The sequence below is a fragment of the Poecilia formosa genome, unplaced genomic scaffold (genome assembly GCF_000485575.1).
Source record: "Poecilia formosa unplaced genomic scaffold, Poecilia_formosa-5.1.2 Scaffold13, whole genome shotgun sequence".
Taxonomy (NCBI): domain Eukaryota; kingdom Metazoa; phylum Chordata; class Actinopteri; order Cyprinodontiformes; family Poeciliidae; genus Poecilia; species Poecilia formosa.
In genome coordinates, this window is record NW_006799952.1 from 2,599,915 (window position 1) to 2,740,964 (window position 141,050).

A 141,050-nucleotide genomic window follows, 5' to 3' on the forward strand; every position below is an offset into this window, starting at 1 on the left:
ACACCTGCACAGACATTAAAGGCAGAGTTACTTGCAGACAGCTGACAAAACAGGGTGTCAGAGTCAGACCCACACAGCAGAGGAGGCAAAAAACACAAAACACAAAAGCCACTGCACACAGAAAACCACTCACACCTCACCCTCATGCACTGACAACATGTTTCCAGGTTGTTTCAGTTAGCTCTGCTAATTGAAAACTCTTCTAATTCTGCAGAGATTATGTTCGGACAAAGCGTCACACTCTGGTCGGAGATAATGCAGGTCAATTTGTTGGACACACCAAGCTCTACTCTGATTTCCCCAGATCATTTTGTAAATGCACTGTCCAGATGGCTTGTGAGATTTAATTCCATTGTGTTGGGGAAGGCTGAACTAATGTTGTGTCAAGGAAGTGTGGATAATTCTGGATTAATTAAAGACCCACAGAGGAAAAATCTGGTTTAAAAGCTCTACCTGACACATGCAGCCGATCCAGCTTGAAAGCTGACAGCGTTTGAATTAAGCCCACTTTCCACTGATAAATGCCGTTTTTAAACTAATCAATTAAACTTTTAATCTTTTATTTTTCTTATACGCTGTGCACCCATAGCTGAAGGAATAAATGATGAGTCCAAATGTCTGCCAGAGCCGCCACGTGTGCGACACAGACTGCATCGACAACAGTATAGAAAAAACATAACTTTTTTTTTTTTTTTTTGCAATTGACTGATTCACAGTTCAAGCTGTAAATATTCAATAATCTATTTTTTTTAACTCTGACAGTATGCTCTTTTCATTTTGTTTAGTTTTTGATTAAAGGAGAGTTAAAATGTAACAAGAGATCATTTTTATGAAACTCTTTCCAGCTTTATAAAAATATCACAACCTTTAAAGTGATTTTTTTTTTACAGAATATGAAGGTACACAATCTTGATGAGTGAGAATTTTTGTGCTTTAAAAGTTGATTGTAAAATAATTTGACTGTAGCAACATTTTTCTTTAATTCATGAAATGCAGTTCCGCTGATTATTTATTAATTGTGGTTTGTCTAAAACACGACTTTCACCTTCAATTTGGAAAAAGAAAAATCAGAAAATGAAGTCCTTCTGATAGAAAAAAAATCAAGCAGGACTTCAGCCAAAATTTGGAAGTTAAATCAAAACTAAAAGTACAAATACGTTAAGCTGAAACTGTATTAAATGATAATCATTCAGAGAAAACCAAAAGCCTCAATACTTCGTCGAAGTTAATGCTACAGAAAAAAATATTCCTTGTGGTGAACTGACCATCTTCCACTGTGTGCGTCCGTCACTCTGCAGCTACCAGCTTGCTCTTTGGGGGAACATATTCCCTGTCATGGCAGGCACCTGTCAGACGAGACTGGTAGCTCTCATCAGGCGATGCTACATACTTAGTGCTGGCGTTGATGTGGCGTGGAGAGAATGGAGATCTGACAGCCCTGCCACAAAAATCAGACCCTTCAGAGGTCGGGTAAAGGGATTTGCTCCACAACCAGCTCCCTCCCCCCCCCTTTTGCCCCTCTTTGCACACACACACACACCCAAGCATGCACACACAGCTGCACACACAAAGTCAAAAAGAGCAGTCGGTCAGAGCGTATGCACGCAGCTAGGCCCTGTCAGCGCCGATCTAGATGACGAGAGGCCGCATGTAGGGAAAGATTCGGGAGAAAGGAAATCAAAAGTGGAATGGTGGGAGGAGGAATTGCTCAGCTTACGTGATGTTACACGAGCTGAAGAGCTATCTCACGCTCGGCCCAGTGACCCCTCTGACCCTCTGGGGCTCTCGCTCCGCGGTAACCCTTCCACGTGGCCGTCCTGCCCCTGGGTATTTGCTCTGCGTATCCTTTCTCCTTCATGATCTGTTGTCTCCCGGTTGCTCGTGTGACCAGAGAGAGACTCTCAGAGAGACATCGCTCTCCAGCGATATCAAGCCGTGTCCCTCACACAGTTGTTTCAAATGCTTCTTACTCATCCCTTCTGATGCCTCCCATCAACCTGCGAATGAGCAACTTTGACAGGGGGGTAAAGGCGGGGAGAGTGGGAGACGGAGAGCATGAGGGGAGGGAGGAAGAACGAGGGCATTAGAAAGACCTGTTTATTTTGCAAGTCTGACAGAAAACTCCCTGAAATGCTGAGTGGGGATCACATTGAGTAACATGGACTGTGACTTTTTAGGGGAGAAACAACCTGCTTTGGTAAACTTGGAATGACTTTGGAATTATCTGGGCTCTTCTCATATTGTGGAATGTCAGAAGAGAAATGCACTTCAGCGGTTCACAGTTGCCATATAAAGCAACCCGGCGAGCATCTGAAATGACAGGATGTCTGCAGTTCAAGATGTCATCTCTGTTTCCCTTTGTCTCATTTCCATCTCCACAGCTCTGTGTTTTATGTGGTTAGGTACTCCTGGAGGGATTGGGTGGGGGGGCGAAGCCTTTCAGATGGTTCACAAAATATTTATCGACAGCCCACTAAAGTATTTGTTTGGCAGAGCCCAGAAAATACAAAAAGTGTTTTTAGAATTTGATTTAATTCTGTTTAAGCTTATCGTCTATTAAATGTAATTTAACAGATTGTATGTATTAACTATGGTGTTAATAATAATTTAAAAAACTGTCAAATTGAGGAAGTTACTATGTGTTTATTTCCCTATTGTGCCATTTTTTTCTATTTAGTTAAATAGAAAAAAACTGTCATTGTTTATGTTTATTTCGCCATAATCTATAGATGCGTTAGCAAGTAGTTTTCACTCATATAAAATGCACATTTTCTAAGACTGATGATTATTGTTTTTGTTTTTTGTTTTTTTTTCAGATTTAATTGTTTTTGTTTTTATGTTGTCACTATTTTTTAAATGTAATTTATGGATTGATTGGATTTGATAACTCCTGATAAATGATAACCGATAGCTCTGAATATCGCTGAGAAGACAAGATCGTATCTCATTGTAACATCACAATGTGGTTGAAGAATGATGGATAGAAAGACGTCCGCATGAGGATGTCTGTTGCTGTCTAATTGTCAATGAAAACCATTTAGATTTTATCAAGTAGGTGACTCATTTTAAACATTTGGAAAGGACAGAAATCATATTTCAACAGATGCTTCCTGGGTCAATAAAGACGAGGACTGCCTGATCTAACATAGACGTTTGATTTGACGAGAGATTCACACTAATTATCCTCAAAACAGTTTGAAAAACATTCACGTTTACATAAATGATTTTTGAAGAAAAGAAATGATGCTAGTCTGTGTTTTCGTTTGCTTTAATATTTGTCAGGAATCATTTTATAAACATCCCTTATTTTGTTTAATTTCCATGAGATGAGTCCTTTTATACCGATTATTAAATGCAGATTCATTTAGTTTTTAGATGCAATCTTAGTTTTAACACCAGAACTCTTGAATTTATGCTTTTTGGAATTATTATTGCTGCTGTTTGTTTTTTTTTTTACTTTCTCCTGCTTTTATCTCAAGTAAAACAGCTTCTTTTGCTCTCATTATGAATCACAAAATAGTACATCTAAAGACTGATTAATTGATACTTTTACACTGCAAATGATAAGAATTTTATCAAGTTGCCGTATCAGTATGGATCCTGCAAATAGTTAGATATTTGTGTTACCTAAGCTGTATTATGTGGGGATGTTACACCTAAAATGTTAACTTGTTGTAGATTTTAAACATTTAGTATTGAATTAAAACTCTCGCATCTCCAAACAAGCTGGTTGCTTCAGGAATACAGTTTCTGGCCTACATGAAAACTGTTTTGTGTGGCAGAAAACCAACACTGCACAAAACCTGGAACGCGCCATCCCCACCGTGGCATTTTGTAGAGGCAGTGTCATGCTGTGGGGATGCAGCAACCATTACGCAGAGACAGGGAAGCTGATTGGAGCTGATATGAAAGGTGAGATGAGCTCAGTTCAAGAAAATCCCGAAGGAAAAGTCTTAAGACGGGGCTGGAGGTTCCAGCAGGAAAAAAAAAATAAAGCTAAACACACAGCCAGAGACGCAATGAAGTGATTGAGATCAAATCATATTGAAATCTGAGAATTTCCTGGTCAATTTCTAACTCCAGCTGATATTCTGGTGACAAGAATTGAAAGTTGTTGTTCCATCTAGTCGGACTGAGCCTGAATCGTTTTGCAAAGGGAAAACTGTCAAAAAATGTCAGCCTCAAAGCTGAAACATGCCCCAAAAGTCTCTCAGTTTTAACCGCAGCAGAAGACGATCATGCAAACATTGACGTAAGAAAGCAGAGATCAAATGCAAACCACACTTTTAAAACAATGTTTCTTTTTCCTTTTCTTTCATGTCACAGCTACGGTCTAAAAAAAATGACATATTATAGTCGAAAAAGCATTTTGAGCAAAATTACATGAGAAGATTTTTTGACATAGAGCTGCACACAGGATTTGACTAACACTCATCGCATGGAAACAAGATCACTTAAGTCCAATAAAAAAAAAAATGCTAAAAATACTCAGCCTTGCATCATCACCTTGAATTCATGTTTACATTTCTAACCTTTAATTATGTAAACATGTAGAATATCACTGTGTAATTGCCATTCCTTTGACCCAAGTGATTATCTCTGGACAATGAATCACATCAAAATACATTCAGCGCAAAATCCTGCATGAAGCGACAGAGTAAAGCCTTTTAGCACACCTTACCGAAAGCTATAACACCAAGCAGTCGCTGCCCACTTAAATCTTTATATTCTTCATTCACTTTAGCTTACCAAACAAAGAAGTCCCCATAGGCGAGTAATGAATAATCATTAGCAAAAGGTCCACAAATTATTGATGTAAAATAAGCAATGATTCTTTTTTTTGTTTCGCAATTTATTGCCATTAACAAGTAACTTGCAATCCAATAAATGTCAGCATGGCTTTCAGTTAATTAAAGGGAAAGATATTATACAGTAATGCAGGGTGGCGTTTATATCTCGATTTCCACAGACTGCAATTTACTGCCGGGCCTTTATTTGAAGGGACCCACAAATAATGGCTATTAAGCCGTCAGCGGATGGACAGGGGATCACATTAATGAAATTAGATAAGGTGAAATGGTGATCTACACAGCCCAGACTCTGGAGACACACAAACCACACGCAGACATGCAGCACACAGGCAAGACACATTAGGACTTGCGTGCCATTTTGCTCCTTCTTTTTTTTTTTGTCCTCCCCATCCTCCAGACCTGCGTGGCCCGTGTTTTCATTCCTCTTCTGTCTTGCCTTCACCTTTTCTGCACTTTCCCCCCCAACCCAAAAAAAACCCCATCCAGCCAGAGAGCCAGCTCGGTGTTCAACATGAGAGCCTGTCAGCTCATCAGGGAAACTTTCCCCTGTTTGTCCCGAACACTGTAGGCAGCCAGTCAGTCCTTCAAGCCTGCCATCAACACTGCCAAAAACACACACAGACACACGTGTCCACATCTCCCCCACTAACAGGGAGGTGTCACTCGGGGAGGCAGCTGCACTCGCTGGTGTGACGGCTCCCCTCAAATCAGAGATCCTCGTCCCTGTCAACAGAAACCTGGCCCTGAGGCAACCACTGTCACATGGCGTACACCCCTTGCGCACACAAACACACAGACTGATGAGGAAAGGATGAAGACAAGGTGGAAGAGGAGGTTGCTGTGTTCTATCAGGAGAACAGATTTCCCACTGTATTAGGAGAGCAAGGAGTGGGGAAGGCAGTGGGCGGGGGGAGGGGGGGGGAGAAGAAGCGGAAGAATGGGGTTTGGGGGGAGGAGTGGGATGAGGGATGTGTGTTTTAGTTAAAACAGCGGGCCTGATTTCCTTCCTGACAGAGAGGCCCAATTATTAGCTTTGACAGTTTGGGGAAATTGGCTGTGAGTGTGATGGGACAGATAGGAGCAGAACTGATAGGGGAACTGATAATTGTTCAGCAGACGATTTAGTCAGGTCGACATCCAGCTGCGGATTCAGCCCACAACGCTGAGCCTGTACAAATATAGAGTAAAGTGAAGATTTGTAATTCAGTAAGAAGAGTGCATTTTTCAACAAATTATGGAGGTGCTGCTTAACATTTCTTTCTCAGTGCCACTGTATGCATGCACTGTCTATTCTCCTTGTGTGTGTGCGTGTGCATGCGTGTGCGGGTGTGTGTGTGTGTGTGTGTGTGTATGGTCATGACTTAGTATGTATTTGTGCTGGCAGCAAACATAAGAAGCTCTCTGTGCAATCGGACAAGATGCCGATATCTGAGTAATGTGACAGTGACTTCCTGTCGGTGTGTCAGAAAGCAGCTGAAGGCTTATCAATACTCGCTTGTACTCACATCCTTCCCCATCGCCTCTAAAGAAGATGCACCATTCCAAGAGAAAACTTTCTCCTTTCTTTATTTTTTCTTTTTCCTTCAAGAAACACAAGAATAATCCACAGAATGAATGAAAACTTATGTTATGGCATCTCGTGAAAAAACTGTAATTGTTCTGGTGATTGTAATATTAGTATAAAGTTTGGATGCTCTTCTCTATGCAACATAAAATCTAAATGGAAATCAGAAAAAAAAAGGTTTTGATAAAAAATAATTACATTTTGAAATGAATTAGCATTTTGCCACTTTTTTCCCCCCAGACTTTCAGTGAACTTTAAGGATTTTTGAAGGGCAACACTGCCCCCCTGTGGTTATTTGATGCTATTAAATTAAGACTATTTGCCACACAACTTCTAACTTAAACGTGGCGATTGTTTTAGACATGCTGCATTTTGTTTTGTGTGTTTTTAACAAGTCAAAGACGGAAAACAAGTTTTAGTCAAATCTACGTATAAATATCTGTGATGAATTATAATTTTTGAACAGTTACATGCATCTCATTTTTTTTCTGCTGCACTTCCAAGTCCTGCTTAACATTTATAATTGATCGGAACCAAGTCCCTCATTGGCAGATCTAATTCATTTACGAACTTGTCACTCCACATCATTGATTGAGTTGTCTTTCATCCCAGCTTTAATTATGCAATAATGAGAAAATAAAAGATTTTCTCATTATTGTGTTTAATCTAATGAAGGGCCTCACATACAGCGGGGGCAAGTTCAGAGGTCCAGACTATTGACCTTGGGTAGGCAAAGCCAGAGGAGGAATGGTTTTAATTAGTCAGAGGAAACAGATCTGACGAGAAGATCTGAAGTTGTCTGTTGGGTTTGTGGGTTAAACACATTGTCAGAGTTTTAATGGATCTCAGCAGGTTTGTTTACAGAGTGGCTTTAAAATATAACTACATCTGGATACAATGACTGAACAAAATTAAAACGTATAATCTTTATACGTTCTAATACGAAAAATTGTATAGCATTCTTTAAGTCTCTTACATTTTCCAGCTTTCGAAGCTAACAGAAACAGTTGTTTCAGGACTGAATGCTGAAGCAACAAATTAAGTTACTAGATCACAACCTTGCAAAATTTTGAAGAATTCCTATTTAAAATTATTGTCATCACATTAATAATCAAATAATGCTTCTAGATCACAATTTCCCACCAGTTTGTGGTTTTGCAATCACCTACAGACATGAGTGTGTTGGTAATGTAAGATTCCCTTTTGATATTAAACCATGTTGTCATCATTTTTCCCCCAAACCAAAACTGCATCACCTTCTTCCTTAGCGCTGGTAAACATTTTTGCCAAGAAAAGACAAACAGACTCCTTTTGTTCAATAACTTAAAGTACAGTAACTTAACATATAGTGTTAAATCTTAACATGTTAAATTTTAAAAGAATCAACCTGCCTTGGAAGCCTTTAAACCTATCTTATAGACATTCATAAATACCAAAAACATTTTTGTTCATGCTCATTTGTAAATTTCCTGTGAAAACAGAAGCAAGTGGAATAAATGACTACACTTAGAAGAGGAGGGCTTTTTAACACTTTTGTTCTTTCTGCTTCCTTTCATAAAATAAACATAGAAAAAACTTCCTGTTAATTTTTAATTTAAGCACAGGCAGGCGTGGATGTATTGTGCAAGATAAAACACATGCATTTGTATTTTAATATTTCATTTGCAGGTCTTACACAGTGATTTTATACCAAACCTTTCTGGTAAAACTGACAATTTAAAGCAGTTTATTCCTCAGCCACTTTTACATTCACACACACATACAGAGATAAGTAGAAAGTAGTAAACAAGAAATAAGGGGAGCTCGAGAAAACATAAAAATGGTGAGTATGGATATATAATTGAAACAGTTTTGAAAATGTTTTTTTTTTTAGTTATTCTTGTTTTTACTTTGATATCTAATCTACAAACGTCCATGCTTTTCAATAAATTGTAATCTGTTTTGTCCTTGTATACTAAAGTATCTTTAGGTAAAAATCTGAATGAATATCCATTATGGATCACTTTTTCACATCATGCATCATAACCATACGTGCACGGTTTCCTACTGGACCCATCTGATTTCCAATTTTAGGATAAAAAAGATAAATAGAAGCAGTACTTATTCCACTGTCACTGCATGAGTTCATCATCAGTTTTATTGGCACTTCAACTACATCATCATCACTGAGACATTTCACATCATCAGGATGAAAATATGCACACACAAAAAATCACAATATGGTCATATAAAATATGTACAAGGAAAAAAAAAAAAGATATCGTTTCAAATACTTAAGACCATTGTTATCACCAGTGTGCCACCTTATCAGCAGCCAACAACACAGATACAAAGGAGGCAATGAAAACCCCGAGTGGAACAGCTGCTGCCTTACATCATCTGATCTAGCATATGTTTTTTTTTTTAAATCATTGTTAATTATAGCCCCAACATTTCTCACTCTGAGCTGAAGATGCTTCAACACAGTCTGTTATTCTCCAGCAGCTCTCGAGCACAACTGTCAATTAACCGGAAATCAAGTCAATGGATTGTCTAATTAAAGGAGGGAAAATAGAGGAAAATAATTCATAATGGTGCAGCTTCAGTTAATTCCAACTATTTTAGAGCACAACATCTTCTCCATACAGACCACAGGAAATATTTTGTTGCAGCTTTATGATTGTCCTTGGTTTCCTGAATACGACCCAATTTCATCAAACTTCATATGTTGCCTGTAAATCAGAAAAAAGGTTACCAGTTTTCTCAATTATTTGTCTGATCAGTCTCCTTAAGCTCAGTCTGAAATGAAATTATTAACACGGCGAAGGCTTCAGGCCTAGTCTTCATGTTCTGATCCACTTCTGTCCACTGGGTGGCACTTAGTACACAGCAGGATCTGCTGCCTCCTCACTCATACATTGACTCAGTCAGACCTGTCTGCTTGAAGGTCTCTGCCACCTGTTTGGAGTGCAGCATCTTAGCTGACAGCGCCTCTAGAATATCATTCTGGTCCACAGCAGTGGCTGTCTGATAAATGAAGGTCCCCACTGACTCGAGGCCTCGCATTCCCAGATTAACCCCAAACCCTGCGGGAGGAATCAGAGAGATTTGAAAATATAAACTGCAGAAGTTAAGACAGCGGATTTATCTCAACACATATTTGGGTAAAGAAGTGATGCTTTGGCAGAGAAATACTTAAATTTTTCACAATGTGGAGGAGCAAATCTCCAGTGGTCATAAATAAATGTATTTGTAATGGGCTGAAAACTAAACCATCCGTCATGGCCAAGCAAAATGTAAAAAAAAAAAAAAAAAATTAAAAAGTAAAACTCATAACATAAACCATATATCTGAATTTTTAAAAATGCCACTTGTTTTAAAATGTAGCCTTCAATTTTCACTGATCATTTACTCAACTTCAGTTCATTTCCTTTCTTGTCTAATTCTGTCACAGATATGTTCAGACTATTATTCAGCTTGTCTTTTCTTCTCTCTTTTGTTATTTATTAAGAGCAGGAATGATGGGGAGGTACGATTCAAACACAAAACCTGTAGAAAAGCAAATAAAGGTGCATTTAAATTAACGAGATAAAAGCCATAATCTTAAAGACGGACATGCATCTATAAACGATAAACGTGTGATAAATATATCTGGAAAATGTTTTATTTATTTACAGTTAATTTGTGTATAAATAGATATTTTTGTAAAAACAAAGAGACATGAAAGTGTGAATGGAAAATAATAGAGCAATTAATACAAAAGGACATCCTGTCTAGAGAGGATGAATTGAAGCCCAAAAAAATACTTAACGTTAATATCTCGGCTTCGTACCTGTGTCGAAGTTGAGGACGCGTGCCGCTTCGCCCTCCACAATGACGGCAACGTTTTCTCCTTCTATGTAGGCGGCGCTGATGCGTCTGTGTGACAGCTGCACCTCAAAGAGTCGGCGGCTGCACTGCATGTGGTGGAGCGTCACGTCGTTGAGACGAGGTTCAATGTCTGTCTTGTAGGCGTTGAAGGATTCGTGGAAAATGTTCTTCATGATCTGACCAACACAACGAAGGCAACAATAAATATGTTAAGACATATTCTTTGAAAATGTAAAAAAATAGTTGTATGGGGCCTTTGGTAGAAACTTAATTTCATCACAGCACCACTAATCCGTCTTTTATATTGGTATATTTGAGGATTACTTAGAGCTGAAAACTCTTTTCAAATGTGATTCCTAACCAAAAGGTAAAAATAATGTAACATTTGAATTTAAATTTGCACAATTGAAATTACCCGTAGGAGACGATCTGAAGTATTTATAAATGCTGTAAATTTGTTTGTTAATGTGCACACTGTCCTTATGTTCAATTAATACATTTCAATAAATCTGAAAAACACACACTAAAAATGAAAGGGAACATTTGAATTAACAATATACAAAAAGATATTGTTCAGTCCCAAAAGTCAAAATTGCTAAATTTTGAATTCATTTAGCAATGAATTAAAAAAAAATGCATTGATAAAAAATGTTCACAAAACAGCATCTTAAAAGTTAAAAAAATATTGTATTAAGATTTATTTATTTTTTATAATGTTTGTGTAGTCATTTTAGGTTTAAATATATACCGAGAGACTTTAAAATGACAAAAGAAGACAAAAAAAATCAGAGATATCCTTGTTGCATCACTAACTTTGGAAGACAAATATCCCAATACTTTGGCATTTTCTTATCAAGCTCTGATTACTTCAATGTTAAATGGTAGGTTCAGTATTTTGGGCAAACATGCATCCAGCTATTACTCAGCTGAAGGAGTTAAATCACTTCCTCTCTAAGATGTCTGCTGTTTTCTTCTTGCTCCAGATCACCAACCAGACAGACCTTTTGCTGTGTCATAGCTTCTAACACTTGTTGACGCCACGCTCAGCTTATAGTGAGCAGCTGATCTGACGGTTACTCACCCTCTTCATTTTTACTTAAGGAAAAATAAACTCGTCTGATGACTGCGCCTTTGAATCAGCTCCACAGCATCTGAATGACAAGTCTCTCTTCTCTCCATTTTCTCTGTTCAACTCTGCTCTTCTTCGACCCATACTTACAAAGCCAACTGTTACCAAGTAACGGTGCATTTGAATGGCCACCCACATAGCAACAAGAGCTCCATGGTCGGTCTTGCTATGTACCTGAGTGAACTACCACTGCTCTGTGTGCCGTAGCTGCAGGCTATGCATGATCAAAGGACCTTGACTGGTCAATCAAGTGGCTTTAAAAAAAAAACAAAACAAACAAAAAAGCCTCACAGTAATGTAGGTGTACCAACTCAGAAGGTTCTTCTCTACTTATTCAACTATATGCTGCTCTTTTTGCTAGATGAATACACATAATAGTAACCCATGTAAACAGAATACCGAGACTCAATCACACAAGTGAATCAAAGTACATTTCCTCAAAAAAAAAAAAAAAGCTGAGAATGAATATTAAAAGCCGTATGTCTCCTCAACAGCATACAGAAACAGAAGTCTTACCGAGGAGTTTGCAGTCTGTCTGAGGTAGCGAACCATTTTGGTGTCAGAAGTGGGACAGGCGAGGGCCATGTAGCGATTTCTGAAGGTGCCATAGATCTTCAGGTGGAAGCCAGACTTGGCTGTCGGGTTTTTGTGCTCTCGGAGAGCCTCCACTCCATAAGCAGACAGGTCAAAATAGAGGCTGTGCGCACGTATCTCGGGTGTGGGCACCTACAGGCGGTGAAACAGGTAATTAATTCATCTTATTCATATCAATTCAAGCCCATAAACTGCAGTCCCAGCAAGACAAACGCATCTGAAAATCATCACCTCTGTCTGCAGGCCTGCTGTCACTTCAGAAAAGATTAAAAATAGCTCACTTTTTATTCAGCCGCTCAACCTTGTAGCTACTCATTTTCCCTCAAGAGAAAATTGATCAATTTTCTTTTCAGTGACATAAAACAGCAGAGAGGCATAAAGCAGCTTTTAGAGCAAGCACTGGAGATGGAGAGGAAGGGGAGTGGGAACTGGGTGGCAATGGGGGAATGGACAGTAAGGAAGACCAGGTCATATCCTGGGAGGACAATTCAATCACTACAGGAAGCAGCCAGAGAGAACAGTGGCCAATAAAAGGCAGCCACACAGCCAGCAAGGCGGACGTGATATGAATGGTTATGGTTACATAAAAACAACAAGAGACACTTGCTTGTGTTTGCGCGTTAGTCACATTTTAGCCTGGAGCGTTTGACCTGAACCTGTTTATTTCTTCAATGGAAATAATCCTACTCTCCTGTTGTCACTGTGGATGATCTGTTATTAACTGAAATATAATTTGAACAATTAGCTTTCATTGACATCCGTCATCTGATGATTCAGACGGTTAAACTCTTGTTGAACTACTAATTTTTGTTCTACCTTCACAATACTTCCACATTACTTGCTTCATATCTAAAACTCACCAGGGTCTTAAGAGACAGGGTCATTTAGGTCCCACTTTTTGTACTTTGTGCGTGGTCCAGTGTGGTCGCACTGACCCTGTGTGTGCTTTTTCAGGCTGTGGATTTTTTTTTATTTATTTTTTTTTTATAAGAGCAAGTCACCCAAATATTGTCATTACTGGCAACGGATTAAAGTTTTTCTCTATTTTTCCCAAACTGACCCAAATGAATTTGCAAACAGGATGCTTTTCTTTTTTGTGATTTTAGTTTTGTGCTTTATTTTTTTGGCCCATGAGACAGAACAGTTTGCAAACTACTGGTTCAGATCCCGCTTTAGAATGGCTTTCTCAATTAGATTCCTATCTGGATCTGAATCCAATTGCAAATCAATAAGATTCCAAAACTGATGTTCACAGAAGCTTTCAGTCTAATGTGACTAAGCTGGAGGTGTTTTGCAAAAAGAAATGGGCTAAAACCTCATTCTCTAGATGTATTTCAGATTAGGGCCGATGCATGCCACAGTTTCCAGTTACATTGTTTGGTCAGATCATTCACGCGAGGAAGGCAAATAAAGCTGCCTTCTTTGAAGCAGGGTTCAAACTGGCGAATTAGCTGTTGCTATTGCACCATGATGCAAACATGGGACTGCTGTTTTATTCAGTTTGTCTATGTCAATGTGTGTCTGTCCCTATCAAATAAACTTACTGACAAAAACAAGAACACAATATTTATTGGTTCATAGCACATGTGGTAAAATGCACGCATACAGTTTTCTTTCTCATTGTAATGAAAGGGGTAGCCAATTTCCTGCTTTCTTCGTGTTTTTCATTACTTTTATTTCAAAGATAATCCCTATGTTTTCGTAGTTTCCTATGCCGTACTATTGTTGGGTTTGAACATTTAACCAATTTGTAAGCACTGGCATATCTACAGAATTTATTTAGCACCATTGATTCACTGTTTCCACAACAGGTCAGGTTCAGTCCGCCACTTGATACTGGAGAAGCTGAAATCAGCAGATGGACAAACTGACGGATGTCTATGACAAACACAAACCAGAGTGTGGCTCCTGACCTGCCTCTGGTCTGATCTTTCTATGGTGGCATTAGCTCCGTAGGCGTGGCAGGGCTCCACTATGTAGTCAGAGCTGATTCCTAAAACGGAGCAGGAGTCTCCGCACGATCCATCCGCCACCACGATGACTCGAGGCCAGTCGTTGTGCGAAATCCGCTGCAGGTATTCCTCCGTAAACTAAAACACAGAAAGGAAGAATACTTTTCACACATCCAGTAAAAGGCATCTGTCTCCTTAAAGATTTCTTCAGATTTGGCTTTTTTTCTTTTTTCTTTTTTTCTTTGGTCAAATTTGCATATCTTATATCAAACAAATTTTAATATCAGAAAAAATAAGATAAGATTTGAAGACATAACATTAGAAGTAAAACAAACATAATTTCAGAAAGAAATAAAAGAAACAAACCTATAGAGAACAATGAAACCAGAAAACAATATGTACACAGAACAGGAGGTAGACAATGACACTCGCTGCAGGTGAGGCAAACAGGAAATGAGTTGCACCTGCAGCTAGCAGGTTGAAGGGGAGGAGAAAGGGAGATGAGATGAACACAAGCGGCACAGAAGCAAAAGGGAAATCCTGAGACCACTATAAACAGAAAACATCCATCCATCCATCCATTTTCTGAACACCCTTGTCCCTCAGTGGGGTCGGGAGGGGTGCTGGTGCCTATCTCCAGCTAACATTCCGGGCGAGATAAACAGAAAACATCTTCTGCATAAATAGCAGAAGATAAGAATAAGTTGATAAAGCAAGTTCTTGGAAAGTAACAACAAAGAAATGACTAAAATAGAAACCCAAGTGAAACCCGAAACGCAAACGACCTAGAACAACGTGGCCGAGTCAAAGCAATCCTAGAAGAAAAGGTATCTGAAAATTATCCACAGTGGTGTACAAAGAGTCCAAACTGGGGTCTTTGTAAAGAAAATTTATTAAATTACAATTAAATAAATTGTCTTTTGCATCCACTCAGTTTATCTTAATGTAGTAATGGAATTGTTGTTTTTATATAAAACATTGTAGTGTAACAAACAAAAAAAAAGAAGCAAAAACAAGGATTTTGTAAACAATATTTTCACAGCATTGTAAGAGGAAAGCAAATGTTTTTCCAGACCCAAACCAATTAGATGATAGAAAAAAACCTACTAATTCCAAGATGCTATTTATGGGAACAAACAATTTGATCACATTGAAAAATTATAGTTAATTTTAACATCACATGTTAAAATTACACACATAAATTAATATTTTACTTACTGAAAATGTACTTTCCTCTTCTATGCATTCTAGGTGATATTTATACTGTCTGGTGCTTTGTTTACATTTCCTCCCCCTTAGCTTGTCTAACGGATATGACTTCGCTTGTTGTGCTATCTGTTCATCTGCAGGAGGAAGCGAGTGGATTTTAATTTAATATATCAGTGAAAGCTATTTATATGAGCCATATTGGTTGAGCTTGTCCTAAAAACAGAACGTCCCTTTGAACTGAGAGATTTATTCATTTTCTCTGGTGAATGTTTGCAACCTCTCACCAGCTTCTTGCCTGTGTTAAGGAGGAAAAAGAGGCAGCCAAATCAAGTTGGAGGACAGCCAGCCAGGCAGGGAGAGAGAATAAAAAAGGTTGTGGAGGGACTTTAATAGCCTACATCCAAAGAGATCTATGTCTAATCTATTTAGACCACATTGAACAGGTAATTTAAAAGACCCCCGCCCCGAACATATTCTCAGACCTTTGAAGCATTGGCTGGGAGGGTAAAAGTATCTGTCATCAAGACCACTGTCTTGTCTAATCAAGACGAAATGGCCGGGTTGGCAGCAGCTCTGAAAGAAGCTGCAGATTGCTGTGACCGAAAGCCCTGCTGACCTTGTCCTCCATCTTCCAAAGGTCACTGAGTCACAAGAAAGGGATGAGAGCAAACGCTGAAATAAAAAGGAAAATCTACAGGCCAGAGCCAGAGAGAAAACTAAGATTCAACATGATTACACTTTTTTTTTTTTTTTTTTTTTTTTACAAATTTAATTTTGATATCAAAATATTTCTAAATTTAAAAGTAGAGTCTTTAAACCTTATTGATTAAGCACACACTCAAAGTTAAAAAGGGCGACAAAATAAGACAGATAATAAATGTCAAGTTAAAACAAGGTGTAACCNTTTTGGCACACACTCAAAGTTAAAAAGGGCGACAAAATAAGACAGATAATAAATGTCAAGTTAAAACAAGGTGTAACCGGAAACATGTACGATGGAAGATTCAAAACATACTACGCAAGTACAACGCCTTCAAAAAGTATTTGTACTCCTTTGACCTTTCCACATCGCGTGAGGTCGCAACCAGAAACTTCTGAATTTTTTGGGATACATCGCATGAGGATGGAGGGGATGACGTATTCAGAATGGCGTGCAGAAACAGTTCTCCAGGAAGCACAGAGGTTTAGACGTACCAAATTATTTTCTATTTTAGTCCCATCTGGCCAGACTCCTTTTTTCCACATATCTATGTTTTACACGACTTGTGACAAATTTTCAATGAGACATCTGGGTTTTTAACAGTCAGTTTGTTCTTACCACCATTTCATGAAGGCCCACTTTCATGGAGAGCGGAGCTAATAGCTGTCCTGTCAATTCTTCCAGCCTCCTGCATTTCCCTACAGCTGCTCCAGCTGCGCCACGTCTTCAAACGTTTATTGTTTTAATTATACTTTATGAGATGCTCAGAACGTGGTATGATGTTCTAGAACATGGTAGCCTCTGTGTTCCTTGGTTTTCATTATGCAGTTTTTCCCCGTTTCTCTAACATTTAAGACCTTCACAGAACGTTGGACTTTATACTGAGATTACTGTGCGAATCACACACATGCAACTATTTAGATAACTTGAGATGCATTAGAGTAAAAAGGGACGAATAGAAATAAATGCCACACTTTTTTTGTTTTGCATTTGTAAGTAACTGTGAAAATCATGAATCCCTTTCCTTCTACTTCACAATTAAGCTCTGCTTTTTGCTCGTCCATCACATAAAATCCCAATAAAAATACTCTAAAGTTGTTGTAAGCTTTCTTATAAAAGATGTATTGGTCTAAATACTGTTTTAACCATTGTAACAAGTGAAGGCTATTTTAAGGCAGGCCAAAAATAGTCGCTGCCCTCGTAATAATTGTTGCTCACTCTGAGCAACGACAGCTTCTCCGGCAGTTTTTATCTCAGTCGGCTACCTGAGCCGCAGCTGTAAGTGTCTTGTTATTTCATCATTATACTGTTTTGAAAGCTGAAGTGGAGCCGAAAAATGCTGTAATGTCAGCAGCCAGAACACACCGAGCAATTTGATTTGGATGCACGAGAAAATAATCTTCTGCTGGAAAATAAATCCTTTGGAATCAAAATAGGATTACATTCAAAATCCACTTGCTTGATGCCGTAAAGTGTCGGTCGGGGTGGAGACTTGTTTCAGCTAATTCTGTCATTTGCTTTTCATTGACCTACTAAATGTTGAAAAGGGTTGTTTTTGGGTCAGTTTATATAACACACGATTTCAGCTGAGTGGATTCTTTCAGTTTAGGATTACGGTGGAGTGCAAGAAAGAGATTTGCTCAGGGCCTGGTTTGTTCGGCGTGAATTTGAGAAACTGATCAATAGGAAGGCAAAGTTTACGACGACAACTTGCAAGCAACTAAAAAGACGTTTTTGGAGAAAGAAAACATGTCAGAGTTGTAGAGGGATTTAAGTCGATATCAGTTTTGTTCTGCCTGGATCAAGAGCCTGAGGACACTGCTTCCACTGAGAGCCCTTCTGGAGGGAGAATCACTTAAGTTTTGTTACTGACTAAATATAAACCACAATTGACTTAGTGTATATTTGCAGGAGGACTATATTGGTGAGTTTTAACATAAGCTAACACAAGGATGGGAATCAAACTGAATTTAGGCAATGAAACTTATGTAACCATTTGTTTAAGTTTTTTTCTTTACATTTTAGTCAATATATATGTGTATTGTTTATATTTGTTCCACAGCTTGAGGCACAATTGGATAAATTCCAACCAATTTTGCAGTAATGCAAATAAAAATGCAGTTAATTAATTTACCTAAATTCTAATTTTATTGTTAATCTGATTTGTCTCCGTATTATTAAAAAAATAAAACAAATTAGTTTCTTATATATTGTACATTTTCACTGAAATTAACTCTCTATACTAGGAAATCTGACTGTAGCATTTTGTTTTGTTGGTAAACAGGCTAAAGATACAAATTAAAATTAATCACAAAATCTTTTTTTTTTTTTGGCTACAAGTTTTATGACTTAAATTTCCTAAACACCCAGTAGCAGCCCTACCATCCCTCAATGGTTCCCTCATAGTCTCAATGGTTAAGAGAATAATTCTGAATCTTAAACTTTAATTAAAATTTGGACCAATTCAAACTATATTTAAATAATGCAACTTTTAGTGAACTTTTCGTCAGCAAACTAAAAGGCTTTTTGATGGAGATTATAACTTCATGTTTAATATTTAAATCACTCAAAGTCGTTTTACAGTGCAGTTTGTATTTTTTCTCAATATTAATTTACTTAAATCACATTGTTTTTGCGTCTGCTTGTGTCTAACTTAAAAAATAAACAGGCCTACATAAATTAAAAATAAAAAAAAATAAAACAACCTTAGTTCCCAGCTGCACTTTGATCTCCACCTTCTGCTTCTTCTGCTCCAGGATGCTCAGCAGATACTCCTGAAAGACGCCTATTCTAGTGAAGAAGTGCTCATTGTGCCAGCAGCCCTCCATGTTATCAAAGTCCACTCCGAGTCCCAGTAGAAACTTCACACTGCGAGGGTCCAGGGCGATCTGCTGGGGCCGGCAGAGCAGCGCGCTCCGGTACCTCTCGTCCAGCACGGTCAGCTTCAGCACCTTCCCGGAGCGGACAGCGACCAGCGCCGCCGTCAGCCCCACGGGACCCGAGCCCACGACGAGCACCGAGATCCGCGCACGCCATTGCCTGAAGCCGTCGAGGCTGACTTTCACCACCACGTACAGGGCCACTACCACCAAAGTGCTGAGAGCCGTGTCGAAGGCGAGAGCTCCGTACTTTTCCTCGGCGGTTTCCCCGATTCCACCAACTCCAGCGTTTTCTGGCTGCAGCCCGTTCATATCGCAGGGAGGGAGAAACGGGTTGACTGGGGAGGGGGCTCCAGGTATTTTCAGATGTCTAACCAGTCGTCCACATTGAGGCATTCATTGCGAGAGAAGAGATGACTTTGCATCCGTGCACACACAACCCGAGCGGCCGCGGCTCCAACACAGACCTCCTTTCAGCTGTGCAGCATGACTTCCTCCGTCTGCCTGGCTCCCTTTCTCTCTCCCAGGCATTAAGGTGTGCGTCCAGGGAGCGTCAGCAGGAAAAAAAAAATATATATATATATTTTTTTTTCCTGAAGGTGCCCGGACTTTAGAGCTTAAACTGTGCCTTGGGCACGCACATGACGCTGAATGGTGTGCTCTGGCTTTACTCTGTGGGAAACTATTGATTTACTTGTTACTAAAACAAGAGAACCCAGATCGGTCTCTCTTTCTCAGACACATGCTCTCACTGTGAATCTAGAAAAAAAAAAAAAAACAAGTTCACATGCCTTAAATGTTTGTCTTACACAGTGAGATCATTTTAAATAACTTCAAAATCTCATCTGCCTTTTACGTTGCATGTGTAGCTATGCAAAAACACATACTAATCTGTGAGGTAAGTCTAATAAGACATGTGTTCCTGTAACCTGGCTTTACAGTATACCCATAAAGTTATATGAGATTTTAATATAATTTCAGCATTTGTCTTTGTGGTAGCTGTGACGTCTTGATTTGGCAACATCTTGTGAAAATTCTCAAAATGATCCGATTTTGAGGGTTTTTTTTAATACAGACCTCTATGTTGGCTGTTCCAAAAACATCTTCACAGTTGAGACCCTTTTTGCATTCATCTTTTCTTCTGTCCTGACTAGTCTGCCAGTTCCAGCTTCTCCAAAACACCCCCATAGCATGATGCTTCCACCACCTTGCTTCACTGTAGAAACAATATTGGCATGGTGATGCCAGTACCTCCAAGCATGATGTTTCTAATGAACTCCAGATGGGCCGCCGTTTGCCTTGTACAGTAAGGATTTTCTTTTTTCATCTAGTTGTTTTACACTTTGTGTGTAGAATTTTTAGAAAAGAGATTGATTTAATACAATCTGAAATAAGGCAGTAATATGGGAAAATGTGGGGGAAAAGTGAAGCGTGGTGAATACTTTCATGACGCATCGTAACTCTTGTCGAGCTTTTAAATGATGTGTCAACTTGTCGTTTCTAATTCTTTCAAACTGTGATGTACAAACGTTTCATATCCACTGTAACTTTAGTACAGCAGCAACATCACAAGCGTCCTCAACCATATTTCAGCTTTTGGGTATTTATGAATTTTCAGTGCTCACTGAGTTTGTCTCAAATTCCTGGTGAATGAATAAAAAAAACGGGGTATGTTGATATCCTTGGTGGTGAATGCTTGGACAAACATCTCGCCCTCCTTTCATTTCTCCTGGATCCATCTGCGTCATATAGATTTCCATTTCACTCCATCCCTGTTAATCATTGTCAGCATCTAATGCTGCCTGCAGCCTTAGCACCGTTTTCCCTTTTCATTTACCGTCACTTTCACCTCGTCTTATTTCAAGAAGCTGTAACAATGAAGACATGTCACCATGGTGATAGTTAATCAAAAGACGAGGCCAAATTTGTATGAAGAGATTTTTCTTTCCCCTTGAGGTGTGGCTGTTAAGAATATTGACACGCTGCGGTAAATGCATCATCAGTTATACATCTGCTTTACTTTTTATATCCGTCTTCATCCACATTGGTGCTTGGGTATTTCTGTGGACAACCCTTGTGTGGGCCTCATTAAGAAATATTATCCAAATTCACACATTAAAATGTTAATTATGGTTATTATTTCAAAAAATCTGGTCTCTCTCTAGTGACTTTCATTGAGTTTTAACTATTTCCTTGACCTGTAAGCTCTGTTAATGCACTTTATATTTCGAAGGTGCCTATGAACCTGAATACAAGTCAGTGTGTTTACACAGGTGTGTTTGTTTCTGACTGGAAAGAGCTTGTTTTATAAATCCATTTACATTGCCAATGATCCGAATAGGAAGCGAGGGTGAGATAGACAAAGAAGGGAGGCATGCCGGTGTGACACACTACACCTTCACCAGTAATTGGTTTTCACCTCCACTCAGGTGCCTGGCAACTATCACACTGCCTGGTCATTTGACATGAAAAGAGTAGCGAAGCTCTAATAGCAGTTAAAAAAAAAAAAAATAAAAAATAAAAAAAAAACGCTGGCAGGCAGACTAATGAGGCTTTTTCAGAAAACGTTAACAGAGAACTTAAACATGATGTGAAACATGGTTGAGGGGTAATTTAATACCACTAATGATCACCATGCCAACATAAACTGTTGTTTTTAATTCAAGTAAAAAGATGTCTATTAATTTGAAATAGAACATGAGTGCCTAACACACAATATCATCAAAAGGTTGGTTCATTTGTAAAGCATCTGAATGAACTTACAGAAAACAATTAAATCAGCATGTTTATCTCTTATTTCCAGTCATAACAGATGTGATTGCATGATAATTACTGAGACAGTGTCACGAATCCTGAGGATTTGAATTTAAGTGCATCAAGAAGATCCCTAATGCAGCTTCCTGTGCCTGAACAAAAAAAAAGATCAGAGTGGGGATTGGATCAGTCTGCCAGTAGGGTTTGGTACAGACTTGAGGTCATCAGACACATACACACACAAAAATACTAAACTCTCACAACATAATGAATACAAACCCTCTTTGTCCGTTTTGTTCACATCCACCCAGAGGGCCATGGGCAATAGACCAGGTGTAGGCCTCCAATTAGTTCTGGAGATGTTTATTTTATGCCTTAATATTGTGACAATATTGGATTTAATAGAAAATGATGATGCACAGTGGTGCAGTTGGTAGAGCTGTTGCCTTGCAGCAAGAAGGTTCTGGGTTCGATTCCCGGCCCAGGTCTTTCTGAATGGAGTTTGCATGTTCTCCCTGTGCATGTGTGGGTTTTCTCCGGGTACTCTGGCTTCCTCCCACAGTCCAAAAACATGACTGTCAGGTTAATTGGCCTCTCCAAATTGCCCCTAGGTGTGAGTGTGTGTGTTGTTTGACCTGTGTGTTTCTGTGTTGCCCTGCAACAGACTGGCGACTTGTCCAGGGTGACCCCGCCTCTCGCCTGGAACGTTAGCTGGAGATAGGCACCAGCAACCCTCCCAACCCCACTAAGGGACAAGGGTGTAAAGAAGATGGATGGATGGAGAAAATAATGATATAAAGACAGTAAGGTGAAACTGTGAGCTGAGTTTTGATGATACACAAAAGCACACGTTTAAAAATGATGTGTACCCTTTTTTATTGCTATTACACTGCTATAAATCCCCCACTGTGCTTCCATAGAGGCTTTTAAAAGTGTCATAATTGCAGTTTGAACGTCTGTTTTTTCTTGACGTAAAAGAGTGAAACTTAAAAGCTTCCATTACCTAGATGCATAAAGGTGCACTCCATAAACAAATATTTTGTTGAAACATCTTTCAATTCAGGTTCAACACTCATACCTGCTATCAAATATAGAAAATCTGGTTAACTCTTAATCATCTAATTATCCAAAAGTATCAGTCAGGAGAAGAGTACAAAGACATTATATGACATTATATACTGTATAGTAGCAACATCCACTGTTTGTTACACAAAGAAAGTGTGCAATGCACAACTTTCCCAAGATATGAAGGGCAACAAAGAGAGGCTTTATCGTCCAGTGAACTGCACTTTCAATTAGACATTTCAAGGCCTATGACATGGATAAGAGTGACACAACAGATTAGATTAGGGGGAAAAAAACTAACAGGAAAAAACCCCCAAACATTTAGCTTACTCCAAGTCAAGGCCAGGTGGGCAACATCCTTCACAGATGAATGCACCGACCTCAGATAAGGCAGTTTATTTACGTCAAATACTTATCCGCTGTGACTGCTAAAGGAAATGTGGTTCCGGCTGTAGTTTGACTTCAAGAGGAAAGGAGTTGAGAGAAGAAAAAAAATCCAACACCAGCTCCTTGTATTTGCAATGCCAGCTGTCAACCTGCCCACATGAGCTTCTGGTTACGTGTCCAGAGCTGACGGACTGTAACTGCAATGACGTGTTCTGAGGCAGCCAAGAACATACTATCACCACAAGAAGCAGATCCCATCGCCATGGTTACGCAGAGTAATAAGGTCACCATTTGACGTTACCGTCTGAACTACTAACGGGCTTTTATAAACACTCAGTCGTGGCAAAAATTAACTTTCTGCTTGCATAATTGAAATTTTTCACCATCATCGTAAAAACTGAAAAAACTAACTGTGTTCTTTAATTATATTTACATCTAGTTAAAGTGTCACTCATGAATTCCCAGGTAGTGGAGCAGCTTGCTGTGGGGAGTCTTTTATTGTTCCTGTAGTCACATGATTCATATTAACTAAACAGACATTGGTGACTAAAAATAGTCCCATTCAGAAGCTCTGCTGCAGAGGACAAGTGAAAATCTTGGCAATTTAAAATCAGAACATATCTCAAAAAGGAAAAATCATATTTGCAGTGAACACAAACAAAGCTGTTCTCTCTAACAAGATGAAGTTATACACTGACTGGGTTTCGTATTTGCTCAAAATGTACACATAGATAAACCAACAGAAAGCATCACGTTAATATTCATTTATTATCTCAAAGTGTAATAAAACTTACACCACTTTCATTTAGCTTTACAAGTTTACTTTTTGTGTACAGCATGAAAATGTCCAAGTGAAAACATATGCTGCATAACATTTACATACCATCTTCTCATTGTAAAAAGGAAAGAAAAAAAATTGTATACAAAATAAGCATGTATTATTTATGTTTGGTGCATTTTAAAACTGGCATAATTCTGCCTCTATGTTGTTGACCTTTACTTTTCCAAATCATGTTTTAACTGATGTGTTTTCAATAAAATTAACAATCTTAAGAAATACACTGAAAGTTTCTCAAATATTTTCTTGATCAGTTGCTATTCAGTCATAGCAAAAAAAGAAAGAGCTGGTGTGAAACAAACAGGAAACATGAACGGGCTCCTGTCCGGACGTCAGGTGAATTGTCATGTTAGAGGGCGTTGTACTCCACACACTTTGATGGAACAGTTGGGAAGTGTTTCTGGCAGATAGTCATTAACCTCTTCAGACCCTGTAAGAAAGACACAAAGATGTTGGGGAAAAAAAAAAAAAAGAAAATATTTGGGAAAAGGTTAATCTTTCAGAACAAGAAACAAGCAATGCTATGAAGAATACATAATCTTTATTATGTTTAAAAGAAGAGTTATTTTTTAGTCTGTAAACTAAAAAATAACTAAAACGTAGTAGTTAAAAACTCAATTTTAACTAAATTCAGCTTATTTATACCAATTCCAAAGCACTTTACAACACAAACTAAGGTAGACAGAATAAACTCAATTTCTTACATCCAAATAAAGCAATACTATCACGTTCAGCTTGTTAAGCCAATATGATAAAAGTTTTCTAAGGGAACCATCTGAAGGCATCGAGCAATCCCTCACCTGGAATGCAGAGACAGTGAACAGCTGATTGCATTTTATTATAAAGCAAGAAATATTTCAGATAAATCATTTCTGAGTTTAAATCATCATTCCTGACTTATTTTATATCAGTAACACTTTGGTACTGAATCCTTGCTCCAAACAATTATCTTCTGAAGCTCAGAATTATCATCAAAAGTATTTATTTTTATTCCAGCCTTAAATTCAGCTTAGACTCATGATACATTCGAGTACCGAGAAACCAGGAAGTCAAAATGATTCAAGTATTTTTGTTTACTGATAACAGCAGATTATCATCTGTTATTGAATGTCAACAACCATGTCCCAAACAAGACTTTTTTTTTTAGGCTGTGATAAACATCAGTTATTTTAAAACTGACATTTAGTGCAGTTCTTTTAGTACTGCACTAAAAGAAACAAACTGAATGCCGTGATTTATGCACAAAAATATCAGCGACAGATATAGTGTCTTTACAGGAGTTACAACATGCTGTTCCAACATAAAGCTAACTTAAGGAGATAAACAACCCGTCACCTGAAACAGCCATATGCAACTATAAACTCACATTTTACTATAGTTGCCCATGTTTTCATGCACCACAATTTGTAGGGTAGATTTAAACGTTTTCCTCTCTGTTTTGAAATGATTTACTGATCATTTGGCTCATAGCATTCAGTATTTTAATGATTCTCCAGGTAATCACATGCAATCAAAGCTGAAGAATTTTATGTCCATTTTTAGTGTCATTCAGTGGAAAATCTAAATTTCTATGACAAATTAGCAAAGCAATACAATTTTCCAATTTCTGTTTACATAAATAGGTTATAAATGTTTAAACCAGTAGACAACAGGTCTTGTGAGTTGAGGTTTACTCAGAATCAATCACTGTAGGACATTTCTACTAAAAATAGCTTTTTATTCATATTCAGAACCGAATAATTATAGACTTATTTAACAAAAAAACATTAAACTAAAATACAGATGCTGCAAGAAAACTGTTGATCCAGTAGTGCTTTAAGTCACCTTGTCTTATGAAAATCACCTTGTTTCTCTCCACAAATATTATTATTAATGTTTAGCATGTTAACTGAGGCCCGATGCCCTTGAAGAGTTTTAATGGTCTAAAATGTTGAGTGTTTCATAATCTCTCTGATTTACAGCCAGTCAGACCTCAGGGTGAACTTGGAGTAGTGTTCATGTATGTACCCGAGACTAGAACAGTCTGTAAAGTAATCAGTTTGTTCTGTGCTGGTCTGAGATCTCTGTTCTTTACTTTATGCTCCCTCATGCAGAAACAACACACATGAAATGTTGAGAACTCAGCAACATGGGTAGGAAAAGTGGTGGAGTGGAGTTGACTGACTTCTTTAAAATGCTTTAAAATGAGGAATGACTTCATGTCCGATAAAAAGAGCTGGTTTATGGTTGACGTCTGGTGCTTTCTGTTTATGAAATATCCAATAAGATAGGGAAATAATATCAATTGTCAAGAAGCAATATGTCCTCTTAAGTTATTACTTTATGTATGTAACACAAGCTCATTAATTCAAAGGTCAAGTTCTGTGTGAAAAACTGGAATGACACAGAACAAGTATCAAACACATGGAGCGGTATCTGCAAAAAACCAATGAAAGCCAAGGCGCCAATTAAAAAAAGTCTCATTACCAGGGTATTGTACAGAGTAACATGATTGGCAGACGCAATGAGAAGTTCACAAGAAATTCATGATGCTAAATGTTCCAGATAGCTTTTGTAGCCATAAAATAAAAAGGTGGAAAAAAAAATAATTTCACCATAAATCAATCACAACCAGGTGCCTTATATAAGATTTCTGTCAAAAGTCTAATCAAAAGTGTTGTTCAAGAGCCTACGGCACCCACAAAGAGCTTTAGAAAGACGTAGGAATAGCAGGGGCATTTTTTCCCATGAAATCAATAAAATAATCCAATCAGAAAACAACGGTCTCCATGGACACTTACTGCAAAGAAAAAAAAGAACATGGTCCAAATGTACATTGCTTAAACTGTAGCTGTAGTTGATTTTGAAAAGCCAGTGAAATAATACGAGAACACCGACAGGTCAGATAAAGCCAAAGATAAACTTCTTGGATGTAATTGCATACACCATGCTCGGTTGTTTCTGAGAACTCCATGCAAAAACTGAAGGTGGGAACATCATGATATATGCAGTCTTACAAGCATATAGGACTGACAAACCTCATATAAGTGTCTTGAAGCTGCGATTACTAAGACAGGTTATCTTAAGGTATATAACAAAATTCTCAGAGTGCATTTTTTTCTTACTCCTTTTTATTTTTTGACATATACCTTCATTTTGGGAATTACTTTACTCACCTGAATATATTTTCTCTGTGTTTCATCATTAAGAACATGGGCCACATGTTTCGAGAAGATCTTTTCTCGTCCAGTACGGGCATGGATACCCACCATGGTCACACCAATAGGCCAGGGAGCATTACCAATAGCCATCTGTAGGTATGCATCATTAGCCTGCAATGGAAATCGGTTGTTAAAACATGCAGTCATGCATATACAGTAGTCAAAATAAATATGAACTACTAACTTACCTGAACATATTCCCTCTCCAACATGAACTTAATGATGTCTGTGATCGACTCTTTGATGTCAGAAGGCAAATTCTGAAATAAACAGAAGAAAATAAAGACGGAAAAATGATTCCACCTGTCATATAAGCTGGTATAAGTCTGATTTTAATATTTTATTTTAAAAAGCAGTACCTTCTTCCTGAGCTTCTTGAAGAGGGGCTCGAGGTAAGACTCAGTCTGTGAATGTGTTGCACTGGCTACCTTTCCCTGAACGCTGCGCTTCACGTGGTCCTCTCGGCTGTTCAGATCTTTGGCCCAAACACCGAGAAGAAACTGCAACACCAAGCGCAATCTGTTTGAAAACAACTCTAAACCAAAAAGGACTATCACATCTATACAAGTTCTCATCAAGACAGTAGCAGCAGGTAAGTTTTAAAACTACATAAGCAGTAAAAAGGTTATATTCTTGGTAATGTGGCATAACACATAACACAGCTAACGTAAAACAACCGCTTAAGTTACAAACAATTTAAATAAGATTTCTTGCATGACTACGCAAAACAAATGCAGTTTCATACAGTGGTACCGAGTGAATAAGACAAACTTCTAAATAAAATCGTGGCATTATATAACTCCAAGCAAAGCTAAGTAAAACAGGTTTAGTTGACAGACTCAAACTGGAAAATTTAGAAGATAATAGTTCTTCACTTTTATATAAATGAGCACAGAAAGATGTATTGCCTTATGTGTAAACTGTTTGATAACTTTTCTATTTAAAAGAAAAATGCGGTCTAATAATTAAGAGTGTTAATTTCATGCAAATTAGTCTTGCCCCTTTTTACAGAACCAGGACTATAGCAGAGATCTTAGACGGGGATTAGGTGAGCTTTACAACATGTCTTGCAGCTGAGCCTTACCATTAAGATGAATTGATAACTGAATTCCATTTGAATATGTATTACGGAGGTGGATTAAGAAGATTTAAGTAGCAGTGAATCAAACTGTGGAAATATTATCCAACAGCTCCCTCTAGACAAAAATGGGAGTCTTTTTTTTTGCCTTACCTTTAAAAATTTGGCAATGACATCCTGATCTCCACTGTCATCCCCCATGCCCAAGGTTTTCCCAAGAGCCTATGATTGAATTTGAATAATATGACAGAGATATTTTAATTCTGGTTAGCAAAGCAACATTGCATAGTAATTCATTCATAAAAAAGAAAAACATAAGCTCATAAAATGTAATCTGAATGACAGACAGTCACTGGAACTATTTTACTCCTCCTACACTTTCATAAGTATTATACCTCAAGCTCTTCTATGGTGGTGTTTTCTTCATGAACCTTCAGGTCGTGCTGCGTGTCTGGCTCCCCTGACTCTGTTCCTCCAACAATCTCATTCAGGTACTGCTGGTCGATCTTGTCCATGGCAGCTTTCAGGTCATTCCTCAAACCCTGGACATGGTGGAAAAAACAAACAACACAAAAACACATCAGAGTGGTGACCAAATCTAAAGTAAATGCAATACTCAGCACAGAGTGGGGTTATTTCGGAGCTTTCTAGAGCTTTAGAACAATAGTGGTGCTGCTCCCGGTCCCTAAATATTTTACCTTGTTTACTTCTGGGGTTAAGATCTCAATTTTCCGGAGTCTCTGAAAGGCGTCATAATCAGATTCTCCAAACAATCGGATTGGTTCCCCTCGCTCTCGTAGTCGTCGAATTACCTGCACAAATAGAGCAACGGACAAAATTGAGAGAAGAGTACTGAAAGGCAGGAAATGATGCTGTACTCTGACTGACTGACCTCCTGTCGGGACAGAGTCATTGGCAGCTTCTCCTCTGTCAACTCAAGCTCCAGCACTGGATTAGTTGAAGTGGACGGCTCGTTTTCTTCTGCTTTATCGAGCTTCAGGACAGGATGGATGAACAGACGTGTGTTGATTACTGAATCACGGTGGGTAACACTGATAAATTCATCATAGGGAATGATTGTTCTCTTGCAACAAATGCAAAAATAAATAAATAAATAATTAAATAAATCTGATTGAAAAATATGTGCAAAAAGTGTTATTTTTATGTCAGCTCAAATGAAGACTCTGTCCTAGATTAATTCAGATTCATTTCAGCATATTAACCTCACACAGTCACAACAGTTCAACAGAGCACATCGCAGAGGTGCCCTTGGGGTTTTCACATCGGTCACATTACATTTGCAAACTTCAATGTATTTTAATGATATTTTATGTGACAGAACACCATGGGGAAACATGATGGAGGCAGCGTGATGCTTTGGAAATATTCTTCTTCCACTAGCAAGTTGGTAAGAGTTGGTGGATAGAAGGAGCAGAACAGAAAAAAAAAAAAACACAAAAGATTTAAGACTATGGAGGAGATTTGACCTCCAGGACAAGGAACCTAAACATAAAGCTTGTGGAATGACTTGTATCAAAAGATATGAACGCATCAGAACGGAGCAGTCCAGGTACAGATATACATCCAACTAATAGTTTGTGGAAACTGGCAAAATATTAATGTTCATAGAAAACAAATGCATGGTAAACTTTTCAGATTTTTATTTATGAGCATTTCTGAAACTTTAGTTCATTTTCCTTTCCGTTTGCTCTACATTTTATTGGTGTTTCACATAAAATCAAAGAAAAACACATTGAAATTTGTGGATTATATGATGTGAAAAACCTCAGGGGATATGAAAACATTTTCAATGGATTGTTTATCAAATATTTAAATTAGATACTTTCACTATGACAGAGTTAAACATTGTTTGCACACTCAAAAGCCAAATTGAAACTGAAGCAAATTTAGTGTAAAGTGGGAAAATGAAAACTCAAAGAAGATATCAAATCATGCATTAATGCACACATGCATTGCAGCCTTTCAGATTGTGGTTTCAGGTGCACAGTCTAAAAGACCAACTATAAAATGGTAACAAGACGTTTCCCAAAAAAATACAAACTAAACGTAATTTATTGTTACATCAAGAAAACAATGAGTTTTGTGTTTTAAATTCTGGGAAAACAATTTTAAAGGGATTGAAAAAATGACAATGCTTTAGGCCACTTGTAGTTGGTCTAAAATTCCATCTTTTATTAAGTAATTTGCATAATAAAAAGCAAAGCTTGACCAGATAACTGTTTGTTTTAAACCAATATTCCATAGTAAAATACAAAGTCAGGCTGTGTCCCATCTAAGCTTCTTTTCTTCCTTCCTTTATCTACTTTCTTTCTAACAAATAGCTTTGGAACTTTAACAATTTTAGACAAAAACTGAATGTCTTGAATTAAAACATCCAGAAAACAATTACTAATTTACAGTTTCTTTTAAGTCTCAGTAACCGGAGAAGATGCCAAGGAAGAGGAAACTTTTGGGACACAGTGTTTTTATCCTTTCATCATGCATCCCGTTTGCTACTTTCACTGAGCAATCCCATACCTGGCTCTTAGGAGTCTCTGTCTGAACCTACAGGTGCAGGCAGCAGAGGTAGGTTGCAGAAAAACAACACAGTGAACACAACACTAATGCAGACCTCAACAGAAGTTTGTGGCCTTAGTTTGTTTTCTAGAGAATGTTGTAATAATAATAATAACCTTTATTTAACCAAATAAAAATAAAAAACTCATTGAGAGCTACAGTCGCTTTTTCAAGAGGGACCTGATGAGATAGCAGCACTGTTTACAAGTGTAAACATTTACACTAAGTAAGTAATGTAGAAGTTTACAGCAATGCTCGAGACAAAATTGATAAAATTACTCAGATGTGTCAGTGTGTGAGAGTGAACACCATCAAAAAATATGCTAAAATGTTTACCTTGTATCCGCATCTCTTAAAGTACTCCTCTTTTTCCTTCCGTACGAGATCACCCCTTTTAAAGCATTTTTTGGATTCCTGGAAAAAGATCATTAGTTATTACTTAGAGGACTAACCATACAGGTGAAAATGAAAACATTCATCACAGGGTAACCCGACAGAGTCAATACAACTCAACTCATCTTTTTATTTACATTCGTAGCATGCAATTAGAAAGATCCAACTATAGATCTTTCAAAAACACCCATGATTGTATTTATTTACATACAATCATAAATATTATTTGCAATTGCAGCAGAGTAGCGAATATTGATAATTATGACACAAATAAAGCCTAAGCTAACGTCGTAACATCGTATGTGGTTTTGATAAAACTATTTTACAGTCACAAAACAATGCTAATCATATTTTGATATAAGTGAATACTCAGAAACAGGTTTATGTTAAAGCGTATAGCGTTTGAATGTTTAAAAAAACATGTAAGAAACCTATCTTACATGGGTATTGATAGATCTGACATAAAAAACCGATCTTTCTAGAAAGAAGCTAGCTTAATTAGCGTTAGCTAACAGAAGCTAGGCTAATATTAAACTAAACTTAGAAAATACTAATATCTCCTAATACTCACATCAACAAGTTGTTTTTCCTCCAGAAGTTTCCTCTTTCTAGCTATTTCGGCTTTTAGTATATCCATTTCGCTTTTACGGAGAGCTTATTTTTTGATGTTATTCTTCGTCTTCTTCCTCTTCTTCTTCTTCTTCCTGTTTCACAGCGGTTGGCAAGCAGCTTTTAGGTGCATTACCGCCACCTTCCGAAGTGGAGTATTGATGAAACTATTTTCTATCATAATAAAGAACTCATTCTAGATATGGTCTCATGTTCTTCTTGATTCTATGACTTTTCCTAAACTGCCTCACCTTCAGTTCAGTACTATAAAAATATTAAAACTGATCATCTTCAGGATCTAGACACGTTTTCTTAACATATAACTTAACTATTATTTTAACTTCACGGTTGCTTCATTTAACGTCTAACTGTTGCATCGTTGTTTGCAATTGGCTAAGTAATTTCCTTTAATTCCAATTTATGCAGGAATTCACAATAACTGAACCTCTATACCTTACTCCTAAATTCTGAATACTGAATTATTTAAACCAAAATGTCATTTGTTCCCAGATTCCATTTATCCAATCTAGCTGGTTGAGTTATTTTCTAAAGATCTGTAGAGACTTTTCCTAAAAGACTTGCGGAATGGTATGTTATATTTAAAAAAATAATAAATTAAATTAAAGTTTTAGGTTGTAGTTTGACAAATTGTGAAAAGAGTACTATTAAGGCACTGTGAAGAAGAATTATTTACACAGACTTTTACAGTAAAAGCAAGAACAAATTTGTTAAAGCATAATAGTATTTATTTATTTATTTATTTATTTATTTATTTATTTATTTATTTATCTATCTATCTATTTGTGAGAGCTTTCTTTTAGTTTAAATCCCAGTCTGCACTCTGCACACAGGGAAATGTGTCACTCGACCTTCTAAATGAAACATACCATCAGGTGGCGCAAAGGGATATGCGACGAATTTTTAATATTAAAGTCATTAATGTATTTACATGGCGAAAGGGAAAGAGCAGCGTCATGCTGGGAAAGGAGATCACGTTCAACAACAGCGTTTTCGGGATAAATTTAAGTCCAAAACGGCGAGAATCATCCGATGTCAATATCCACAGCGCAGCCTGAGGAGGAAAATAATTGATTAATAAAGCAGACGGACAGTGATTTTTTTTTTTTTTTTTTTTTTTTTTGCGCTGAGTGCGTCCTATAGGCTGGAGGCACTGATTTGGCGTTGTAGTGAGAGATTTTCCCATTGTTCGACTTTCTGAATTATTCTCTTGAAGATGGAGTTTGGGGAAAGGAAGAGGAGAAGAAAGTCGCAAAGCTTCAAACTGGTCACGGATGAAGGTAGGCTGCGAGACGCGCTCCTGTGCCGTGTGTCTGGCTGTTTGTCTGGCGCCGGGTGCCAAGCACAGACCATCCGCAGACAAAAGCGACGGCCACGACATTGCAGCAGATCTGTCGATCGATTTTTGCACACATCCGACCGTGAAGATGTAACCATTAGAGCAGAAGCAAAAATAATGAAAAAAAAAAGGGTGGTGAGGGAGGAGGGGGGGGTGCAATATGACATTTGTCTTCGTTTAAATAAATTATCAGTAATTACATAGACGGAGCAAGAAATATGTAATCATCTGTTGCGCATTAGTATTCTGATAACTACAGCCGAAACTGCTCACTTTTTTTTGGCTGAGGATGGAAGTTCCAGAACACCTCGATGGAGAACGACTTTATGCTACCCACAGGTGGTGATTCCTGCATGGGATGGGAGGAGGGAGTGTTCTGCTCCTCACACTCCATCAATCTGCAAAGCTTCGTTGACTCAATTAAGCTACAGTCACATGTTTCCCTACGTTTTTTTGTTTTGTTTTGTTTGTTTTTTTACCGACACTCTTTTCTGTCATATCTAGATTTCGGCTCTTCATATGGGATAAATTCCAGCTGCAGAGATGCCAATGGTGAGAGTAGGGATGCTGCCGCGCCTCAAGGTTCGGATCATTTCAAAGATGTTTTTAGATTGTGTGGTACTTGGAAAACCTAAAAAGTATGAAATGTGATTGCATCATTTAAGTATGAAAAAATAAAAAGGGAGAGTGGAAAATATAAAGAAAATGGCAATATGCAGTTGTCTTGCATCACTGCACAATTTTGCTGCTTTTATTAGCTTGCAATCAGCCTGTGTTCAGGTCAGTTTTTAACTTACTCGTTTTTGTTGTTTTTTTTCTATTATTATTAAAGTTATTAAAGGCTGCGTTTTAATAACTAAATACATCAGGGAAAACCAGAAATTGGCATTCATCAGAAAAATCCTGATTGGTACATTAGCCTCTAAATCCTTTAACTGAGTTAAATTGGACCAAAAGTTATATTTTAGTAAAAATGCCAAGCAAAGAACTGAAATTTTTACTTATTAGAATATGTATGGAATTACTGACCAAAAATAAAATTTTTAAAGGAGCTGTATTAAGTATATGACAATCAGAGTTTCCTCAATAAAAAAAAAGTTTAATTACCCTTTATCTCAGTGTTTTGTTGTTCCATGATTTATGAAAATATTAAACCCAAACTTGGAGAATGTTTTGCGACAAAGAAACCATTTTCTTATCAAAACAAACAGGACAAAACAGATTATGGAACAGTATAGAATTTTGAAGTTGAACATCCGTGTGAAACCTTGCTGCGGCAGGTACCACAAACTATTTTCACCCTCATGTCATCTTTGTGTAGTCTGGATGGGCGACGGGAGCATGGAAATCAAGAAACAGATCACTGGAATGATGAGGCTCCTGGGTGACAAGACTGGCAGAGGCTATCAGCGTTTGGGTGTCGAGCAGAACAGCTCAACAAAAGAGCCCCAGGAAAGCCAACTGAACTGCATGCACTCACCTCCAGTTTTACCTGTTGTGTCAGAAGACCAAAGCTGGAGCTCTCCAGGAGACCCAGAGCCTCCACCCTCATCCAAATCAACATCGCTCCCTAATGGTCAAGCCTGCAGCCAGTACAGTACCCGCTCCAGGGGACTCAGGACTGTCAGCACCACAAAGGATTTAATAAAACCCAGTGAAACAAAAGGTTTGGAGTCAGGCGATTTCTAAAGAGGAAGAAAAAAAAATCAATGAACATGTGATGCTTTAAAAAAAAAACAAACATCCAAACCCCTTTAACTTTTTTACATTCATCATCTCAGTAAAACCTCAAACTTGAATGCATCATATTGGTATTTGTGTGACAGAATAATACTAAGTAACTCATAATTGTGACGTGGAAAGACAATAGTCTTTTAATGGATTTTCTTTTCTTTTTTTTTTTAATAGATAAAAGTTTATAAACCGAGTCTATACTAGCACCAGCTATTGTTGCATTTGCATCTGCATGTTTTATAAAGTCTTTATAACAATAATGCAAAAATTACAGTCAGATTAACTCTGTGTAGTATTTAGGGGACTTCTGGAGGACGTTGTATACCAGACTATCTGAATACAAACACAGTGCAAATTATTCATATGTTTAATTTATTAAAAAACAAATTAAGCCAAAGTGGTGGTATCGGGTAGTTGACCAGGGCTGCATTAGAAAGTGGTGTGCACTAACACCATAATAAAGTTATTGTTTACATTATTTATCTACCTTTCACCTCACAATTATGCACTATTTTCAAATTCCAAATCTGTGATTGTGATGTGACAAAAGTAGAAAAGTTGAAGAGGCATGTAGAGGTTTTAAAGCAATGCAAAAGAAACAGGGACTTCAAGATCTTGTAGAAATGGAAATTATTCCCTTTTAAATGTTTGTAGTTACAGATGTATAGAAACATACTTTGTTAAGGCATGAAAGTAAGTGAACAATAACAAATGTGAGCACTCCTGACTTCCCAACAGATGAGCTCCGTCCTGCTGTGCCAGAAATCCCCTGCTGCATGTGTAACTGTAAAGGAACCTTGCAGGCGATATTGCACGAGCTCCGTGCAATGAGGAGGCTGATGCAGACTCAGAAAGGTCAGCAGAACATGTGCATATCACTGAAACTGAGACAATGAAACCATAACGTGCTATTTCTTCTTTTAGGAACATTTGAAAGGCGGGAACACACTAAATCATCATGCCAGCCTCACGTCAGCCTTAGTTCTTCTCCACGCCGCATCTCTCAGAAGAGAAGACCTATGTATAAGGTGACTCCACTGAGTCTCTGTGGAACCGGAAGAACGGCTCTTTTTTCTCCAGGGGGTTCGACTCTGAAAACTTCACCCCGGGAAGATGCAAAGAAAAAGGAATGTGAGAAACTCGACTCATCTCTGATCTCCTGTGATGTTTCTGAGCCACCATCTAGGAATGATCAGATAGCAGACTCTGGCACACACGGTCCTCTTCTGAATGCACTCGGTGGACATCAGGCATTAGAGGTAATACTTGCACTTAGCAACAGGTGATTGTATGAGTTTGCCGTTCTAAATTTGTTGCTGTCCTTTATTTCATGCAGCCTAACATTAAAGCCTCATTTAAAAAAAAAAAAAGCTGTTTAAAAGCTACAGGTATAGAAAATTCATTGTAATGTTTTCTTCTGTGGAACACCACGAGGGTACTTGTTGATTTCTTACGTTTTGCAATACTATCCCCATGTTGTTATTAAGATATTTCCGTGATATTTCAGTTATAGCTATATTCAATGTGTTTATATTTTGTTGTTGACTCTGTCACAGTCTGACGTTCGCCTTGCGGAGGATTATGATGTGTTTATCTCAAAGGCCCAGCTAGACTCCATTTTGGTCAACTATACACGCTCTGGCAGCCTCCTGTTTCGTAAGCTGGTATGTATCCATAGTTTTTAAGATTAACAGTAATACCTTAATATTAGGAAATGGTTTGTACTGTAACATGCCTTTTATGACTGATGACAACCTCACACTACAATATTTTGTTAAGTGTTTCAATCATAAAAAATAACTTGCTTAACATAACTTGCCTTATTTTTCAGCAAAAAACAATGTTTTGGTTACAAAAGCTGTTTGTCAAATGCAAAAAGAGTTTTTCTGCAGAAACTTTAGCTGCTAAAGTATTTTTAAAAGCAATATGTTTAGAGTAACGGTACAATTTTTAGCCAGTGACCCATGACATCCAATTTAATGAGCAGATTAACAATTTCAGTCTTATCCTGGAATAAAATCAATTTTAAAAAATAACTATTTTATTACTGCATAATTGTTAGAAATATTTGTACTGGCGAATCATCATAGAAGTACTGGCAGGTTATTTCATAAGGACCCTACATTTCTAGCTGACAGTTGGTCATTTAGGTTTAAAGATTTGTTTTTTGTGAGCTTACACAGAACAGTGCGTAGCAGTGGCTTACATAAAAACATACTATTAATCAACAGCCATGCTGACCACTAAATAATGTAAAAAAAAATCTGCTATGATAAAGTATTCGATTTTGAATTTGAATATTCGTTTAAGCTGTACTGTGTTTTTAGGTGTGTGCCTTCTTTGACGATGCTACTTTAGCTAATTCTCTGCCAAATGGTAAAAGGAAGCGAGGGCTCAACGACAACCGTAAGGGCTTGGACCAGAACATTGTGGGTGCTATTAAAGGTGAAGGACAAATACATACAAAAGGAGTTACTGTAAAAAGCACAATATGTTTCTACATTTTTGTGTAATTTGTGTCCAGTGTTTACAGAGAAATACTGCACTGAACACAGAATAGAGAAGTTGCCTGGACCACGAGACTGGGTACAGATCCTTCAAGATCAGATCAAACTTGCCAGAAGAAGGCTGAAACGAGGTTTTCTCTCATTAATCTTTTTTTTTTGAATGCAAATAAACTGTAAATGGCCTGTACCTGTAGAGCAATGGATCGAATCCTGAGGACCCTAAAGCGTTTTACGTTACATTCAGTCACCCATTCGTGCACACACTTAGCTTGCCACTGATTTAGCATGAAAAAGTATTTGCCCTCATTTTCTTCTTTCTGGTAGACAGAGTATTTCCAAATAAGAGTGTTTAATGAAAAAAGGTCCAAAAGCTTACAAAAGCAGAGGAAGAAACATAGAGAGAAAAATTTGAAAGGAAGTGGTAGCATGGGAGTACAGCAGAATTTTCTGTACAAGATTAAAGAAACACATGGGACCAAATCTGCTGGAGAGGTGGTTAGTGACATGGGAACTGAATTAATTAGCCAATAAATAACTGAAGACTTAGTGAGAGTAAAATCCCAAAATAATAATGCCTCAAAATCAAAATTAGAATCCTAACACAACGACCAATGAATCGCAACAGTTTATGGTCATTCCGTGTCATCACTTTTGAAGAAAAAACTGTAAAAGCCTCAATTTGGTTATTTTGAGCTATTCAGATGTGAACTTGCTTCTGTGCTTAGTATGACTGTACTGCTGCATAAATGCATGTCTGCTACAGCAGATTCAAGATTTTCTGGTAGACCAGTGAATTCATTACCACAAGTCATCCAGATCGATCAAGATAGTTTAGCTTTCATAGGGCCACTACAAATTTTGACTGTCAGTTTGATTTTATTTTCTGTAAGGCTATTAGTTTTACACCAACTCTTACAGAACCAAATCCTTTCCATTGTCTCAGCAGTCTACAGATCTTCAAGATGTTTTTGGAAAGCTTGATCATCTGAAACATTTCAGTAGTCAAAAAGGCAAAAATCAGAAGTATAGTCAAAGTCAAAATAGTTTTTCATTGTACTGTTCACTACACAAAAATGTATATTTATGTACTGAAATTATATTTTGGTAATACTTCAAGAAAAATATTTATGGCACACTCCCAATATTCAAGTGAAGGCAAAGTATAATCGCTTTTGCTCTTGTCTCATCAGATGCTGCAGATGCTGAGGAAAACTCAAATGAACCATCTACAAGTACTAACCTCACATGAATCTGCCCGCAACTGCCTGGCTTTCACACACACACATTTACAGCAGGTGATGATGTCACTGATTTAATCTATTTTGTACCTGTAAATGTTGTTACAATTACATAATTTGTTTGCTCAGACACATTATGAGCAAGCAACAGCTTTAACTTGATCTCATTTACTGTCATAACACATCCACAAATTACTATGCCTGGTCTCCTTCGTTAACTTACAAGTCTTTGCTATGTTCCTTCTGTGACATTTGACATTTTCATGCAGCTTTCTAAAATGTCAGCTAATTATGTTCCCAATAAGCACAATATTCCCTCTATATTGTACCCAGAGCTTTCCTAGTTTCAGAACTGCTGCTCATGGTTACACAGATTTCTTTTTCAGAAATATTATAAAGCATATTGATTTGTTTTTTTGTCTTTTCTCTACAGGGTTTCTTTTTTAACAGGTTTGAAAGTGATGAGCAGAAATTGTTAAACAAGACTGATTTCATCAGCTGCCACTATTGCCTGGCAGCAGATCAGTTTATCTTTAATATTTCTCTGGCTTTATTCATTTGTCACCCTCCGTCTTTCCTTTATATCAGTGATCAACAATTTGAATTGCACAACAAAAGGTCACAGAGTGTTCAAAATAATTATCTGCTATCAATAAATCACACATTTTACTGTACATATGTGCCTGCTGGAGTTTACATCAGGGCACAGACTTAAACCACCAGGATCTGGGATACTGAGTCATTATACGGAAGAGGTAAAGAAAACTGAAAAATGACCTGCAGTTAAAAATGAAAAACACTTTCATCTGCTTTTATGATGGTACTAAAAGGGATAAGACCTGAAAAATACAAAGTACGTATAAAATATGATACATTTATTGTCCAGAGACTTAATCTTTTAAGATGTTCTCTATTGTGAATTGTGCTTTTTAAGTGACCAATACTTCAGTGGGTGTAATGTGCAGTGCATCATCCACCTTGTTTAGAAAACATAGTATGTAAATGTGATGTATTTTTAGTACATTTTTGGAATTGAAAATAGACTGATGGGGCTTTATCTGAATAAATGAATAAAGATGTCAAGGTCCGTCTATGTTTTTATTGTTACTGAAACCTTAACAAATGGTTATCAAAGCATATCTTTTCAATATTGTCAAAACATAAGTAGTTTTCCTTTAAATAGATTTCACTCTACATAAGACTGTTACCACTGTATCCACCGATAAATACATTTTCCAAAATTAATTTATTTTCTTTAATTAAGGTGATCAGCATGCTTCAAATTACACATGGGAAAGAGGACTTTAATTTCCTCAGTTAAGACGTGAACCCCACCAAATTCCATGAAGAACCATCAGGAGGATTGAAATTTTTAAATACTGCATACAACTAACTAATAATCATATATTATACGTCAGGCTTTCTGAGAATGTGTGTACAGACCAAGAATTTTTGCACATAAAGCAACTCATGGTTTACTTCATCCGAGGAAGCTGTGTTGGACCATGGAAGAGGCTTACAGCACATCACCACCTACAGGAACAAATCTCCCTCCACTTTAACTATCGTCTGGCTGATTACTATAATAGCTTCTACTGCAGGTTAGAAAGACAGTCATTCATAAATTTCACATCTCACCCACAGAAAAGAACAACATGTAGCCACAACTGCTCCCTCCTTAAAACATGTATTTATGGTCGTTCTGACAGGGTGGCAAAGAAACTGAGAGGCCAGTGTTAAGTCAGAAGGAGCAGCAGAGGTCTGTTGACTGACTGAGCTATTATTACCGGTAAACAGGGAAAATCAGGTCTTTATGGAAGCGTGAAGTAATAATAANATAATAATAATAATAATAATAATAATAATAATAATAATTGCTGTTTAAAGTTATCCACAAGTGAAGTAAGGTAAAAGCAGTCATGATAGTTGCTCTAGTGACAAGAGTTCAAAATTGAATTTTGTAGGCCTACATTCAAAATGCTGTCTGTCTGTTATGGAAATTTAATACTGCATATAACCTTCAGCAGACCCACATGATAAACCATTTGGCACCAAAATGCTACAGAGCTTTGTTTTGTTTATGGGAGTGTGTTGGGGGTGCCAAACAGGCTGGGACCACCTCTAACGACAACAGCTCTAAACATACAGCGATAGCTACAACTACATGAGTTACATGAAAGTGTATTGATGTTAGAATAATCAGCCAAAGGTCAGACCTAACTCGAACTAAGATTTCTGCTGTTAGACTTGACAGTTGATGTTCACGGCCACTCACCATCCAATCTCACTGACCTTGAGCTAATTTGCAAAAAATCGGCAGATATTACAGTCTCTAGATGTACAAAACCAGGTGGAGACAAACTGAAAAAGACATAATTGTTTTTAAAAGTTAGTTCTACAAAGCATTAACTATTTGCAAAATAACTTGAAAACTTTATACATTTTCCTAATTTTGACAGGTATGCATTACTTGTTATTGTTATTTTTAATAAAATCCACATAAATATATTGAAGTGTGTTGAAATGTCATGGTTATTAATACTATTAAAAGGCACCGTTTATTAAAATTTAATCAAACCTATTCTTCATATATTCAAAAAAAAAGTATGACATTTTTGTCTATCAACCTTTCTTTTGTTATTTAATTTGACGTTTATAAGAAAATGTTTTGTTGGATGTAAAAGGAGGGAAAACACAAATTAAAGGTACACTCCATTGTAACAATTTTGTTGGCAGACTTTTGGAATCATTAAAGGGGATGTTGAAGAAGCCACCGTGCAAACAGAGGACCCTTTGTTATCTGGTTAGTTTCCACGTTAAATTAGGCGCATGTTTTTACATAATAGCACCAGCACAAATTGCTTATAAATAATCGTGTTTACTTTGCATTTACTTTTAAATAATAATGATTATTTTGTCCTCTGTACAATAGTTAAAAGACAATAATTTATGATTTCTAGTCAGGCTTTCTAAGAGGTCGCCTAAATGTAGCCCTGGTGCGTTCTGTTGCAGTCCCCGCTCTTGTGTCAGGATCCACCGCTAACCCGAAGCTGGTAAGGATAAACTGCTCAGACCAATTAAAGGGGAAATGTTGTAAGAATCTAATCCAGTTTAGCTCCTAAACTTGCTCATAGGCTGATTCTGTACACCTGTATTGTACAGTCTCATTACGGTGTTTGCATTAGCAGCACGTTTAGCGATTTAGTGCTAATACTAACTCTGATGTTGCACACATCGCATGGCGAGGGAGAGGAAAGGGTTAATTTTTTCCGCCGCCGACATTTTTGTTAGGCGCCCTGCCGCAACTTTTTAACTTGCAAGTGCAAGCAGCCGGGGCTATGGTTCTACACTGTAAATCAGGGTTAAATAGAAACGTGCACAATGTTTGCGCTCAGTGGCAGTACGGCTAGCATATCGGGTCTCCAGGGGCTCTTTGTTGCAGATAGCAGCCTCAGCTCATTGCCGCATGCAAGGATCGGCTAGCCACAGCTAGCAGAAAATCTAAACTGCATTTTCAGCTAAACAAACGTTGGGAGTGGAGTTAGTTGTCTCTGCAGATTGATTTGTCTTAAAGTCTGGCTGTCGTGTGTCTTACATTACAGTAACCAGACGTTTTACACTGGACATTACTGATATTGTCAGCCAGTTCCTCGGGGGTTGAATGAAAATGGAATCATTTTATGCATTGTGGTTCCTTTCAGCAACTCCAATTTGCACAATAAACTGCGAATATGCTAGATGGCACTGTTATAATCACGGTATATACACGTTTATTGCTTTTAGTTCTTTTGATAGGATACGAACTAAATATTCAGTTCTCATTGATGTGGTGATGCTTGGCTTTGATACTTGCTTAACAATTTTGAAATTAAAAAGTTTTTATAGATTGACTCCATCTGACAAAACAGGTAAAAAATGCAGGTTAATGTATTGGAATAAAAACCTCTCAACGTTAAATTAGAGCAGGGGAATGGAGAGCAGGTAGTGGAAACCACATGAATCCTGAGGTGAGAAGATAACATTCCTTTGTTGTTGTTTATGTAAATTGACACAAATTTGACCTTTGTGAAACATATGAGTGCTGTTCTGAGTTATTCACTTAGTGGTTTATTATTATTTTCAGTATGTATTGGACAAATATCTGGAAAATTCCTTAACTCGTACAAAAGTATATAAATCACAGTGAAACATGCTCTCTCAATCTGGACATACAGTATGTTTTTGTCTTGGTCAATTGCAGTTTTAATATTTCATTTTGAAGAATGTGACCATTACAGATGGTAAGCTTATATATTTTTTAATCGTGTTATTTTAAAGACAGTTAGAAAAGTCAAATGGCCACTTTATCAGGTACATTTTGCTAGTATGTGGTTGGGCTCCTTTTGCATTCAGAACTGCCTCAACTTGTTATTGCATAGATTCAAAAAGTTGTCAAATATTTCTCAAGAGATTTTGGGTCTACCAACTTATTGATGCTACCAACTTATTTGGTAGCATCCAAATAAGTTTGGATGCTACCAAACTTATTTGGTAGCATCCAAATAAGTTTGGATGCTTATTTGGATGCATATCCAAATAAGCATCCAAACCCTAACCCTAACCCTACCAACATAAACTTATTTGATGTTGGTAGCATCAAATAAGTTTGATGCTACCAACTTATTTGGTAGCATCAAATAAGTTGCATATCAGGTGGTTGCGTATCCATGATGTAAATCTCTCATTCCGACACTGTCAGTGATAATCTATTGTACAAAGTACTGGAGTACAGTGAAGTTCCTACCATGTTCCAAGAAGCCAGTTTGAAATGATTTGAGTTTTTTTGACATTATGACATAGATGTAATTTTATTAGTTGGACACACTGGGATCATAAATGGATAGACATGGTGAGCAATAATACTGAGGAAGGTTTCTATGGGGCCCCTTTACGCCTCAGTTTCCTGTTCTCAGCTAACATAAGTAACATCTGGCTTGGTCTTCTTTTGTTTCAAGGTTTGACACGTTATGCGTTTGAAGGTAATATTCTGCGTGCCTTGGTTGCAATGAGTTATTGTTTGATCTACTGTTCCCTTTCTACCGTCTCAAACCAGTCTGATCCCCTTTTTCCTTTTTCTGATGCTCAAAAAAAAGGAATAACTTCCACATTACATTCAGAAGCGTAATGTGTTGAGTTGCTGGTATGTTGCTGACCTATTCTTGTATGTTAGCGAGCAATTCCACATGTGTACCTAATAAAGTGGCCGGTGAGTGTATGTAAAGGTCTAGGATTAATTTGCTTTTTTGATCAACCTTGTGTTATTTCTAACATGTGCAAAATAAGTCTCTTTTGTAATGCAGCCTCTTTGAGTCCCTTCTAGTTTTTCTTGTGTAGGTGTGTATAGGTGTTTTACATCATTCCTTCTTTTTCTCGGTCTGTTTTTCAGTGGTGAGGATCCGGAGCTCCATCAGAAATGTCTGTGAGGGAGTCTTTTAACCCCGAAAGCTATGAGCTGGACAAGAACTTCAGGCTCACACGCTTCGCTGAGCTGAAGGGGACAGGCTGCAAGGTTGGTTGTCCAAATCAAAATCTGATGTTTTTTTCTGACTGAAAATGTTTACTAAAGGTATCTGAAAAAAATTAAAAATGTTGTCGCTGTTTTTTTCCACTGATCTTAGGTCCCTCAAGAGGTTTTACAGAAGTTGCTCGAGGCCTTACAGGAGAACCACTATCAAGAAGATGAACAGTTCTTGGGGGCAGTTATGCCTCGATTAGGTAATAATTACCTTATTTTACTGCCGTGGTAGCAGACATGCTAAAGTCTTGCCAGCTTGAATGAATGAGTGTTCAAACTGAGGCCTTGTCATGTGTCTGACCTAAGTTATTAACTTGCGCTCATGTTCGACACTCCTACAGTTGCACTGATAGCTTCAGCTTGTTCTTTGTGCAACTTTTATTCTACAAAAATGCTCAATCAGCTGAGAGTGCTGACCTTTATTTAAAGCTAAACTGACTGCATTACACCTCATTTTATAAGTGAAATGAATTTGCTTGTACTGCTGAGAAAAGTAGGTTTTGTTTTGCAATTACATGTCATTACTATTTGCACTTTTACTCTTTGCTAAGATTTCTGTTTGTTTTAAAGGAATAGGCATGGACACATGTGTGATCCCTCTCAGACATGGTGGACTTTCTCTTGTTCAGACAACAGATTACATCTATCCTATCGTTGACGACCCCTACATGATGGTAACGGTTCTCCCTTTTACTTGAGTTTCTCTAGTTGTTAATGCTGGGTTTCTATCTACACTTAAAAATATTCCTGTTTCCAGACTTTCTCCCCTATTCTATTGTCTTAAGGTCGTATTGGTTCGCCCACGCATAAATCTGTTCTGATTATTGATGAAGAAATATCTGCCACAATTTCACATCGAGCTTTTTTATTTATGAATTGTGATATGAACAACGTATGGCATGAACAATTTGTGAATGTGAAACATGACAAAATATAAACAAAACAAAAAAGGTGTGAATCCGTTTGTGCACTTCTGTCTCCGTGCCGCACAAACAGCTTCTGTGGTTAATTTGTTTCTGCTTTGTAGGGAAGAATTGCTTGTGCCAATGTTCTAAGTGACCTGTACGCCATGGGAGTGACAGAGTGTGACAACATGTTGATGCTTCTGGGAGTCAGCAACAAGATGTCAGAAAAAGTGAGAAGTTTTTTTTTTTTCATTTGGTGAGACAGTGTAGCTAATCAAGAAACAAACAAAAAATAACAATTAGTTGTTTTTGTAAATCGGTTCAAGCGGTTTGTTCTTCTGAGAAGTTCTAGCTATGTGATGGTGGTAACACTTGCTTTTTTTTTTTTTTTTTTTTTTTTTTTACATCAGACATAAAAAAATTAATAATATCCTGACTCCAGGAGTCAGGGAAGTTGCAAAAGATCGCATAGCATACAATTTCAGTGCTATCACTCTGATTCTTTTAGGGGGATAACTAGGGGCATCCATTCTTCATGCGTTTCTTTTACACTTGCTCATATGTGTGTGTGTTTGCAGGAAAGAGACAAAGTCATGCCACTGATCATCCAGGGATTCAAGGACGCTTCAGAGGAGGCCGGCACGTCTGTCACAGGGGGACAAACGGTGGTCAACCCCTGGGTGGTAATGGGAGGAGTCGCTACGACAGTGTGTCAGCCCAATGAGTTCATCATGTAGGAATAACTTCCTGTTATATGTACACTCCCTCTGACTTTTCAGTCTCTGTTAGAAGAAAAAATGCCATGACAATGTCTGGTGTCTTTCAAGGCCTGATAACGCAGTGCCTGGGGACGTGTTGGTGTTGACCAAACCATTAGGGACTCAAGTGGCTGTCGCAGTGCACCAGTGGCTAGACATTGTAAGTCTTTCTGATATATATATATTTTTTGTCTTGGGATACCTTCTGCTATTTCATGACAAACCTTTCCTATTTGCTTTCTTCAACATTTAGCCTGAGAAGTGGAACAAAATCAAGCTGGTGGTAACCCAGGAAGACGTAGAGTTGGCCTACCACGAAGCTATGCTGAACATGGCCCGGCTCAACCGTACAGGTAAACCCATCATTCACACATGATGCGTTTGAAATGTTGTGTGAGCAGATTGCTGCTCACTGATTGGCCAAGGGGAGAGGGAAATATGTGAAGGTTTTTACTGAGGTAGCGCAAGGAAAGGTTAATAAAACTCTAGAGCGACTGTAATGATATTTAGAACCACAATGGAAGGAGCAGGTAAAATTAAAGTATAATTTTGCATTTTAAGTTTCTGAATTACACACTGGCGGCACACTGCAATTAATATCCACCTGTAGAGTGGCGCACTGCAGACCTTCAGCTGTCAGCTTTTCGATGGAAACACAGCAGGTTCGGTGTGGAGCAGAGCGAGGATGAAGCCGAGCAGATTCAGGGTAAAAGGGACAAATGATTCATCTGAACTTCCTCTCTGTCCTCCTTTGTAGCTGCTGGCCTCATGCACACCTTCAACGCACACGCAGCCACCGACATCACAGGGTTCGGCATCCTCGGCCACGCTCAGACGCTGGCACGGCAGCAGCGGAGCGAGGTGTCCTTCGTCATCCACAACCTCCCAGTGCTCGCCAAGATGGCCGCCGTGTCCAAAGCCTGCGGGAACATGTTTGGACTCATGCACGGCACCTGCCCTGAAACATCAGGTCTGTGTTGATGTGGTTCTGACATCAACAACCATAGCTCTATAAAATCCTGCCAATAATGTGTGTTTATATGGAGTTGGATGGAGTAAGCAAAGTTTTGGTAAGAAAGTCCTGAGTTTTGATCAAACAGGATGGAGTCTATAGTAAACAGACATGATGAAATAATCTCGCTGCACTCTTAAGAAACTAGGATAATAAAAACTGTTTTATTTGTGTAGCCATAAGGCCCTTCATCAACACACAATATTTTGAGGAAATTGCTTTTAACTTGTTGGCATCGTCAGGTTTCTGTTTACAAATGAATGTGGTATTTAAAAAAATGAAAAGCACAAATGGGGAAAAAGCTTGAGTGTTCAAACTTCATTGTATACCGTTTTCTAAAGTGTTAAAACTTTAAATTCCTGAAATTTAAACAGCCAAATTTGTCTGTTGTAAGAAAGGCAAATTGTATCTGTCATCTTCCAGCCTGCTGGCCACCTGTGCATAGCAACAGGTGTGGGAGGGGCAGCTCTGTTTTAATTTATGCTCCACAGAACATGAAAACAATGTGACGTCACTAAAAGAACTTCATATTACAGTTTTTTTTAAGTTTATATTGCTCCTCTTTAGAAGTTTTAAAAATCTTAATATACACGATGACAGTAAAATGAACCGTGTCTGATGGAGTTGTTTAAGTCTGATTTTGCATTTACTGCATTTACTATAGCTGGTCATGTTTTAAAAACTTCAGTAGATGCTGTAGTGCTGCTTTCTGCAGCCTTCTCTTTGCTCTCATTATAACCTAACGTTATAATGGTGTTGGGATACACATCACTAGATTTCTTTTGTTTTGCTCTGTTTTTTTTAACACTTTTCCTATGATAAGTGTTTGCCAGAATATGTTGCAAACAACAGAGTACATCTCACAGACTTGTACTCTGAGAGATGCGCACAAGAAACAAACTGACCGATTCCGTGTTCTTTCCATTCGAAGGAGGCCTGCTCATCTGTTTGCCCCGGGAGCAGGCGGCCCGCTTCTGCGCCGAGATCAAATCTCCAAAATACGGAGAGGGCCACCAAGCCTGGATCATCGGGATCGTAGAGAAAGGAAACCGCACCGCCCGCATCATCGACAAGCCACGAATCATCGAGGTGGCACCGCAAGCAGCCACGCAGAATGTCAACCCAACACCCGGCGCGACCTCTTAATCCTCGACTTGTTGCCTCATCGACCTGAACCCCCGAAACCTCTGTTGAGAGTTTTTTTAGACATATAAACTACAAAACCATCGTAGAGTGTTGACAAATTTACACAAGATAGTAAAATAAAAACACACAACAAAGACTGGGTTGGCGTGCATCAATGTGGAAACAGCCCCACACAGCGGCCTCTCAAGGGTATGGCGCCACCCAGTGGACTCAAGCTGCAGCTTCCCCTTGAAAAGAAATTGGCAAGAACTAGGACATACTCATAATCCCTTTGCTCTGTTTGGCTGTATTGTTTAACGTGCTTGATTGGCTGGCAGCTTCTGACGGGAGAGTGGTAATGAAGACAATAATCTGTTGATTCATTTTGAATCTTTGAAAGTCTGGAGTCCGTTGCCTCTTTTTGTCTCTTAAAGCTGCTCTCATCAAACAAGCACACTGCGTTTTGGTGTTTTTGTTTCGCTTTGTACAGTTTAAAGGCCTAGTTTTAGTTCATTGATCTTCCTGATGCCTCAAAACACACAACCTGGTCAGAATGACTTTTTTTTTTTCTTTATTACTTTTGTATCGTCCCCACATATGCTAATAAATACTCAAATAGAAGATGGTTGATTTCTGCTACTTGGGAGCTGCACCCATGCGATTGAAACAAATCAATCTGTTTTAGTTTTAGCTGCACCGTTGTGCTTTCTTCATATGTTAAAGATTATTTTTTTAAGACGTTAAGAAGAAATTCTTCATTCCAAATGTAGCATCATAATTACAGGAATATGATGTAGTTTTCCATTGTAAACTTAAAGAAAATATCTCCCAAAAAACTGAGTGTGTTGGGTCATCCACCTCATGAACTCGAACGGTTTATTTTTGGCGTCTGCATGGTACGTTGACGACGCCAGGTGATGTGATAAAATCAATGAAGCCTCCCGCCGGTTGAAGTTTTTCTTTCTTCTATAGATGAAAATAATCTGGATGACATCGAAAAATGTTAGAAACAAGATGTAATCTCTACCCCACCCCTTACAATAAATGTTTTATAAAACGTTGCTCTTCTGTGTTTTTTAAATTTCAGGTAAAAAAAAAAAAGAAAAAAAGTAGGATTTGCTGTTTTTAAAGGGGTAAATTATGACTGTCAGTGGGGAAGAGACAGGGAAAAAATTGGTATTGCATCACTTTTAATTTAATTAGCTTAGATCAACTTTGTTGTCAGTAAAGGGCTTTGCTTTCCAGACAGTAAAAACAAACACAGATAAATGCATAAAAATATTTTCAATAGGACACCACATACCATCACAGTTTGATTGGTCTTGCCCCAAATTATTAATGACACTAACTGGGATAAGTTAACTTTTTATTTTTAAAAAACTTATTACCTTAACATGCAGGTAAATGTGCATCTCAATAACTTAGAATATTACTAAAAAGTTGATGTATTTCAAAAACTTAAATACCTATAGATTCATTACACAGGCTGGTGTAACTCAGGCATTTATTCCTGTTAATTTTGATGATTCTGACGCATAGCCAATGAAAACCAAAATTCTGTAATTTAAAAATGTGATTAAATATGATCAATAAATGTCCTTTTTGATAGAGAAATGTATGCAAACTGAAAAGTAGAAAGGCTGAAGCATTTGCACTCAACACTTGGTTGAGGCTCCTTTTGCAAGTCTGATTGATAATGAATATTGTTTTTTTTTTAGGTTAGCTCAGTGTCTTATACAATGTCAGTGGTTATAGAAAACCAAAGATATTCCATGATTATTTTATATTTTCTTGCCTATAGATTATCTTCAATCAAATCCAGTTTGATTTTCCTCAAACTTGAGTGTTCACAAATTGTTCTTACTTGCTGATGTGAAAATGGGATGTCAGAATTTGTTTAAAGCGTGTTGTTCAAACACAGAATACAGCAGGCAAAAATAAAACAACTTATTCCTTATTTTTTTATGTTTAAATCTAAGTTAATTTTCCGTGGTTCCTAAAATTAACCTACAAAGACAGATACATACTGAACACTTTCTTTATCGAACAACAGTCTTGTTTATATTAATAGCAAATTCTCAAAAAAAGTGTAATTTCTCAGTATTTTACTAACTGCAGGTTTAGCCAGAAAAAAATAACCTATTTAATATAACAACCAATAATGCCCAACAAACACTCTTGTGTCTTTGTTTTTATTCTTTTTTTTTTTTTTTACATCACATTGGACTAGATTTATGGTCAGAATACACTGACAAGGAAACAAGAAGATGCCATAAAAATCCCATCATTAAATTAGAGCAACTCCAGCATGTAAAACAGAAATAAATTAGAGGAGTGATAACCATTCTCTTAGAGTGGAATGCCCATCTCCTGTGATGTGGCTCACCAGAAAAGCATAGATAAAAGTGGAATTCTTTCAGCACACCAACAAAACTTCTCCCCACAGAGTCCTACATGTTCTTTTTATTATTTTCCAAATGCACATCCTTTCCATTCTCTACCGCGCTCTTGTCTTTTTCTTGCTTGAAAAGAGTCTGGATGTCAATCATGGCTTTCCGAATGTGCCGAGCAAACCGAGTGGAGTCCTGCAGTTTTAAAACAGAGAGAAAAGTCTATTAGACTTGGAGAAGCACGACGAGGACTCTACAGGTGGATGGGAAACATTGAGTACTTACTGTGTTATGCCTGGAGAATTTGCTGGAGATGTGGAATGTAATGAGATTTTCCCCAACAATGATATAAGAAACACCATACCCATCATCCGCCACCTGAGAGTGCAAAAGAGACACAGTTAGATAAGATGCTAAACTGTTTTAACTGTAAGATTTTGACCGAAAACACTCACAGGTCCAAATCCGCCTCCTGCACCCACGTATTTTGGAAACTTGTTGATATCAATTAAATTAATCTGCTGCTGAGGAGTTTGGCTGGTGGACAGCTTCCACGGCTCGGAAAGCACCTGAAGGTTTTGGGATGGAAAGGAGACCTGATAAGTCCTGTTTGAAGTATCCAACAAAGTGAAAGCGATTTGATTGTATCACTAACCTTCGTGAGAAATGGTGATTCAACACCGAGGTATTTAGATACTATGTAAAGGCAGAAGAGATGCCGATCGATACCGGAACCGGTCATGGCCAGACGATACATGTTCTGATGCTTGTCTGCTGCTTTCCGGAACAGCGCAAGTCTCTGGGCATTCTGCTCACAGACATTAGCAGACATTAGCAGGTAATCAGGAAATTACTTCATCATTTTTGGCTTATTCTGACATGTACACAAAAAACATAGTGAACATCAAGAACTGGATGCCCTTATGACTTTATCATATAATAAAGTCATAAAGGTACAAATGTTAGTTTAACCCCCTGACATGGCATCAACGTTTATTCACATTGCCTCTAAGTCTAACCCTACTGCTGCATCAATATCCTAGATGAGTAACATTTTAGACAAATTCAAACGTGCAGGATGATAAGAATAGAGTAACAGAAACAAATGCGGTGTTTTAGCATGTTACAGTTTATTAACAGGGATTTAAATGGTTTGTGTGTTTGTTTTTCTTACTGTTGCATCCGGATCCTCCATGGCCAGGACAAAAGCAGCAGCCTCAGAGGTGCAGGAGCGCACCGTCTCCGTCCGCCCGTCTCTGAACATACGGGTCATTGATGACTCATACGTCAGACAGAACACACCTTGATCCTACGGAAAAAAAACAAAACAAAACAACAACAACAACAAAAAAAATAAAAAATACAGTTGAATGTGGTTTGATGAAACCGATGTTCAAGAAAAACAAAATGTGAGAGACTGATGGCTGACCGACCCTGAACTGTGCGAGCTGCAGAGCCAGCTGAATGAAGGCATCAGGGCTCGTCCTGCACTTCTTGATCAAGCCTTTGCCAAACTCAGTGAACAGATGGCCATGGAAGTCCACATCGTCAGCTAGGTGTCTGGCTAACAAGTATGAAGCGTGAATGACATCTTGGCACTGACGTAGGAGAAAACACAGCGAATAAATAGCAATTAAAAAAATAATAATAATAATAATAATCGGCTACGTTTAATTAGTGAAGTTCACTGTACCTGTTCTGGAATCTCCCACTTTAGTCGAGTGGGAGAAGGAAGGCACCTGTTCACATCCCCTTTACAATGTCCCTCCTCTGTGTAGCCAAGATGAAAGCAGTCTGTTGCAAGAACATACTACAAACACACACAAATAAAACCTGAGGAATTGCTAAGAAACTTTCATTTTCTGTTTGTAAGACTGAAATACTGTTTATACCTCCCACATGTGTCCAACAATGGGTGCATCAGCCCAAGAGTGCTCAATATTGACTCCCATCTTTCCATTTGGGTATGAAATTAAGTTGAAAGACTTGTCGAACCACCTGTAAGACATGACAAGAATGTTCTTTTTTTACCCCCAGAAAACATTATGTCTGGCGCCCATCTTCTCTGCCTACCTGTCGTAACATTTGCCATGCATTAGGGATTTGGCATAAGTGTCAAGAGAGTAAACATTTTCTGGATCATAACCCTGTGGCTCTTCGTCGAGTGTCAGGAAGAATGAGGCAGACTCAATGGCATCCAGGGATTCCTTGTTCGGTCCCTGGCTAAAATATTTAAGCCGAGTCCGTGCCCATGGCACTCTGGAAAACAAAGTAAGACAGAGTAAGTATCGTATCTTTAGCAAGTGAGAGGGTTTTAGTGTGCTGTGAGACTGTGTGTTTGAGCATGCCTGTCTCCTGCAGTGAGGGCAGCTAGTTTCAGTTCTCCTGGCTGCGGTTTTGACGTGTCATTGAGAATCTGTTGAAACTGGTTCTCAAGTTCGCTGGGTAAGAGGTGGCGCCCCCCCGTATACAACCACACTTGGAAGTAGCGGCCTCTGTGGAAGACAACGAGGTGCTTTCGGTCTGTCAGGTGCAGTACAAAATCTGCAGACAGAGTAAGAAGGGATTAAACTTGAATTATACTCATCTTGAAGCTGAAAAGGATGTGATATTAATGAGGAAATGTGTAGCTTAGTGGCAATGTGAAAATTTGCCAGTAATAAAATCTTGCATTATTAGCAAGTTAATACATTGCCAGCTTTAAATGACTAAAACTATCACACTGTTGGCTGTGAGTAGGTTTTAATTTGACTTTTTATGTGCCTTTGATCTTATTTTGCATATCGTCTGATTTATGCCATTTGCTTTAGGCCAAATGTTGTCTTCATCTTAACAATGTAGAGAACAACTACAGTAGGACAATAGGAGGAGGGCAACAGGAGAGAACTTGTTGGAGTTGAGCCTGTTGACAACATTGATAGACATGGACCCAAAAGTGCAGCAAGTGCAGCGTGCTGGAAAGATTTACTTCAACCAGTGCATGTGTGCTTAAACCATAAATAATTATTCTTACCTGTTTCAATACCAGGAATACGAGTGGTGTTAAACATTCTCTCCATCTGAGTGGAACACATCGGAACGGTCCCTAAAGCCCTCAGCTGAGAAGAGAAGGGACTAGGATGTCATCACCATCCATCAATTCACAAGGTTCAAAATAGAGAAACCATACTAGGACGATGTTCGGTCTGTTGTATAATTTAAACACTTAAAACAAGATTTTTTTATTAGTGCCGCATACTTTTTCTTTGGTATAATTTGAAAATGAAAGTATATTTTTAGATTTCTAAAGTGAAAACATAGGACAAGTGTACTCATGTGGACCTCAAACTAAATCGACGTGGAGTGTAAAAATTGTGCAAAAGATGATTACTGTTCCCAGTCAGTTATGTGTAAAACTCTGAATAAGGAAAAAAGCAAAAGTTGTGACAAAGAAATTTCAGTTAGATAATGAAGAACATAAAGGTGTTACTTAACAGATAAATGAAAAAAAAAAAAAACAAAAACAAAAAACAAAAGACAAATTAACTTAAACAGAATTTCATGTTTATGGCCAAAATGGGCTGAAAGGAAATGGAATTGAAGTGCCAAAAACCCGAGCAAAGCTGAACAAAAGAAAACAATATTTCACTGGGCTGTAGTTTGTTGAATGGCAGAATATTCTCCAGATGCAGTGTTTCCACATTTTTTTGGTTTGTATGTTTTGAAAAAAAAAATAAAAATAGGCCTTTTTTTTGTAAAACGGGCAGATTACCGGTGCAAGTTCACCCCGCTCCAGCTTGCGCCTGTACTGCAGCATGGCATGAACTATGTTTCCTGCCCGGGCAGCCTGGCGGTGTGTTGGGGTCACATACAAAAGGTCCTTCAAACAAAAACATGAAACCATCAGCAGGAGACTTCAGAGGTCAGTTCACAAAATAGATGCTTTGTTACTTCAATCGTGTTTGTGTAAAAGCCACAATTTGTTGAAAACGTTTGTCCCTTCTAAACAAGTAAACATAACTGTATTTCATCTTACCATGATGTAAAAGTTGCTGTTGACCATTATTGGACCTCTGCTCCTTAAGTAGATGTATTCCTCCCACCAGTCACTTACCTGTAGATGTTAGGGCATTATCAATACAAAATATTCATAAACAAATTCAGCGAACTTGGGATTTAATTTCAAAATATGTGAAGACCCCTCACATAATTTGTTGTCCACCAGGATTTTAGCACCAGGTACCTTTGGAGCTGAGATGCCTCGTTTTCTTTAAAGTTATGTGCCAGAACTTCCATTTGTTTGTATTTTTTGTCGTCCAGTAGAGGGCGCACTGACTCAAGATACTGTGGGGAAAGATGCACAGAATGAAGTCGACAATGAAGCATTTATGGAACGACACAAAAATCCTGGAGGGACTTTCAGGGTATGTCTCCTGCCATACTGGCAAGGCAGATTTCCACCTCTCACTATTTAAACTAATGCAACACAAACAGGGCATGGGGACATTTTGTCTAAAATCTGCATTTGTGGTTTGAAGGAGACAATTAACAAATGTTTCAAAATCAGGATTATTTATTTTCGTAAGCATACAGTGAGAAACGGCAGGGTTAGGGTCCTCTGGGACTTCCAGATCCAGAGTGGTAAACAGGTGATTGTTAAAAAAAGGACATTGTAATGGTGGACAAAGACTTTTTTTTTTAATTGTAATCCACTTGTGTTTCTTCTACAAACCTTCTCAATGGTGTCTTTCACTCGAGGGACGGGGAGTCGGGGTAAGGCAGCCTGGAAGCTGTAGAGCAGGGGCCTTCGTCCAGAGAGCATCTTTACCAGTCTCTGGGTGGTAAATGTTAATTATGAATGAATGAAAACTAATTAATCCGATGCATATACTTTATTCCTATGCTCCTCTGACAGGTTTCTTAGCTATAATTTTACCCCGAATGGGCCAAGGTGACACAAATAGTGAAAGAAAGACTCAGACTGTGTAAGTGAAATTCACTAACAAAAATCCTGAACAAAAAAGGTTTATAGGGGAGCTATCCCCTAAAAAGCAACAGAGACTTTTATTGATGCAATGCTTCAATTGTTCACTGTGTGTCCTGTGACTTTGTATTTGTTGTGTTTTTATGAGGTAAAGCAACTTCCTTATTGTTGATGTGTACAAATAAACTTGACTTGACTTGAAGCAAACCCACCAGCCACACTTTTGTAGATGTCCTCATCTTCCCATGGGATTCGAAAATCCATCCGTGGTAAGAAAGAAGAATCTTTAGAGAGAACCGTATGACGTGGATGAAGAACAGCCATAACGCCGTGGCAAACAGGATGGCGCTCAGAACTGCTCTGGCCTGCGTTGACAAACAGTGTCTGCTCAGAAAAGACAAAAACCTGTCAGTATGGCAGCAGCTGCATCGGAAGTGTGAAGACTGACAAGTTTGGAGCAACTGACACAATGATGACACACACACATACACACACACACACACACACACCTACACACACACACACAAAATGAATATTTTCAAAACAGCAATGAATGAGTTAAATATTTTATGAGTGAGTGTATGATACTGACTGGTAAGGCAGGTTTTTCTTGATGGTATCTATTATTCCCAGAGGGGGGTCTGTGCCAGTGTACAAGGACATCATCATGGCAATCACAACTATCAACCAACTGGACGGACTGGCTGGGTAAACTTCAGTCAGTATTCCATTCTGTATAAAATGTAAATGATTTAATATGTTTTCTATTTTAATCTACATTCAATAATAAAAAAAAAGATGACCATTAGTGATTTTAAACACTGAACTTAATCAGTTATTACAATCACTTTTGACTTACTGCAAATGTTTTAAACATAGACACATGTGCTGAAATTGTGTTTCTACCTTCAGCTTAATGGCTTTCTTCCTCCAAGCAGTGAGTGAAGACAGGTAGATGTTTTTGAGGACCTCCTTGCTCAGCTTCACATCCACACCGTCCGGGTGCACAGTGAACTCGAAGCCCACTGCCTGATGGGCCTCAGCCATTTCCCTAGATCACTAACATAGATAGTTTAAGCATGGCATTAGCATTGTAGTACAAGCAAATGTTTTACAGTTATGTCGGCGCCACATTAGAAATAATGAAGAACCTTATCTCATTTGATTTGAAATGTCATGTTACCTTTCTAAATGTTACACTATATAATGTTTTCATTCGCTTTAGCAACTGTTTCAACTAATTTGAAAATAAATGGTTGTTGTGGAGACCAAGCTAACGACGACATTCTGTGCGGCAGTTCTTCAACAGTGTGCTGTGAGGATGTATCAATTTTATACATTTGGTTTTTACCTCTTGGACACAGTTCCAGTTGTTTTAAACTTTCAAATTGTTGCTTTAGCTTTATATGTATATAAATAAATATATATTTTTCACTTAAATGGCAAGTTCTCATGTCCTATTTTCAACAGCATCTCTGTCATGTTATAAATAAATCAAGGGGAAACAAGAATGCATGGATTAAATTTAAATTAAAAAAAAATGTTTAAGAAATTTTTAAAAGGCTTAACTTATGTAAAAGTACCGGTAATTGATATTGGCATTACTAAGTGTGATTAATCTATCTGATTTTGTTATACTATTATTTTAAGTTGGGATTTTTTTTTTCCATGATTAATACATGGACTCAACATAAAGGTTACATTTACCTTTTACTTTTTAGGTAAAAGGTAAAAAGTATCTGAACTGCACCACCTTTTACTTGTGGTGCTAGTAATTGTGCAGGGTGTTGAATATTAAGGGTATTTTTTTTACCACCTTTTTGAGCTTCTTCGAATTCACATTTTCCACTTACGAAACAAGTTATGGTTCTTTTACTGTTCTGTTTTGTGGAAATAAAAAATAGGAAAAAAAACTGGCTTGGCACTCGTGCCTTTAAACAAGCAAAATTTGAAAAGTGGGAGGAGGTGAGGTGCAGATGTCTGTATTAGTAAAATAAATAAATACATACTAAGTTAAAATTACCGACTTCTAAATGTCAGGTACCTCAGAAGTCTTAAACAGAAATATTTGGACTTCCACATCCCTGCATATTGTGTTTTAATGGTAGGTCTGGTATGCCTTTTTCCATGTCACATGACCAAACTATCCCCAACTGGGACAAAGTTCAATGGCCAGATATAGTGGTACATCAGCAGAGCATGTGCAGAACGACTCAGATAGGAATGGAAATATAAACACAGAGTAGAACCAACAAGGGACGGTAAAAATGTCCAGATTCCCTGCTAATTTTAAGTTCATCTCATTGAAGCAAGTTGCACAAGTCACTAGTTTCATACAAACTGTAAAAAATATTCATATTTTACTTTGTCATTTCAATTTTCCACCAGTTTGTAATAGATTCTTCACTTAGAAAACAAGCAACACAGCTAAACAGGTCAGCACTTTGTCATTTTCATAGAACTTGAAATTTGTGTCCCAGATGTCAGAGTAAAAGAATCATAAAGATCAGGAGCGTACTTTACCTTCCTCAGACCAGGCAGATGGTTACACACACACACAGGTGAATGGAAAGCCGGTAATCAGTGACTTTGGTCTGCAGCCCAGAGCCAGTGGGTTTCTTCTGTACTGAAACTTGTGCGTTCTGTGTCCTTGACGTGGCTTTACTCAGGTAGTGAACATAGTCACTGCTTCCTGTGTTTCTCCCTGTCCTCTCTCACCCACAACATGCCTCTCTTTGTAACCAGACACCAAACATAGACATCACCTGACCTGGTGTTCTCTGAGCTCCCTGCCATGTAACTGAATGTGATCCTTGTGACATTTCACCTAATTTACCAATAAAAGATTATTTGACTCAGCAAAGTTGTTAATTTGGATATTACAGACATTGCATGTGGCCTGGTCGACATTAAATTTACAATAATTGTGATAACAACCCATTTAAAGAAATCAAAACAGAATGTCTATAAATAAGGTTATGCGTAATGAAGTGGAATGAGCATGCTTAGTGAAATGTATTACTTAGCAGAGGAGCTCTGAAATCTCTTCTAGAGACTATGAAGTGTGATTTTTAGCCAATTCTCAGGACAAACTGTCTTCAAATCTTGAAGATTCTGGGGGATAATTTCGATTTTCTCCACTTCTTACTTATTTCTGTATGTTTTCATTTGAATTCTAGTAAGGTGGTTGCTTGGAAAACGCCGCTTAATTTTGATGTCTCCCATAACGGAGGTCCGTCATAAAATCTTGGCCACTGTGGTTAGAGATCACATTGGCTGTAATACCACATTATGCTGATTTCAGAGGCACTGTTTTAAAAGATACTTAACAGGGCTTGGACAACTTTGCTAAATGGGAAAAAAAAAAAGATGCTTGAAATTAGTTTTAGCCCACTATCTTGATTCAGATAAATTTTACCGTTCCAAATACAAATATGAAACATGAGACACTGGGAAACACAAAAAAAACATAAATTAGTACATTGCGATGTCTTGATCTTAATATATCAGAAAGCAAGCAGTTGGCTACTAGTTGCCTTTAATGAACAGTTCACCAACATTATGTAATGTTACTGAGTGGAGATGTTTTAGAAATAGCATACAATTACCGTAGCATTATGACAAACTGCATTGTGAAAAAACAACCCTTCCCAGACTGTGATAAAGGTTTTGACTCCATCTTCTCCTACCACCATAATTCTTAGACCGTTGTAGCCTACAGGTATCACTGGCTGCATATTGGGGTGCTCCAGCATGCTACTATTTGTATTTATTTTTAAAATAAATTCAAACAAATTAACTATGACGTAGACTGATTAAGGACCAACAACCAAAGCGATGAGCTGTTGAAGCGTGTGGATAATCTCTGTTTCATCAGAAACGTCTTAAAAGAGAATAGATCCCAACAAATCCAAAAGAAAACAGCTAAATATTTTAACAGAGATAAGAAAGCACCAAGGGGATAATGGTATCAGCATTATAAGAACAAGGTGGATAATATTCTCAGACTGATATTCTGAGAATATTAGTCCTTAACACAGCTGGCCAGGATTTTGAGTTCTAGGACCTTTGTTGCATTTCTCCCCTCCTTTCTGATAATTTTCTGCCTAAAAATTGCAAATAAAGGCCACTAATACTACAAAAACCTTTTTAAAAAATCACCAAGAAACATTGGGTGCGTTCACACTGCACCCTGAAGTGACCCAATTCCAATTTTTTTTACTAATGTGACCTGTATCCGATCTTTTCATGGCAGTGTGAACAGCACAGGTCGGATTCTTTTTCGAATGTGACCCATATCCGATACATATCCGATTCAAATGCGACCTAACGTCCAGGTCACATTCATCTGAACTGAACGTCACTGTTTCTCAACAAATCTCACTATTCTGCGTCCTGATACACGCAAGCGGGAAGAAAAACAACAACCATGACGGACTATATTAGGATTAAGTTGTTAATATGCTGCTCGGCGCCGGACAACAACTTCAAATATGTAAGCAAAGCTCCACCGTTAGCCTCCATGTTTACTTCCGCAAACACTGAGCACTTCTTCTTTTTATGGCAGTTGGCAGAACACTGAGAATGCTGACGCTATTGCGCCCTCTACTGCGCATGCGGGACACTTTCAGGTTGTTTGCCCGTTTACACTGCAGAATGCATACAGGTCGCATTTACTGGCAGTGTGAACGGCCCCGGCAAAAAAAATCGGAATTGCCAAAAAATCTGAATTGGGTCATTTCAGGCTTCAGTGTGAACGCACCCATTGAGTGCCAAGGTGATTTTGAAATAAAATAAAATAAAATATTTAAATAATTTAAAATGACCTTTTATTCTTCCATAAACAAAGGTATATATTAGGTAAAACAGTGAGCTATAACATTAAAAGTAAAGGTAAAAGATAGCCTCATAGCGCATGGGGACAAGTAAAGGTGGGAGCCTCCTAAAGGTTAGGGTTGAGAGATCCAGCCTCACAACAGTGTTGTGGTCAATACTGGACATCAGAAGCTGGTCACCTACAAGTGTCCCCTGTCCAGCATATGACACTCTTTCTGTTCTGTGGATCTGGAGGGAAGAAAGAATAACACACTGAAGCATATCTCCGCTTCGCTGACTCTTTTCAAGAAATTAGATCAGTCCTAAGAATCTTTACCTTCCCCCATCTCTTTGATTTTACATGGAATGATGTCACCACATTCCCTGAGTTGTTCCCACCAATCACAAGCAGCTCGTCAGCAGCGCCCAGGAAGTACAGAGTAGGAAGGTCCACATCAGCTCTTGTCAAGGTGGGAAGCAGTTCAGACCATGAATCTAGGAGATAGAGGCAGTACAGATGTCAGACGACTCTTTTGGACTGTGGATGTGTACCAGGCATAAACAATGGCATTTTGCAAACAACAACATACAGAGGAGTTGGAAGAGGACAAGCATAATGTAGAAAAGTTTTGTTTTTATTTAATGCACCTTGCTTTGTGTTGTACTGTAGCAATAATTTCTCTCCTGTCCTCTGGATGCTCCCCAGCACATAGATACACTCTCCAAGGCTGGCAGTGAGGGGGACGTCATGGGATAACGACACGGTGAACTGGAAGTCAGTGAGTGGTAATGGGGATACAAACCTAAGGCAGAAATTATGCACACAAATCATGGACATAATTTGAAGACATTTAGTTAGTATTTGATTCTGTATGTATAGTATAATACTCAGCCTGTGTGGACAGAAAATCAGCATTAAATTCAAAACTATACACTAAATGTCTTTCTTGTGTCGAATCTTGTGAAATTATCCGTCATGTGTGGCAGTGAGCTTGTGTCTGGGCTACCACGCATCCCTGGTAGCTGTTTCATAAGAGTCCAAACCTCCATGCATCCTCCCATGGATCGTATCGCTCCACTGCTGTGTACAGAGCTGTACTGGAGTCTGGAGACACCAGAGAATCCAAATACCAGCCTCCAAACGCATAAATAAAGCCTTCACAGGCCACTGCACTGAAGTGCCTTCTGTGCTGTAAAACAGAAAACATTGATAAATTGGTTTAATTATAAAAAATAAAGGGGAAAAAAATTTACTTTGGACAAAATAACCAGTTATATTATTGAGCTCAAGGCCTTTTATACCTTTATCAGAGGTGATGTAGCCACCCACGAATTGTTAAAGGGATTATACCTAAAGGAAGCCATAGTGAACTCCCAGCCTCTCTTCCTGCGCTGCCTGTAGCCTCCTATGACATACAAGTAGTTGTACAGCACTACTACGGTAAAACACCACTTATCAGCCCTGAAGGGAAGCTCTGTGACTGAGTGCCAGCCCTCACTGTCCTCTGAAAATTTCATGGTGAAAATGTTCCGGGCACGTTCTGTCTCCGGGTCGTTCCAGGAAGTCAGGTTTTCTTTCCTGAGGCTGCACAGGCACAGTTCTCCTTTTGCTCTCAGGTTGATGACTTCCTCCCTCTCCTCATGGCGCAGATACCTGACATATGACTCTGTCTCAGTTATTTCAGAGGTTTTAGTAAACCAGCGGATTGTAACTTCACACACCTGATCACGTGTTGCAGCTCCAGAAGGTTCCGGCTCAAATAAACGAACACCGTGTTTTTCAGCTCTAGACAGCAAATTTCCTGAGCAAGACTCAAGTATGATAACCAGTTAGATGGACTGAGTTCATGTTCCAGGGCTAACAGGCACCTCGAGACGAAGGCTTCAGCCAGAAGATAGCTGCCCACCTGAGGAGCAGAAAAGACCAGACAGTGACTGGATTTAGCCTTACACAACCTAATATTGACCAAGAAGGCTTCATGTTTGACTGGATACCTGGATGTGTACCCCCAGTTCTTCTTGGGGAACATTAAAATCATGATTGAAGCAGAACTCAAGGAGATTGTGGAAAATGGAGGAGGACACGTGATCCAGATGAATGTGGCTCTCTGAGGTTTCTCTCATGCTGGACTGGGACAAAGCTCTGAAGTATTCGCTGCACTCTGAAAGCCTTCGGAGGTCCACCTTCGTGAAATTAATGATTAAGCTGGATTTGTATTAACTAGTTTGGAAACTTATAAACTTATATGTACTCACATGAAAGGCATGTGTGCTCGTTTGGATCGTAACCTTGGCTCCATTTCTGTCTCCTAGGGGATATGTGCGGAGGGCCTCATTGGTTTCCCACTCTGAGTCTGCTTGATATAATCTTCTAGGAGGGATTTGGGTGGATGCTATCCAGTTGTTTACGACTGAATTAGCACCCAACAGCCTTTTAATTCCTTGTTTCAACCACAAGATCAAGCATTCGACGAGCATTATGAAACACTTTCCGATTGCATTAATCATACTGAGAGTGTTCCATTCATCTAAAGTTTGGGAAATTGATTCAGTGATCAAATGCAGCTTAAAATAAATAATTCAAGCATCCAGAATCATTAACTCAGTTTAGCACGTCCAAGAAAACCACAGTCCAATGGGAGGGGAAAACTCGATGCATGGTGGTCGTCAGCTTGATTTCTCCAAAAGACAACACCAAAGTCATTAAAGTATTCAAGAGCATATACACAAACAGAATAAACACAGATACAAAAAAAATCCTCTGGAGCAAATCTTTTCATTCTTTACTGGATCAAAATGTTACCGGGGAGTCTCTCGATCTTTGAGCAGAGCAGTCCATGTTGGTGGGTCTATTCTTAGATCTCGTAGGCGGAGCAAGTGTCAGGGACCCAGACTGCCCTCATGTCTTCACTGGGGTCTCAAAATACAGGTGCATTTCAAGAAATTAGAAATTTCACAAATTCATTTAAAGAGTAAAACCTGTATAAGCGCTGATAAACACTCCGGCACTTTATATTTATATTAAAAATTAAAGCCACCAGAACTTTCTTAACATCTCATTACGGCAATAGATTAATCATCTCTGTGCCAGTTGATCATGCAAAAAGTCATGACAAAGTATTGAGTGTGCATACTGTAAAATAGATTAACATATTTTTCCACCAGGACCACATTTATGCATAAAGAAAAAAAAATTCTTGTTTATGTATTAAAACTTTCTAAGAGCCTGAATTTACATTAGCAACAGGAGCAAACAAATATTCCACTCTATGTAATGAAACTATATACTACTTTCAATTTAATCAAATTATTAAAATAAATGATATTCTAATTTGGAAAACTTGATCTGTACTTTGCAATTTAAAGGAAGATTCCATCATGGTGATTAAGAAACAAAACTCAGACAAGCAGCCATTTGGACTCCGAGGACAAGTTTAATAAGTTTAGGATTTGTCTTGTTTGTGGGGAAAAAAAAAAAAAAAAAGAAACATCCAAACATATGCAAGTAGTCATAGAATGATGTAACAGAAAAAAGGTTTTTGATTAAAAATTGAGACCCTTTTTTACAAAAATTACATCAAGCATTTAAATAAATAACATATTTGTAGAGACAATATAAACAAAGTCTCTAGACAAGGTAAAAACCATCTTTTGAAATCAAATAACACACAACCTTACATTTCAGTGCTTGTTGTACAATTAACTAATCATTACAGTCATGAACGCAATAATGAGCATGAATATTGTACATGAGCAGACAGAAAGGTTAAACAGGTGAAGCAGAAGCAATCAGTTAGTAACTGGAAAAAAATGTTGGGGCAAAAAAAAATAAATAAATAAATAAAAAAAAAATATCCCCAAAACAACCGAGTAAAAGTAAAAAATAAAATAAATTAACAACATAAACCGTACGATTACTTCCATGGTTACATGAACAGTATCAATGACTACTGTGATACAGTGTTTAATACGAGTATGATTTAAATTTTATACAGTACTGAAGAATATCTAGAGAATTTATTTTTTTTTTCAAAAAAGATAACATGGAGCATGTAAGTCTCAAGGAAATCAGTTTTGATACAAAGGGATGGAATTAATCACATTCACCATTAGGAGTATATACATCCTAATGTAGAGAGAACATCAAAACAACTGAAGTAGAATAAATAAAAAGAAACAAAAAAACAACAACATTAATGGGTTACAAACAAGGGTTCTATTCCAAAAAAGCTTTGTAGTTTGGACTCATTTACTAAAATTATGAAATGTACAGTCCAACGTGAAGACAATAATTCTCTGGCAAGACAAAAGATTAAACATGCATGAATGTCACAAAGTGGTCCAGAACTGGTTAACTTAAGAGTTAAATAGCCAAAAATATACCGAGTGGTTATCAACTCATAACTCTTCATATAAAAGTGTTAAACAAATTGAATGTGTGCATTTTCTCAAAACATCTTTTTACATTCTTGTTTTTACACTCACAAATTATAATCAGACAAATTAAAGATAGTATAAAAAAAAAATCTTTGCATAGCCATTAGCAGAGCTGGAGAGGTGGTAAACACGGAAAAAGACAGTACATTCTGATTTTCAGATGGAGGAATTTAGGAGAAGAGCTTTTTCTGCTTGAAGTAGGCATCAAAACGGCTCTGAGCATAATCCTGCAAAAAAAAAAAAAGACATTGGCAAAAACGTTATTAAAATGTATAAGACAACAAAATTTAAATGTCTCACTTGAACTTCATAAAAGTAACCAAATGCAATGGAAAATGTAGAATTTTTGATGATAATGGAGAAGGAAAACACTAGCCCTTTTTATATCTTTCTGTAAGGACTTGAATTCAAATGATAAAGACATGTCAAATGAAAGGAAAATAATTTATAATCTCAAAAATAAGAATATCCTTTTGAGGACAGGTGGCATCAGCTTTATATAAATACTTCAAGTATCTTCAATAAAAGAATGTAATTGATTCATATAACAATTTTCATATGATTTATGCGATTGATCTTTTCAATTAAAGTTGTGTCAACATTCTTACTGTGGATTTTCAAGGAAATAAGCTGCATTTACAGACACAAAAACTAATGAAAATGTGGATTAGAAAACAACAACAAAAATTCTCAATGAAAAAGCCTAAATATTTCTTCACCGTTTCTTGTCCTGCACTTGCAGTTTCAAAGTACGGATCCTAATCATTCTGAAATATTTACAAAAATTAAAAACATGAAGTTAAATAAGGTATGCATCATGTGCAATTATGCACACTGTGGCTACAATATGAATAGCATCTACTGGTAGGGATTTAAGCAAATTACTACACTTAACCAGTAAATTCTGCATACAACTATATTATTTAAAATATTTGAATAATCAAGAATCACATTGGTCGTTAATTTAAATGAAACCTAACTTTTCTTTCAACAAAATTAATTTGCAATTAGATTCTTGATTTCTCAAATATTTCTAAACCAAAAAGTTAAAAACAGAAACCATTGTTTAAAAAGATAGCTAAAGCAAATTAAGTTCATGTGCTGAAAAACCAAAACAAAGCCTTACCATATAGCCAAACTCAATCTTGGATAACTTGGCCTGAATGATGGACCACAGTCCCCAGAGGAAATGCGATGCTAATGCATATCTACAGTAAATTATAAAGACAACACAGGTTTAGCAGTGTGCAGATTCTTCAGACACTTGAATAAAAGAATATTCTCGTTGCAGTGAAGCATTTCTAAAAGTGTCACCTGTTTGCTTCAATTATCATATCCTCTTCAATTTGTGTCTGATCCAGGTCACTCTTAGTGTGTCGACTTTGCTCAGCCAAATAACTTCTGATGAAGTGAAGCTGAAACGATAGTAAAAAAGAAAGTTTTGGTTTTGCATGTTAAAAAAATCTACAAGAAATAATTTATAGTTGGCACACTGACTGAATTTTACTGAAACGCTTCATTTATTTGAATCCCTCATGATCTCTATTCAATTACCACGTTTTTACCACTAGATGTCACTCTACAACAAGCACAGCATCTGCTGGGGCGTAACCTTATAGGGTGAATTTAAATGTGTAAAGTGTTGCATATCCTCCGAGTTTAAAATTACCCATTGCAGTGATCAATGATTTTAAAAAAGTTAATTTGATTAAGAGTCAAATTGTTGCTGAAGGCTTAGAAAAAAAAAAAAACAACAAAAAAAATTTAAAAAACGTTTTGAAGCTCAAATTCAATTACAAAAATACTTTATTGATCCCAAAGGAAAATTTAATAGTTCAAAAGAGAAATTAAATCAAGTTACACAATTAATTGGCCATATCCATTTAAAAATTTAGAGAAAAAAAAAAGAAAACAGAAAATTTGTAACATTGTCTGTGATTTTGTTATCGAAGTGAATAATATATTGAGTTTTTTTGCTGTAATATCACCCACCACTTAGTTAAACTGTGTTTTACAGTCATTAGTATATAGATCACCACCAGACATCATCTCCAATTTACATGGTTAAGATGAATAGTCTTCCTCATTGCCATGACTTTGACTGACCTGCTGCTCTCTGGTCGGATAGTTCTCAGGTGTGACTTTGTAAAACGGCCACTCATTCCACGTGTAATCATACGTCCACTCGCAGAAATGGTTCCCAAAGTCAAAACCCCTTCAAAAAAGGAAAAATTATCACGTTAGAATTGTTACATGCGAGTCCAAATTAGACATTTCTGAACAAAAGGGCTTCTTTAGAGCTTACTCGACCCAAGTCTTGTGTTTCCAATGAATTTATAACTGAAGTGCTCATTTTACCTGTAATTGTAACTGCTATATTCAAAGTCAATCAGCATCAGTTTTTCTGTTGATGTGTGGTCCCTGTCCTCCAGGATAAGGATGTTTCCTGCAAGAGTCAAACAAGAAGAAAACAATCATGATACACAGTTCAAGGAAACACTTTCTGCTTCAGCTGACATCAGGTTTAATACTAATATTTCCATCAGGGTTGAAAGTGTGGCTGGAGAAAAAAAACATTAATGTATGGGAAACTTCCACAGACAAAATAGTTGCATTTTTACCTTCTTGGACATCATTATGACAAAACACCACTGGTGATGGAGTCGCTGCCAGCAAAGAACTGTTAATGAAACAGCCAGAGAACCGGAAAAGACAATAAACACATTAAACAGGAAAAGAAGCACAGTAAATGCATCAGAGTTGCATATGCAGACATTGCCACAAAATTAAACTCAAATATTTAGAAAATGGACACAAAGAAAATGTTATCAACAAGGAATTGGCACCAACGCCGATATCAGCAGTTTTTTTAACATGTCAGTATAGATGCAATAAGTAAAATTACGCCGATTTTAAGAACCAGTATTTTTTTCCATCTTAATGCTGGAAATAACCTCTCCTCCTCTGGAGCGGGAGGAGGAGAGGTTGGTCAAGTGACAGTGATGCAGTGCAGGATTGTGGGACGTTTAACTGAAGCAGAGAAACGATGGTGAAGTGAGCAATGTGGTCGTTTTCTAGTAAAATGTACATATAAAATATTGGTAAGTATATGTATCAGCCATAACATAGGATATCAATTTTGGCTCACATTCTCGTATCATTTATGCTTTGATGCTGTAAAAGAAAAAATAATAATAATAATAATAATAATAAAAAAACACTTTTGAAGTGGAGAGTGCATTACTTGTGTATTTTTCTCCAGTTCTTTATCAAACACGTTATACAGTCTGATGTACTTTTCCTTAACATTGCATAATTCACAGAATTGACTTGAAAAATAAAAGCAAACACTAAAATACTATAAACAACACAAAGAAAAGCTACAGGAAAAACAAAACATCCCCATAAGTCTTCTGTGCAAGTGTCAAAAGACTTATGAAATTAATCCATCTGAGATAAGATAAGAACAGCTGACAGAGCAGATTTAAATGGGTTACAATAAATCTCGTACTAATCCTGCTTCAAAGGAAGACGCAGAGATATCTACAAGATAACATGTGTTTTCACATCAACACAAAACAGATAAACAGTGGCCTGTTCCTGCTCTTGTTCGGACTTTCGAACTATGAGGAGGAATCAGAAGTGAAGTCGTGGAAATAGAGGTTCAAAGGTCGTTAACTGGTCTGAGAACAAAGAACATTTAGACTTGTGTTTTCCGCACAAAGTAGTGTTAGTGTAGAGCCTTCCTCCCACCAGCTGTTACTTTATATCCAGCAAGCCTAGTATGTACATCTCTGCTGTCACTTGCAGCTTTTTCACTTTCTTGTAAATAGTTTGCTGCCGTTTCTCATACACAAATAAATTATCCTACTCCACAACATTTCTTTCAATCTGAATATAATTTTTTTTACATACATTTTTTTTTGTCTTACTTTCTGTTTTTATATTTCCATCCTGGTGTGAATCTGCCTGCTTCAGCTGGTCTGTCACTTTGCTACTGCAACACCTGAATTTCCCCATTGGGAGATAGTAAAGGTAACTTCTATTTCTAATAATGAAGTAACGTTAAACTATCAAATATTTCATCTCTGTGCAGTAAATGTCTTGCTGTGCAGGTGTGCCTCATTCATCTTAAACAAGCTCAAGCTACTGATGCGTCCACACACAGGCGGTGAGAGGGAAGTGAACATATCAATCTTTCACTACTATCATTACTGACACATGTGAGGAATTGTGAAGGAGACACAAGTCACTGTACCCCTAACTCTCCAATACAAATATGAATGAATTAATAAGAACCAAATCTATAAACATACACACATTTATAGTCTGCATCCCAACTGAAATGTAGGGATGGATGATACTGTATCGTTATGTCACACCAAGTGGAAAAGAAAAGGAAAAGTGGAAAAGAAAAGGAAAAGTGGAAAAGTAACAATACAATCTGGATTTCCTTTGATAGAAAACTTCACCCAATATGAATAATGAACTTAATGGCTTGATAACTAGGATGATCTGGAATGTCTCTTAAGATTGGAATGGACTGAAATTACATTTCTAAAATGACATTTCTGTAAAGTGCCAAGAGATTATGTACTGTGAATAGGTGCTATGTAAATAATCTTAACTGAAATTAATTACTTTTGCAATTGGAACTTTTTTCCCTGCTTTTGAGTGCAAGTCGATGCCACATTTGTTTGAAAATAGGATAAGAAGCAATTATTTTGTTCTGTTTAGCTGTGTTGCGTACCATAACTAGTGATGTAGCCTACTTGATAAAGGGGAAGCTTTACTTAAAGAGCATTACATGTGTGTCAGTCTGTGCGCTGGGACACTTTTCTTTAGTAAAAATGATTTAATGAGTTTTATAAGGATCTATATTGTCTTTAATGTATATGCCGCAAAATATTTTGCTAAAACTTTAAGTTAATACCATATGGCCAGACTCACCGGAGACTCTTTAGCTCAGCAGGCAGATCAAACTGTATCAGTTTATTGTACTTTTTCACATGCGTTTCACGCACAAAATTAATCTTCATCACTTCATCCATGTATCTTTAAAAACAGCAGAGAGGACAACAAATCCATGTAAATATAATACATTAACTGTCCAGAAAGAAAAGTAGGACTCTGTCTTGTTCTTACTTGTCAATGGTCCCGAACAGCCACTTGGGCTCTTTGTTAAAGGGCATTACCATGCCATGAAAGCGTGCCAGTTTGGTGGCGATCTCGGATGAAATGATCGGGTCTGAGAGCTGTTCTGTGAGCATGCGGGTGTTCTAGGAAAAGACAGAGAGACTCAGAAAATAACTAACAATCAAACAGATATTGTCCGGAGAATCAGAAAGAGCATTTGGACTAAAAATGTTGCGCACAGGTAAGTACTGCTCCAAACGTCCTTCTGGAAAGATACCATAAAGCTTTGGCCCCAAAGTTCGCTCTGCCAAAATAGCAAACATCACACTTTCCAGTACCAGAGAATCCACACCCTGAGTGGGAAAAAAAAAAAAATCGATTAGGATATGCTTATTTTATTCTTACAAAGCAAGAACTAGAGCATTAACAAATATTAGCAGTGAGGCCGTCTCATGGCCAAACACAGATTCTTGATGACCTCTACTAAGCCTACCAACCTGCAAGATGGCACCGTAGACTCTCAGCAGCACCTGCCGGGGTTCTTCCCCCAAACATGGGACATGGTCAGGCAAGCTACATAGGTACAGTAGATTACTCAGTCCACCACTAAGAAAACAAAGACAATTTTTATATTAGAGGTTACATAATTTACTGCACAGAATGTTCATAAAGATTGTCAAAAGTTTGCCTGACAAAAAAACACTTCCTGATATGCTGAATATGATTTTCTCCCCCGGGCGGAGCATGCTGTGGAAATGCAACAAGGAGAAATAAAAAGAAGAAAGGAAAAAAAAAGAAGCTAAACTTCTCTGGAGCCGGGGATAGTTACATGCTAACATATTTTGGAGTTTCTATAAAACCCTGTCCTGATGCATGATTTCTCCCTGCAACTGATATCTTTTCCCCAGCAAGTTATATTCTCTCTTAGTGATGGAAAGTCTGGCTCTTTTCAGAAAGCCAGTTCTTTTGGATGCTTTTGAGCATGACCCATCACTAATCTCTCTTACCTGAAAGGAAGACCCTGCATCACTGTCCCTGCTGCAGGCCTCTGGTCTGTCTCCTCCCTGACCTTTCTCTCTCTACTGTGGCAATAAAGATTTCTTTTAAATTTGTGGAAACAATAGCGAGCACAACTTCTGTACAGAAATGAGAGAGGATCGAGTTTATTCCTAGGATTAACTAACCAGCAGGGGATGTAACCTAGGTAGCATTAGTATTCTTGTTAACTAGAATACTAATGATACTTTAACAAGCTGATTAGCTATCATGGCAAGTTAGCATGGATTAACTAGTCATAAATTTGCTAACATTGTCTACATTGTTGGCTCTGTCCAGTTAGCTGGCACACACTGTGCAGCTCCTCTCAGCAGCATGTTCCCTATGGCTGATTCACAAATGACACAGCACTAGCTCCAAGTTACACTGTTTGTGTTTCTGCCTTGCTCAGCTATGGAATGGACTGCACCGTAATTACCCATAACATCAAAGAGACAATTTAAACTGTATCCGCAGGGCAGCACACACTACTGCAGGGTGCAGCACTGCCTTCTGGTAAGGTTAGATCCAATCCTGTATCATGTATGCTCATTGTGCATTCATGAGGGACATAACAGGGACATTGGCCCCTGTAATGGCCTTTGTAAAACCCCCCATGATGTTGGCTCAAAGCAGTAAGGGATGGCTGGTGGGATAGTCAAAGTCCATAAATAGGATGCTCATACTCAAAAACCCTGTGATGTGGCTGAATTAAAACAATTTGGCAAAGAAGAGTTATCCAAAAGTTATTCACAGCAATACAAAGAGAACATCACCAAGTTATCCCAAACACTTTGTGGCACTTGTTATTCGAAAGGGTAGAAACCAAACCCGTTGTCTCCAATGTCCCTTTTTACTAAAAGTTCAAAGAGCCATTGCAACACGATGACACTGCTGATTGGTACAACATTGGAAGTGGAAAGAAATCAAATTATAAAACAAAAATACAAAAGAAGTTAGGAATATTGTGTTCCCTTCATTTTAGCAAACATTACAAAAATGTTTCTACTAATTTATCCCACCTTTTACAGATAACTGTCAATAATTACCTGACAATACTAATTTGAAAATCCGCTTCTTGAACAGTTTTCCATGATCCAGACAAAAAGTCCCTGCACCACAAAAACGCTCTGCTTTTTGTATCTCGGTCGACCTCTTCGCTTCTGCCATCCCGAAAAGACTCAGCTTCTGAGTCGTCATCTACCTGAGGACTCGGGGTCCTCAGGTGTCTCTCACTGGCCAAAAGCGAGGCCACCACTCGCATCCTCTCTCCCGAAGGGCAGACGCCTTCCGGGGAAAGGGTGTGGCTGGAAATGTTGCTGCTGCGGAGCCCTGGTCCCGTTTTCTCAGCTCTGTCCAAATCATTCGCGCCGGAGTTACTATGGGTCGCATTTCGACCAGACTGCATCGTGGGTTTCCGGGTGAGGAGTAAATGAACACCGCCGTAAAATGTCGGTCTGATGAGGCAGCGCAATGGGCTCGCTGACACACACTGTTCACCAACAAAGCTGCTCAACCGAAAGAGCCAAGCATAGCTGGATGTCCTGAACCGCATGAAACGCGCTGGGCGGCTTTAAATATGATGTATTCAAATTACTTTTTATTACCCTTGCAAGCGCAGCAAACAGCAATGTCTGTAACCGATGCTTAGTAATCACCATCCAATCGCATTTCAAGGAGAATCTTGGAATTGTTTTCATTGGTTAGTGGGATAATACGTAATGTATACGTCACTAGAAACGTTAGGTCTCTCGCTTCCTGAAGGCTTTTTGGGCAGTGTAGTCCTTTCCGACACTCGAAAAGAGACAAGCAGCTCTTCGGTACCCTGAGAAAATTGGGCCAGAGGTCCCTCTCCTGCCCAATGTGTTCAAACAGTAATGGCTTGATCCGTAAATACAGACTCAATATGTACCGCCAGTGCTTCACGCAGTACGTAAAAAACATTGGCTGCGTGAAGCTGGAACTATGCTGACATCCAACAAGGAAGGCGGCCGAGATGGAAGAAACTCAAACCTTCGAGTCATTTTTTACGAAGAGAAAACAGGCAGTATGTAGTGTTAGACAAAGGCAGAACTAGAATAGATAAAATGTTTTATCAAATCCCATTGCAAGCGTTAGAAGTGACAATGGAAGGCACTTGTTTTTATCTGCACTGACTGATGAACTTACTAAGATGAAGAAAAAAAATAAAAAATCGCAGTTTAATCAGGTAAGCAAGCACAATGATTGTGTACGCAATGGCATGTCTTTTTTAAAGAGGCTTTCTTACATTCACCCACTCCAAAAAAAAAAAAAAAAAAAAATCACAAATAGCTATGTCATTGTTGTAGGTTAAACAAGAACTTGTCTTTATTAGTTAGACATAGACATAGGGACCTGAGTGAAGTTGCCCTCCCCCCCACCTTCTTCAAATCAGACAAAATTGGTGTCAAATGTTTGTGCAGCAAAAATTTTAGTTTGTGCCGCCATCATTTTAAAGATATAAAGAAATGTTTCTAGAGGTCATCAAAGGTCAACCAGCCCCCCCACCTTCTTCAAATCAGACAAAATGGGTGTCAATCAACTGAGCTATGTTTGTGCTGATTTGATACTGGTACAAACAAAAAATTTTGCTGCACAAACGCTTGACACCAATTTTGTTTGATTTTGTAAAAGTGGGGGGCTGGCTGACCTTTTGACCTTTACACTTTTATTAATATCTTCAAAGCTAAAGCAGCGCAAACGAAAATTTTTGCTGCACAAACCAGCACAAACATAGCCGAATTGACTGACACCCAAGGCAGTCATAGCTATAAATAAGCCAGTTTGCAAAGCATGTTCCTTCCACTAGTCTTCCAAACAACCTTTGCTAGCACATACTCCATTTCCAATCCTGAGCTCCACTCGCAGAGGTTCAGGTCCAACCTCAATGACCAAAGCTTCAACAGAAGTGCCAATGTATCTGCACTGGACAAACAGCCTAGAAAGAAAAAAATAAAATTCAATGTGTAAGCTGAATGAAAATTTTCATTTGTGAAGGTAAGCCAGTTATTTTCAAATAGTGGATTTTGAAATTGCCAAATTTTTTGAATTTTTGCCAACATGTGGTTGGCTTTTGGTCCAAGATTTGGCTTATCATTTAAATAAAAATATATTAAATGTCATACTTGTATTGACTGTCCCTGGTAATAGCGCCATAAGGTCCAACAGTAACTTCATATGAAGAGGACATTGGATTCTCAGACTATAACACCCCGTTCATCCTGCAGCAAAATGGCAAGATAAAAAAAACATGAAATGACATCAGACAATATAGGGCTTTTCAGGACCCTCAAAGATGCTTTACATGAAAAACACTTGCACACGCTGACATGCGCATATTGCAAATTGAAGAGCGGCATGAGCTCCAAAAATTGCCGTCATGACAGTGCCAAAGGCAGTCACTGGGAATTGGTAAACGGCCAAAGCTGAGGTTGTACCAACAGGAGCACAATTTGGACCACCTCCAAAGAAACTGAACGACTCCAAGTCAATGTTGGGTAGAGTGGCATCTCTAGCCACAACTATGATGAATTGACCATCCTTGGTGCACTAAAGAGTCACTGCAAAATAAATAAATAAATAAATAAAATAGTTTGAATTTGTCACAACAGAGTATCTTTTCAACATTTAGTTTGAAAGAAAGAGAAAAGCACTTAACAGATTGTCATAATAGCACATGCGTTCTTTGAAACCTGAGGTACCGGAGGCCTCTGAGACTGCTGGGGTTGCTGAGGCTGCTGAGGTCTGGGCTGTGGCTTCAGAGGAAAGTTCTCAGGTTTCCCCTGAGCTGCAGCAAGGTACCCATGGATGGTAACGGCCAAAAGACAGCAGTAAATCAGCTTCATTGCAATGGACTCAGAGTGATGTGCAAATAATACAAGTGGCTGTGGAAATTATGGCAAGTCTGCGCATGAATTGCATGATTTCTGGGGAGCGAGAACCGAAACCAATAGAAGGAGCTGCATCTGTGTAAAGTTGAATGTCGTCGGGGTGAGTGAGAAAGTCATAAAAGAAAAAAAAAAAATGCATTCCAAAAAAAAAAACAAAAAAAAAAAATGCATTCCAAGATCAAAGAAAAATAATGCAAGAGACGCATTTCCATCTTGCAGGAACGATCGAGGACGAGAGAACCGTGAAGAAAAGAGGGGTGGAGGCATGTATGAGCATGGGGAATTTGAGAAGTCTGCGAGGACAGAGATGAAATAGCGGTAGATAGGAGCTGATAAAGATCTGCTAAAGAGGGTGCAGCCAATGGTGGTAATACGACCTGGCTCCCACGAGAGGGAGCTGTCGGTGCGCGAGGAGGTTTCGCTGCCGTCACCGGAAGTGACGAGAGGAAGTAGACGCTGAGGAAAAAAAAGCTGGAAGCCCGGGGTGTTCGGATGACGGTGATGCTGTTTGTTGAGGACCTGAGGATGTAAGCAATTGGAAAAGTCTTAATTTATTGTTTGTTTGTTGAAAGGAAAGTCAAGGAGCGTTGGAGGCGAGCGACAGTCCAGGATTTCAGAAGTTGGCGTGTTGAACGAAGCTGAAGTTATGTTGAGAGGTCTTGAGAGGACCGCTGAGATGTAGACGGGTTTTCGTTCTGAGGCTGAGAGGATCGGGAATGGCATTGAGGTCCGGGAGAACGAGTTTGACGAATACCACCACGACGCAGTCCGCGACCGCGGGGTTGAGATGGTATTGAAGGAGAGGGATGAACCTTGGTCGGACGAAGAACTGCTGGAGATGAAGAGTGAAACTGGCTTTGAGGATCGAAGATCACGGAGCGCAAGCGTTTGGAGCTCGACGCTTGCCTCGAAACGTCAGAAGAGGAGGTTTTTGCAGCAAATGGAGAGTTGAAGAAGTCGTCCGAGTCGGAGGGGGTTGAGCTGAAGTATTAGGGCATCTTCCATGGTGAGTAGATTCTTGATGAACCAATTTTTTACGAGTCTGAAGTGACGAACGTAACGTTAATGAAACGAAACAGACAGATGAATAGGCGAGCAGGGTACAAATAGGCAAATAAGCTACTTGGAAAATTAGAGGTGTGGTTTGGGGCGTGACCCTGTTCCTGAACCTAACTTAACACATTCTCTCTCTCTTTCTTCTCATATATTTTCATATATATATATATATATATATATATATATATATATATATATATATATATATATATATTATTTTTTTTTTTTAAGAGACCACTGCACTGAACCCCATTTTGGCATGTTGTCAGTAGTTCATAGAATACAAAAAACAAACAAAAAAAAAAAAACAATGTTCATTTTATTCAAACATATACCTATAAAAAGTAAAATCAGAGAATTTATCATTTTAAGTGGTCTCTTTAATTTTTTCCAGAGACACAGACAGGCAGGCAGACAGATAGATAGGAGTGTCTGTGTGTGTGTGTGTGTGTGTGTGTGTGTGTGTGTGTGTGTGTGTGTGTGTGTGAGAGAGAGAGAGAGAAAGACACATACTGTTGTGTTACAATAGTTGGTAATATGATGAATTAGTTTCTTCCTAAAATCGATTATTTGTAACTGGCCTTACTTGTTTTTATTGTTTTTAATTATTATTTTAATAATGAAGACACAGAATAATAAATATCACAATAAATAGGTAAAGGAAAATGTCAGCTTTTGTTATTTTCTCTACTCTTTCCCTAATGCCAGTTTTGTTTTCTCAGTCATTTTTTTTTTTTTTACGAAACCAAAGCCTTACGATAGCTCCTGTACTTGGCAGGTGGAAGCGACACTCTTTCACACTGATCATGATTTGGGGGTTATTGATTCCCTTTAACAAAATTTGACTTGGCAATGCACTTTGATCTGTTTGCTCTGGGCAGGAATACCTAATGCTGGGTCACTCTGACTTTTTCTGACCTGTTTTTAATTTCAGTTTGCCAGTGTTTTTATGTGTGTTGTTCAATCCAAGACAATGTGCTTCATAAAAATAATAATGACCTTGTGCTCAGTGTATTTATTTTATTGCCTAATCTACTGTCAGTTTCAGGGGCTGTCGTAATTTTTGAGTTAGAGCCGGCATAATTTAAGTGGTCAAGATCCATCTATGTAGCTAAGAAGAGGCAGGTACATGTGATGGGGCAGGTTAGGAGGCGGGATTGTAATACAAGTAAACAGACTCGCTCTATTATAAAAGCAGGTGCACAATTCCACATTCTCTAAAGCATCTGGTGAGCTCCTCAGATTACTTGTTGTGAAGCCATGATCGTGAAATTAATTGCCATTTGCGTTGTGGTGCTGGTCTCTTTTGGCAGCTTCTGTGATGCAACACCTGGTATACCATCACCTCCCAAACAACCACTTCAGCAATCCCACCAGCATTTGCAGACATTTGAGAAAGAGCTCACCTGGAAATACCCTGATGATCCCCAGCCTGACCCCAAGCCAAATGTGCAGTTTGAGCTGAGATATCCAGGAACGGTTCCTGCTGCAACCGTTGCTGTTGACTGCAGAGAAGCCGTAGCTCACGTGGAGGCCAAGATGGACCTGTTTGGCATCGGACAGCCCATCAATCCAAGCGACCTCGTCTTGGGTAACTGTCCACATACTGGAGAAGACCCTGTCGCTCAAGTGCTGATTTATGAAGTCGAACTGCATAAATGTGGAAGCCAGCTAACTGTAAGAAACAGATTTTTTTTCTGGGAAAAAAACAAAACAAAAACTATCATAGATGTTTATTAGAATTTTGTAAGATATGATTATGTTTGATCGCTAATTGTTTAAATGTATGTCTTTTCTAGATGACAGATGATGCCCTGGTCTACACCTACTTTCTCAACTATAGCCCTTCAAATTTGGGTATTACTCCAATTGTAAGAACCACCCAAGCTCCTGTGATTGTGGAATGTCACTACCCAAGGTGAGTAGAGCAAAGTCAAAGACTTTGGTGACTCTAGATGTAACATACAACCTCTAAAGAAAACTCAGAACTTACTAAAGGCTCAATCCCCATTATAATTTTTGATGCAAAGGGCACATTGGTCTGAGAATAATAGTTGAATTCTACATTTTAATTAAATTATTTTCCCCTTCAGAAAGCACAATGTGAGCAGCCTTCCTCTTGAACCCGTGTGGGTCCCTTTCTCTGCAGTTAAGATGGCTGAGGAGTTCCTGTATTTCACTATGAAACTTATGACTGGTGAGCTTGACAAAAATTAACACAACTATTTTAGCTGTGCAAATTGCAAAGCCAAATACAAAGATAATTGTATGTATAAAATTGGAGAAATTGTAGCACTTGTTGATGTGAGGTCACAGCATCTAAAAGAAGAACCATCCCTTCCTTAAAAATTGAACTGTTAGCCACTAGTTTCCATAAATGCCATCTGCAGAACAAATGCACATCAATTTGGCTGGTTTCTGCTGCCAAATGTCTACTAAGTTGTTGCTAGGCTACACTGCATGACTTCAAATGCATTTAAGTTGATCACAGATTGTGTTCTGATAAATCTGTGATATCCGAGAACAAATCTATTTCAGTTGATTTAAAAACATAAATAAATAAAAACTATCACTGCTAATCTTTGCACAGATGACTGGCTTAATGAAAGGCCAAGCTACCAGTATTTCCTTGGAGACCTGATCCGTATAGAGGTCACCGTCAAGCAGTACTTCCATGTACCCCTGCGTGTTTACGTGGACAGATGCGTGGCTACCCTCTCACCTGATGCAACTTCCAGCCCCTATTATGCTTTCCTTGATAACTTTGGGTAAAGTATTACTTACAGTTATGAGAACTTGTTCACAAGAGCAGTAAAGGTAAATGTAACACAGAAAACAAATTTGCTACACTTCATTTGCTTTATTTTGCATGAGTGCAGGTGTTTGATTGATGCCAGGATCACAGTCTGTGACTCAAGGTTCATGGCTCGCACTGAAGAGAATAAACTTCAGTTCCAGTTGGAGGCCTTCAGGTTCCAGAATCCCGATAGTGGATTGGTATGCATCACTCAGACCAAGACAAATTATATATTTTTATATTGTACCATATATTATTAACCCTGGTCCTCCTTTGCTTTAACAGATCTACATTACCTGCCACTTGAAGGCAACAACTACTGCCCATCCCATAGACGGCCAGCACAGAGCTTGTTCCTACATTGGCGGGTGAGTATGCTTGCACACTTAAATGGACTAAATATAGTAATATAGTGTTTTTCTATTCCTTTTGACCACTCTTACCACTTTATACTAGAGTAAATTTGCTCATTTGCACTCAGCAATGCTCACACATTCATTCACAAGCACATTCGGCATCTTAGTGTTAAGTGCCTTCCCCAGAGGCACATCAGAGGAAGAAGCTGGAATCAAACCTTCAACTTTTCAATTGCAAGTCAATTACTCTTTCCACTAATCTGCAGTCGCTGACATTTCTGTCCCCAGATGGAGAGAGGCTAGTGGAGTTGATCCAGCTTGTGCTTCTTGTGAGTCTGGTGATGTGATATCGTATACCGCTCCAGGAGTTGCATTCGGTAACCCCCTCGTCATTACCAGTGATGGTGGAGGAGGACAACAAACTCCTCAAGTCCCTTATAATCTCCCATTTTCAAGGAAAGCTCGTGATGTGACCCAGCCTGAACGTATGTGCTTTAGAACACTTTTTCTGAATGACATGATCTTGTCTAAACAGACATTACATTAACAGATCAACCATGATTTCTGCATACCTAATGGATTTTTTTTTTTTCGTTCAGTTGTGGAATGGGAAGGCGATGTCACTCTGGGTCCCATCCCCATCATGGAGAAGAAACTCTGACAAGCAGAAGTGTCGCATGATTTGCCTCTGTAGCTGTGAACACCAAAATAAACAGTATCATTGGTTCATATCTCTGTCTATGACAGCTGTTCTTGAACGTGTAACAACATCAGTCTCTTAAATCAACCTAAAATTTCAACAACTTACTAAAAAAATACGTAATTTAAGTTAACTTCTATGTAATGCCATTGAGTCCAATTGGGTCCATGTGTGTTTTATTTTTTATTTCAATTTTGAGTTTTAGGTTGTCTCTGCTGAATGACACTCGCAAGCGCAATGAATGAGTGAATAGGTATTTACTGACCTCGTGTGGCAGAAAATGTGCATTGTATTGTTTTGTGAGGTTCAGCACCACTTGCAATGAACAGCAAGCAACCAAAAAGGCTTATTCAGTCAATACATTAATTGAATTAATTCAATTAATTTATTAAATTATTAATAAATACATTTATTGATAAAAAATTTTTTTATTATCACTTATTAATAAGTTAATAAATAATTCATTTGCAGCTTATTTATCTTGATTTATCTCAAAAAGCTAAATGCTTTAGTACCTTATTCTGGTTCGTATTTTGAAAACTAACATTTTTATTTCCTTTATAAAAAAGTACAATAGGTCGTTCTATCTCTTTACAACTGCTTTGCTAAACACAATCTCCAGAATTTTATAAATTAGTAATATTGTAGGAACACAATGTATTGTCCTGAGGTCTACTCAAAGGTATCACAGTAAAGGCTACTAATTCACACCACTTTTGATACCTTGTAAAATAAATTAATAAAAATTATGCACCATTTGTCTTTTTCTGGCACCTAAAATATCCTGAGAGTCAAACTATGGAAAAGTTAGAGGGTTGTTCTACCATTGCAAGATGCGGTATTTAGTCTTTGCAGTGTGCTACCATATTATGCTCGTGGTCGGCATTAACAGCATGTGAACGATGCTGTCTTGAGTACTCAAAAAAAAAGATCTGTTGTGCTTAACACCACCGTCTCCAGACCTAATCGTCTCTTTTTTTTTTAATCAGGGAATGTCACTTTAAACGTTTGTCATGTTAAAGTAGAAGAAGAAAAAAATAATAATCTCATCTTAGATTGTTTTCTGTAGCACAGTTTGGCCTCAAAGCCTACCCTCCTTCTGGGACAGCCTGCTCACGCAGCAGCGACACTGACGTTATATTGTCTCTGCTCGTCCGCACCTCCTCCTCCTCCTTCCTCCCCACCCCTCCCTCCGCCTCTGCCTGTCTCCGCACTGCTGCCCCCCTTGCTGCTGCTGGGTGTCACAGGCAGCATCGCGGCAGCAGACATTTGGCGAGCAAATCGAGGACTGCGGTCAAACCAGCTGCGCGCTTCATGCCTCCCGTGGACATTTCGGGGAAACACGGGAAAATCCGCGGCGTTGCACGCTGCCTCTCAGGACCCACTTTTTGTTTTTTTGTTTTTGGCTCCCTTCTGGTCCCAATTGTGCGTGGATGCTTCACTGCAGATTTGATGGTGCTGAGCAGGCTTGTCTGATTGTGAAGGCTTGCGGCCAGGCGGGCATTTGCGGGGCCGCGGAGAAAGACCCCGTCGTCCAGGTTTTCTGCGTCCCTCCTCTGCACCGTGATTGTTCATGGACTGCCGCTGCGCTCCGTGATTTTCTGCAGTCTCTCTGAGTCATTTGTAGTAGAAGATGGCGGACAGGGCTGAGATGTTTTCTCTATCCACTTTCCATTCCCTCTCTCCGCCTGGCTGCAGGTAAGAGCTTTCACCAGGAGTGACAGTAGAGTGATGATGTGACAGGGTGATAAAAGGAGGGGGGGTGGAAATAACGAAACACAAGACAGTGTACAAGAATGCCACTTTTATGCAAATGACTGTAGGAAAACACGCATTTCTGGATTGGTTATAGATATTTGGAATAACCTGCTGTGTATAGGCCTGCTAGTGTTTCAGCCCCCTGATGCTGCTTCCCTAGCAGCACTGAATGACTTCATGTATACTTTCTAATATTTACGGCACGTTTTCTTATCAAACCTAAAGTGTAAAACAAAGCACAGAACAAAACCTATTGCAAATGTTAGATTCTAAACTGTCGCGACAGCCACCCGTTTGCGCATCCTCTGTGTGAGGCCCACGCCCTGTTGAGTCCAACCCCAGCAAGGGCATGATGCTGAACAATGATTTACGGAAGTCACTCTGATGATGATGCTGTTTTAAATGCATCCTGCAACAAATCTACAAGGTTTTATTTGATCTTGCCTCAGCACGACAGGGAATAGGATGAGATCTGTAACTTGCAGCAGTTTCAATGAAACAACTAAAGCGTTTTGTTTATGTTGAAAAGACACAGACCTATGCTGTCCATGTTGTTGAGCATGGGTGAGGTCGTCCTTATGTTGTCCATATCAGATTTTCTTCCCCCATCCCCCCTCCACACACACACACACACACACACACACACAAACACAACCAAAACAAATTTCTGAGCAGTACATTTTAGTTGGGCTTTAACTAGTTTACATAGTCTCATTTCTAAGGCTGTCTTGATCTGATAAGTTCATAATGGCCATAATACATACAAAATAAACAAACACAGACCTACAAACGCAACTATACTGTAAAATCCAATTTGTTTTCTTTTCTCTTTATACTTAAAAACAATATGGAAACTCATTGCATCAGAACACATATTAAAATGTTGCTTTTACTATGTAAATGACAAAATAATAGGTGGTGGGCCTGGAAGCTGCACTGCTCTGAAAAGGCCAGAGTACATGTCAAAGTAAGGTCCGTCTTGAATCACTGCACAGATGAAGCTTTGAGGTCTACTTTTTCACCTTAAACATCTTAGGACTGATTTTAGTTACAAATTAAAACAGTGTTTCAGAAAGTGAAAACTTTCTTCACCTTCTCCATCTCCTGCTGCTGGTGTCAGAATGAATTGTGGCAAGCTGGCTGATCCACACTGTCACATAATACCTTTTCACATTACTTCAAAATAACCTAATTCAATTTTAAAACTTTTGACCTCAAAAGGCCCTCAGCTTATTTAAACTTAGAGTTTCTTATATCTATGTGAAATTATTTATTCTATTGAAGTCAACCTTTTAACTTCACAATACATTCAAATGTTTACAGGACTTATTTGAGTGCTAGCAAAAGCTTGAACAAAATCAAGTTTAACAATTTACAGTGCACATGCCTCTGTTTTTGCATTCTTAAATAATATGTTGCTCATAAAGTTGGGTCTCTTCTCATGAAATTTGTGTAACAATGCAAATTATTTTTATAGATCAAGTGTTAGCTTAGCCACTGCCTTCCTGTGCAATTCCGCTTGATCAAAATCTTGCTTCACAGACAGTCTGGACTTTCTCCTATTTACTTGGATTCCCACGGTAGAATTTCTTCCAGGGCAATCAGCGAACAGGAGAAGTTGTGAATGATCACGTTAATTTTCTGCGCTGTTTTAGAATTGTAGTCTGTTTTAGCAACAGCAGTGGAGGAAGTGAACGTAGCCATTCAGTCCGTTTTGGCCACGCTTCCAAATATTGATTCAACATTAACAGCCGCCTCGTTTGGACTGGCACTTCTCTCTTCGCAGTAGAGGATGGTTGTTTACAGCGCAGGCAATTTCCAGTCAGCTCCATAGCGTCGAGTTGCCGCATTACAAACGTCACGGACAAACGTTAGCGATTGGGTAACATTTAAAACTTCCACACCTCCAAGAAAAATAGTTTCTTAATAGCCGAGATCCCAGAGCCTCTGTACGAAGGAAACAGCGTGGAACAGGGGGCTGTTTTTTTTTTTTTTTTTTTTTTTTTTCTACCAGGCTAATCAAGTGTAGATCTTTTCAAAATTTTGAAAATTTAACCATAAGAATGCATTTGAAGTTAAGGTTTATCCATATTTATGTGAAACAGTGTGGAGTAAACATTTTGTTTTATGGATCACAAAATGTACACTTTAATAAATCTGAAATCCATGTAGAACAATCCAGGTCATGATTTCTTTGGATTAGAAACAATAAAAGACAGTCCATAATTCCTTTTAAAAAATGTTAAATTACCCTTAAATATAGATCTAAATAAGAAATTTTGACTGATTCATTAGTCTCCAGTGATATATCTCAGCTTCATTGCACTGGAGGTGTGTACTTAAGACTTGGATGGCTTAATCATTGAGACAAGAATGAGTTCTTGTGCTGCCAACTGATAGGATGGCACCCTGGGTGGTGTGCCATATCTCTAATTTAGAAAATTTCCACTGTTCATATGCTGCAATATGGGTTGCAGAGACTTGATTGCAGAAATGGCTGCACATAATAGTAAATTAGGGGAAAGAGTATGATTGTACATATTTGTCAGGATAGGAGAGTCACTGATACATAAACTGCCTCAGGATCTCATCGACCATCCCTGCTCCCATATGGCCAATGGGTCTACAGAAACAATCACATTAGCCAGTCATTCCTGCTGGGTTTTCAATCCAGGTCATGTACTCATGTGGGATTAGCTCAGTCTCAAAGATGGATCATGTAAAATCAATGTGACTGATTTTTTTCCACTGACCTTAAAGTTCAAATCAAATTGTTGGGATCAATATTTTAGATTTGCAGCTTTGGCAGGAAGCCAGAGCAAGAAGTGTATCACATAGCTAAAGTATCAAAAAGTTCTTGTATACTTTGGACCTGTGCGTTCTGCATGTGACAGAATCCAGATACATGTAAAGGTTTTCTCATTTAATTCTCAGAGTAACATATGCCAAGATTTTAAAAAGTTACAAAATCAAAACTGCTACACGACACCTTCATTAAGGTTTAAAGGCACCTTAAGCCTTATTATTTCTAAGGTTTAAAGTGCTTTTGCTGAGATGCCAGAGAGAGGTTTTGCTCGCTGCCTACCAATCCCCTTCCACTACCTTTTGCCTTGCATTGCTTGTCAGCTGGCTGAAAGAAAGTTGTTATATTTGCTTACAACAAAGACAAGTTTAACTATTTGGATATATGCCATGTTGTGAAAAACGCACAGTCTTGGAGTGGTAACTAAACTGGCACCTTTATTTGCACGACCTTGCAAATATATCAGTGCATATACTATATTAATATCGCATATGACTTTTTGACATGGATATACAGATTTCAGATGTCACAAATATACATTTTGCATGCCAATAAGATATTCTCCTGGAGGATGAATTGTGCGTTACCTCTGCAGTCGCTCACACATGACCCAGATGATAGCGCTCAACTTCCTGAAGCTCACAAAGAGAAAAGGAAACACGAGGAAACTAGGAATTTATCACAGCTGAATGAGTGACAGTCATTGCAATATTTAGCAAGGACATTGTCATTAGATTGTTTTCTAATAATGTGCAGCCCAGCTGTCACCCGTCAGTCCAAGGCAGTGCTGTTGTAAAACTGCAATTGGCAAGTCTATGTAGCAAAATCAAAATAAGAAAAATGAAACCGTTTTATCTGAGCCCAAGGTCACAATTTCACGAAAATCTCAAACTGGCCCAGGACTTTTCATATGTATTTATTCAGCCGATCGGATTCCCAATCTGTCAAATTTTATTTTAGCGTTTGTTTTCCTGTTTTCATCAGAGGTGTTGGTGGTGTGGTAATCTGCCTTACATAACCCTGACTCTGTTCCCAGTCGGCAACATAATCCTTTAAAGGGGCCATCAATTTTCTGAGCCGCAGAAATTTATAACTAACGGTAATTCCTTCTGCACTGAGGGAAACCTCTTTGTGCTGGAAGTTTAAACCTTAATAGATGAGTTCAGGTCATTTATCAAGTTTTTTTTGTTTGTTTGTTTGTTTATTTTTGCAATTATGTATAAGAAGGAGACCCCACCTTGTGCTGATGAGAAAATGTATACTTTCAGCTCACAGTAAAAAAATGAGTTTGTATTGCTCTCGGTTGTGGTAATTCTTTATTTTTAAATGTTTGTAAAGGAAATTGCTTTTATTGTTTGTTTTAAAATGTCCCCTGCTGTTTTAATAAAGGCCTTATCGTGACATCAGTCCTAAGGGCCAGTTCTATGCATTATCATGGGAAAAAATGTGTGTTGCTGGTTTGGGTAGATTAGTTGAAGCAACGTTGAGAAGGTAACTAGTTATCCTTGTTTTTGTTAGACGTTAATTTAGATGGCCAATTGTACATTTCAATCAGATCCAATTGAGTGAGGTTCAAAAACAGCCTTAAGGACTGTGTTAGATGGTGCTGCTCATTTCCCCTATCCTCCATTTACTACTTTTACAGTTTTGAAAGGAGAAAAACTGCAATTCATATTTCACATTTGGGATGTTTTGTGAATATTTTTCTGTCATTGTTTTTATAGTAGGCTACTGCAAGGAAATGCCGCTGCATGACTCCAGTAGCCATCAAAATGTCACAGTTGTTGTTTTTTTTTTTTTTTAAATCTGAGTCATAATTTCGAGTCATTTTAATTCTGCAGTATATTCAGTAAACTCTACATTATTCTTAAATATCAGTTATCCAGTAAACTTCAAACTCACAGCTTGTTCTGAGTCTGGTGGAACAGTACTGGGAAATGTGTAGTATTTCCACAAACTGCGTCCTGATTTCTTTTACTCCAACCCCGTTCAGTGTGAACCTCATGTTTATTAACTGATGCTCTACTTTTGCTTTCCAACTCTTTGAAGGCAGCTGGCAGAAGCTGAGAGGGGGGTTGGGAGTACTGGTGGGTATGGTTACTATGGAGTAAGAAGCTTAACTCAAATACAGATTCATTTTAGCCTAATGCGCTCCATCCCTGCCAACCCTCCACTGTCTCTGCATCCCATTTTAAGTGTTTTTGTGTTTCCCATTTCTCTCCTTGTCTCTTCGTTATTTCCCCCTGTCAAAGAACAGTTCAATAAGGACCGTTAATTTGTCCATGATTTACTTTACTTGTGGATGACGACGCTGAGTGGATCCCTAGTAACTGCAGCGTTTACATCACATTTCATGATTCCATTAATCCAAATCCAGATCAATCCACATGGTATCATCTGTATCCAGTGTGCATCATCATCATCATCTTCGCCACCTTTAGCTCAACATGTTGTGATATTCACATTCGGCTCAAACACAGACAACTGAGAGCTCTTTATCAGGGTGAAGCTATGACTCATTCAACAATGATGTGTGTGTGTGTGTGTATGTGTGTGTGTGTGCGCACGCGCACGCGTGTCCTTACCAGAAACAGTCACTTAATAGTCAGAAAAAATGATCTTATTAATGATTCAGAGGTAACCACATCGAATATCTGTGGCCTTTAAAGATGATGTCATAGCAAAGACTGTCTTGTGGTTGAAGGGAAGCTTAATTAAAACAAAGACTGTAGTCTCTGTGTTTTTACTTTAATACTGTTATCAGATATGTTGCTATTAATATATTTTTGTCATTCATCTATACTGTACGTGATGTTTTATTGGTTGTTATTCATTCTAATTCTTTACAGAGACAAAGGGTGTCGAAATGATAAGTGTGAAGAGTGAGGATTATAAGACTGATGCTTGCTGCAGCTAGCATTACCCATTATTGATCGCTCTTCTAATGCTTCCAGAACTGCACTGAGAAACTTACTGGTTGATGGGCTTTTTTTTCTGAGAGCTTCCAATTTTAATTTTTTATTTTTATTTTTTATTTTTGTAATACTCTGACTTAATGTTGGGAAGCTCCTCTTTCCTTCCAGGAAGTAGTAGATTAATCAAATAAACAAACAAAAAAACTAAAAAAAATATATTTCTAATGAAATTTGTCCTTTTCTTTGGCAAGATATTGAAATATTAAAACATGATACACATTACTGAACAGGCTTGTTAAAACACCATGCAGCTGATTTGGAATTTGAGTTTATGCTATCTTGACACATATCTTGTATATCTTTGTTCTTACAAATATTAGAAGCAGTTAGGTTTTGCAGTCGTTTTTAAATAAATTCCTATATTATTGCAATAGCAAGTTAGAAACCTTCACAACCTTTTATCTTGATAGCTTTTACAATTTTTTTTTAATGCAAAATCACCAGTGTACCAATTATTTGAAACTCTTAAAATTCGTCTAAAATAATATGTGATTTTTACTTGATTGTTTTCCCTGGATTATAAATACAAGGTGGCAAAAATACAATTTATCCAGCTGCTCTTCAAAACATTGTGCAATTCATGTCTCTCCGGTCTTTATGAAGGTGGGAAATGGATACAAATTAAAGGTCTACTCACAAAAAATTTCCACAGCAAATGGAGCTATGTCACACAAGTTTAAATGTGGTTTATTTTGCCACCACTCAGTGAGGAGGAAGGCAGTGGATGTCAAATAATAACCTAAGTGCCTGGTTAGAGACCGTCAGCAAAGAGGAGCATGTTGGGGTTGACTACTCTCCCCTAAGGCTATTTATTCTAAGCCTTTTGTGCACATCGTCCAGAGGGGTGTCAGCACTTGAAGAGGTTACTGTATAACTCCACTCTGAGACATCCAGGCCACCGTAGCACTTTGCTGTGATGCGTTAAGTGACAAGAAGAAAAGCGAAAAACATAAATATGTTTATGTGAAGGTGCCCTATCAAGCGAGTCAAACTGATTGTCCCGCTGAGCCATCAATACATCAACTGCAGCTGTAAAATATCACTTTTCATGGCTGAAGATTATACATCTGAGCCTAAATGCTGTGAGCCCTAAATGGTTTAGTGAATTTTTTTTGCACTCTCAAATCAGTGTAGATGCATTGTCTTAAAAAATTGTTTTCATGAATTTGTAAGTAAATGATAAATGCATCAATATTTTATAACAAGGGACCTGTGAGGATCTGAACATTATATAATGTAGTTGAAAATGATGCAGAAAATGATGCAGATAATGAAAATGTAAATAGTGACAGTGAATCAAAGCTGCTTCTAAACTGTTGTGTTAATGTAGCCTGACTTATTTCAGCCAGATGGAGATTTTTTGCTTCAATTTAAAAGCAGAAAAAAACATTAAGGGTAAGTGAAATTAAAACTTACTGCTGCTCTAATGTCAACACTGCACTAGAACTACATCATTCCTGATAAATACTCTAGTCCCCACATCTCTTTGGAGAGAATTTTAGGGAAAACTTTTGGTCTGGTTATTGCTCTGTGTCTGCAAAATTTACTGACACAGATTTCTAAGATATATAAGGAAAATGGGGCCACACTTTGCTGTGACAATACAAACGGAAAACAAAATGGTGCCTGTAAACAAGGAGGAGGTAGAAGTTAGAGAAGACTGGAAAAGAGAGAGAGCGTAAGAGAGAAAAGATATGAGAAACAGTTGTCGATGTTAAAAGGTTGCTTGTTTTATGATTCTGTCTATGAATCTGAAAGATGACTATGGTTTTCAAAAACAGTATGTGTCTCTGGAAGGGACAGTTTTTGCCTTAATCGTTTCTTCTCTGCACCTCTTCCTTTAATTCAAAGCTTCTGATTTCAGAGCTTAATGAGTCATAGGAATATCTGCTAGTGCTTATTCATTGCAACATACCCTTCCACACGTACACCTGCATGTATGAACACACCTTTCCTGCAGGGTGTTTAGCAGCACCTTTCTTTCATGAAATATAGTGAAAGCAATTAATGCGTTTTGACAACTTTTCTGCATTGCTTGCCACACTAATGAACCACAGTCAGTTTGAAGATTTGCTCCACCACATTTTGCGCCTGCTTTAATTGCAACTTCTCTGCTCCACGCACACTTCTTTCTTACACAGCTCTATGTTCTTGCAGCGTAGTACCTTCCTGTCTTATGAGGAAAATAATACATTGCTACAGTTAACATTGGATCTAAATTTTGGAAACCATTGAATTTATCATATTGCTTAGGACAATATAGATAAATTGCTCTAAGTCGCAACAGACTATACTGTCGTTTTGAGTGTTCAGGATCACTGTAGTCAACGACTCGGTGCATCACCTGGTCTTCCTTCGGTAGACGACTCAAATTGCTATTAAAAGATTGACTGAATTTGATTGTGTTTGTAATCCTCAGATAAGAATCTGACTACAGTTGGCTCCGCCCATTTGCAGAATTTTCTGTCGAATGTAACTCCAAAATATTTGTGCAAAATTCACCTATATGCTGATTTTTTTCTGAACTTTGCGTCAAGGAGATGTGCTGTGGGAAGATGCATCTCTGCCTGCTCTCTGTAGAGCTCTGCTGATCGAGTGTTTCGCTGCATATTTGTGTACTCTTCATGTCTTTGTGTGTCTTATTTAGTTGTGGATTCAAATGATGTTTGCGAGGACTCGAGCATATACAGAACAATCTGTTTTAATTAAACAAATAAATGTAATGAATTCATCTGTACTTCTTTAAATAAAAAATGTCCTGTAGATTTTGTAACAGGGAGTGTATTTTGACTTGCCCCATATCCCAAGTGCATGAAAGACATGACGTTTTTAATGTGTTTGTGAAATGGAAAACGTCACAAACACTTAATTCAACAGTTTATTCTTCCAGGTAATAAACTGGAAAAAAAAATCAGATTTTTTCTGCATTTGACCGGATAATTACTGGTCACAGCAGATCATGATAAGATTTTGATCAGTAGGTGATTGACTGGTGCATCATCCACCGGCCAGCACTGAATGTAAACAAATACAAAAAGAAAAAAAAGAAAAAAAACATAGCAAATGTAAGTTTGATGTAAGGTGTTAAAAGTTCTTAAAATTTGATTTAAATGAAAAAAGTAATCATTTCCTTTTTCCAGTGCATTTTACTCTCTCTGACAGAGACTGTGATAGAGATAAAAGCTTAGTAGCCTCCTTTAATAAGCTGACCAACACTGTGCAGCTACAGGTGGGAGAAAACTCTCGACACTCCTGCACTTTTTTATTCAAATGATTTTTAGGAGCAAAAGTTCTGATGACAAACTAATATGGCATTGAAACAGTATCTTTTCAACATCTTTAAAGACCTGTTATCTGATCTATGCCCATTTCCACCAGAAGGGGAGGCACTTTGATTTTTTTTTTCTCTTTTAGCAATTTTGTTCCTTTTGATCCATGAGATGTAATTCAGTGACCTCATCACCCAGTTCTCTCTTCTGGTTTCCTCAGCGAGTGCATGTTGTGTTAACTGCAGCATAGCCTGGGCTGTCTCCCTAATTGATCCTGAGCAACATAAATTGAAATGGAAAAATATAGATTGCCATCAATATCTTTATTTTTCCCCCTGCTTTTTCAATTTAATGTTTCACCTTCACATGAATTGGTGTACCTTCATTTCCTCTTTGAGCACTGTTACGCCGTGCGGACATGGAAACCAATCTGACAGGGAGATCTAATCTTGCACCTATAGGTAATATGTAAAGAATCCTCTGCTTTGCAGAAAAGCTGCATTGCAGCATTTCCTTCAATTCATTGCAAGGCAGCTGCTGCAGACTTGGGGAGGCTGCTGGACGTAATGAAGCATAGATGAAATAAAGCCTACACAACCAAACTTCCTTTGGCTCATTAAAGGGATGTAGTCACTCTCCTGCTGTGGAGCGATGGTGCTATAAAAGAAAGTTTACAAACTTTAACATGGAACTTCTAGCAATTTCTTACCCGATAAATGTGCAGCATAGTACTCTGTTACAAACTCTGTGTGCTGCTGCCTGTCTTGGCCAGGAGTTTTATTTATTTATTCATTTATTTTTTTTTATCTCAATGGTGTTTTAATGATTAAATAAAGGTTAATAATAAGAACTAAACTGCTATTGATCTATCATGTAGTGCACAGTTATTGTATGTGAGCTTGTATTGGGGGTGCTGTGGAAATTTAGAATATGTGACTTGGAAAGCCACTAAGTGAGAGCAGGTTTCACCTGAAACATGGTTTGAGTGTGGAGGGCACAAATCAAACAGACCGCTCTTCTTAAGAGAAAGAACCATTTAGCTGTAATCAGAAGCATTTTTCACAAACGTTTCTTAAATATTGTCTCCCCCTGTGTGTTTCTAGGCCATCCCATGACATCAGCCTAGAGGAGTTTGATGATGAAGATCTCTCAGAAATCACAGACGACTGTGGGATTGGACTCAACTATGACTCTGATCCTTATGAAAAGGTGATACTCTGTTCTATGGTTTTCTAGTTGCTAACATTTTACACGTTTTGTGGAATGTCTCTCTTACATGTTTCATGTGTATTTATATTTGGCCTTCATCAAAGCAAAAAAAATAAAAAATACACTTCTACATGAGTAAGTTTTTGACTCCAAGAACCGGAGCAGTGACTCACAAATCTTAAATAAAACTATAATTACTCTGTTACATTAGAAAGATAATTGGCAAACTATCCATTAGTAAAAAAAACCCCAAAAAGATAAACTGTTGCTGAAGTGGCTATAAGGGATTGAAGAACATTGTTTAACAATGCATTCTCTAAATAAAATGTGGTAAATTACTGCTTTGACTCCCAAAATTCACTTTATTTCATTTTAATTCAAGGAAAGACTTCTTGTAGTTTACCCACTACACCAAGAAGTCGGAGAAAAAATTGATTTTGGTGACATTGAGGTGAACGCAGCTTTCGTCCTGACTTATGTGTCTGCTAATGCTTGTATTTACGTTAACTGATTTTCCCCCCCAAATCTTATGGGTACAGGTATAAGCTGTCTATAAACTAAAATTAAAGCCATGCGTTCTGCTATTTTTCCCGCATGATTTAATTATTAATGTGTAAATTAAAGTAAATGGAACTCTCTGAAGCTGAGCTCAGGTTTAATGGGGAAAAGGCAAACCTTGTTAATGGGTTGGTATTGTTTCATCTTAGGGGAAATAACACACATAATTAAGTATTTATTAAAACTATAAATAATAAAAAAGGACATCTATAAGCATAAATTAATAATTATGTAGTAGATAGTTTGGGTTTCAGATCTGTGGTTTTGAAACAAAGTAGCAAACTTAGTCCATTATACATTTTTATTTAGTGTGATTTTGCAATTAGACTTCAGTAGACCTCCATAGAATAACATTGTCTCCCTCCTATCCAAACGTCGTCCCCTTTTTCAGCTGACGGTCTGGCCTTTTTCCACAGCCCAGAGCCAAGCAGGGACCCCCAGCTTCTTCTCTCCTTGCACTTGACATCAAGGTGGATTAATTTTAGTAGCTCAATAAGATCCAAGTGTGTTGTTTTAAAATTTTGTCGAAAGCAGCCAATAAAAACCTCCTAAATATTGAATACAAGACTTTTTGCAACTATTAGCGAAATCTTATTCTGTAGATGAAAAAAAACTCAATAATTTGTAGGTCTGCAACTTCCAGTAGAGTTTTGACTGCTCTTTAATTTGCAATGCTTAACAGTTACTAACTACAGAATAATTCAGCATCTTAGAAATAGTAGACAGTATTAAAAGAAAATCATCAAATTATGTTTGAATTGCTTTCCCTATAACGTGAGGCTGAGTTAATTTTGCAGATGTGATAAATTTGCAAGGATGTTGATATGTAAGTTTTTATCAAATCAGAATTGTATTGAGGGGCTTAACCATTCAATGTCCAAATAATAAAACCAGGAGCTGACTTCAGAGAATGACTGGCAAATAACGAGATTACATTACAACAGTTTTGAAGTATACTGTTTTTTTTTTTCCAAGTTCAAGGTCTTGTTTTAGAGTTTTGAACAAGCTGTGGACAATCAGGAATATTTTTTTTTTTTTAATCTTAGGAATTGTTCCGTGTTACCAGAATGCAGAATGTAGTTGGCAACAATTATTACTCAAAAATGTATTTTATAGCAGACTTGCATAAAAAGCCAGTTTTACTGAAAATTGTCTACACAAATATGGTAAGAGAAGCCAAATGTAAGTAGGCACACAAAAAGAAACCAAACTGATACTAAAGGAAACTGTCAATATCACTGAAATTTAAAATGATTAACTATAACGTAGGCTAGCTACGCTACCTGGTATTGGTTGCACAACAATTGCAAATAGGAAAGAAAGCATTTGTGACTTTTAGTCCACTAACTTGAAATTTGGTCAATTATACAGAATTTAACCCTTTCATGCATAGTGGTCACTACAGTGGACAGCTGTCTAAAAGCCATTTTCTTTTGCTTCTTGTGGATTTTTATGTTATAAATGCACACAGACCACATAAGTAGACACTAATGCATCATAAAATACACCATCAACTACTGGCCATCAGCTGCAAGTGCAAGAAATTATTTTTGTTAAATCCAATATGGCCAACAGACGAAAAAGGATGCCAACCGACCCGCTCCCTCCTTCTACTGTAGACGACTCTTACAGGTAAACAAAATATTGTGACATCAGAAAACCCCTAAAGAAGAATACTTTTAAATAACAACTTTGTATTAGGAGAAAATTACAACTGATCACCTAAGATAATAATAATAATAATAATAATAATAATAATAATAATAATAATTAATAATTCCTACCTTTTTTTTATGCATTAAGAAAAAAAAAACTTGAAAAAAATCCTGACACAAAGGATCACAATTCATGCATGAAAGGGTTAAATTAAAATGTTATGAAAACTAACTTAAGCAACAAAAGTTAAATAGCTTTGATTAAAGTTTCTGTAGCTATCTTCTTTGGCTGAGGTGTTTGACCACTTTGTACATCATTCTTGACCTGATTAAAGGAAATTTTGTCACCCACCAAATCCACGTCTAAACGAATCTCCATCCTCGACTGTCGGTACATAAAGAACCATGCAATGAACCTTGAATTAATGATTGCGTCATGATCTGTATCTTCCTTCAAGTCCGATCATATTTCTTATAAGTAATGAAGTCATCTGGTTTCAACTGTTCTGTTTGCTTTTGTCTGTCCATCCTGTAGGATGTTAATGTTTTATACTGGTGGCGTTGAGCCACGGCTGCAGCAGAGGCTGAGTGACCCAGTGCAGTTTGCTGCTATGCAGAGACAACCTCCTTCTTTCCCTCCCTCCCAAGTGTGTTTTCCTTCCTCCCCGCACAGAGCGTTGCCTAGAGACAGAGCTTACACTCCCTGCTCCATCCCTGCCACCACCTTTTTTCTTCACTCCTTTTCCTTTAAATCTTACATTCTTCTTCTTTCTCCCCCTATTCCTCTTTTTCTTGACTGGGAATGGAGGATACAGCTCAGGGATTGAGTCTGAGGCTTAAGCTCCCGCCAAAGCGTTGCAGCAGATATTTTGCTTCCTTCCCGTTAATCCTGTAACAAAACACATTTGGAAAGCTCACTTAAAACCGAGCTGTGTAGAAGCCCTCTACAGGAGGAAAGATTATTTAAGAAAAAAACTTTCATCTCGAGACGTCATACGTGGTCCGCTCCCCCATCGACGTTCTCCGCATGGATTTAAACTCCTGTCCGCATCATCAGACAGCTTGACTGCTCACTTCACAGACATGAAAGCGTAGTTCAGACACAGCGTCGGTCCTTGTTAGGTTACATCATTGCCGAGAGGAGGGATTCTTGCTGACATGGGAAGAATAGGACACACACTCAGATGCCCTCAGAGCGTTCATATGTGCGTGTGTACGTCCAAATAACAAGAAGAGAAAGCCGAGACTAGGAATTACATGGACAGGGTGCTTCACATGCTATTTGATTTTGCTTGCATCAGTAAGGTGCATGACAGTTTGTCAGCTCATCATCCCCAGCAGCAGCAGCAGCAGCAGCAGCAGCATTTTATCCCCACTGATCATCACTCTGCTGTGGAAGACAGAGGCTTGTGGGTTTCTTGTCAGTTTGATTTGATCACACTGCGCTTCATGCCTTTGATGTTGAGGAAGAGCGGCCAAGCTAAATAGTGAGATTATCTTTGCGCCCCAATCCAGAGTTTTGATTAATCCTAATTAGTTGTGGGGTTCAGGTCTTAATCTGTATAACTCAGAAGATTGCTGTTATGACAGAGGCACACGAATATGTACATGTGATCAAAACAGGAAGTGTTTTTTTTTTTTCTGTTGTATTTGGCTGAAAGCACTCAGTGCTATCTGTTTTAATGGAATTCTAACTTTATTGTTAAGTTTTTGATCCAGGGTGCCCTTTACTAAATTCTCTAAAGTGTAACTTTGACTGTATGTTTTCCTCAACCTTTCATCCCTGTGGGCAGTGTTTCACCATGTCAAACAGAGAGACCACCACAGCAGCAGAGTTTCCTCTTTCTCTTTCATGCTTTTTAATCTTTTCACAACGTCTCACGTGCACACATGCTCACAACCACACAACCCCTGCTGCTCCATGCCTTGTGCCTCTCAAATAGCCACCTCCATCCCTCCAGAGCTCAGACTGAACTGTAGAAGCGTATGCATAATTTAGCATGTGACAGAGCAGCGGTGTATGTGTTCCTAGCTGCGCTGCAACTCTTAATTTGAAATGCTGACATTTACAGTTGCAGCAATTCAACAGATTCAAATTTAGAGCTACCGCAAGTTATGGTGATTTTTTTTTCTTTTCTTCCAGCCTCCTGCAGTTAATTTAGAATTTCTGGGTAACTTAATATGTTTAAAAATTGTGGGAGAAAGATATAGCACTTCACTCTTAACCCCATCCTGTGACATAAAATATATCTGGGGAAGATTGGCATCACATAATTCTGCCCCATTGTGTATTCGGTAAGTAAGATTTAAGTAATTTCAAGACTAAGAACGCTAAAAATCTGAATATATATAGTCCCTTTCAGTAGTGCGAGTACTCCTCTAGGTTTTTTTTTTCTTACATTTTGTCATGTTACAACCACAAACATCAATGCATTTTTTGAGATTTTCTACGATGGACCAACAGAAAGAATTTAACTTTGTCGTGGTAGGAAATTACATAATGTTTGTTAGAATTAAAAATCTAAAATGTGGGACATGCAGATTTTTTTTTTTAATCTTTCTCATTTAAATAAAATATAATGCAACCAATAAACCTCAGAAGTGAACTAATTAAGTCCAACTGCATGTGATTTATTCTCAGGATCAAGATAGTTGTTCTTTGAAGGCCTCAAATATTTGTTAGGGGAATATAAGTAAATATAAAACACCATTATAAAAAAGTTTAAAGTTGAGTTAGAAAACAACATACCAAGCTTTGGACATCTCAGAGAGCACTTTTCAATCTGTTCTCGTGGCCACCAGGAGGTGACTGTGACAAATTAGACCTGTATAGTAAAGCAGCCTGAAGAAAGCCATTGTTGAATGAAAACACTCTGTGTGTGCTGAAGGGAGCACAGCGAGCACGTTGCAAAAGATGCTCTGATCAGATGAGAAAAAGGTTTGTCATTTTGCCCTATGTGGTGAATGTTATGTAGGGCAAAAGTCTTACATTGCAATACATTTTACCCCTGAACACACCATGCCCACGTAAAACTTGGTAATGGCAGCATCAAGTTGTGGGGATGCAGAGAACCTGTTGCTGATTGGAAGACAGGTAGAGCCAATCATGGAAGACATTACTTCAGACTCAGTATGAAATGGTTTGAATAGTTGTAACACATGCCTACCTGCCATATTTTCACATTTCTATTCAAATATAAAATTAATCTCATGTATAATTTTCTTCTTTCCTCTATTTCCTCTTCAGTTTGGTGTAATATTTTGTATGCTATGTCTTTCTGAAAATACATTGAAGCTACTAGTATTAACATGAAAACATTTCAAAAGTTCAAGGAGTCTGAATATATTTCCAAGGCGTGTTGCCACAAGGTTAAGTTTGTTGATTTACTCGTGTGTTTGAAGAGGAAGAGGAAAAAATGAAAACGTCTGCAGCGCTCCGATGTAAAGATATAAAACAAAAATTTATTCCACAGTTTTTGAGTAAATCTTTTACAAGAGCAATTGGTTCTTCGCTAACCTCCACAAACCACCTACGGCTGAAAAACCGTGTGGCTCCTTTTTGCAGCGCCTCCCGTTGTATCTGCTATCTCCTTCTTTTTCACACGGCCCACCTCATTTGCATAAAGTTGCCATGTGGCCTATTAAGCTATAAAACATACTTCTATTAACACTTATTTACAATAAAATATTATGAAATTAGTCACATGGAATACAATAATTCTACCTAAAAATTCCACAAATGCACCCGTTAAATTTCTAATTAAACAAATAAGTCCCAACAGTAACTGGATATTTTCCACATTAACTTGGCCTCCACACAAGGCATTTTAAATGGTTTCCAGCATCAAATATAAATTAAACACTTTGCAAAAAAATAAACTAACCCCATATCATAATAATAAAAAAATAATAATTATCTTTTCCTGTCTGCAACAATCTTTCTCAATATATTTTTTTTAAAACTTAAGCTATTAAGTCTCTCCTACCTCCAAGGTGCTTTGATTTTATCGGTTCATTTTAAAATTGTTCTTTGTCTCTGGTTTCACCCAACAAGTGTTATGTTATTTGCTTCAAGTTCTCATCTTCAGGCTCTCTAACCCATTTCGCTGTCGGTTCTTCTGCTCAGTAGGATACATGATGCTATAATTTGACCCAAAGGGTCTGTTTTCTGCACTGGTAAAAGGATTTTTATTTATTTTTTTTTTCCATTAGGGAAGCCATCATACTGTTCCTCTGATATTCAGCTACAGCAGAGTCATTTGATTCGGAATCAGCCATGGTCATCTGGCCTGCGGTCTACTAATTAGAGATCGCAAAGCTTCTCTGCTTTTAAGTATTATTTGCCACAGTTACAGCTCTACTTGCTCCTGTAAAGTTGCTGAAATGTTTATATGAAGGATATCAGCAGGATGTCAACTGGGAACTCATATAATTGGCTTAGGTTAAATAGTGTCCTAGTACAGTAAAATGTAAGCCTGCTGATTAATAAACTGAATACATTTTCTATCTGAGTCAGTAAGTATATTCCCAGTGGCTCGTATGCAGAAGTGCAGCATTGTCTACTAGTCGACAGGATGCATGCTACTGGGCTGGGTGGGTTGTCCTTGGGAACTGGAGACTGCAGGGATTGATTTTTTGCCAACACACACTTCTTATTTATAGTTTTGTTTTATTTTTTTTAATCCCGCCTGCCTGTCTGTCAGGTGGCCTTGCTAGAGGATGTGTTGTGATGCTGCAGACTGTTGTCCCCCGGCAGTTGAAGCGTTTTCACAACCTAGATATGGATCTTTAAGGTTTTTACACTGCCATATTGTTATATGCCACATATGCTCAAATGTTGTGTGGAAAAAAGGAGCCTTGGCTTTTTTACATAGTGACTGCAGATATTTGCCTGAGCTATCCTCCATGGAAAACAATATCTTTTTTTCCCAAACATTCCACTGTATGTTAACAACTAAATCCTCAACAAGAGATATGTTAAAGAGATACAAGTTTGCATATTCATGTGTAGTCCCTATGCAGCAGGCTGAGTGTTGATTTCAGATTCTGTAGCATAAAGTGGATGCATCAGGCATCAGCAGAATTGTGTGGTGGGTGTGGGTGAGAGGGCGATCTTTGGTTCGTCCATTAAACAGACGGCACTTAGAGGCACAGAAACTGCTGCGCTTGTTAACGGGATGAAACGGACAAATCAGTCCAGGCATTGTTAAATTCAAAGTAGGGAATAGGGGCTTGTGCGAAGGAACACACGAGCTCCTATTCCCTACACATGCATTTTTTTGTATGTGTAGTATAGCATAAGCAAACGTTTTCAGCTGCTGTGCACATCTGAAACCAACAGAGGAGGTGTGGTTTATTGAACCTCAACCATTTAGTGTTGTGCTTTCCGGTAAACCAATGAAATCCGATACAGACGTGTTTGATCTAATTTTATTTTGTTGACCTCAAACTTGCTAGTGAGCTCTATTACCCTACCGTCTGCAAAGCCTTATCATCTTTTTCACGAAGCTGATGCTGAGAAAGGCAAAAGCAATACTCATGAACGTGAAAAACAGTTGAACATGAGCTCCATTTCAATGTTTGCCCATCTCTTATTATAAAGCATAATACTAAGTTTTGCATGAGTATTTATACGCTTTGAGCTTTCCCACATTGTTTGACCTGCTAAACTAAGTGTTAAAGAACCACAACATGCGTCTGTCTACGTGATTGTTTTAAAGTGCCATCAAAAGAGAAAATACTGCAGTATCTGTAACAGAGCTAGTAGGTTTGAACCCAACAGACATTAAATGTATTGTAAAGGATAACTTTTTATACTTTAAAATAATTTTCTGAATTTTTATCTGCTTTTTTAAATCAGTATTTGTCCATTTTTAATTTTTTTCTTTTCCGTTCACCAAGAAAGGTTCTGACTGTTCTTCCTGCTTAGGTACTGAACTGCATTTCAAATCACCTGGCCTTCTTGGAGTCTCTGGATGGTGTCCTGGAAGGAGTGCCATCTGGGGATTCAGTGGGGGGCTTCATGTCGATGTGGGTGATGATGATGTTACCTGCAGAGCTTGATCGGGGAGAGTGGCCTTGCTGATCTGAACTCAGTTGCTGCTTTGTTATTGGACTTTTGTGTGAGGCACGGAATAGCAATAACAAACACCATCTTCAAGCATTTGGTTGTTTATAAGTGTACTTGGTACCAGTCCACTTTGGACCAAAGGTCGTTGATCAGTTTTGTAATCATATCATCAGACATCTGGAGGGGCAGAGCTATCAACTGATCACTGTCTGGTGATAGGCTACCGGGCAGATCTGGTAAACACAAATGAGGGGGGTGAACTAGGAACATATGGCCAAGGAGCCTCTCTGAGTGATCTTCAATTCACTTCTCTGGGAGAATTTCTTTTATGTACCGAGGGAGATTGGGGAAATGGGATCCAAATGTACCACGTCCAGGATTTCCATTACAAATGGAGGACTTCAGGTCTTGGTCGTCTTTGGGGACTCCTGAATCAGCTTCTGTGGTTGCAAAAGCAAACATTTGGGAATGGGAGAAATTCAAAAAGGCTACCAAGAGAGACTTTCATTTGTATTATTTTTGACCTTTCAGTGAGTGAGAGAAAGAGAATGGAAACGATCACGAGCTACGTAGGCTTTGGAGTGGAAACTGTGACTCTGGACTGAGGACAATGTCAGCAGCGAAACAAGCACTTTGAGGATCTTCTCAATCCGATCAGCCACCATGTCCTCCTAAAGACTCGGGAGAATGAGATTCCACTACTGTGGCAGAAGTCTCTGAGGAAGTTTAAAAGCTCCTCAGTGACAGGGTGCCAGATGTGGATGAGATTTGGCCTGAAATCTTGAAGGCTCTGGACAATGTGGGGCTGTCATAGTTGACACTCCTCTTCAATGTCACATGGAAGAATGTAATAATACATTTGGAGTGGGAGATAGGGTTGTGGTGACAATTTTTAAGAAAGTGGCATTATCCAACTGACAATTCAAGATCCAGGAGTAACACTGTGGTTTGCTGTTCAACAATCACTAATATATATTATTATATCACAATAACTCTCTCTCTCTCTCTCTCTCTCTCTTTTAGGATTCCCTCATCCTGGAGAAGAGTGACATGCACCACCCAGTCTGCTCCTTCCAGGATGACTTCCAAGAGTTTGAGATGATTGATGATGAAGACGAGGATGAAGAGGATGAAGAGGATGAAGAGGAAGAAGTTGACCCTGATGCACCCCCGTCTCCCTCTGCATCTCCTCCTCCCTCCCCTACCTTGGGCACTCTGAAGAGCAGACCCACCACGTTGAATCTTACCACCGCTGTGTCGCAGGTATGCAGATTCAGTATTTAATCACCCAGAACGCACCAACCTCAAGTAAGCTCTTTCTATTAGCCACATACAATCTTTTATAATACTGGATCTCGTTCACTAGGATTCGTTGAACAACAACAGCAGTCTGTCCCCAAAGAAAGGAAGTTGGCAAGACTCTTTACGCAATCCAACTTCACAAGGTGAGCTCATCACATTATCTGTAAAGCACTTGATGGAAATTGTTTTATTGTACAAAGCAAAACATAGTGAATATGAAAAATAAATACTTCCAACTCTTCACTGAAGTTCAGTTAGCTTTGAACTGACAAAAGTAGGACCTTTCCTACTTTCAGGTTGTCTGTCTCCAACCCACTCATGCTTGGACGATGGTAGCCATGTGACAGGCCAGTGCAGAGCCTCTCCACTTTCCCAGGCTCCAGGGTTGCAGAGCAAAGGTACTCCACCAAAACAAGCAGGGGAGGGCGGGAACCCCCAGTCTCCTCATAGGCCCCTCCTCTGCGACATGGAGGGCAACAGACGGGAAAGGCCAGAATATGGTAACACGAAGGCCAGCCCATCAAGCTTGAATTTCATCCCCATTTACATCGGTGTGATGTAGTGCTGTGTTGTGGATTTGATTTAACGTACAACTTGAAAAATCATTTAGCTTTTTTTTTTATATAGGCCTTTGCTTATATTTTGTTTTTAATGAATATTGATCAGTTTAAATCAGAGATTAGCCTTTATTTTTCTCCAGCATGTTTACATTTCTCTATCTCAGCTCCTTAGATTGTTTACCTTTTATCTCCGTTTCATCATCATCAACTTCATTAAAGTTGCAAGTGCTGTGTTTTTTGTGTTTACCATGATTTCTTTCTGCAACACTATTATCTTTACAGGATCATTTGGTCAGCACAGGTCCAACCCATGTCCTTCAGAGTTTACTGACCCAAAGGCAGACCCAACAATCCAGACAGCCAGAGTACCCTCTGTAGACGAGCACTCCCAGTGTTCAGACACAGAGGTGGACCATGACCTCAACAGTGACCATAACCATAAACACTCAAACCGGCGTGCCACAGACACTTATACAATCACCAGCGAGTCTGGTATGGAACCAGAAAACGATCCTGACCCAGATGGCACCAGTCATTGTTTATCATCCACGGCTCCCATGGGAGGAAATGAGGGTGCTGATACACCCTTGTCTGATGAAGAGCTGGAGAAGGACTTTGAAGTGGAGTTCATTTGCAAGGAGGCCTATGACATGGTCTGCAAGGAGAATCAATCGTCTTATGTTGAATTCCCTTCGATTGAGCCGTCTGAGCCCGCATCTTTCTCCAGCTATCACTCGTCAAGGCGCTCAGAAGCTCCAGACCAGTCCATCCATTCAGATACTCAAACAGTTTCTGCTGTGGAGCCAGCGGCTAACGATTCAACCTCCCCATCCTCAGACCCAGGGATAGCAGACATGAACCAGCAGGGTTATGTAACTTCAGACCAGGACAAGGACCTTAGCTCTCCAGGTTCTGATTCTGACGTTGAAGGGGAACTGGAAGCAGCATTTACTTGTGGGGGTCCTGTGGTTTCCAACATGATCTCCTCTATTTCAGAAACAGAGTTGGACTTGACAAGTGATGAGAGCAGCAGTGGACGTTCGTCTCACCTTACCAACTCAATTGAGGAGGCCAGCTCACCAACATCCGACCAGGAACTAGACCCAGATACCGAGTTAGAACAGGACAGTGGAATTGTTGGCCTCAAAACATCTCTGCTTTTGGGCCAGCGTGATCCAATCAAAGAAGACTCTCTTCTACCTTCTCCTTCCCCTAATCCCTCACCTACTATCGCCACACCCTCACTTGTTGGTTCACCCATCTTACCTCCTGAGTCCTATGATGATGGTCAGGCTCTGATGGGGATGCAGAGTGTGGATGATGAGCTGGCTTGTGAGCACCATGCCGATCCAGATGAGACGCTGCCTCCAGCCCAGTGCTGCGACGATCGTCTGTCCAGACCAATGGTGCTCGAGATAGAACCAGACCATGGCCTGGAGAGTTTCAAACGCTCCTTCTACCTGCCAGTGGGGCCCAGACTAATGCCATGTGCAGATGAGTATGATGAAACAAGTGAGGGGGAGTCCGAATCAGAGAGTGAAGATGACCTAAGTGAGAATTCAGACTCCCCATGGCTTCTTAGTAACTTAGTGAATAGGATGATTTCCGAGGGCTCATATCCAATTAGTTGCCCTGAAGAGTGCTTTAGGAGGAAGGCATCTGTGTCTGATACCATCTCCCCATCTTCCGATATTGGAGATGGAGATGATTTCAATGATGAGACCCAGGATAAGAAAGCAGAAATAGAAAGGTCACAGGAAAGGGAAAAAGAAGGCAAAGGCTACAGAAAAGAGATGTTGGAGCCAGGAGCAAGTTCTCATCTCTATATGAGCAACCCTACTGCTGATACTATAAGCCCACTGATTTTAGAGCGCTGTGCAAATCTAGAGGAGGAAACCACCTTGTATACCAATATAGACTGTGACAAGAACTCCACAGAGAAGCTATCAAAGAATGCTGGGAGACCAGAGGACGAAGAACCTAATAACGACTTAATGATGGAAGGCAGAAGGGATTTAGACTCGCCCAGCCTCAGCGAGAGTGTGATAAGTGACAAGGACGAGGGGCGGGAAACTGAACCCAGGCCAACAAGTCGTTCATCTGCATCTCTTGAGCGAATCACAGAGGTCAAAAACAGTCTGACGCTCGACATACCGACCGCTCAGACCAATCGCTGCTTTAGTCTTACCTACTCCACTGACAATGATGAAGAGGAGGATGATGGTGACTCTTATTCTTTCATGGGTAGCATGAGGAATCAATCGTATGGTGGTAGTGATTTAGAACTCGACAGCTCACCACCGATTGATTCCAGTGTGCACAATCATCCGTTACCTGACCATGACCTCCCACTGTGTGAGAAAGACCTGATTCTCAGGCAATCGAATGAAGATGATGGACTGGCTTATGACTCCATGAAGTACACACTTGTGGTGGATGAGAATACAACGCTGGAACTAGTTAGCCTTCGGCGGTAGGCCTAACATTGTTTGAAAAATGAGAAAATAGAGTACAAAGTGACCTTCAATTTTATCTGTGATCAACCTTTATTTCTTGCTGTTTTGTCCTTTTAGATGCACCTCAGTTTTGAGTGATGACAGTGAGCTGTCTACCTTATGTGATGAAGAGCCATTGGAGACTGGCAAGGTGGGCTACAGGCACGACAATGAAGGGATCAGGCCAGAACTTTTGAGCTCTTCGGAGGACTCCTCTCCAGAGGCCGATCTGCCATTTTCCAAGAAGTTCCTAAATGTGTTCGTCAACAGCACCTCCCACTCCTCAAGTAAGCGGCACAAAAAATAATAAATATTTTAATAGATTCTAAGCTAGCTTTTATTACTTTTTTTCAAAAGGCAAACATTTTAGCTCTTTTTAAACACAGTAGGCATAAGGAAATTCTGTAGATCTGAATCAACTACCCCTTTTATGAATATTTTGCGTTAAAAGTTTAACATATTGCTGCCTTCACAGTAGGTACCCTATCCTACTGTGAAGGTACCTCCTTAGTACTAAACGTAAAAAGGGGGGGGAGTATTTCCTCAACAGCATTTATTATGTTTTCTGACTTTACTGCATTAACACCTCCCATCTACATATTTCGCTGAAAACAGAAAACAGACATCCACAGCAAAGGGATTCACAGCAACAATAAAAAAGTGAAACAAGATGTTTGCACTGAGCAAATGAAATAACACTTTCCTGATTATATCAAAATGAGTCATTTATAATTTTTCTGTCTTCCATGCAGGCACAGAATCCTTTGGACTTTTCTCATGTACCATCAACGGAGAGGAGCGGGACCAGACACATAGAGCAGTGTACAGGTGAACTTTTAGAGTTCCTGCAAACAGATAAGTGAAAAAAGAAAGTATAAACTATCCAAAACATTGCCACATGATTCGTAAATGTATAAACCCAGAGCATTAAGTTGGAAAACTCTTGTACAGAGAAATTAAATGTGAATAATGTGGTTGACTATGTTCTGAGGCAATCATCAACACTTAGGAGAAGAGAAAATGTAATGGTTACTTGTAGAACTGGGTGGTGTTGGGTGGCTGACAACAATGAGATCAGCTGCCACGCATCTCCAAACTAAACAAAATGACGAGGAAAGCCCAAAACGGCCTTCACTGTGCAAGAGAGGTGTTCTTTCTCCATTCCTCTGTCCACAATGGAAGACCTTATAGAAGCAAACGCAGCGTTTTACAACAATATCATTGTTTTGTCTGTGCCTTGTACAGGTTCATTCCTAGACATGAGGATGAACTGGAGCTGGATGTGGACGATCCTTTATATGTGGAGGAAGAAGAAGATGACTATTGGTACAGAGGCTACAACATGCGGACAGGAGAAAAAGGGATCTTTCCTGCCTTCTATGCCCATGAAGTCATAGGCCAGTCCAAAGAGTTGCTGAGTGAGTGATGACATGCATCTGCAGTACTTTTTAACATTTCACTGAACTAAGGATTACAAAAGCGTAACACATTTGTTTTGCCCTCCGTAGGCCTGAAAAGGAATCCAGGGTGGATTGAGACGTTCAATGTTCAGTTTTTGGGTTCTGTTGAGGTTCCTTACCACCAAGGCAATGGCATTCTCTGTGCTGCAATGCAAAAGGTGAGAAAAATGAAAAATATTAAAGTAAAGCATACATACATTCCTTACTGACACACATAAACACCCTGGTTATGAACATGGATGTCAAATTAACTTTGACTACATATTTTGCTGAAAACAGAAAACAAACATCCACAGTAACAATAAACAAGCAAAAAAAAAAAAAAAAAGTGATACAAGATGTTTCCACTGAGCAAATGAAATTTTCCTGATTGTTAGGAAATCAGGAATCAGTGTTCTCTTTCCAGATTATTTTCAATATATTTTAAGAACTGGTATTTTTAAAACAAGTTTCAGTTTATGGTGGATTTTCTCTAATCCATTCTGAATCAGTGATACAAACACATTCACAAACATAACTGTGCTTCCACCTGTGTTTGGATAAATGATCTTAAGTTAAGAGAGACACCATACATTTTTGTAGTTAGGAACAAGTACTTCTACTACAACCATGCTTTCATTTGGCACGGCATTCTCATCTTTGAAAACCTTCAATACAGATGGGGCCCAGAACAAGCAGCCAACAATCCCAAAGACATTATAGCTATTTTTAAAGGCTTCCTGGATGTCCTCCCCAATGTGATGACCTCAAATTATGGACCATGCTTAAAAGCTCAGTTCATGCCAGGAAATCGACCAATTTAAATGAGCTCAACCAATTCTGCTATAAGGAGTTGATAGCTACAAAAAGTATGTGGTTTCTTTGCAACTTGAGAAGGAATAATATACTAAATATCAGTGGAGATGTATATGTTTAGTTGAGCCTGTGTTGATAAGTTTGAACCTATGTGAATTGAGTAAAATTTGCATTAAATTCAAATGTGTGTCCACATATCTTGATTTTAAATTTTATTGAAGTTGTACAATCATTCCACCTTGAGGAACAAAATAAAAGCAAAAAATAATATAGGTCATCAATAATAGCCACAATTAATGCAAAGTTCACTCTGTAGATCACAAGCTTATGTAAACTTCTGACCGACACTACATACTTACCAAACACCACCCTGAAAAACTATCAATAGCCTCATGAACACGCTTTTTGTCATGTAGATTGCGATGTCGAGAAAACGGACGGTACATGTGCGACCTCCTTCTCTCTGCGAGCTGGAGATCAGCTTGCAAGGAGTTAAACTAATCATGAGTTTGGACGACGAATATGACACCCTTGATGAGGTACGGATGAATAAATACATGAGACAGAACATCCATCTTGTGCAGAGTAATTTTACTTCCCTCATTAATCTACAGTCTTGTTCTAAATTCTGTCCATCTTTCTCTTCTCATCCCCAGTACGACAGATGTAGTCACTTCTTCCAGATGAAGAACATCTCTTTCTGTGGATGTCATCCGAGGAACAACTGGTAAGCAAGGCCTCCCGCCCTCCGCCCTCTTGTTTTTACTGCACACTAACACCTGACTGATTGCATCATGTTGCTCTCATCTCTCTGCAGCTACTTTGGCTTCATCACCAAGCATCCAATGCTGAACAGATTTGCTTGCCATGTGTTTGTATCCCAGGAATCCATGCGGCCTGTGGCTGAGTGTGTCGGGTGCGTCTGTATTATTAAAATGTTGATTAATGCAATCCAACAATGATCGAGAAATGGTGAAATTGTTTTTGTGTCTGTTAAGTCTCATTTCAACGAACTAGGAAAAGGGCCCAATTTATCACTTTATCTTGGTTTAAAATTTATCAGTTTATCTCTGTAATATAAATGACCAAGAGTGCATTTTATTTACCTATGCTAAAACAATGCTCTTAAGTAAGGGTTAAAACAGTTCCTATGTTTCAAACAAACATCCGAGCTGGTTCCAACCAACCAGTAAAAAGTAGTTTTATTGTTCCTGGAAAACTGTGAAGAATCAGTGAATGAGATCTAAGTGTAAGTTCTAATATTTGTCCATTTTACTTTTTCTATGTCGTAAGGTACTAGCATAAGTAAACTAACTCCTCTTTGATAATAGATGTAGATCATACAGTACTGTAAAAATGAAAAAAACAAAAAGATTGGTAACTTATAGCGTGTTCTCGTACTGCTTTTTTTTCACAGTTAAATGTTTCAGATCAGTAAACTAATTTTAATATCTAATAAAACGACCTGAAAAGACACAAAAGGATTTTTTTTTTATCAAAAGAGGGGGAAATATCTATCAAAGCAATAACTCCCATGTAATATTTGCAACAATTACTTTTGACCATCTGTTCTTGAATTTCTCCGTATCAGAATATGTTGTGTTTTTTTGTTGTTGTTGTTTTTTAGATCTTTTAGTTGCATGCTAAAAGACTGTAGTGTGAAGCACTTTGGAATCAAACATTAAAAGTCAGAAGCGATCAATTTTTGTCCCACCCTAGTTTTAAGTGGGCAGGAGGTGACAACTTAAAAGATTGCAGCATTTCCCACATCTCATTCAGCCACTGTATGTCTGAGTATTTAAAGACGCAGATACGTCGCTGTCTGTGAAAATATTAAGTTCCGACAGCGAGGCTCAGTTTTACCTATCGGCTTCTCATGCTGCCTTCTGTAGACACAATAACAAGACCTGAGCCTAAGCATGACCAGTGTTTTTTTTTTTTTTTCACATTTATATTTTTTGTGCTATGGTACCTGGGCATTCATTCTAAAACATCAAGATGCTAAAGCGAATTTTAAAATGTAACACCAGTCCCCATGTCTGTTTTTTTTTTTCTCTTTTTTCTGCAGTCGAGCCTTCCAAGAGTACTACCAAGAACACCTGGAGTACGCCTGCCCTACCGAAGACATCTACCTGGAGTAGACGGAGCTCACATTACGACCCCTTTCCTCTACAGCTTGTGTACATTGGTTAAGTTTTCCACCAGAGGACACTGTCAGTCTTTCTTTACTTTTATTTACGTTCCTCCAGGATCACTGTAAAATATTTTCCTGCATCCTTCTCAAACTGGGATCATCGTTTCTACAGTAAGCTATTTATTAGACTGATTTCATTCATCCATTTTCCCGTTGATTTCCCTGATTGCCTGTTTCTTTTACCGTTTTTTTTCTATGATATAAAACTAAAAAGCTGAGCACCTGTTTATTTAAAAAAAGTTATTGATTTGAACTTACATTATACCTACTACGGCTGTATCACTTCTCAATGCATGGCTGGTAGGGTTGCTGCACACTGACACCAACAAATACACATATCCAAGTGAATGATAAGCAGCTCAATAATCGTAAGGGAATGGTGTAGAATCAAAAGGTTTGTAAATATCTTTTTTTTGTTTGTTTTTTTGTTTTTGGTTTAAACAGCTAACTTGCTTTGTACTGAAGAAAATGTTGGAGTCGATTAGAGAAAGTTAGCGGCTCTTTTATTCAACCTACTCCCTGCGTCTCGTACAAGATAAAGTGTGTGTTGTAAATACGTGTATAGAAAGTAGACAGACATACATTGCCTCATTGAATTTGATTGGGAACACAGACGGGACTGATTTTGCTATAGATTTCAATGTGGGTAAAAAAAAAAAAAAGTAATGAAACAATGGCTTGCTCTGACGGGAAAACACCAGATGTAAAAGTGGAATAAGCTTGGAAAAGTTGACTTGGAACTAACTTTTAATGCTATTAGCTCTGCAGATATTTTATTCACATTGGATTAGATCCAGTAACTGTCTGAATCACATAACAGCATTGATTTTCCCTCCTGTCCTGACCTGACCGTTGTCTTGCTTGTTGACGTTTTACCACAAGTAGCTTTCATGGCAAATTTACCGAAGCCCAAAAGTGCCACAATTCAATTAATAAATACATTGTTTTGTAGATATTTATACACGTAATAATTCAAAGAAAAATAAATGCATTAGATTAATTAACAAATATATCTTGTATTATTTTCAGTGTTTTAACAAATTCAAACTTAGAAGTTTGCTTTTATTATATGTTAAAAGGATATGTAATTATCTTAGAGTCTGTTTCATTTAGCTTTGTAGCTCTGTTTTTCAGGACCCCTTGAATTTATTTTTATCTTCCTGTCTAACCCATCGAAGGACAGGAACAAACACTGCTACAGGCAAGATGACCGTTGTTGTTGTTAATCATTTAGACATTACAGACTATCCAGAGTAATAACATGATTTGTTTTTATAAATCTATTTATCATTGATAATCTTTTTATAATACTGTTATTATTGTCTATCCATACATTATCTAACATGCTTATTTTTAGTGGGGCTGTGAGGGGTCCTGGTGCCTATCTCCAGCGGTCAGTGGGGCAGGACAATGCAGAGAGTCTGCATGCAGAGGTAAAACATGCAAACTCCAAGCAGAAAGACCCCGGGATTCGAACCCAGGACCTTCTTGCGGCAAGGCAGCAGTGCTGCTATGTGTGTCACTGTGCAGCCTTTTATTATTATTCTTGCTTTCAGTATTATTCTTATTTTTTTTTTCAACTTGAACTGTAGCACTGGAAATATAAAATAAATATTTGGCACAAAACAAATTACTTTTTATTAATGGTTTCAATTTAGATTTGGGTATTAATATATTATTGACACATTAATATATTACACATTTATTGATTTAATTAATGCATTTATAAAAAAACATATAAGATCATATTTTAAATATTTATCAAATAAAATATTTATTAATTAGATTGTGGCATATTTGAGCCAGACAAACGAAATCTCACAATTAAACCTGCAAAATCTGCTTTGCTGGAGTGTATGTGATTTTCAGGTCAAAGATAGCTGGACGCCCCCTCCGACCCCGACAAGCCATATTCTCAATGTTTTGACTGAATTATCGTGGTTTTGGGTGATGTGTTAGCCAACATTTTGTTTTATTTTGAAATTTCGGAAAGAGACTAGTTCGAACAGTGGCTGCATGTCAGTGACACAGTAAACTGCTATTGCTTGGTCCAGGTGTCAGTGAAATCTAACCTTTTCTTAGAGCTTTAAAGAGAGTTTTTATAGTCGTGTAAACTACAAAATAGTCACCGGTTCCCCGTATTTATTTAATGCTTCTAGGCTTGTTAAAGATGAAACAATGCACTCAATAATCTCCGCCGGTGTTGACACTGCGGAAACATATATTTTTAGATAGGAGAAGACGGAGGTACACCTAAAAACGAAACGGGCACCGCAGTCATCTGTTATTTGAAACTCAGGCTTCCAGCGGCAAACATTGCTCTTGTTATCTTAGCCAGATATTTCGCGTCTTTCTCTGCTACGTTCAGTCATGATAAAGAACACACTCCCGACCTGAAGGATTTCAGTGGTATATGTCGACATGGCAGGGGTGAGGGTTTTATCTACATATATATCGCTGTCAGTTAGGTCATGTATATACAATAGAAAATCTAAGTGCTGTGTCCTTTATGTTGAGTATGTTGACAAAATGAGTATGTAAAATGATTTAAAAAATTCATTATTTAAAAAAAAAAAGATCACAACCAGACAAAAATCCCTAAAAACAAAGAAAAGACTTAAATCTACGTGATCTGCAATAATTTAATTTGAATGTGTTACGTTTCGCCACTCAGGTGGAACTTTCCTGCTGGCTCCATAGTTTCTACACAGACAGGCTTCGGCAGCACACTTAGGGCACATCTGTGAGCTGTGGGGCCACCAGAGTGCGAGAGCGACCCTCCGCACCACGTTAACAGTGGAGTTAAACCCACTCAGATACTCAGATGCCACTGGAAAACTATCGTATCGCGTCTTGCCCGTTGTGGTCATCGCCTCTGAGCAAAAACAGCGTGATCCATCTCTGATCTATGTATCTACTCGCTTCTGACTACGTTTTCTATCTTGTTCCAGCCGAGTTAAAAACCCCGTTCTCTTCAAAGCAGCTCCACTAAAGCAGCCTTTGAGGATGGTCTAGTCCCATATAGCCACTGAGAAATACAGTTAAACCAAACTTTTGACTTTATTACTTCAACGAGATTCAGCACTGTATACCTAGAGCAAAAACAGTATGTGGAAAAAGCCAACATAACCTATCTTGTATCTTTAAAAAATTCAAGGAAAACTTAAGAAAAATTGAAAAACAACAACAAAAAAATCACTCTGCCTTGTCATGGGTTTGGTCTTATGAATAAAATATATGCTTGATGTCTGAAACTTTTTTGTCGTCTTTATTGAGCTTCACATAAATTTTATTTTGTAGGAATGTTAAGGTGAACATTTTTGTACAAATATTCAAACATTTGTATTCAAGTTGGGAAACATACAGTACCAAAAGACATCAATGTTAATCAGAAGAAAATTTCCTCATTGAGGAAAATATTATAGTATGATTAGTGCAAAACCCCACATGACCTTAATGTCCTCTGATCTTTAGATTTTAGGATCAATTCAGTGAAATATGTCTCCTCCCACCTCGTCTTCACAAACACCCCCAAAGCCACCAATCAGCAGTGGCAGCAGGTGGGCTTGGGGCTACACCCAGGACTGCAGCAGGGCTCAAGATCCGGGTTCTCTCCCTTTGATATCTGGCTTTCTCCAAAGATCATGGTCGCCTCAAACTGCGCCTTGACTTTCTTTATCTGCACCAGCACGGCTTGGATGTCGGGTCTCTTGTCCAGAGGAAGAGGGTAGTGCTCCGAGGGGTCGGCCTCCAGGTCAAAAATGAGAGGTGGATTATGGACCTTGAGGACCGCAAAATCGGAACAATCTTGGTCGGGGGTGGTAGCACTGTGGGTGGCGCCTAATGGGGAAAAACAGTAAAAGAAATCAGCAAGTTTCAGATTAACTGCATAACTCTTGGGTTTTTCTTTCTTAAAAAAATGCTATTGTATTGAAAATACCTACTTCATATGTTTAAGAACAGACAAATACTTTGTGCTATAAATAATATTTACCATTTTAAGAACATTTTTATTTGTCAAAATATTATCCCAATTAACATCTTTCTGCAAATACTGCTAGCAGGAAAGAACCTTTTTGAGGATCACAGATGGACCTTAGAATGATTTGGACATGTTTTGACATCCCTGCTTTATTCTTCATTTCTATAGCTTTTGACGTCTATAGCAACATTCTCAACATCCCCCTTCAGTAAAGCTCATTAAAATAAAAGATTGTGCACATCAACTGGACATGTTTCTAAATATGATAAGATGGTATGAGAAAAGATGAAGCTTTTCCATTTGTTAACTCACAGCAGAATACAACCAAACACTTACAGATATAAACCGTGCAAATCAATGAGCTGTACAATTCTGAAGGTTTTTACATTTTAACTGTGTCCAGGATTTTGGTGTAATTTATTTAGATTTCTGTCTAGTACGAATAGTAAATAATTCACGCACATTGACGGTCCCGTTTTTTAAACCTTTTTTGAATAAAGTTGTGGGATACATTAACAATCAATGACTAAAAGTCATTATTTAAACAGACTGATGAAACCATTCATATTTCACACAAAAAATTGCTTTACACTCAGTATACTCTGTGTGCTTTGGGTTCTACCTCTTGTGTAAAAGTGGGCCTTGTACTTTCCCAATCTTACAGCAAACAGGCCGTATTTTTCATTAGGATCTATGGGGTAGAACATCATTGCCTCCCTTTTACTCTGCAAAACAGAGAATGAGATCAAAGACACATATTATGCTTAAGTCAGCCTGGTTTAAAAAAATCGCTCTTTAATTAAAGAACACAAGAGGACACAGCTGTCACCTTTCCTTTGTGAAAGAGGAGATCTGTCATATCAAACCCATCCAGTATCACCGGGGGAAGCTTGGCTCCAGCCAGACTCGCAATGGTTGGGAGGATATCCAGAGTGCTGGCCATCTCATGGGTCACCCCTTAACAGAAACAGTCCAGAAACAGAGCCGCTGTGACTGCAGGCTCATTACAATAAATGCTTTCATAGTGACAGGAGATGACTAAGAAGATAAAAACAAAGTTAACCCTAGCAGTAAGGTAAGGTGAGGTAATTTTATTTATATAGCAGATTTTCAGCAACAAGGCAATTCAAAGTGCTTTACATGAGTTAACAGGAAACACAAACAAAATAACAAACCAAAGGAAAGAAAAAAAGGAAAGAAAAATAATCTACTGTTGTTCTAAAGTATGTAAACTAAGTGCTCCTGTTCAGGGTTGCTAAGTATCTAATTCCATTTCTAAATAGTGAGTACTCTACAGTTTCTGATAAAATAAGCTAAAGAGTGACTGATCTAATTCCTTTTCTGGGTTAAAGTGAGTACTCCGCAATTCTAAGTTTGTTCTAAATCCTTTTCTGGGTTAAAAGTAATATAAACTAAGCAGTGACTGTTCCTGTTAAGTATTTCTGGATTTCAAGTTTGTAGTTATTCTAATTCTAATTCTGATTCCATTTATGGGCTGTATAATATTGATCTAAATAGTGCGTACTCCACAATTTCTGATATTACTAATAAACTAAAATAATCATTTTCTGGGTTAAATAGAGAGTACTCCACCTAAAACAAAAAAAACAAACAAGAGGAAAGGACACATTAGGGCAAATGGCAACATTCAGACAAAACAATGGGCAAAACAAAGACACGAGTGAAGGGGGTGACGTCAAAGGGCCATAAAGCCACGTTACTAAGCCTCCTGGCAAAAAATATAATGACTATATTTATGAGCAGTGTGCTCATAAATATAGTCATTAAGGTAATTTATGATGTGTGACTAAAACCAGAAAAACATCAGAGGTGAGAAGAGGTAGTTTGTCCTTACCTGGTCTGATGACCCCTGGCCAGAATGCAATGGCTGGCTCCCTCATGCCTCCATCATATGTTGTACCTTTGCCACATCTCAGTGGGCCTGAGTTTCCACCACGCGACATACGCATCAGTTCAGGCCTACACACACACACACACACACACACACACACACACACACACACACACACACACACACACACACAGAGAGAGAGAGAGAAATAATACTCTGTTTAATTATATCAAACATTGCTGAGATTGTTTACAAGTTTTCAGTCTCTTCAAAAATGATGTGGGTAGACAGGGTTACATCACAGGAGAACAGATCTCTGTTTGTAATCACTGCTTCTGTAATGTGCAAGTGATGCTGTAACATTAGAAATCACATGTTTTGAGGGTCTCACTTCTCCTTCTTGCTCTATAAAAAGTGTCTGTCAGTTCATAGCACAAAACTTCCTGAAATGTTTTTTTTTTTTTCAGCTATGCTAAAAGAACATGTTTTTAATCATTTGTTCAAGTTATTTTATGTGGCTAAGTTCATCAGTCGATTCTCAGAACAGAGCAAAAGCCATCTAATGTATCACTCTACCTCCCTAACGGATCTGCCTTAGCAGTACATGAGAGTTATATTATTCCTAAACCATTTTCAAGTGAGAGATGGACATTAACGCTCAAAACGACAACAAAAATGAAAGGCGAGCCCTTGTCACATTTTTCAGGACTTACTACAACAGTGGGTTGCATTTTTTAAACACAGTAAGAGAAAAAGGACAGGTACTTCTGTATTACTGTAAAATATCTGCAAAAAAGGTGCATGTCTTTAACATCTCTACTCTTTTTCATTTCTTTACCACAACAACCGACCAACCCATTGTCAGCAGTGAAGAACACAAGTGTGTTGTTGATCACGCCCATCTGTTCCAGCGTCGCTATTAGGTTTCCTATTGTGCTGTCAAACTCAAAGAGGGCGTCACCAAATGGACCTCTCAGAGAGTGACCTGCTGCTCTGGTACCAGCATACTGAGGGTAGTGAGTGTGCTGAAAAAAAAAAAAAAGCATGATGGAAAATATAATCCAAATATAGCTAAAAAATACGAAATACTACGTGTATAGAAAAAACTACAGATTTTAAAATACATTTGGTCCTGCTGGAATTGTAAAACACTCTTGCAGTTAAATGTGAGCGAATAATACTATCTTTAGTTTGAGCAAACTCTCAAAACAGAAAAAAAAAAACACCTGAAGAGGAAAAACTCAAGAAGCTAAGCCTGCATAAAAATATATATAAAAAAGAAAAAGTTGTGTTTTGATGTTATTAAGAGCTTTATGGAGGCAACATAAAAACTAGGCAAATGACAGAAAAACCAATGAGTTTCTTGTGAAAAGTACACGTTTGATTTGTAACAGACGCATAATAAATCTAGAATCATACAAAATAAACTTCTTGGCTTGAGTCACTGAAGTTATTTAGTGATTCAGAGACAGTTATATTAATTACCCTTTCACTGTCTGCAACATAACTAAAGTGTACTAGAAAAAAATTATTGTCAAATCTCACATTGTTTTATTACTTACATGTGATGGGTAGTAGAGAAAGAAAGGCTGATTTTTCTTGACAGATGTGATTATAAAATTGGTTGCAAAGTCGCTGTATGACTTTTCCAGATCAAGGAAGTTGACTGGTTGCTGCTTGATCTTATCATTATGGACCAAAGGGACGGTTACTACTCCAACATCACAAAGTCCAAAGCACTTTACATCTGGAGGGAAACAGGTCAAGTTCTGGCATGGCCCCTGAGAGAAAAGCAGAAAAGCAGATTTAGATACAGATCATTTCAAATGTAATTTTTTTTTTTTTTTTTTTTTTTTTTTTTAGGTTTTGAAACTCTAACCTGGTCGTGAGAGTATGGGATTCCCAAGTACTGGTCAAACCCCTGTTGGGTTGGAAGAAATGTTCCATTGGCTCCATAGCCCAAGTGCCACTTCCCCACAGCAGCTGTGGCATAACCCAAAGGTTTCAACACCTCTGCAATGGTGGTCTCATTCAGTGGGAGACCCCCAATGGAGCCTGGGTAAAATACACCTGGAAAGATGCCTGAGCGGGTCTGGTAGCGACCTGTCAGCAACGATGCTCTGAGAAGCAAGCAATGAAATTGAGGTAGTTGGTTAATGCAATCCAGTAGGACATCTTTTAATAATGCAGGGAAATTAAAGCTGCAGAACGGGACAGAATTGGTATCCCAAACACTTGTTATATTATCAAATACACAATAAATTGCTTGTTGACCACCTTGTCATAAGGCGGTGGGGTACCTCGAGGGGCTGCAGACCGGACTGGTGCAGTAAAAATCTGTAAATCGAAGTCCTCCTGCTGCCAGGCGGTCCAGGTTAGGAGTCAGTGAACTCGGGTGTCCATAACAGCCCAAGTCCCCGAATCCCAGATCATCTGCGAAGAAAAGCACGAAATTCGGCGGTGAAGCAGAGCAAATGGACAAAACATAGAGAACAAGGCAGGTGAAGAGCAGGTAAGCCATTATGACCCGACATCAAACTCTGTAAAGAAAAGGAAGTGACTTCCAAAACAAAATCAGTGCGGCGTTTGTGGTGCCTCGGAAAAAGCCGAGAAGATTTTAAATCATGTAAAATGATTTAAATTGTTCTATGGTAAATTATAGACACCGAGATTAACTAACATTACAAATATCTTTGCGTTTAATTACTAGATATTTCCGTCTGTACTTAACTAAGCTTACTCATGCACTAAAAATCATTAAATTGGATTTCCAAATGTTTCGCTGACGAAGAACGTCAAAATAGAGAGTTGGCGTTTAGATTATAAATCAATGTTAAAAATCCCTGTCCAATAGTAACGGAAGGATTTAAAATATACTTAACTGAAAAAATACCAAGCTTTATAGAGACTCGTATTTATTTTTCTTCCTCTGAAGCAGAATATCCTGATTCAAAGAATACGCAAAAACAGGTCACATGGTTGGTCACTGTAGTTTTGAGTCGTGACGTCATAGGTTGATGGGATATGTAGTTTTTTTTTCCCTCACAACTGAACTGGACAAAGTAGATGGATTAGTTTTTTTCTGGTCCTGTCTGCAAAGCATGTTGATTTTATCCATGCATACCAACCATGCTTTTGACAGCTGGGTTTCTTATTCTAGAACAGTCCAGAATGTTTGCGATGTTTATCTGTTGTTAAAGTTAAGAGTAGAAGGTTTTGCCATGTCATATTGTTTGCTTTACAATATAGTTAACAATAATAAATTTGAATGATATTTACATACCGTCGTATACCTCCATTGTAATAATATACCTTATTATGCAGGGTGTGTAATAATGTAATAATGTATGGGGGTGCACAGTGGCACATTTGGTAGCAATATTGCCTCTATTGTCCTGAGTCTGGGGACTGTGAGGCAAATATGTCTCTCTAAATTGTATGAGTGTGTGTGTGTGTGTGTGTGTGTGCGTGTGTGTGTGTGTGTGTGTGTATATGCATGGTTGTTTGTCCTGCAATATGGACTGCAGACCAGTCCAGGGTGTTCCCTGCCTCCTGCCCAATGTTCAGTAAAGATAGGCACCAGCCCCTCTGCAGACCTGCAAGAATAAATGGGTACAGACAATGAATGGATAATAATAATTCACCTTTCTGTAATGAGCACATCATCATAAACTCCAACCCTAGTAATTAACAGGTTCCTTCTGTATCCAAATTTTCCACGATCTGCCTAGAATGAACTCTTTTGTTCACCCATGTCATCTAATATTTTGCTTTCCTCTTGAATAAAGTTAAGCCTGTTGGTGATGCTTTAGTCCACAGTTTTCCACTGATTCAGGCCGACATGTAGCCTATTCCTCAAACACAAGAAAAATAGACCATTGACAGTGTGGTGCAGAATTCATCGGCATGTGCAGAATTGGTTGTCACAGATGATTTTGGAACGTTAAAAGAATACAGGGCCTGTTTACTTTGTGTATTTTCAGGAGCAAACGTCAGTGAGGAGATGAGATGGTGAAGATTGAAAAGGGTACACCCCTGCATTTGCACAGGGTGGCATAATGCGAGAGCAAAAGAGAGATATGATTTAATTTGATCCTGCACTTATTCTCAAATACAGGCTTTGTGGGGTTTCCCTGCCTGATCACTCTGTTATGAAATTTTAAAATGTCTTATTTATTGGGGAAAGCAAATCATAACAAACAATTGATGTTGACATTTTAATGTTGGCTGTAGGTTGAGTTAGGTGACCAGCAGCTGTGGCTATGGCTTTAAAATAACTTTAGGAATTAATGTGTACCATTGCAATGTCTTCTAAAGTCATACATATACAACTCTGTGTGCCTTCATCTACCTTTCATTTGGCTTACATGCTGTCCACTGCCACAATCTAGCCTCGGGGAAATTGATGCTTTTGATTTATCATTCACTTTCACATCTCTCCACAGTGATGACCCAGATTTAGCAGCCGCTGTGCATTTGTGAATTTGTGTGTGTGGAAGTTGTGGAAGGTGGGAGAGAGGAACAGGAGTGTAGAGAAATAAAGTATCTAAAACGACAGAATGGGCGTAACGCTAACATCGCATTTATTTTCTGCTATTCTCTTTCAAGTAAAATGCTTTGTTGTTTCAAAAAGAGGATTTTATCAGCATAAATTTGATGCACACATCTTTGTGTTTCTCCAGCACTGTGTATGTTGTGATCTGTTAGCTACCACTAAACATCTGCGGTTATGTACATTGTGCACGCAGGGAGGTTGAAAAGGAATTAGCCGGGGCCATGCAGAAACATCACAGTGTCTGGGAACTTTTGAAGAACTATTTCACAGTTGGAGCTCCGCTCTTCTAATCTTCTCAAAGACAGACTCGTATAGAAACATCTCTGCAGGGGATGGTGTGACTGTGGAGTGTTGCAGAGGAGGCTCCCGTATTTCTGAACAGATGTCTTATTTAAAGCAAGGACAACTATTAAAGATTTCATACTCAGTAAGACCACCTGGATGATGAGTCAATAATTACTCCATTAGCCTTTTCTAGAAAACATAGTGGCTGCCATAAATAGGAGCGAAAGATGAATAATTACTGTTAAGGTTTTGAATCCATGAATTACCTGCGAGGTTGTTTTTCATTGGAGGTGTAAACATTTCATGAAGAAGAATAAGGAGAGCCACTGGGCATAAACAAAAGCTCATGCAGCCCCCTGGACGTGTTTTTAGTGTTTTTCGGTATGGGGATGACTGCTCTGACCTTTTCATGAATAGTAAATGAAAGTGAGTGTGAAGCAGCGAAAGCTGCGAAAGGCCTCTCAACCTTGTGTCTGAGTGCAGGTGGGTGTAAATCTGTGTGTTTCTGTGACCCAACACTAGTTACGCTCGCTGTATATGGATGTTTCCACAGGACGTTTTTGTAGCAAGTATGTACAATTATGTTTTATGCATTTTTCAGATTTGCATTGGAGTTTGAAATCTAAATCCCAGAGTCTGATAGAAGAGTGGAGAACAACAGAATTTAATTTGCTTGAGATTCAGAGAGAAGGTCTTCACAGTTGATAATGACTTGGGGAACCAATAGAGCAGAATAGAAATATCCTTTATTGTTCCAGAATGGGGAAATTTCTGTGCAACAGCAGCAAAATAAAAGGCAATCAAAGCAGGTAGATTAAAGCAATAAATAAAAAAACAGAATGAAGAAGAAAAATACTGTACAGTAAGGGCAAAATTTCAACATAAATATTGTGTAGGTAAAAATAAAATAAAAATAATGTGCCCTAGTCCAAAGGAATATGAATTTGAGTAGGTTAATTTACAAATGTACAACAGGCATGTGTATTTAAGCATTAAACAGACAATTTACAGTAAGTGACAATAAAAACTGTGCAACAGCAGAGATATGCTGATAGGAGAATATTACTCAGAATGAGTAAAGCTGTACAGATGCTAGAATATGTGTGAACCCTTATTGAGTTTGTTGGGAGCAGTGATGGTTATCAGGTCTGACAGCTGCTGAGTGGAAGGATCTCTGATAACGCTCCTTTGTGCATTTCGGATGAAGCAATCTGTCACTGAGGGAGCTCTCCAGCTGAGCAACAGCTTCATGTGTCGGGTGGGAGAATCTGTCCATCAGTGATGTGATTTTATAGCCAGAGTCCTTCTGTCTCCCACCACCTGCACTGGGTCGAGGGAGAGTCTTAGCACAGAGCTGTCCTTCCTGATGAACTTATCTAACCATTTCCTCTCAGCTGCAGATACGTTTCTGCTCCAACAGACAAAACCATAGAAGATTACTGATGTCACCATAGAGTCAAATAATGTCTGTGGGTTAGTACCCTAACCTTGCACTCCAAAAGACCGCAGCCTTCTCAGCTGGTACAGTCTGACCCTCCCTTCACAGAGTTGTCAAGTGTGAGTCCAGTCCTGTTTATTGTCCAGGTGAACACCACTTAACCTATCTTAAAGTTCACTCCTTGGATGTTCACCGATGCCAGTGAGGTGAGTCTGCACCTGCAGAAGTTTACACCAGCTCCTTGGTTTTAGCAGTGATGATCGGGTTTTGGTTCCGATGGCACCAGCCCACGAAGTCTGTACTGTGAGTCGTCCTCACCTGTGATGAGGCCAGCTAGAGCCATCAGAGAACTTTTCCAGGTGGCAGTGTGTGGAGTTGACGGAAAACCCTGCAGTGAAGATGACAGCACGGTTCCCTGCGGGGCTGCTGACCATCCTGTCAGAGACTCAGCCCTGTGTCCTCACATACCGAGGGTAGCCAATGAGGTAGTTCAGTATCCAACACCTCCTTTAATTACTGTAGTTTCACTGTGCTTATGAGGAAGATGAATTAAATGCCAGCCAACAATGCAAATGAGCAAAATCAAACGAGGCTTACTTACCCCTCAGCAAAGCCACAGGCTGATTGCCTCAATTTCATGCAGCATTGATGCCATAACTACTGCAAAATGAGAACCAGCCAAGTATTGTATGCTGTACGTATATACAGCACAGTACATGGACGGAGATACTTTTGACTAGGCCAACATTTAAAATGTATAATTCATTGCTCTTATGTAACATTCAAATTTTCTGGGAAAGGTTTCATTCGCTGTAAATCATTTTGAGTAATAGTAATAAATGTAATAAATGTTTGTGTCTACAATAAATGCACTGTAATTTGAGGTTTTTTTTTTATAGAAGTTCGATTGTTTCCTTTACGCACACATACATTAATGATTTACATGAACATAGCTACTGTATTCAGGCAGATGGAGATGTAGGTGCAAATAGAAACTGCAGAGCTGATATAGAAAACAAAGTCCACCTAAACAGATGATAAAAAAACAGAAACCTGCAGGAAGTCTCAGTCCCCACCTCTTCTCTCCTTCCCCCTTTTGTTTCTGCCTATGATGTGTTCACAGCTTACTGCAAATTTATTTTCACAATAGATGCACAAAGGAATTATCTGGAAGACGAAGGAGTGAAGAAGCAACAGCAAGTCGGTGCGAAAACCAGTTCTCAGTTATTTTCTCTTTATTTCTCTGTCTTTCTTTGTCATTTGACAAGGTGTCGACTGTGTGAACCTGTGAGCTAAACTGTGAAGTGCCGTGCAGACGTGTCAGTGGAAGTCAACATGACATGGTGCAGGTGGGCCTGTTTAACACAAGTGGGCGCCATTAGATCACAGTTCCTCTTGACTACTTTAATGTACGGATCCTGACAGACTCTCCAAGAGGAAAAATAATATATTTAAATAATTGCTCCAGCTCAGCAGACATTGTCTTGTAAATCTCTCCTTCCTGACAATACTATTAGATTTACTCAACAGAAAATAGGCTTTTGCTAGGCAACTGATATCTGTAGTATCTGTTTAATTGCAAAGCTGCAGTTAGTAAATTAGCTTTTTCTTGTGCTAAATTATCTCAGAGCCAGACATACAAAGATATAAATGAGCATAACTTCTATTATTGTGCCCTCGTGTGAATGTATTTAAGCATACAGCTTTAAAGTAGCCTCTGTGATAGTGATGAATACAAGCAACTCGTACGAAAATGATTGTATATTTGTGGGTTTTAATTTAGTATTACCAAACAAATAATGTCTCATTATAATAAATGACAGTTATTACGCACATTATCACCACATAATAAGACAATCATCAAACTGAATGCAGCTTTAATCCCTCATTACATTTAATGCAACATGAGATTTTTCTTACAATCTGCTGCTTAAATAGGGACCAGCCGGTGTTGTAACTTTCTGTGCTACCCATTAATCCGTCCTACCCATTAATCCATCCTACCTTGTGGTAATGCACATGCACACGTCGATGCTACGTCACATGCTGCTTACTCAGCAGGTTTCTTATTAATACATTCTACCTGTGCACTAGCGCCAACAGATAGACATAGCTACAGACGAGGATTAGGGCCACTGAAAAAAAAAGAAGTCAGAATTCTGAGAAAAAAGTCAGAATTCTGATATTAAAGTCAGAATTCTGATATTAAAGTCAGAATTCTTTTTTGTCAGGGGCCCTAATCCTCTTCCGTACATAGCTATCTATCCGTGCTACGGTAGAAAAATCTGACTAGGTAGCACAGATAATCAGAACACCGGTACACTCTCAGTCATTGTTATTCCAGCTCCTGAGCAGATGGAGCTGCAATAGAAAACATCCTGGCAAATAGAGGTATGTTGGCACAATAGAAGCTCGATCAGAGCACCGAATTATGCAATGAAATCTGACAGGCCTCCATGGAGCAACATGAGCTGAAGAACTCATAAATGTTTGAGAACCTGCTGGGCCAGTATGCACTTTTGTCAACGTTTGCAGCTCACACGGCAACACTCTTACTGAACCAAATGCAGTGAAGATATGACGGTAAAGGACTGAATAATCATAAAACCTATTTGAATTGATTAGAAAAGAAATGGAATTAGTTGCACAAATTTGAATTTATTGTAGGGATTTTGCAAATCTCACACTGTCAATTATAAACACACAACTCATAGTTGGTGAGAGACACTGGTATTCCAGCAGTTTGTATATCATTATATGTTTTTTTATTTGGTTACATTATCTACATTCTAACTTTTCCATTATTCCAATGCTAGGAGTTTGGTCAGATGACTAAAAGGAATACTTTTTTCTTCAAGACAATGATCCCAACCACATATCAGTATTTTTTAAAAATCAATAGTGTATGTTGACATTGAATTTCTAGAATATTCTTCCCAAAACCCCGACTTCAGCCTTTTTGAAAATTGAAAGATTTGATTTAAAAGCCAGATGTGTGTCAGAAAACTAGTTGAATGATGAGGTAAAGTATCCACCCAGAAGAATGCCGGAAGCATTTTGCTGGCAACAAAACTCAAACGGTTCAGGTGCAGCTTGCAGAAAGGTATCTAACCACACTTAGGCATTTTTTTACATCATCATGAGAGAGTGTGGAGCAAAAAGGAAAAATCTGCTTTAAAATGGAAATGATAAAAAAAAAATGCATTAGCTCACATAGATAAACAAAACGCCTTCTGTAAAAATGTTTATGGTGGGAACTATTTTGTGGCATTAACTATGTTTGGAGATGTCGATGTGAGTCTTTGAATTCAATTCATTTTTTAATTCAATTCAATTCAATTCAATTCAATTCAATTCAATTCAATTCAGTTCAGTTTATTTATATGGCTCTGATCCACAACAAATGTTTGACAGTAGTTTACAAAATAAACAAATCCAGAATAAATAGTTAATTCCAGCCATGCAAAAAGATTCAACGTTCCATTTCAACCCTAGATTTTAAACTATACATATTGCCAAGAGGTAAACAGTTTTTTTATTTTTAAACTAAGGAAACCCAGCCTCATGTGACACACTTTGTAGCAATCCCTCCTCCTAAATGATTATGCGGTAACAGTGGATCAAGTTGTTAACTTTGCAGCAATCCACTATGCTGACCATGTATCTGGCGACACCGGAAAAGAAAACATTAAAAATATTTGCATCTCATTTTGGGCACTAACACAAAGTTTTGGAAAGGCCCAAACCTCAGCAACAGTGAATGGTTTTTTTGGACTGTATTTTAAACCAATATCCATGCCAGTAAATAAAACAAATGTACTGAGAATGGCCATTTCTAATTGAAAGAGTGGTCAAATAGTAACTCTTGTGGTCAAATATCGATCTGGCCAATCACAACTGGCAGTCAATGTGGGAGCATGTGTGCATGTATGTCAGTTTTTGTATAAACTCCCTCTTCTCTCTCTGTAGTAATCATAAACCTAACTTTGTAACCTTTTTCTCTACAATGGCAAGGAAATGTTATAAAGAGAGGCAGCTGGATCACCTTCATGCCCATTGCCGTCCTTCAACTAGCCTCCGGCTGTCGCCTGTCACAACAGTGCAAAGCTGCTTCTTCAAGTGATTTATTCCATCTCAAACTGACTCTTACATCACCTCTGCTCTTGTTATGGCAAAAGAGGGACTTCAGATAGATACAGAGATGACTGGAGATTAGCTGGCTTTTCCAAGCAAGATAACATTTGCCCAATTTGAAGCTTCTTCTACACCGGAGATATGAAATAGATTATGCTATAGGCTTAACAAAAGGCTATTGTTGATGTTACACAAATGCCTGATTTGTGATAAAATGTGAAGTTTTTATCTTGATCCCTTTGTGCATTCTTTAACTAACCTTGAGACGGATTGAGTTTGTCCTCAGGGATAAAAATATTCTGCTTTGTCTGTAAACAGCACTGTCTGAATTCATTATAATCTGCCAAGACAGTTTTTTTATGCAAAGGCTGCTGTTCAAAGCAAATGAGAAATTTCAGCATTTTGCGACTCCGATTTTGAAATGTCATCATTTTCTGATCCTAAATTTTCATACTCAGCTCTCCGACCTTCATGAGACTTTGAACATGTTTTGCCTTCCTCTTTGTTGCCTTCTCTTTCTCTGCACATATGTGGCCTTAGCGTTATCCTGGGCCTCACAAATGTTTCCGCTTAATTTTTCTACACTTTGTCGCAGGAAAACTGCAAACCTTAAAGTAAAGGTTTGGACTTCATAAATGCAAAGTGAAACATACTTTTGCATGTTTACCATATCCTTACAAAATGGAATCTTAAAAGTGTGGCACATCTTCTATTCCCTCTGGTCGGAGGAGAGGCAAATAAACATTTTTGGTCTGCAAAATAATATAAATGTGGGGGAAATTAACTCATCATCTACTCAATGAAAGATTGTGGTGGCAGCATCATGCTAGGGAGATGTTTTTCTTGAGCAAGAACAGGGAAGTTGGAAAGAGCTGATGAAGGTTAATGGAAATAAATAGAGAACGTTCCTGGGGGGAAAAAAACAACAAAAAAACAAAAAAAACATAAACAGGTTCCATCACAACCTCTTATCATTACAGCCAGAACTGAGAGGAAATGGTTTAGATCAAAGTATAGTGATATTCAATGGCTCATCCAAAGTCCAGACTTTAACTGAGAATCTGTCACAAGTGTTAATGTACAATGTGACTGAGATTAAAACATTTAAAAAAAAAATAATTAGGTGACAGTCTCTGCTCATCTGGTAGAGTTAAGTCACAAAAGTCTTGCAGCTGTCATTGCATTCAAAGGTGGTTCTACTGCATAAAGGTTACTTCCACAAAGTAGTGACTAAGGAAGATGAAGTTAAATCCATGCCAAATTCAGTATAATCTTAGTCTTTTATGCACTACTTTGTTTCAGTCTTTTACTCAAAATGACAAAAAAAAAAAAAGATTTTACAGGTACGAAACATTAAAGGGATGTGGAAATGTGTGCAACACATCGCAACACAAATTATTCATCACGCAACAACAAACTGAATTTTAACAGGCGTAAACAGTAAAGCGTCTTCTGCAGAAGTTGTAAAGAAATCAGTCAAGCCTTTCCAAGGTTTCAGTCCTGGGGTAGATCCCTCCTAATGACTTTCCTGCTACAGTGTTAAAGCTAAAAGCCTGAGCTGACTTCATGATTGAGGGTTTATCTAGATCGACTGTCAGGAGATGTAACTTCCTCTGCAGCTCATTCTGAGTACGAGGGGGATCTGATAAAGTTAGGACCAGATAATATGTTAATAAAAAGCCAAGAGTCTTTATGCAATAAGTCGTTATGTATTTAAGGTATGTAGCCTGCAGAGAGATATGTTTAATTTATTTGTTGAGTAGTTCAAGTGTTGCCAATTGCTATTTTTAATAAGAACATTTTGTAGTATCATTTTTTTCAACTGTGTGCTTAATAATGTGAGGAACAATGCAGTGATGCATAACAATAGTATTGTTGCGTTTCCATATGACAAGCAAAACTGAGCAAATTGAAGTACTACAGTTGAAGAAATTGAAAAAAACTGGGATGAAGTCAAATAGAGAATAAACAGTTATGAAAAGAAAAAGAACAAATTTTAAGGTCTAAACATATTAAGACAAAGCTGCAGCTTTTAATGAATTATGTCAAATGAATTATACTTCTCCAGTGCTGTTATAAGAATACATCATGCTATGATTGTTCTTTTGATGGTTTGTGGTGCTTTAGTTTAATAGATTTAGTTTAGTAGATGCAAACAGAGACAGTATTTTTTTTTATCAATTCAGTTGTGCAGCGTTCAAACATCATACTAACACATAATGCATGATGATTTATGAGACATTCAAATGAAAATAATGTTCCTCTAATCACATTTTAAAGCAATTTGCATAGTTTCAGCTAAAAAAGCTGCAAAACTATGTTGTTTGTGTTAATTTGACAGCGTCCTCGTCCTTGCACCCTTTCTAAAGCAGCCTCTGTTAATGTTTAGAAATGTTCAACAATCAGGTGAGTTCAAATAAAAACGATGCTAATCGGACTTTACAGATAATAGAATATTAATGAAAATTTTCTCTCAACATACTTTTATATACGATTCTGCATGCTGGCTTGGTTCTATACAGTGCTTTAATTTGTTGCTTTTGAATATTCTTACTGCATAGAGTGTCTTCTCTGACTTCGCTCGTGGAGAAAAACATAATTTTCCACTTTATATCCAACTGCAGCGCTGTTTAGATTTAATCACATAAAAATCACTCAGTAAAAGGAGATGATATGAACATAAGCCGGTATAAAGTTTCTAATTACAGTCTTGAAACAAAGTTTGCATGCCAATCCATTAGATACATCACTTAGAGGAGTCCTTACAGAGCCTAATCTCTCTCTTTGTTAAATGGGTATTTAGGCTATCATGCTGCATATCTGTTCTGATACGACGGCGTTCCCGGGGTCGGCCTCCAAGCAAATCTTGCCTCTTGAATCAATTACCACTCCAGTGCCCACAAACCCAGATCCCATTTCTCTGTGTCACGCTCGATAAAACCTATTCCTTTTCTTTCCACACACTGTCCATCTTTCAGTGCTGGAACTGCTTTTCATTTGTCTCATAGATCTTTAAAGTGTTGTCCATTTCACATTTTGTGAATTGACTCAGCTGCTCCAACTGCTCTAAGATAATTCCTGTGAACATAAATGTCTTCGATTTGGACTTGCCGTGCAATTTTCAAAACCGAACGGTGAAAGGGACAGCAGAAATACGTAAATGAATAAATGAAATATATTTTTTGCACTTATCTGACACTTTTCAAAAAAGCCAAGCAGACGCAGCAGCAATTAAAACACTGAAAACTCTGTGTTTTCTATACCAGTGAAAACTTGGATAGAAGTATTAAAATGGTGTAGATTTGAAAGAGCATGACCTATTTTCAGATAGAGTCTGATGCATTTTTCTTTTTTAGCTTTTCTCATGTAACATCTCATGTACATGGGGCTTGCTTAATTATTAGGGTGATTGCACTCCTGTGGTTCAGTCTTACTGTGAAAATTGAATTTATAACTTTAATATTTGGCAAAGACAATCTTTATTTAGAAATAAAAATTTGCATAGCACAACAACTGTGCCATCCTGTTTATGTTGTGGTGTGGAAAAGTATTTGCCTCTTTACAGATTTCTTCCAGTTATGTTTGTCACTTAAAGTAGACAAACATAATTGGAGTGCATACAAAAAAGTTTCCAAATGATGAAGACTGCATTATGTATTTGCCTTAAATTAAGATGTTTTGAAATATTTGTAAGAAAAGCAAAAACAGAATAAATCTGTAACCTGTAAAAGTGTTTTTTTAATGAAGCTATGTTGTTTTTTTGTCAAACAAATATGAATACATATTTTGAGGAATAGCAAAATTATAAAAAAAAGCATCTCTCACTTTATTCGTTCAAGAAAATGACCAATAAAACTCAAAAAGCTATCCACCGACTGTGTGCTTCCTGAGTCGTTAGTGATCAACTTTTGTTGACGCAGCGACCACAGCTGCCCAGAAACTCTCTGGGCAGCTGTGGTCGCTCTCTGTAGAGGTGTATTGTCCTTCCCCATTGTAAATCTCACATTTGAGAAAGACCCACAAAGTGCCCAGCACAATTTAGGCAAGCCAAAGAAAGAGCCCAAGTCATTATTCACTCAACTCTGAGGCCAAGTTCTCCCCTAGTTAAAAAGTAGAATAATTGCCTGTAATGGAGCATTGTCTTGAATAAAGATTGCAGGCTAATTGGATGCTGCTGAATTCTCCTTTAGCTGCAGAGATAGACCGGCTCATGTTTGAAAATGGCAGCCAGTGGTTTTTCCCACTCCGCCATGCTGCTGAAACTCCACTGTAAACGGTGAACCATTAGTGATCCAGCCTTAGGCTCATCCATTTGGTTCAACAGAAGTCACTTTGGTTATGAAACCTTTAAAAAAAAATCCTCAGGTACTTCTTGACCTAGTTTGAACCCAGTTGTGCAATTACTTTTCTTCCTTCTTTATATGTCTGTAAGTTTCTTATTAACAAACTAGTCAGGATGTTGGTCTGATTTATGATTGAACTGCAGAAAAATGAGCACATTGTGAAAAATTTTCAAGTGTTGTGAAGGTATGTGTAAATTCCTCTGAGCAGGTTTATCTGAAACCTTGTTAGTAAATCAGGTCTTCGCTGATTTTTTCCCCGTGTTGTTTAAACACAAGAGTTCAGGTTTTTTTCAACCTTTTCATGCTTCTTTTTTTTATCCTTCAAATTTATACTCCAGATTTTTTTTTTTTTTTTTTTTTTTTTTGAAGAAACAGCTGCCACATATGGAGTTATGGTCAGGTTCAAGGACTGGATTGAAAATGAATCAGAAAGCAGTCCAAAGTCAAAAGAAAAACAGATGAAGAGTACTGTAAAAGATCTAAAGAAATTCAGAAGCTGGTGAAGCTTCTGAATTTAATAAGACATTTTGTTATTTGTATCTGCCTTTGAGGTAACTGGATGGAAAATTTAACCTCACTTCATCTTCAAGGTCTTAAGAACGTGCCATTAAATTTCTCCACTCATTTCCTTGAAGTCTGCTAGTGCTGTATGACTAAAAACAGCTCTATGCCATAACTTTCTCACCTTCCAACTTCACTGCTGGTGGGGTGTTTTTGAAGTGCTACTTCTCTTCCAAACTTGGTTTGAGTAAAAACATCCAAAGAGTTCAGTTTTATCCTCGCTGGCCTGTGTATTGGTAGTTCTGGCTTGTCCAGATGTTCTGCAGCAAACTTTGCACAGATTTCTCATGTTTTTTTGCTTTTAGCTGTGGACTCTGGTGAGCTGATGAGGATTCATGGAGGCCAGTTTGGTCCAGTGCTTTACATCACTGTGTAATCTCTAATCAATGCCAGCTGCACTGCAGAAGTCTTGGGAGGCATTTTCACTTTTTACTCATCATGAGATGCTTCCTGTGAAACATTTCTGCAGAGAGTCAGATAATGCGAATAAGGTCACAATTAACTGCCACTGAAAGACCACAGACTTACTTTCTTAGTACTTTAATATAAATTACTTTATATGTTTGTTTGTTGGTTTTACATATTTTTTAAATATTTATATTTATTCCTCATCTCATTCCACTTAACTATGCATGCTTTGTGGACTATTTTTTATTATTTTTAGGAATTTCATGCGAATAGCCCCCTGCAACCTCCAAAATAAGAGAACTGTGTATCAATTAGAGAAAGAAAAACATCTCTAATCATTTTTTCTGCCTGTATAAGTTATGACATTTGCACATCCTGTTTGCCTAAAGATGTTGACGAGGACCTAATTTTAAATAATGGTAAAAATAAAAAATAAAAAAACATACAGAAAAGACCTTCACCCAGGTGTACACGTACATGTGTAAACCTTTAATATGAATATTTATGATGGAACTTCTTGTTGATGATTGGTTAACCAAATTAAAATTAAGCAATCAGAAAAGTATAAATGTTTGACGGTTGAAGAATCCTGCATGTGGCGTCTGCAGTTTTTTACCACATTTCCCTTTAGCCTGATCTGGGCCGACGGGACATGTTGCGCAGTTTGCATGTACACCACTTGACACTGATCACCTGAAATGAGCTGCAGCTTTCCTTCAAGGTCACCCTTGTCAAATTTAGTCAGCATTGTTCTGCTTCACTATGAATATGTAAATTGTCTTTTTGTCTTTTTGGGCACTGTTTGAGATGAGATCAATTTGAGGCTGGAGTGGATTTACTCGCTGACTGTTAAATACCCAGAAAGCTCATTGACATGAGTGACAGCTGCTGCCCTTCATAGGTGGAACAGTGAGAAGAATAACAGGCCGTTCGGGCAAGCATATGTAAATGTGGGAACCAAACAAAGCAATAACTTCAGGGAAGTAATTATCGCCTGTAAATGATCAATTTTCTTGTTGAGAAACTGCCAACCAGAAAAAGTGAATCTTACTGATTTTTGAGAAGGAAGACAGGCAGACTGTTAAAAAAAAATATAAAAAATAAAAAACAGTGTCTAGAATCCTCTCGAGCACACACACAGACCATTCCTCAATAATTCATGCAGGTGTGGATTACCTCTGCAGAGAGGGAGAGTTTACATTCAGGTAAAAAGTGATCCATTCACCCTATCTACCACCCCATTTCCTCTTACAACTTTCATCTCCATCAGACCCCCTCAGCTGTATCATCCCAATTTGACCCTACAGGAAAGCCTCTGAATTTTCCTCACGACGAAACATGCACACACCATCACACACTGGGAGCTAATGACCAGACAGCTGGTCTCCTTCTTCCCCTCACAGAGGAGGCATTCAGTTCCCCCTGCCTCTGTCTGGTCTGTTCTGGCTTGGACCAACGTGACTCAGTTAAGTCAGTTCATCTCCCTTTGAATGGTCAGGTATTGTTTCACGCCAGGATCCTTTTACCATTGGCAACAAAAAGAGGCCGACACACATAACTACTACACACACACACACGCAAACACACACACACACACGCACACACACACACACCTAAACACACAGACACAAGAACAGGCTGAGGAGTTGGGTCAAGTCTGAAAGCAGCAGCTACAATTTTCCCCAGGCGTTTGACTAGAAAGCTGGTGGAAAACCGCTTTTCTTCCAGGATTTGACTGACCTTCTCGACCTTTCGTCACGGAAGCAGGAGTTTGACGCTTTTTGTTTAGTTTTGTTGTATTTTTGACAGAACCATTTGTTTTTTTTTGTTTATGCATATTTATAAAGCGAAGCCGCCGGTGGAACTCGGCTTTGTTACCTTCTCCTGCGGCTCGGAGCCGTCTCCACAGGTAGGAGAGAGAACCTGAGGAATTCGAAAAATGGTTATTTTTTTCACTTCTGTGATACATTTTTATTTAATACTAATCTCCCCCAAAAAGTTATAAAAAGTAAGTGTAGTGTTCAGAGAAAAATATTTTTTATATTTAATTATTTAACGTTAATACTTTCAGTATAGTTTGTTGGGCTTATGAGAAAAAAAACCTCAAAACCAGATTTGCAGTAAGTTTGTAAAACCCCTTGAAATATGATAAATTATAATTACATATGAACATACTGCCATTGTTTAAACATGGATGTTGTTTATTTTACTATGTTTGAAATTAGAAAAAAAAACATGTACATGTAAAACAGACTGTTCTTCTGAGATGTCTTCACATAAATCTATTAAACTGAGCTTTGTTGATTACATGGGTTAAATAAGAAACACACATTATACAGAACATCCTGTGTTGGTACATCAGTGTAGATTCTCAGTTATTCTTGACGGGACAATCGTAAGTGATTTCATCAGAATGTCACAACCTTTCCATATTCCTTAACGATGTTACACCTCTCATCCAAAAGACTTCTTCAGCTCTGAAAGGCTTTTTTTTTTAGTTCAAAAACATAAAAGCTTTTAGAAAACACTTCAACTCAGTGGACAATAATATCAGCTTTTCTAGGGACAATGTCAAAGACAACCAGATAACTGTTTTTAGAGTATTTAGTACACATTAAGAGAGGAGTAGTTCTCACAAATGAAGTCTTTAGAAAACCTCTACACAAGGACTATTTCATACTTTTTGAATGTCACCAACAATTGGGATGTGAAAGGTCATGAAAAATCTGCAGCAACAAGAAAATAAGGCCCCACAAGTATGAAAGGAAGGAACAACAAACAAAAGCATACCAAGAAAGTACTTCAAGCTCTTGAGTCACCATTTAAGTTGCCTCGCCACTGCAGGAATTGCCTGCATTTTAATTCAGTCAGCTTGCAGTTTATCCTCCTCTGCAGGCCATGTTTACTGTTTACTTTAAATTTTTTGACAGGAGTTCTGTATTTTTGTCTGCGAACACATTTAAACCCAGCCACCTGTGCTGAATATTATAATGTTTTACATAATTTTCATTAAATACAGAAAAAAACAAAAACAAAAAAAAAAACAGCATCCTTAGTGGAAATATTTCATTAGCATCACATTCAGCAACTCCACAGAGAGGAATTAGAAGAGAAATGCTTTTATCAAAGACTTTTTAAACAAATACTAGTGGTTTAGATTAAAATATTTTCAGTTTTTATGTACTGAAAGAAATCACAACTCCCCTGAACTGCTGATCATTAACCAACTACAGGTTTGATTAGAGAAGACATAGCAGTAGCTATGTGAATGTGGAAGGTATTTCTCACAGGCTTAATTATTAAAAGATTTCTAGAGTATTAAAAACTTCCTCTGCGTTAGAAAGGATTTTATTTCAGTTTCAGAACTTCTTTAGACAGCAGACAGTAATGCTGATCAGATCAGGATCGAAGTTCCTTTGAAATCAACTCTACCTACACATTTTTAACGATGTGAAACAATGAAAGATTAAAGATCTCTCAGTATGATTTCACTGATTTCTCTTCCACTGCTTTTTCTTCCATGGTCTTAAATTCTTCATCTTTAGCTGCTGTCTTTCTCGCATGTGCATCATGTGTTCAGCTGCAGCTTGAAACTTCAAAACACAGGAAAAACACAACCGTCAACACCTCCTCTATCTGTAGTTTATTAGAAAATCTGAATCAGGTGTTTTTAAAACAAGTAGAAACATTACAACATATTTAACTCTTCAGACATTACATTAAGTTATAGCAGTTGGTGCACAGCTTTTGTTTGTCTGCACTGTGAAAAGTCAACAGATCTTAAATTTATTGGCTCAACATGCTATCTACCGCTTCTCTGCTTTTATTGCTGTTGCCCTCAGGGTTTCTGCTCAACTCCCCCATCTGTTTCAATTACCTCTAAGCTCAGAGGTTGGCCACATGGACACAGAGCCACAGATGCGCCTACAATGTTCCACGGAGAAGACAGTACTTTCTCTCTCCCTGTCACTGCTGAACTGCAATCGTCTGAATCAGGTGATTGCCGTTTATGTCAATAATATTTGTGGGGTTCCGGGATGATTTAATCTAGAGACTTGCTGAACTTAATTACACAGTGTGGGTTATGCACAATCGTATGCGCATAGCCCAATCATCTTTTTTTTTTGTTGTTGTTCCCTTCAAACTTATTCTCTCACACAGACTGGACTTCTGCATTAGAGTCTCCTCCATAAAAATCATGACTCTTGCTACTCATCGCTAAATTGGACAGCAGTGAATATCGGTCCCTCTAAACTGAATGAATCAAGCCTTGCAAAGGTTTCTGGGGATCACTGCTCAGCCTTTGCTGTTTCACTGGTGAGTGTGCCAACCTTTTGTAAAACATCAGAATATACAGACAGTGTCTGCTGCATTACAGATTTGTTGTAAAATGCTTTGTAAAAGTATTCAAGCATTGTCAACTTCTTCACTTTTTTGTCACATTTGAAACACAAACCTGAGTGAATGAGATTTTTCTAACACACCAGGAGAACATAGAGGCACAATTATGAAATGGAGGAAACAAGGATTTCCTTCTATTTTTTTTAATTTTATTATTTAACAAATACAATCTGAAAAGTGTGGCATGTACTTGTGGAACCCACATTTCACTGCGACTACAGCTGTGAATCTTTAGGCTATGTGTCTGCTAGCTTTGCATATCTAGAAGATTATATTTTCTCTCATTCTTCTTTGAAAATCAGCTCAACCTCAGTCAGGTATGAGTATCTGTAAATTCTCAAATCCTATCACAGATTTTCAATTGAAATTATGAACCAGGTTTAACAGTTTTTTTCCAGGATTGTCCACTGTTTAGCTCCAACCATCTTCCTAACATCTCTGACCCACTTTCTTGTGCCTGCTGAAGAAAAGCGTCCCGACATTACAATATTGGTTATGTACTGAGTTAACTTTCAGCCAGCCCTAACAGTTTGCAAATAGACTGGTGTGTTTGATTACGGCCTCATCTGCCCAGAACACCTTTTCCTTATGTTTGACATGCCCCCTACATGGTTTATAGCAAAAAGAACTTCTTATAACTTTCTTTAGGAAATGATCGTCTGTTTGCTCCATCTCTTGGCCACATCTGTGGATAGCAAATACACCACTGACATCTGGGCTGCTTTAATTCTTTTGTAAAAAAATTTAAAAACCACTTATCCTATACCCACCACTTCATAATGTTGCCCTACATTGAGTTGGTCTAAACATGGAATCATGTGGACCCTAATAAAAATACTGCTTGGAAAGAAAAAACCGAGAATATTTGAAGGGGTATGGCTGCTATTGCAAGGTTTTGTCATTTGCCTTTAAAATCTGTTGATTTTAGTTCACTTTTCTAGCTGACCTAATTGTGCAACATAAGTAATATGGACCCAGTTCGCCATTCTTTTTCTTTCATTACCTTGTGCAAACTACAAAATTGTCGGTGATGAGAGGCCACGCTACAAAAAGTGTTGGATGACTTAAGTGTTATTTAATTTAATTTAGCTGAATTCTGGGTGGACATGTTGCATCTCTGTCTCTCTCTCATTATGGAAAAGTGTTTTATCAAATTGGGAGTTAACAAGGCTGAATAAAAAAACAAACCTGAAAATGTTTAAATAACATTTGCAACATGAATAGACATAGCCATAGTGCATAATATTCTACCTTTACAGAACGAATGTTTGCTTTGATGCCCATGGTGAGCTGAGAAACAATCAGTGTCACTCTGCTAAATGTCTAGCCACAACCAGGAGACAGCTGGTAAATAAAGACAGGAAATATGGAAAACACTTACAAAATAAACAGAAATAAGTCATTTCAATATTCTTCTTGCTCCCATTTGGGAACATGTTGACAGCTGCTCTGCACATGTGGGATCTGATTTGTCTGCTAATTACGTCCCTCAGTGTGAGACAGAAGACACCGAAATCAGGGTTTAATAGATTTAGGCCTCCTGTTTTAAGGTGAAACAATCATTGTTTATTTCTTTATAGAAATATTTTTAACGTTTTTTTTTTTTGTTTGTTTTTTTCATGTTTTTCACTTTGCCGAGGCATATTTATATGTGTCATTTATATTTTATTTTTGAACAACCATAAATGGTGCAGGTGTCATTTTTCAAGTCTAAGTTCAGATTTTAAGTGAGATAGTGTTTTGATTGTGCGTGCACAACCCAAACATCCGTCAGTCTTTAATTTTGCACTCAATGACAAACAAGGAAATGAGTCACTTAGCCCTGAATCATCTCTCTGTTCTCACCAAATGGTTTTGATGGTCCTGGCAGTGTAATCACCTGGGTAATCAAAAGCATTTCTGTACAGCTGTGTGAAAACATTCCAAATACCACATCCTTTCCTGGATAAAAGGCCCATCTTTGAAGTCGGTGTTCGACCACTGAAATAAAGCTAAAAACCTCTTTCCAGGCGATAAGATGAATGAATGCCAGTCAGGTCAACCAAAGACGCAGTAATTCAGTGAGCCTGGAGGAACAAGTCATAAAGGATGCAGGAGTCCAGCAGAGCGAAGGGAGATGCTCTCTTGACTCGTTGTCAAACACAGGAATGCTAATGACGTTGTCCTCAAAACAACAACAACAACAAAAAGAAACAGGAGGGGAAAAAAAGAATCAAAACAATAATGACTTTCCATCTCTGTGGTTATTAACAAGCCTGGAGACAGCTCGTTAATTCACTCAACAAACCAACTGGGTGATATTTAGCCTGATTTGAGAGGTTTGTCATGTTTCTTTATTGCACAAGAACACAGCTGACGTGATATCTTAAGAAGAACACGAGTCTATTGTACATCTTCAGGAAAAATATATTTGACTTTTTTAATATTTGCTTTCCTGATTCTGTTTTGACCGCACTGATCAGTACCTGGTGTTGGCAGGTGGCAGGAGTTTTATAAGTATCTTAGCATATGCAGGTCAAAATGCAAATAATAGAACATCAGAATCTTCAGTTTTAAACTTTAAACACAAGACGAGATATTAAACTATTTGTTTAAACTTATCAGTACATTTGCTATCAACAAATCCTGTCTGGGTCTTTTTTGTTGTCTTCAAACTTGTTCATGAGGCTATTATGATAAGTTAATAGCCTCATGAACAATCAGCTCATATTTGCATTAGCAATGCTTAGAGACATGCCTGCTCTAAGACTTATTAATTTATGCGCTGTTGTAAATATGAGACAAAAGTGCACTGTACAGATTCACTATTACTACAATAAGGATCAAATAATTGGTCAAACCACTAACTAAATGAATCAGAAAGTAAATTACTGTTAATTGGTGTCATTCCAAGCCTTCACCATGCTGAGGTGAGTGCCTCTATACCAGCACAGTCAGAGACGTAATGTTATTATTCAGCTGCTTACAGAAAAATTTCCTCAACAGTGTCAGAGACAAATGTTGCACTCGTTCAACTGAGCCCATGTTTCCTGCATATTATATTTATGCATCTACATACAAACTGATAAAAGAAAAAAATAATCAACCTTGTAAATCTTCAAAATTAAATAGATTTCAATTCTGTCAACCAACTCAGTACAAATCCCAACTATTGTCTAGACATGACTTGAGTCATATGATAGCCCATCTTTTCAGCATAGTCCACACGTTTGTGTGCATATTATTTTTTTTTTTGTATTATGAATTAACTTTCAAAAAGAATGAGTAAAGTGTGAACATCTCAGTAACAAGGGGCAGCAAACATATTTCTTAAATTTTCATACAAACAGTATAGAACTGGTGTAGAAAACACAGGTGGCAAAGAGGATATGCAGAACATGGAAACCAGGTTATGTAGAGCCAACTAAGAAGTATAGCTTCCTTCTTTTACTAAGCTAATATGTCATTATTAGCAGTGGGAAACAGAATAATTGGTTACATTACAGTCTCATCCTCTGAGAATCCGCCATGATTAAGAAAATTAACATGGCTGGGCTCCTGAGCGCGTTCAGTGACACGCAGATGGCAACAGCTCATTTAAAAACGACTGAAGTTAGTGAATGTTTCAAGAAATTTTCTCCTAAAGCTACATTTAGAGGTGTGTGCAGATTTATTTGATATGTGGTTTGCTTTCTTTGGCATCCATGTAACAACGTCCATGTAACATTTAACAAAGTTTTATTCTTCTTTTTGAAACAGGGATCAAACATTAAAATGATGCTAAGATCATGACATGGGAAATATTATTCAATGACACCCCATTATTTCCAGAAGATGGTTTAGATAGACTACCGTAATTAGAAACAAAAAATGTTTTACTTTTTGTCCAACAATTTTTCCTGGCTAACAATAAAGGCTTAAATATGACAAAAAAAAAAAAAAAAAAAACTTGCTAAATTTGACTTGGACTCTTCCTTTGCGTATTAAATTTACAGAAAAATGTTGGTCTTTTTTTCACCCCATTCTGATGAAGATTGACTGACAGTTTTTCTTTAAACTGCCATCTAGGATGAGATGAGCACTTTAGACCAAAAGTTAGATTCACCTGTCATGGCCGCCAATTTTATGTTTTCTCCATGCCATTCAGGCCTGGTGTGGAAAACTATAAAACCACTCAGGCTGAGGTCAGTGGTCAGTCACTGGTAATCATTAAACCTGATGTGTGTGTTATAATACTGCAGGTCTCAGTAGCTGTAATGTCATTTAAACAGAACATAAAATAATTTAAATCAAGAAATGAACATGGTTCAGAAGTCTTTGTGTTTTGTTACTTTAGCTTTTCTATTTAGATCTTTTTTTAAGGTTTCTGGGAGGTTGTCTTTCTTCCATATAAATTTCAGTCTTTAGTTTTTAGATTATTTACATTTTTGTTCTGTCCTTTGTGACTAGATTCATCTTTATGACGTTCTTAGCATTTGTAAGATCCTTTTTTGTTTTGTTCAGACCTTACTGTGCTCATTTCTGTTTATTAGTAATTTCTGCTCAGCTCCTGATTTCAGCTGCACTGCATTCAGTTAATTGTAGTCATCATCTGGTTCTGATGCCATTGATCACCTCTGCATCAATTAAAGTTAGTCCTTCACTCCTCCAGTTCCCCTCATTACTTGCCATCTCTGTTTGTTTTCTTGTAGCAAACCTATTACTCTCGTCTCTCTCAAAATATTCTGTATTTTGGTAAGTTTTGGACTCGTGTTGGTTTTTAAATACCGTTTTGATCTTATGCTGTACCTCGCTGCTTTTGGGTAAAATACATTATTTCCTGAACTTTCTTACTACTTCCACATTACCAGAAGTGGGAAACATTGTTTGTAAAGCAAACCTAACAGTCCTGTCCATACTTTCAGTTTTACAATTATTTTTATTTACTCTTTAATGTTATCACAATAAAGCACAAATCTTTTCAAAATATTTGCTTTTTCCTGAATTTCAACAAACAATATAATATTTCTCCAGTTTCAACATGGATTGATTTAAAATGACTTTCTAAATTATTAAATGATTTATGGAAGCAAATCAACTGAAATTTTCAAAGTTTAAAGAAATGGATGTCTTATTATGTTTATATTTACTTTATAATGCATTTTCTCACCTCTAGGACTGCAAATATATGATGGCACATTTACTTCAAAAGTCATAATTATAAATAAATAATGAGTTGAATTATTGATTGAAATTGTATTTTTACAATTTCATGTGAACAATGAATAGCTAATGAGTGGAGTTCACATTCCAGCCACTATTTGTGTCTTTACACATGGTACGGTGGTGTGTCGGTGGTAGGAGTTCGTCCCACAATCGGTGCCGGTTCGATCCCCAGTCCATCTGAGTCCTTTGGCAAGATACTTCACCCGCTTTGCCTGCTGGTTGAGGTCAGAGGTCGCAGTGGCGCTGTCAGTGTCCTCTAGGGCAGCTGTGGCTACTATCCAGTAGCTTGCCACCATCAGTGTGTGCATGAATGACTGATTAAGCGCTTTGGGGTTAGTAAAGTGCTATAAAAGTACAGACCATTTACCATTTATGGTTCATGCCTCCTGATGTGGCTGTGTTGACTTTGCCACTGGCTCTGCTGTCTCTTCCATTTTTACTGTCAGATTGCCACCGACCTCTGCATTTTACTCTGGCGTTTTCAAGGACCTTGAACAATATGTGATCTTGACGGTTTTCGTAAACCTTTGTTTAAAAACACATTCATATAAAACCTTTTCCAAAACAAATGTTACTTTGTTCTACCAGCCAAACATAGACGTAAGCTGATTTTGAAGCTAAATCTGAATAATACAAAGTCTCGATTCTTTGTCTGAACACCCTGAAGGCAGTGATTCAGCCAAGCCTGGCAAATAGCTTGTTTATGTTTAGGCACAAAAATCAGCACTCCTCTCACAGCGTTGCCATGCAGAGTGACAAGTAACAAGTAAAGCTTTGCATTTGTAATTTGTTTAAAAGGCTCTCAGCAAAACGGTTGTCATGAAAATTATGAACTCTTCAGACTTTAGGTGCTTAAAAAAAATACATTATTTCAACTATCCTCACGGAAGCTGCCCTGCCTTTTGATTAAACCATTATTAGTGCATAAGCAGTATCTAAAAGACCAGTGAACCCATGAATAAAGTAAACAGTAATGTTTTGAGGAAGTTTAAAGCACAATTTCATAATGTATCTATATTCAAAGCTTCTTCTGGTGGACTGCGGGGTGAACGGTGATGCAGTTCTTAGCAACGCTGCCTTGCAGCAACGATTTCCTGTGCTGGAATCTCAGGGCCGGAACCCAACAGGCTACAGAGATCCACAGCTCAGATGGACACATCTGGGGAAACATTACCAAGAACAAAGCACCGAAGTGCCGCTTCCTTCAGTTTTACAAATATTAAAATATTAAGCGTGCTCATCAACAAAATAATGCAAACCACAGTGGATAGTCCTTATCCAAAGTGTTCATCGGTTAACCATTAGCAGTACTGTTTGGAAATAAAAGGTGGCAGAGGTAAATTATCAAATCTGGGTCATCTTTGTCAAGCAGATAAAATGGTTGAGCAATGGCTTAATAGTGTCCTTTAGAAAGTGTTACCATGGTTGCT

General features: G+C 38.2%; 10 protein-coding genes, 1 long non-coding RNA gene and 1 pseudogene across 18 annotated transcripts; 5 read left to right on the forward strand and 7 right to left on the reverse strand.

Annotated features, from left to right (window-relative positions):
* Positions 1-7,993: 7,993 nt before the first annotated feature.
* LOC103133737 (uncharacterized) lies at positions 7,994-20,817 on the reverse strand. The gene is made up of 5 exons (XM_007545612.2): positions 18,514-20,817; positions 13,861-14,037; positions 11,870-12,079; positions 10,187-10,400; positions 7,994-9,440 (listed from the first exon to the last, which is right to left on the reverse strand). Exons 1-5 carry the CDS (start codon positions 19,081-19,083, stop codon positions 9,262-9,264), a joined length of 1,350 nt encoding a protein of 449 aa, XP_007545674.1. The 5' UTR covers positions 19,084-20,817; the 3' UTR covers positions 7,994-9,261.
* A 2,554-nt stretch (positions 20,818-23,371) lies between these two features.
* On the reverse strand, positions 23,372-31,708 carry prpf18 (PRP18 pre-mRNA processing factor 18 homolog (yeast)). Of its 2 annotated transcripts, XM_016668108.1 has the most exons (11): positions 31,551-31,708; positions 30,923-31,000; positions 30,548-30,574; positions 28,902-29,003; positions 28,708-28,821; positions 28,405-28,551; positions 28,163-28,231; positions 27,291-27,431; positions 27,120-27,191; positions 26,887-27,042; positions 23,372-24,161 (listed from the first exon to the last, which is right to left on the reverse strand). In XM_016668108.1, the coding sequence occupies exons 1-11, from the start codon at positions 31,614-31,616 to the stop codon at positions 24,081-24,083; spliced, it is 1,053 nt and encodes a 350-aa protein (XP_016523594.1). In that variant the 5' UTR covers positions 31,617-31,708; the 3' UTR covers positions 23,372-24,080. The 2 variants fall into 2 exon arrangements, with proteins under 2 accessions (XP_016523594.1, XP_007545675.1); XM_007545613.2 differs by lacking the exon at positions 30,548-30,574.
* A 676-nt stretch (positions 31,709-32,384) lies between these two features.
* Positions 32,385-39,265, forward strand: bend7 (BEN domain containing 7). Of its 4 annotated transcripts, none has more exons than XM_016668111.1 (10): positions 32,385-32,886; positions 33,285-33,527; positions 34,267-34,611; positions 35,418-35,534; positions 35,604-35,938; positions 36,236-36,343; positions 37,007-37,124; positions 37,204-37,317; positions 38,377-38,481; positions 38,858-38,950. In XM_016668111.1, the coding sequence occupies exons 1-9, from the start codon at positions 32,823-32,825 to the stop codon at positions 38,433-38,435; spliced, it is 1,503 nt and encodes a 500-aa protein (XP_016523597.1). In that variant the 5' UTR covers positions 32,385-32,822; the 3' UTR covers positions 38,436-38,481; positions 38,858-38,950. The 4 variants fall into 4 exon arrangements, with proteins under 4 accessions (XP_016523597.1, XP_016523595.1, XP_016523596.1 ...); XM_016668109.1 differs by having other exon boundaries at positions 32,387-32,886; positions 37,204-37,265; positions 38,858-39,265; XM_016668110.1 differs by having other exon boundaries at positions 32,387-32,886; positions 33,450-33,527; positions 37,204-37,265; positions 38,858-39,265.
* Positions 39,266-41,372: 2,107 nt separating this feature from the next.
* Positions 41,373-48,839, forward strand: sephs1 (selenophosphate synthetase 1). Of its 2 annotated transcripts, none has more exons than XM_007545616.2 (10): positions 41,373-41,477; positions 43,850-43,972; positions 44,082-44,178; positions 44,549-44,652; positions 45,006-45,113; positions 45,462-45,616; positions 45,711-45,801; positions 45,895-45,994; positions 46,399-46,611; positions 47,585-48,839. In XM_007545616.2, the coding sequence occupies exons 2-10, from the start codon at positions 43,877-43,879 to the stop codon at positions 47,797-47,799; spliced, it is 1,179 nt and encodes a 392-aa protein (XP_007545678.1). In that variant the 5' UTR covers positions 41,373-41,477; positions 43,850-43,876; the 3' UTR covers positions 47,800-48,839. The 2 variants fall into 2 exon arrangements, with proteins under 2 accessions (XP_007545678.1, XP_007545680.1); XM_007545618.2 differs by lacking the exon at positions 41,373-41,477 and adding an exon at positions 41,634-42,431.
* Positions 48,840-49,958: 1,119 nt separating this feature from the next.
* Positions 49,959-57,847, reverse strand: cpt1b (carnitine palmitoyltransferase 1B (muscle)). 2 transcript variants are annotated; one of them, XM_007545620.2, is made up of 19 exons: positions 57,655-57,847; positions 56,038-56,190; positions 55,724-55,863; positions 55,344-55,515; positions 54,880-54,981; positions 54,354-54,491; positions 54,184-54,261; positions 53,920-54,027; positions 53,182-53,266; positions 52,517-52,712; positions 52,242-52,427; positions 52,061-52,166; positions 51,862-51,978; positions 51,602-51,766; positions 51,343-51,477; positions 50,824-50,976; positions 50,624-50,737; positions 50,454-50,546; positions 49,959-50,363 (listed from the first exon to the last, which is right to left on the reverse strand). In XM_007545620.2, the coding sequence occupies exons 2-19, from the start codon at positions 56,176-56,178 to the stop codon at positions 50,229-50,231; spliced, it is 2,364 nt and encodes a 787-aa protein (XP_007545682.1). In that variant the 5' UTR covers positions 56,179-56,190; positions 57,655-57,847; the 3' UTR covers positions 49,959-50,228. The 2 variants fall into 2 exon arrangements, with proteins under 2 accessions (XP_007545682.1, XP_016523599.1); XM_016668113.1 differs by lacking the exon at positions 57,655-57,847 and having other exon boundaries at positions 56,038-56,335.
* Positions 57,848-59,892: 2,045 nt separating this feature from the next.
* On the reverse strand, positions 59,893-63,264 carry LOC103133742 (kelch-like protein 42). Its single transcript, XM_007545621.2, has 8 exons — positions 62,203-63,264; positions 61,942-62,130; positions 61,669-61,853; positions 61,249-61,600; positions 60,991-61,136; positions 60,595-60,749; positions 60,284-60,441; positions 59,893-60,195 (listed from the first exon to the last, which is right to left on the reverse strand). Exons 1-8 carry the CDS (start codon positions 62,452-62,454, stop codon positions 60,013-60,015), a joined length of 1,620 nt encoding a protein of 539 aa, XP_007545683.1. The 5' UTR covers positions 62,455-63,264; the 3' UTR covers positions 59,893-60,012.
* LOC103133744 (zona pellucida sperm-binding protein 3-like) lies at positions 60,102-79,405 on the forward strand. Its single transcript, XM_007545624.2, has 9 exons — positions 60,102-60,111; positions 76,745-77,198; positions 77,321-77,439; positions 77,615-77,718; positions 78,112-78,289; positions 78,401-78,518; positions 78,604-78,686; positions 78,963-79,159; positions 79,274-79,405. Exons 2-9 carry the CDS (start codon positions 76,782-76,784, stop codon positions 79,333-79,335), a joined length of 1,278 nt encoding a protein of 425 aa, XP_007545686.1. The 5' UTR covers positions 60,102-60,111; positions 76,745-76,781; the 3' UTR covers positions 79,336-79,405.
* On the reverse strand, positions 63,364-72,215 carry chkb (choline kinase beta). The gene is made up of 11 exons (XM_007545622.2): positions 71,604-72,215; positions 70,017-70,125; positions 69,759-69,872; positions 69,529-69,662; positions 69,334-69,438; positions 67,005-67,063; positions 66,742-66,829; positions 66,490-66,598; positions 65,698-65,798; positions 65,510-65,591; positions 63,364-64,610 (listed from the first exon to the last, which is right to left on the reverse strand). Exons 1-11 carry the CDS (start codon positions 72,107-72,109, stop codon positions 64,554-64,556), a joined length of 1,464 nt encoding a protein of 487 aa, XP_007545684.1. The 5' UTR covers positions 72,110-72,215; the 3' UTR covers positions 63,364-64,553.
* Positions 73,228-74,420, reverse strand: LOC107835568 (zona pellucida sperm-binding protein 1-like; annotated as a pseudogene).
* Positions 79,406-80,561: 1,156 nt separating the features above from the next.
* mapk8ip2 (mitogen-activated protein kinase 8 interacting protein 2) lies at positions 80,562-109,139 on the forward strand. Of its 2 annotated transcripts, none has more exons than XM_007545629.2 (14): positions 80,562-81,072; positions 91,283-91,388; positions 100,695-100,934; positions 101,038-101,116; positions 101,270-101,371; positions 101,816-104,006; positions 104,107-104,315; positions 104,781-104,856; positions 105,274-105,446; positions 105,537-105,646; positions 106,700-106,822; positions 106,940-107,010; positions 107,101-107,199; positions 108,352-108,444. In XM_007545629.2, exons 1-14 carry the CDS (start codon positions 81,008-81,010, stop codon positions 108,422-108,424), a joined length of 3,717 nt encoding a protein of 1,238 aa, XP_007545691.1. In that variant the 5' UTR covers positions 80,562-81,007; the 3' UTR covers positions 108,425-108,444. The 2 variants fall into 2 exon arrangements, with proteins under 2 accessions (XP_007545691.1, XP_007545690.1); XM_007545628.2 differs by having other exon boundaries at positions 80,563-81,072; positions 101,270-101,473; positions 108,352-109,139.
* Positions 109,140-110,442: 1,303 nt separating this feature from the next.
* Positions 110,443-116,856, reverse strand: arsa (arylsulfatase A). Its single transcript, XM_007545626.2, has 8 exons — positions 116,612-116,856; positions 116,191-116,431; positions 115,874-116,092; positions 115,167-115,336; positions 114,315-114,439; positions 113,289-113,416; positions 113,082-113,184; positions 110,443-112,317 (listed from the first exon to the last, which is right to left on the reverse strand). The coding sequence occupies exons 1-8, from the start codon at positions 116,830-116,832 to the stop codon at positions 112,022-112,024; spliced, it is 1,503 nt and encodes a 500-aa protein (XP_007545688.1). The 5' UTR covers positions 116,833-116,856; the 3' UTR covers positions 110,443-112,021.
* Positions 116,857-131,701: 14,845 nt separating this feature from the next.
* On the forward strand, positions 131,702-134,346 carry LOC107835570 (uncharacterized). Its single transcript, XR_001661367.1, has 3 exons — positions 131,702-131,944; positions 133,878-134,031; positions 134,197-134,346. It is a non-coding gene; the product is annotated as an uncharacterized LOC107835570 (long non-coding RNA).
* Positions 134,347-141,050: the final 6,704 nt, after the last annotated feature.

Coding starts and splice junctions, on each gene's coding strand:
- LOC103133737 (XM_007545612.2), bottom strand. CDS start 19,083: ATGCCTCAATGTGGACGACTGGTTAGACATCTGAAAATACCTGGAGCC. Junction 12,080..13,860: donor AAAGATCAGACCAGAGGCAG/GTCAGGAGCCAC, acceptor CACCGCCTGTAG/GTGCCCACACCCGAGATACG. Junction 10,401..11,869: donor GACAGACTGCAAACTCCTCG/GTAAGACTTCTG, acceptor TGTGTTGGTCAG/ATCATGAAGAACATTTTCCA.
- prpf18 (XM_016668108.1), bottom strand. CDS start 31,616: ATGGATATACTAAAAGCCGAAATAGCTAGAAAGAGGAAACTTCTGGAG. Junction 28,822..28,901: donor TGACTCTGTCCCGACAGGAG/GTCAGTCAGTCA, acceptor CTATTTGTGCAG/GTAATTCGACGACTACGAGA. Junction 27,043..27,119: donor TGGAGAGGGAATATGTTCAG/GTAAGTTAGTAG, acceptor TTTCCATTGCAG/GCTAATGATGCATACCTACA.
- bend7 (XM_016668109.1), top strand. CDS start 32,823: ATGGAGTTTGGGGAAAGGAAGAGGAGAAGAAAGTCGCAAAGCTTCAAA. Junction 33,528..34,266: donor GGATGCTGCCGCGCCTCAAG/GTTCGGATCATT, acceptor ATCTTTGTGTAG/TCTGGATGGGCGACGGGAGC. Junction 34,612..35,417: donor AAAACCCAGTGAAACAAAAG/GTTTGGAGTCAG, acceptor ACTTCCCAACAG/ATGAGCTCCGTCCTGCTGTG.
- sephs1 (XM_007545616.2), top strand. CDS start 43,877: ATGTCTGTGAGGGAGTCTTTTAACCCCGAAAGCTATGAGCTGGACAAG. Junction 45,995..46,398: donor GGCCCGGCTCAACCGTACAG/GTAAACCCATCA, acceptor CCTCCTTTGTAG/CTGCTGGCCTCATGCACACC. Junction 46,612..47,584: donor CACCTGCCCTGAAACATCAG/GTCTGTGTTGAT, acceptor TTCCATTCGAAG/GAGGCCTGCTCATCTGTTTG.
- cpt1b (XM_007545620.2), bottom strand. CDS start 56,178: ATGGCTGAGGCCCATCAGGCAGTGGGCTTCGAGTTCACTGTGCACCCG. Junction 50,977..51,342: donor TGGAGGATCCGGATGCAACA/GTAAGAAAAACA, acceptor GTCTGTGAGCAG/AATGCCCAGAGACTTGCGCT. Junction 50,547..50,623: donor CAGGAGGCGGATTTGGACCT/GTGAGTGTTTTC, acceptor TTGCACTCTCAG/GTGGCGGATGATGGGTATGG.
- LOC103133742 (XM_007545621.2), bottom strand. CDS start 62,454: ATGATTAATGCAATCGGAAAGTGTTTCATAATGCTCGTCGAATGCTTG. Junction 62,131..62,202: donor CGAGCACACATGCCTTTCAT/GTGAGTACATAT, acceptor AATTTCACGAAG/GTGGACCTCCGAAGGCTTTC. Junction 61,854..61,941: donor AACTGGGGGTACACATCCAG/GTATCCAGTCAA, acceptor TCTGCTCCTCAG/GTGGGCAGCTATCTTCTGGC.
- chkb (XM_007545622.2), bottom strand. CDS start 72,109: ATGCGGTTCAGGACATCCAGCTATGCTTGGCTCTTTCGGTTGAGCAGC. Junction 67,064..69,333: donor GCTGAGCTAAAGAGTCTCCG/GTGAGTCTGGCC, acceptor TTTCATTAACAG/TTCTTTGCTGGCAGCGACTC. Junction 65,799..66,489: donor ATCCGACCAGAGAGCAGCAG/GTCAGTCAAAGT, acceptor CTATCGTTTCAG/CTTCACTTCATCAGAAGTTA.
- LOC103133744 (XM_007545624.2), top strand. CDS start 76,782: ATGATCGTGAAATTAATTGCCATTTGCGTTGTGGTGCTGGTCTCTTTT. Junction 77,719..78,111: donor CACTATGAAACTTATGACTG/GTGAGCTTGACA, acceptor ATCTTTGCACAG/ATGACTGGCTTAATGAAAGG. Junction 78,519..78,603: donor AGAATCCCGATAGTGGATTG/GTATGCATCACT, acceptor TTGCTTTAACAG/ATCTACATTACCTGCCACTT.
- mapk8ip2 (XM_007545628.2), top strand. CDS start 81,008: ATGGCGGACAGGGCTGAGATGTTTTCTCTATCCACTTTCCATTCCCTC. Junction 91,389..100,694: donor ACTCTGATCCTTATGAAAAG/GTGATACTCTGT, acceptor TCTCTCTTTTAG/GATTCCCTCATCCTGGAGAA. Junction 104,316..104,780: donor CAGCACCTCCCACTCCTCAA/GTAAGCGGCACA, acceptor TCTTCCATGCAG/GCACAGAATCCTTTGGACTT.
- arsa (XM_007545626.2), bottom strand. CDS start 116,832: ATGGCTTACCTGCTCTTCACCTGCCTTGTTCTCTATGTTTTGTCCATT. Junction 114,440..115,166: donor TTCTTCACTGCTGACAATGG/GTTGGTCGGTTG, acceptor GTGTGTGTGTAG/GCCTGAACTGATGCGTATGT. Junction 113,185..113,288: donor TCCTCTTTCACAAAGGAAAG/GTGACAGCTGTG, acceptor TCTGTTTTGCAG/AGTAAAAGGGAGGCAATGAT.